Source organism: Pinus tabuliformis, chromosome X (assembly GCF_031772625.1).
Source record: "Pinus tabuliformis cultivar Carrire ecotype Pingquan chromosome X, CPIR1, whole genome shotgun sequence".
NCBI classification, from domain to species: Eukaryota; Viridiplantae; Streptophyta; class Pinopsida; order Pinales; family Pinaceae; genus Pinus; species Pinus tabuliformis.
In genome coordinates, this window is record NC_142308.1 from 1,288,922,525 (window position 1) to 1,289,066,703 (window position 144,179).

At 38.3% G+C, this 144,179-nt stretch overlaps 1 protein-coding gene and 1 pseudogene across 1 annotated transcript; one reads left to right on the forward strand and one right to left on the reverse strand.

Moving 5' to 3' along the window:
* Positions 1-50,843: 50,843 nt before the first annotated feature.
* LOC149144761 (NAC domain-containing protein 75-like) lies at positions 50,844-112,242 on the reverse strand (annotated as a pseudogene).
* A 21,523-nt stretch (positions 112,243-133,765) lies between these two features.
* On the forward strand, positions 133,766-134,377 carry LOC149144762 (uncharacterized). The gene has a single exon (XM_089452263.1). It carries the CDS (start codon positions 133,766-133,768, stop codon positions 134,375-134,377), a length of 612 nt encoding a protein of 203 aa, XP_089308389.1.
* Positions 134,378-144,179: the final 9,802 nt, after the last annotated feature.

Consider the following 144,179-nt stretch of genomic DNA (forward strand, 5'->3'; position numbering starts at 1 on the left):
ACACATGTTTAGCTGCCTTCAAATAGATTTTGGTTGACTTAACCATTGCTTTACTAAGATTGTTAACTGCATAACAAATGTTTGGTCATGTGTTCACCAAATACATAAGCAAACCCATAAGCTTCATGTAAATGGTAGCCTCGACCACTTCACCTCAAGTAGCATATTCCTTCCTCTAATTCACTGCTAGAGGAGTTTCCATGGGTTTGTTGCTTTCCATGTGGAACTTCTTCAGTATCTCATTGGCATACTTTCCCTGAGAGACAAAAAATTTCTCATTTCCTTTCCATACTTCCATACCAAGGAAATAATGCATGAGCCCCGGGTCCTTCATCTCAAATTCTCTTACAAGATCCTCTTTACAAGATTTGACCAACCTCTCATCACCTCTTAGAATAAAATCATCAACATAATACTATAATAAATTATTTACCTTTAATCACAATATGGTAAAGGTTTGCATCTGCTTCACTTTTGGTGAATCCCAACTTAGTGAAATAGTAGTCGATCCTGGTGTACCAAGCATAGAGTGTTTGTTTCAATCCATACAACACTCGCTTGAGTCTGCAGACATGTGAATCTTTGTCGAAGGTCTCAAATCCTTCCAATTTCTCTATGGACACCTCTTCCTCAATCACTCTATTGAGGAAGGTTGGCTTCACATCCATATAATGTATCTTCCATCCCATTTGTGCTAAAAGTGTTAGAATAGATCTAATTGAAGAGTATCTTGCTACTAGAGCAAAGGTGTCCTCATAATCAATTCCCTCGACCTGAGAGAACCCCCTAGCCACAAATTTTTCCTTGTGTTTCTCAACACTCCCATCTCTTTCTTGCTTCAGCTTGTAGATCCACCTTGAACCTACCAAGACATGTTCTATAGTCTTGGTACAACTTCCCAAACACTGTTTTAGACTATGTAATCATATTCCTCTACCATGGAATAAACCCATACTTGCTTCTGCACTGGTTTGAATCTTGAATGAGGATTGTTTTTTGTCTCAACTAGCTCACTCATCAGAGCCATGTACCCAATATACCGATCTGGAGACCTCCTCTACCTGTGCTATTATATAGGTTCTCCCACATTCTCTCTAACATCATACAATAATCTGTCATCTTCCCTCGTGCACATCCTTCCATATTTGGATGTCTCTGCATGAGTGGGTGCTTATACTCACTATTCCTCTACTTGTGGCTGCTCCACAACATCCTATGGTTCTTCCTTTGGAGCCAAAATCTCCTCATCTGCATGCAACTAAAGCTCCCTCTCAAGGGAACATCTCATGGCCTTCTCTTCATTGAAATTCACATCTCTACGAACAATTGTCATCCTATGAGATGGAAGGTACACCCGATAGTTATAAGGTGTATCAGTGTACCCCAAAAATATGCCCAACTCTGCTGTCGGTTCGAACTTTTTCCTTGCATCCCTGGAAACATGACGGTAAACTGATGAACCAAAGATCCTGAATTGTGCCACATCTAGTTTCTTACTTGAAGAAAGCTTCTTCTAGTGTACTCATCCTGAGAATCTGATGATGACTCTTGTTCTACACATATATCGCTATGTTGCATGCTTCATCCCAGAAGTGCAACAATAGACCCTGATCATGCAACATCACTCATGCAACTCTCACAATACTTTTGTTCTTCCTTTTAGCAACCCCATTTTTTTGTGGTTTATCGGGTGCTATTAACTCCTGTGTTGAAAATAGCAACAAGAAATACTAAAAATAGCATTTCTATAAATAGCATTTCAGGATATACTCCAACTCTATCGGAAATAGCAAAAAATAGAAATTCTAAATGTAGCATTGCTATGAATATCATTTCGAGATATATTCCAATTTTGATTTGTCCTTGAGTCAAAATTGAGAAATAAAATTCGGATTTAGTCTCACCAGCTATTTGAAAAATAATTAATTAATGCATCTTGAATTAATTAGTTGGTGAAAATCAAACATGAATTCTTTGTGAAGACATGCAATAGTTATCCCTCTAATTGAGGAAGTTATCCCTTAATTAAGGAGATAAGGATGAGTTGTATTTGAGTTATAATTATTTATCTCAGTTAACTGAGTTAAGTCTAGTTAAATTAGTTCCAAACAGTTGGAGGAACTAATTGTGAGTTCAACCAGTTAATGCATGCATGCATGCAACTAGTGTTCTCCAAATAACTGAATATTCTCTCATAAATAACTCATGCATGTTAGTTTAGAGAAATACCCAGTTGAGATTAAAGGAAGGGATGGTGTACTATCAGTTGGAGGAATTTTCCTATATAGGAAACTCATCCATGAAGAAGGAATTATATCCTTTGGGATTGCACAATTATTTCAGAGGTCAGTGTTGTGTGTGAGGTGAGAATCACACATGTTGCAGCTAGAGGACCCAGGAGAAACTGCGCAAGAAAATAGGAGGCTTGGAGGACTGAAAGAAGGCACACGTGTTGTCTATTCTGTCTATGAGCAACAATGAGGGATTGTACTGAGAGCTGGATAGCTTGTGAGCTAAAGCTTTGTGTAATCCTGAGATATTTCCACTTGTATGATAATACAGATAGCAAGGTTTTTAGCTGAGTGTTTCCCTAGATTATTCTTCTGCGTTTCATGTGTGATTGTTTCTTCTTCATCTATTATATGTGTTCTATTTGATCTTGCTCAAAATCGATTAAGCTTCCACAAGTTTGCTTGTAGAAGTAGATCAAGTATTTTGCTTTAGTCTATTGCATTATCAAGTGATCTATAGTGAGAATTTCTACATCCTGTTGAATGCCTTTTGATGCATAGAAGTTCTTGAACTCATTCAACACATATTCTCCATCATTATTGCTCATGAGATCCTTCACTTTCCTTCTTGTTTCTTTCTCAACAAGTGCTTTAAATTCACAAAATTTTAAGAATGTTTGGTCTTTCTTCTGTGTGAAGAATATACAACACTTACATGAGAAAACATCTACAAATATCACATAATACATGTGCTTGTCCATGGAGGCTATCGAGAATGGTCCACACACATCTAAGTGAACTATTTCAAGGATAATTTTTTCTCTACTTTCCTTATCATGAAAGGTGGCTTTGGTGTACTTCGCCAATGTACACCCTTTTCATGTATCTTTCTGTTGTAGTGCACCCTTGGGAAGTCTTGTAGAAATCTATTGCATGATCTTCAAATATCCATGGTGCAAATAGCCAAGTCTCATATACCATAATTCACCGATGTCTCAACTCTACACATTCTCTTCTTTCATGCTCAAAGCAACACAGTCTTCTACATCCAATTTGTAGAGGTTCTTCACCTGAATCCAAATTTGTTTCACTTGTCCCATGGTGATATGTCTAAGGAAGTCCTTTCCTTTGATAATTACCACATTGTAGCCATGGTCTTCCAGCATAGCAACTAAAACTATATTCTTCTTCGGACCCGGAACATACATGATATATTTTAATGATAGAGGAGAACCAGACTCCCTCTAAAAAGTAACTATATCAATACTCGTTGTGTTATACCTTCCATCATCACCCATCTCGATGTGCATCTGGAGGTCCTTCTCCTCCAAGTCACTGAAAAGTTCTTTGTTGCCCGTCATATGGAATGAGGCTCCATTATCGAGATACCACACACTACCCATCACTAATGGCACTATGCATACAATGAGGGTGAAACCCAACACGAATTGTGAAGCTATAGCTTCACCTGCCACTCCTCCTAAGGGATTCTTGCAGACCTTATTATGTAAACACTTTGTGGCATAGTGTCCTAGCTCATGACAGTGAAAACAATTAATGTTCGACAAGTCATTCTTCTTTCCTACCTAACCAAAATATCCTTCGGATTGGGATTTCTTCCCTTTCCCTTTCTTTTCCTTTCCATCCAAGGCACATTTCTCCTCTTCCTCATGCTTGAATGAGGTTACATCTCTGGTGTTCCACCTTATCTTTTCTTACACCAAGTCAAAACACAATCACTCCAAATGTGGTAGCTTCTCCCTCCCATTTACCAAATCCTAGTAGTTGTGCCAATTCTTGGGAAGGCCTAGAATTTCTAGGATTACCAAATCATCCTCAACAACTGTAATACCAACACTTCCAAGTTCATCCGAACATTGGGTGAACTTGCTCAGGTACTGTGGTATTCTATCACCCTTCTCTGTCTTGATCTTCCAAAGCATTTCCTTCAATGCTAGCTTCCTATGATCACTGTAGTTCTAAAATAATTCTTTCAAGGCTTGTCACATTGCATATGGGATATCCTTCTCGTAGATATTCGAGACAATGTGATCTCAAACTCCTTCTAGTATGATCCTACTCACCTTTTCCACACATTTCTTCCACTTTGCCTGATCTTGAGCATTAGTTGTTGGAGGCTTAGGAATATCATTGTCTATGAATTCCTTCAACCTGTTATCTTCCAACACTGCCTCCATCTTTTCCTTCCAAGCAATCTAATTTGAGCTACCCTCAAGGGAATACTCAAGTCTCAATCCTTAGAATGACATCCTACTGGTTCTAAAGAATGATCCTGCAAATTTGCTTTACCTTAAAAGACAAACTTGAAATCTTCTCTTCTATTATGATTGTTGCTTTGATACTATGTAGAAATTCCTTATAGATTCAAACTTCTAATTGTAATTTACTAAAATAATAGAGTTGAATCTACTCTACCAACTGCAGAAACAATTATCGATCATGAAATCACGAAGCATACAAGAGAAAGAATTCAATCAACACATTACACAATGATTTCATGGGGAGAGCCACAACTAAAAACCTCTTCTATCCATATATTTCATTAGTCATAAAAAATATGAGAAGATTAAAATGCTTTTCTCAAACCCAAGCAACATGTGCACTATCTCTGTCTGGCTCACTACTTCCTAGACAAGTCTTGGCCAATACTTAACCAATTTTCTGTTTGCCCAAGTCCCTATTTCCTTGTGTTGCTTCCTTGGGAATTAGCCCCTATTAATTACGGAAATTCCTCATCCATAATTGTGCAATCCATCATAGGCCTTCCTCTAACTGCATGCACCACATGTACAATTTGGATGATTATACAACGATAGTACACTTCCCTTGAACTCCAATCTCAACTGCGTAACTCATATATCACACATGCATGATTTATTTATGGATGAATTATTAGTTAACTAGTTGAACATTGAATTTGAACCCAACTGCTAGACCTCCTACTAGTTCATCCAATAGTTGGAACTAGTTCAGCTCACTTTAACTCAATTAAACTGAATTAATTAATTACAACTCAAAATAAACTCAACCAGGGCTCCTAAAAAGTAGGATCCATTCTACATGACTCAAGTTAGACCCTCAGCTCAAATTAACTGAGTAAACTAAGTGAAACTAACTTAATTAATTCTTACAAGTTGTCTTGTGATGTGGAATTACAATTTTTCTCCTAATTTAATTCAAGGGAAAATTAAATCAGGGTTTTCTGGTTGCATTTTCAACACAATTCACTTGGTCAAATGACAACTTGCTTCAATTATTGTTTCATTTTTTTCTTCACCTCACTTTCTTCTATAATGAACTTCATATACAACAAAATTCTTAGCAATGCAAAGTCCAAGAAAATTTGGATCTCATGCTCAACTTTCCCTTGAGGTGGTAGTCCTTTAGGCTCCTTGAAAATTTCCCTATATGTCTATAAAAACTCTTCTAGTTGATGTCTCTATCTCTTAATACACCCCTCCAAGAATGAATTTACTCTCACTAACTCTTCTACCGACTAATTTTCTCTCAAAAAAATTAAAACATGTTACCTTCTAAAACTAATCAATTTCTTGACTTGATTGGTACTTTCCAACAAAATGTTGGACTTCAACTTGTGTGTGTTTATGGTCAAGGATTTTCCATCCTTGACGAGGTTGTATTGGTTGGATTTCTGCACGAATATTGCATCCTATATGTAAATATAAGGACTTCCAAAAACCACTACATATAAATCAAGAAGAACTACATCTAGTTCTATCATTAGTAAAATCAACACTAATAACAAATCTTATTTTACATTGTTTGGTTACCTCTATTTATCCATCCTTGTTTACCCATCCCAATGGATATGCGTTTACATGATTACAAACCTCCAGTCCCAATTTGTTTTCTAGCTTTACTGCTATGGGATTCACTTGTGATCTTGAGCTAACCCTAGCATCAATATTTTTCATCTTGACTTGTATCATTATATGGAAGAGTCTAGTATTTCCACTCTATTCTTAATGTTGAACACTACTGAGTTTCACCTCCTTTTGAATTGATGTATAGACGATATTTTCATCCATGTATGAGTTTCCTTTAACCTGGTTGCTTGAATTAATCACCATGAGATGCTTCTCCTTAATATTTGTTTTCTTCAAGTTGAGATTTGGGTGAAACTTCCACGACTTCTCCTTTCTATGAACATCAATATTATAGTTTCTATAAATATTGCTAGGATTTTTGCATTGATGTGTTGTGGTTGTTAGCTTTTTATTATTTCCCCCTTTCCACTTCTTTATCCCTTCCTACTCCTACATCAACCGACTACAGTGTCCTTTCTTTTGCCCTTTGTTCTCTAGGTACTATACCTGTATAGAAGACTTGTCCACCAACCTAGGTTTGAAAATCATCACTTCCTTCTACATACGGTTTGGTAAACCCCCCAAAGACTTGAAGAGCACTTCTAGGTTCTTTAGGGATATACTCAACATTATCGCCATCTTTCTAAACTATGTGGTGTACTGCTATACGTGCTACCCCTACTTTTCACTAAAGTAATACCACCAGATCCACTGATCTTATACAAACCCGATTGGGTAAAATTGTGAATTTATAAGGGTTTTAAAATGCTCCCACTTAGTCACTAGAGTACCTCTGTCCAACATCAAGGTCTTTGTGTGGCTTTCCCACAAGGTAAGGACATGGCCATCTAATTTCATATGAGCTAGCAAGATATTTTTTTCTTCTTCTATATGATGAACACTAAAATAAATCTCTAATTTTGTACCAATGATTTATATATAAAGCATCAATCTCACCTTGATACAACTTGATGTTGACCTTTTATTCCATTTTGAACTAGGAATATGAATGGTTCAAGACACTCAAACTGGGTTGATCCTTCTCAAATTCTTTTTTATATTCCCTCTTTAGTTTTTCTTGATTTAATAATTTCTCCTTCAATCTAACCTTTGCATTAGAACCTCCATATATTATGATTACACAAGCTTATTGGTCAAGGACACCATGAGAAGGCTCACATTACAATTTATATCTGTGAATTGTGCTTCTAGATTGCAAACCTATCCTCTATGGGATCATGAGGGTTTTTCACAGTTTCATCAACCATGACTACATTTTTGTGACTTTGGTCTTAACCTATCTAGATCCCCATGTATCCCAAAAATATACCCAAATAAACTTACTCTTATACCAATACGATCCATAAATTGCTGAGGATATTCCACTAGACAATTCTTCACAATAGATCTACTAAAATAGGTTATAAAATATGAAATTTACACTATAGGGATTTATCTCTCCTTGGATTTATGGATTTATTAATCATTGCCTACTATGTATGCATGAAAATTATAACTATATAGAAAACAGAGAATAGTGAAATAAAAATCACAGACCAAAAATTAACACAAGAGATAACCTATAAAATCCTTTTGGGAGAAAACCCAGCAGGAAGGTGAGGCCACTCTACTCTCTTTCTCTAAATGTAAAATGGATGAAAGTACAAATAAATGGCACTCATTTCCTATTGACTGCTACAACACAAAAATCCTCTCAATTTTCTCTCTCCCTATCTACTCTTGGCTACTCTTCTCATCTATCGAACAAAATGCACTCAAATAGAATGTAACCCCTTTTCCCCTTGGTGGTCTAATTAAAATGCATCTTGGTGACATACTAGTGGTTAGGCTTGACTCCTTCACCTCTTAACTAGAGTTACAATATGGGCGTGGTATCCTTTCAAATTTTAGTGGTCAAAATAGGAAGGTCAACTTCTGAGTGGCATAACTTTTTCTTACAAACTCTGATTGAGGTAATTCTTGCACCTTAGAAATTTTGTGTGTAGAATAATGAAAGAAGGTGTTACACTAAAATACAAAATTTATACCCCTCAAAATTCATCATTTGGTGCCTCAAATTGCTCTCGAAATATTTCATGCCTCAATTTGTCAAACTAGGTCCCATTGATAAAAATGGTGATGTGAGCTTATTCCTCCACTTTTTCCACTCTAAAGGCTTCAATATGGATAAAAAACAATATAGTGGCCCCATCCCAATAATTTTATGGGTAGATACCATGGTCATTTCGATTTGAAAAACTTTCGGATCCTAGTTGAGCCTTTGAATGGTCATTTTCAGGGCCAAAACTTTGTGAACAAATTTCAAACTATCTTGAAAATATTATATATATCAAGTATTACCAATGACATAAATATCAACTCAATTATAAATGGCATGAGAAAGTTGCCTCCTACAAGTTGAACTATAATGTTAACCATAGTGATACAGAGTGGATTCCATGTTGACTTCCATTACTGAAGCATGTGGAACTAGTTACATGTGGACTTTAAAGAAGATTCTGTAGGGTCTAAAACCATAACCCTAATCAAGGGTTGAAGCAAGAAAACACCCTAACCCTAACCTTAGACATCTAACATCTTGTTAGAAAATTATATATTACGGAGAAATGGAACACATAAAATATTGCAGAAATATAAACACAGAAAACGCACAAAACAAGAGAGACATAGATATACGTGGTTCACCCAGTTTGGGCTATGTCCACCCCGAACAGCCAGTCCTTCCTTTCTATTATCCAGCAAAATGAAGAGACACAACCTACAGTAAATCCGCTGTAATATCCTCTGTTTTCTCTCATAGTCTCACCTCTCTATTTCTCGCTCACAGAATACACATCTATTTCACAGCCTCAAATACAATACCCTCATACAAAGAGAGGGGTTGCCTTCTAGGGCAAAAAACCCTAAACTAAACATAAGTTCTACCGTTAGATCATCTACCTAATGAACGGCCCAGATTGACTAGAAATTACTATACTTTTACAAGGCAATTTTACATTTGTTTTTAGCTTTGGGGGCGCTGCCCCCGAGCCCCTGCCGGGGGACCGCTGGCCCCCGGACCCCCCAGCCGGGGGGACAAGTCCCCCCCATGTGGAGGGGTGTACAAACTTCCTGGGGTATACATCCGATGAAACAAAGACCTCTGAACAATCATGCTCCACACACAACAATCTCCCACTTGGAAAATGATTGTAGAAACTCCACCGCTGCTTCATTTGCTGGACAATGACTCCTCTTTGGACCTGGCTGTTTCTCATCTTCATCGTCATCCTTGAAGACCAATTGAAACTGAGCATATTCTCAGTTTCTCCCTGGTTACAACTTTTGTTAGCATATCTGCAGGATTCTGGCTAGTGTGTATCTTTTCCAGCTTCAACTCTCCATCTTCCAACACTGATCATATGAAATGGTACTTGAGCTGTATGTGTTTAGTCATGGAATGAAATGCTGAGTTCTTTGCAAGATGAATGGCACTTTGGCTATCACTGTATAATGAGCCCATATCATGCTCCTTACCCAATTCACCCATAAACCTTTGTAACCAAATCATTTCTTTACTAGCCTCTGTAGTAGCAACATACTCTGCTTCTATTGTTGAAAGTGCAACAACACTTTGGATTTTTGAAACCCAACTGACAGCTGTTCCTCCAACAGTAAATACATATCCTGTAGTGCTCCTCTTGTTATCTCTGTCACCTGCCATATCTGCATCAACATATCCTTGTAGGGAGATGTTTGAACCACCAAAGCATAATGCTTGATTTGTGGTACCTTTCAAATATCTGAGAATCCATTTCACTACCATCCAATGTTCCTTTCCTGGATTGTTCATGTACCTGCTTACAACTCCCACTGCATGTGCAATATCAGGCCTTTTGCAGACCATTTCATACATTAAGCTTCCAACTGCTGATGCATATGGAACTTTAGACATATAATCCATGTCTTCTTGGGTCTTTGGGCACATTTCCTTGCTAAGTTTGAAATGGCTAGCAAAAGGTGTACTAACTGGTTTTGCATTGTGCATGTTAAATCTTTTCAACACCTTTTGTATGTACTCATTCTGAGACAATGTTAATTTGCGATTTTTCTTGTCTCTAGTGATTTTCATACCAAGGATTTGTTTTACAGCTCCCAAATCCTTCATTGCAAAAGAATTTGCCAATTTTCTTTTGAGTACATTTATTTCCTGCATGTTAGATCCTGCAACAAGCATGTCATCCACATACAATAATAATATAATATAGCTGCCATCATTTTTCTTTTTCAGATAAACACAATGATCAGAGTGACATCTAGTATAACCTTGTTCAGACATAAACTTGTCAAATTTTAGATACCATTGCCTTGGAGCCTGTTTTAAGCCATACAAGCTCTTCTTCAACCTGCACACTAGTTTCTCCTTCCCTTTCACCTCATATCCTTGTGGCTGCTGCATATATATCTCTTCCTCCAAATCCCCATGGAGAAAGGCTGTCTTTACATCTAACTGCTCAAGATGCAAATCTTCAGCTGCTACAAGACTTAATTTATTTCTGATTGAAGTCATTTTAACAACAGGAGAAAATATTTCATCAAAATCAATACCTTTCTTCTGTGCAAACCCCTTCACCACAAGTCTAGCTTTATACCTCTGTTTTCCTCCATCTTCTTCCTTCAGCCTGGAAACCCATTTATTCTTCAATGTTGTTTTTCCTACAGGAAACCTGACTAAGTCCCAAGTCTGGTTATGCATTAAGGAGTCCATCTCTTCTTCCATGGCTACCTCCCACTTCTTCCTGCTTTCAACCTGCATTGCTTCTTCATAACATTCGGGTTCACCGGAATCAGTCAACAATAAATAATATAATGAAGGAGAGTATCGTTCAGGGGGTCTACTTATCCTGGTAGATTTTCTAACACCACTTTCAGGTGTTTGGGGTGCCTGTTGTTGTTGTGGTGGTTGTTGTTGTTGTGGTTGTTGATTATTATTATTTTCAGGCACCTTTACTTTTTTAGTGATTTCATCAAGAACTGCGTATTCCTTGTTTTCTTTTTCCTGTTTCTTTTCCTACAACTAATTCTTATACAAGACCTTTTGATTGAATATTACATCTCTGCTCCTAATGATTTTGTGATTTTCGTAATCATATAAGCGATAACCAAAATCCTTAACACCATATCCAATAAAGGTACATTTCTTTGACTTTGCCTCAAGCTTTGTTCTATTTTCTTTATCAATATGGACAAAGGCCTCACAACCAAAAGGCTTTAAAAAAGAGTAGTTTACCTTTTTACCTGTCCATGCTTCCTATGGAACACCACCATCCAAGGAACTTGAAGGCCCTCTATTTATTAGATAAACAGTAGTATCTATAGCATCTGCCCAAAACTGTAAAGGCAATCCTGCATGCAATCTCATGCACCTTGCACACCCCATGATTGTTCTGTTCATCTTTTCTGACACACCATTTTCTTGTGGTTTTCTTGGAACTGTCTTCTCTCTGCAAATTCCATGTTATGAACGGTACCTATCAAACTCTTTACTACAATATTCACCTCCATTTTCTGATCTAAGACACTTCAATTTCTTTCTTGTCTCAATCTCAACCAAAGCTTTCCATTTCTTGAAAGTATCAAATACATTAGCTTTATTCTTAATACAATAAATCCAAGTTTTTCTAGTTGCATCATCAATAAAAGTAACATAATAATGAGAGCCACCGAGAGATGATACCTGAGCAGGTCCCCATACATCTGTATGCACAAGCTCTAATTTTTCATTCTTCTTTTCTTTCCCAACTCTGAGAAATCTGACTCTCTTCTGTTTTCCATAAATGCAATTCTCACAGAAGTCCAAATCAACATTCTTCAAACCTGGCAACAAATTCCTCAAGTGAAGAATCTTCATCCCCTTTTCACTTATGTGTCCGAGCCTATGATGCCATAATGCTGCATCTGCTCCTTTGGAAGTTAAAGCATTAACAGAGTTAGAAATACCATTGCATAAATACAATGTACCAACCTTTTCGCCTTTTGCTATTACCAAGGCTCCTTTGGTGACCTTCCAAGCTTTATCTATGAAAGTTGTCACACAACCTTCACCTCCTAACTGCCCTGTTGAAATCAGATTTTTCTTTAGATCTAGAACATGCCTTACCTCCTTTAATAGCCATTGGTTTCCATTCTGCTGTTTTACAAGAACCTTACCCATTCCAACGATTTTACAGGGTTTATCATCACCGAGACGAACTTGTCCAAAATCTCCTTGAACATAGTCATTAAATTATTTCTTATTAGGTGTGGCATGGAATGAAGCCCCTGAATCTACCACCCAAAAATCAGTAATATTTTCGAAAGAAAGAATCAAAACATCTTGTAACACCTCACCTGTCACATTTTCTTCATGATTGTTTTCTTGTTGTGCATCTCCTTCTTTTCCCTTCCGAGATCTACAGTCTTTCCTTAGGTGTCCTTTCTTTCCACATTTCCAGCACACTATCCCCGATCTGGACTTGGATCTGCCTTTCCTTGATTTACTGCGATATCCTGAGCTCATTCCTCTTTCCATTTTTCTTCCTCTAGACTCTGCACTCAAAGCATTTCCTGATGTCTCACCAGAGCTTTTCCTTCGCATTTCCTCGCTAAGGATAGCACCGACAACATCATCAAACTTTAAAGTACTAGATCCAGAAACGGAGTTACTAATGGCCATTACCAAACCATTCCAACTTTCTGGTAATGAGCACAAGAATAACAGAGCTCTAACTTCATCATCAAAGTTTACCCCTACAGAACTTAACTGACTTGTAACTGTATTAAAATCATTCAAATGGTTTGCAACAGATCCACCTTCTGACATATTCATATTAAATAACCGTTTCATAAGAAATACCTTGTTTGAGGCCGAGGGTTTTTCATATAGTTTTGACAACGTCTGCATCAAACCCTCTGTCATGGTTTCCTTCGAAATTTTGAAGGTGACTAACGCAACAAGGCACAACCGTATTGTTCCGAGTGCCTTTCTATCAAGAAGGTTCCATTCTTCGTCTTTCATACCCGTCGGCATCTTTGTTTTTCCACCCAATGCTAGGTATAGACCTTTCTGATACATATAATCTTCCATCTACATCTTCCACAGCGAGAAGTTTTGGCCGTTAAATTTCTCAACCCTAAACTTACCATCTTCTGCCATTGCTCCCACTCGAACCAGGAACCCTTCTTTCCTTCGAGTTTATCAGCCAAATAGACCTTCGGCTCTGATACTAGTTGTTAGAAAATTATATATTACGCAACAATGGAACACATAAAATATTGCAGAAATATAAACACAGAAAACGCACAAAACAAGAGAGACACAGATATACGTGGTTCACCCAATTTGGGCTACATCCACCCCGAACAGCCAGTCCTTCCTTTCTATTATCCAGCAAAATGAAGAGACACAACCTATAGCAAATCCGCTGTAATATCCTCTGTTTTCTCTCACAGTCTCACCTCTCTGTTTCTCGCTCACAGAATACACATCTATTTCACAGCCTCAAATACAATACCCTCATACAAAGAGAGGGGTTGCCTTCTAGGGCAAAAAACCCTAAACTAAACATAAGTTCTACCATCAGATCATCTGCCTAATGAACAGCCCAGATTGACTAGAAATTACTATACTTTTACAAGGCAATTTTACATTTGTTTTTAGCTTCAGGGGCGCTGCCCCCGAGCCCCCGGACCCCCCAGCCGGGGGGGACAAGTCTACCCCGCGTGGAGGGGTGTACAAACTTCCTCAGGTATACATCCGGCTGAAACAAAGACCTCTGAACAATCATGCTCCACACACAACACATATATCATGGAATATTAAATATTTGCTCACTAGAATAGGGGTTTAATTCTTATTTTAATAAATATCATTCCATAATAGGTAATATCATTGAGATTGACATAATCAATAAGAACATAAAATTTAGAAGGTCGTATAGGAAGTCATATAGCCCACAAGGTCCATGGTAATTTTGTTGCGAGTGTTTTATCTTTTTATTTGAATTTCATAATTAAGAAGAAAATAATAAGTCATTTCCTTCACCTTTTAGAAGGTTTTTCCTATATTCAGTTTCATTAAGATACAACTTGTGTTTATTGTGGGTTGCCTACTTAGTTTTATTTCGTTTAGTATATTGTGTATTAAATTCATTATATTAAATATGAAATTTAAAAGTAAAATATTGCATAGTAAGAAATAGTTTGTTATAAAGAATTTTTCAATAAAATATGCATGACACTTTATAAATCATTATAATAAACAAAAAGTGTAAATTAAATGTGAAATATACCTACATGGAAAGTATTAAGGAATATTAAAAACTTTTAAAATTAGTATTATAACATTTAAAGAAAATATGGTATTATTTTATTTAAAAATATGTATAGGAAAATATATTAACATTTAATTTTGGTTGGTAAAAATAATTTTAAAAAAATAACTAAATATTTAAAATGTTATGAATTTATGCTCTTTTCCATCTCAACTCATACTAATAAAGATCATTTCTAAAAAATAAAGTATATAAATAATTCATAATAATAATTACGCTGTAAGGCATTTCTCTATAAGAAAAACTCCTCTCCAATGCCACCTATCCCTTTGTGTAACTTTGATTTAAGTGTTTGATGATAGAAATGGTCTTTTCCGTCAAATTTAAAATTGGTATTATTCAGTTACAATTATCTAACGAAATTTTCTTAAACCGCCTTCATCTAAATCCAGGCACTGGTAGTGCTTCTACAAGTTCCTCCGAGCTAGGAATTATGGGTTTCTCCAACCAGTTTGAGAAGATGGCCTTCGTGAGATCATGAGAATGGCTTTATTACAGGGGTGTTGACTTAGTCTCTTCTACTACCCATGCTTTGAAATTATTTTATGTGGGACCTTATGAAGTAGAGGAGGATCCATCGCCTAGCATTTGGAGTGGGGATATCAATCCTCAGCCTCTCCCTTGGCTTACAAGAGTGGAAACCTTGCTCACCTATTGTCTCAGCAATGCTCCTTTGTGGCCTCATCCGATAATGTTCTTCTATTCTATGTCTTTGTTGTTTCACCAATTTCTTCACTATGGATTTTTTCTTTAAACTAATAATGAATCGGGTATGTATTGACCAACGTGTAATTCTTGTTCATGAATCAGAATTCATTTAGACATTTCTTTCACTACTGTCATGATCCTTCACAAATTTGATCTTTAATTGAATGATGTTGATGTACACGTAAGTTTCCAAGGAAATTATAGATACATATTTGAATTTAATCATCTTAATTTCTACTCCTCCATGGATCACCAGGTGGAGACTTCTTATAGTATCAATTACTTTGCAAAATATTCAAATTCTTTATGGGGATCTGCAGTTTGTAGTTTATGTTTCTTTTTCTCCACAAATTCATTTGATGAAGTTTTGTGTTCCTGGGTGAGTGAATGAGTCTTTCATGTGGTACTTTTTTGCAGGATGGAGCAGGCCAAGCAGGGTGGCCACTTGGGCTTGAGACACTGAACTTGAGGGTACACATAATGGATGCCATGAGAGGTGGAGACATTGGTTTGATGAGGATGTCCACTCCCAGTTTTTCTTTGGTTTCTTCATCGGATTTTGATACAGAGGTAATTTGATGAGATCAATTTTGGATTTTTCTATGAATATGCATTTGGCACTTTCATATTGAATTTGCCTACAAAATGTTTGAATTCTGGAGAGAGATTGACTGACATGTTTCTAGAGTAGAATAGTTGTATACTGTTCAAAGTTTTGAAAAAAATTCAGGATTAAACTTAACTACAATGATTATTACGAACCTACATTTCCTTGGGTATGGATATTTGATCATTACTTCCGATCCACCTCTTATTTCCTTTAGCTTTCTATAAAGTTATGATTTGGATCTTATCCATATAGATCCTTGTGTATTGATAAGTCTAAGGGCTATTTTGATTTTCGTTGGGTAGGGTTTATCTGCCATTTAGAGCATGTAGAGAAGAATTAATGACATTTTATAGTTAAGCCCATTTAGAGCCATGGTGATTTAAAGAGTTTCCTAGGTCACTAGTACTATTGTGACCGAAAAATTTTAGTAGCACATGTAGACCTCCCAAGGCACAATAAGAACATGGGTGTCCACTAAGTTGAAGCCCTAAGCTTGACCATAGTCAAACTTGTATGTTGCAAATCATTGTAGCATGAACTTCATTGGAATTGAATATTTAACATCATCTCATTCTAATTGGTTTATTGGACCTAGCAAAAATAATCTATCTTTTATTAAAAGGTTCAATTTCCTTTCAAGTGTGAGAATTGTTATAATGACTTTCTAGTGTGTATTGGTTTTTTAAGTGTCAAGTTTTTTGTAGCTTATGGGGTGTGTGATACGAGTATGTTTTTTTTGGTTTCATCATATGTTAAATATCTCCTTATTGTATGTTTCTGATACTCAAAATTTACTTGAGTCACAATATTCACAAATCATTTTCTCCCATATTGATTTTCAAATGTTTATCTGAAATTATCACTTCTGAACTGATAAGAATTTGTTCTGAAAGAAAGGATGTTTTACTTGTTCTTTTACATCCTGACCAGAAAGGCTGCAAAGAGAAAATGGCGGCACTGGTACTAGTCTGCATTGATGATATTCTCCTTTCCTTCTTAATGACATCTTCTTCTCATGTCTTGAAATGTGTTATTGCTATTCATTTCCATCATTTAGGCACTCAAATTCTATAACCCATTTTTCCATCCATTTGGAAACATATTTGGTGTGATTTTTGGTTGTAGGGTCTAATGATTCTGAGCACTACTAGCTACTAAAACAAGTTTATTTCCTAGTTTTTGAGTGATGGATTTATGGCAAGAACACCGAGAAGTTATGGAAGGGTGACAACATGGAAGTACCTCACATATTATTTTCATTTAAATCCAAGGAAGAATAATGCTCCCTTGTCTCTTGCAGATAGAGAAAAGAGATGAAGCTTCTACTCATCTTGTCTCGAGAAACGAAAAACTAGACACTAATGCAAGGTATGGTAGATATGATGGGATATTGCTCAATAAACAAATTCTATTTTATGGTAGGGTCACATGGATCAGTCTTCAAGTGTGGAATCTAAAGTGATGGTTGCTCTAGATTTGGCAATGACTGAGAAAACTTCATCCAGATTGGCTGACATGAAAAATCTTCAAAAGTGGGAGTCCTCCAAGATTTTATGATGAAGCTATGATCACAACACAACAGAACACAACAACGGAGCTTTTGTATTCCCTGTGTCTCAGAAATTTTGTTCAAGTCAAATCAAAGCAGGGGCAGTCCCACGAGAAAATCAATTGATCATTTGTGACCTTAAATCCAGAGACTCAAAGTTCTTTATTCTGAATTTTTTTCCTAGTTTCTTTTGTAATTTCTTACTTCCCATGATAGTGCTTCATTTCATGCACTTATTTTCATTGTAATATGATTCTCGCTTGTAAAAAAAAATTGCTCATTTGAATTAGATATTGTATTTGTTTATCATTTTAATTGTTTTTGTCTGAGAATCACTCTTCTCATAGGATAACAAATATGAATTCGTAATGGCCTGTAATTACAACACACATTTTGTTTGAGATTGGTGTACTTATGTGATCCTAGGTCACATCTCATGCATTTACTTCCAAGAGAGTTTTTACAATTATGCCTAGTATCTAGGATGTTAAATGTCACTGTTTTACTGAATAGAATTTGTTAGTGTAACAGTTGTGTTATTCAAATTAAATTTTCAGCTTTGTACTGTTGGAACATGTACAGCAAAAAATACCCTTTCTAATTTTAGCTTCATTTAATAAATAGGGTAGGTCCTTTGGGATTAAACTAAAGATATTATTTTGTCATATATTTAGGTTTTGTTTAATGTTTTTGTGAGGAACACTATGGGCATTCGTTTCGAAGTTTTTGGAAATTTAATGTTTTCGAAGTGAAATTTCTCTGTGAAATTAATACAACAATATGGGAAGTTGTTTCATTTCGTTGTTGAAACTTTAACGACCTGCATCCTTCTCTTCTTCTTAAGACTTAAATATTATGTAAAAATGTTGAATGAACCAAAGTTGTCAAGTACATTCACAAAATATAACTCTTAATTAGTGTTATCAGTGTGGTCCAATGATCCACAACCCAACCTTTGAGTTTGCAAACGGGGATTGTGGAGGGGCTAGGAAAGTGGAAACACAATTGGGGAAGAGTAATTCTTAAAGCTATGATAAAATGAAGAAAGAATATTAGATCTTATGCAAAAGAAACAAAGGAGTCTCATCACTATCACTGTAGTGACAGTTTTCTTTTTTTCAATAACAAAGAAATTTGTAATACTAATGTATTACAATGTTATTATGTAAAATAGTATGTGAAACAATTTGGATGAAGGCAATACTATAGTAATAATGGTTTAATTTTAAGGTCATAGATATGCTAGATACCAAATTGGTGTATGAGACTCTTTTGTTTATCGAATAAGGGGACTGTCTCTTCACAGTGATTTGACTACTAAAGTCTATGAAAATGTACATATTATACCCCACTCTAGATTTGAGCCTATGACCTTTCAAGAAGAAACATGTATTATTAACCATTAAGTCCACTAAATTTATAAAATGGTAAGAGTGCCACGACATATTAAATTAGAGTTGAACGTGTGTATAATCTCACTCAATTATATGAATACAAACCCAAACTTGAGCCATAAAAGATTGGGAAAGTTGAGTGGGGACTGTGAAAGAGAAATTATGACATGATCAACATGGAGCAATAGATTTTTTTTTGTTTATCAACAAGAAAAACATATTCTTGGAGAGAGTTTTCTCCAAGTAGGGAACCCCCTCTCTTATCTCCCTATGGTGCAAAAACAAATCCAAATAGATTCTAAGAAACCATTTCATGTTGAAGGCAGGACAATATGTCAGATGCATAGAAATGTACTAATGGAGTTCTATTTATATGGTCCTAAAGTTATGGAACACAATAGAATAGTACAAACTAATCTGACCATTTCATGTTGAAGGCGGGACAATATGTCAGATGCATAGAAACGTACTAACAAAGTTCTCTTTATATGGTCCTAATGTTATGGAATACAATAGAACATTGCAAACTAATCTTTCTCGAGTGGACCACACAAAAACAATCAATATTGAAGGAAAAAATGTATAGAGATGGCCATAAAACATGTAAAAATAGGACAAAATAGAACAAGCCAGTATCAATAACCTTAAGATCTAGGTCAGGCGAGCAAACAAACTAAATGTGCAGCCTAATCAGAAAATAAATAGAGTCAAATGTGGGGGCAAGAGATATCAATAATACAGAGACTTGGACCAAATCTGAGAAAAACATGCTGCAACCATAATAACAAAATTGGATGTTTTGTTTACAGGGGCTAGTTTTTTTCGCTCCATACTTCAAACTAGGGCTAGAATCAATTGTCTTAATGCCTGTAATATTCGATAAACTCATAACTATCTTTATTTCATAGTTACTATTAACAAGGCTATATGGTGGACATTATGTGTGTTACACCTCATATTGTATGGATTTTCACACTGATGTTTATCACATTGATGCAAATTTTTAGATTGTTTAATGGAGCATTGGAACAACCTAATGGGATACATCTTCATAGAGCCCTTTCTCTACATGGCATTGGATCATTTGATGGATGTTGTTGGTTTCATTGAGCCTGGCTTCTCCTAGCACCTGCTTGGACATATAACTTTTTGAAATCAATCAGTTGCTTCTTTGGGGCATGGGCTGTAGAGAAGAGAAACAATACATGCCTCACATCTCTATTACTAACATTATTACATCAACATCAACTTGCAGGGACATGTTCTCACATTTAGTGTTAGTCATGCTAACAGTCTCACAGGTTTCTGGTTTTCTGGGAGAGCATTTGTATTTTCCATCCAGATGAACAAAGATGAGTTTGGGTGCATGGACTATAATGATGTTGAAGCTTATGTAGCTCATTCCATCTCTCAAGGTGAAGACAATTTCTCCACTTGGGCTTGAGACACTGAACTTGAGGGTAGACATAATGGATGCTATGGGAGGTGGCGACATTGGTTCGATGAGGATTTTCATGCCCAATTTTTCTTTAGTTTCATCATCAAATTTTGATACAAAGGTAATTTGATGAGATAAATTTTGGATTTTTCTATGAATATGCATTTGGCACTTTCAGGTTGAATTTGCCTACAAAATGTTTGAATTCTGGAGAGAGATTGTCTGGCATGTTTCTAGAGTAGAATAGTTGTATACTATGCAAAGTTTTGAAGATAATTCAGGATTAAACTTAACTGCAATGATTATTATGAACCTACATTGCCCTGGGTATGGATATTTGATCATTGCTTCCCATCCAATTCTTATTTCCTTTAGTTCTCTATCAGGTTATGATTTGTCTCTTAGCCATATAGATCCTTGTGTATTGATAAGTCTAAGGACTATTTTTTATTTTCGTTGGGTAGGGTTTATTTGTCATTCAGTGCATGCAAAGAAGAATTAATGGAATTTTATTATTAAGCGCCCTTAGAACCGCAGTGATTTAAAGAGTTTCCTAGGTCACTAGTACAGTTGTGACCAAAATATTTGAGCAGCACATGCAGACCTCCCAAGGCACAATAAGAACATGGGTGTCCACTAAGTTGAAGCCCTGAGCTTGACCATCTCAAACTCAGAGTCAAACCTGTATGTTGCAAATCATAGTAGCATGAACTTCATTGGAATTGAATATTTAACATCATCTCATTCTAATTGGTCTATTGGACCTGGTACAAATAATCTATCTTGCATTAAAAGGTTCAGTTTCCTTCCAAGTGTGAGAATTTTTATAATGACTTTCTAGTGTGTATTGGTTTTTTAAGTGTCAAGTTTTTTTTAGCTTATGGGGTGTGTGATACAAGTATGTTTTGTCTGGTTTCGTCATATGTTAAATATATCCTTATTGTATGTTGTTGATACTCAAAATTTACTTGAGTCACAATATTCACAAATCATTTTCTCCCATATTGTTTTTCAAAATGTCTATCTGCAATTATCACTTCTGAACTGGTAAGAATTTGTTCTAAAAGCAAGGATGTTTTACTTGTTCTTCTACATCCTGACTAGCAAGGTTGCAAAGAGAACATCACGGCACTGGTACTAGGATGCAATTGATGATATTCTCCTTTCCTTTTTAATAGAATCTTCTTCTCATGTATTGAAATGTTCTATTGTTATTCCATGTCCATCATTTAGGCACTCCAATTCTATAACCCATTGTTCTATCCATTTGGAAACATCTTTGGTGTGATTTTTTGTTGTAGGGTCTGATGATTCTGAGCACTCCTAGCTACTAAAATTATTTTATTTCATATTTTTTGAATAATGGATTTATTGCTTAAAGTATTTGTTTAATGTTTTTCTTTTACCTGTATCTGCAAAATAGAGCAGGGAATTATTTCTTTAAATTTTATATTGTGAACTCAATCTACTCCTTCAAGACCATTTAATTGCAATTCTTAGCTAAATGACACTGAAACTTATCTAACCATGACACCCTGTGGGATGTGGCCTTTTTTAGGGTCAACATTTATGGTGTGGGCCCTTTTTCCAATATAGTTTAAATGCATATACTTTGTGGTGTCCAAGATCTAATTCATTAATTTTATGCTTAAAAACCAACCATGTGCAAGTCCAGACATTTTAAGTATTTTTCTAGCAAATTTTTTATTTTTGGTCTAGGCTGGTGGCAGTCTTCTTTATCATTCTTCCTTTGGTATCTGTTCCAATCGCATAACACGTCATGCCAATGACAATGTTCATCGAAAAGGAAAAACTAAAATCTCATGGATGGCTATTATTGCAAGAACACCAAGAAGTTATTGAAGGGCAACAACATGGAAGTCCCTCACAGGTTGTTTGTCTTTAACTCCAAGGCAGAATAATGGTCCACCTGGCTCAATTGATGCAGTAGCCTCAAGCATCAACATCTTCTCAAGCTGTCTCTCAGCAACCTGCCCAACCTGCTCAGCCTTCTCAGTAGTCACAACTTGCACCAGAATGGTTACAATAGCAAGCATAGCTTCAGCAACAATTTCAAATAAAACCAAGACCTCGACAACCTACTGCAATAGAGCAAGGATCTCAAAGAGACAATAGACAATATAAAATACATCAGCAAAGGCAGCATGGAAGATAAAAGACAATTCACTAAAGGACAAAGTAAGAGGAAACTTTCCTAATACAATTTGTTTCAAAATTCTTTGTTGTTTTAATGTAAAAAAGGGCTAATTTACCTATATAAGGACCAATTCAACTCATTGTTAGGGGTGATCATCTAGAGGAGCAAAAAAAATTCTCTTAAAAGTAGGAAACCACTGTGTATTGCAATTTAGGGTTTTTGAAATAATAGATTTGTGCTTATTATTTGTAAGTAAGTAAGGCCTTGGTAGACTAGCATCTTAGCAATTTCAATAGTTCCATCATAAATCTTAGATTCTGATAGCCATTGGGTTCTTGTTCAAGTTCTAAAGGATACCCATCCTACCTCAATTTTGACATCTTCCTTAAACAACTCCTGCACCAATCTAGATGATCACTACATTATGCAATAGGACTAGAATCAATTGTCTTAATCCCTATAATATTCCATAAAGTTAGAACTGTCCTTATTTCACACTTATAAGGCTATAGGCTGGAGATTATGTGTGTTACACCTCATATTGTATGGATTTTCACACTGATTGAGATTTTTAGCAGGTTTCTTGGAGCATTGGAACAACTTGAGAGGATACATCTTCATAGATCCCTTTCTCTTCATGGCATTGGATCATTTGATGGATGTTCCTAGTTTCAGTGACTTTGGCTTCTTCGGGCACTTGCTTGGACATAAACCTTTTTGAAATCAATCAGTTGCTTCTTTGGGGGATGGGCTGTAGAGAAGAGAAATAATACATGTATGTCATCTTTGTTACCAACGTTATTACATCAACATCAACTTGTAGGGACATGTTCTCACATTTATTGTTAGTCACACTGATAGGCTCATAAGATTCACATTTTGTGGGAGAACATTTGTATTTTCCATCCAGAGGAATAGAGATGAGTTAGGGTGCATGGACTACGGTGATTTGAAGCTTGCGTAGCTCATTCCATCTTTGAAGGTGAAGGAAATTTGTCCTGTATAGAATCTATAAGTCCTGGCAAGGTAACTTATGGTAGGATCTGCCCTCATGGTCATGTTGGTCATGTTAACATTGTCAGCAAACTCCTCTGGATACCAAGTCACAAGCAGTCTACCACCTACAGCAGCATAAGCCTCTTGGACTACAGGTTGAAATTACCCATGCCCACCAAATATTCTATGAATTTTGTACTGTGATCAGATGACACTAACCTAGACGGTATTTTGGGCATAGTTATTTAAGGTTGTGTGTAGAATATTTCAAGAGAAGCTATGCATAAAAAATTTGATTTGTTTAATGTAAAGCTATTAATATTTGTCAAATACAATGAGCTCACAATATTTTTGGAGTTGGCATTTTCCTTGTGGTCTAGAGGCCATAGTAAGTCTAAATTCATTAGACAAACTTCTAAAGCATGTTATTTATGAGATCTATAAGTTCCTACTATTTGGGAGGTTCATTTGCCATTGAAGCATCTATTTTTGTTTACATTATTGTTAGTACAAAGCTCCTCTGGTTAACAAATGTACCTGGTTTTGAATGTTGTGAGTATTAGCAGAGTTGTGGAATTATTCCCAGTATACAAATTGGAGATTGATCTAAACTCTAGGTCCATGGAAGCAACCGGAATCATCTCAGATTCATTTTTTGAGTAAATTTAATAATGACGCTTATTTTTGGTGAATCTGGCTCGCTAGAATTTCCTTGGAAAAGTTATGGAAGAGGTATCTATTATCCGGAAATCTAGTGTCCACTCGGAGCTGCTAGTCCCACTAAGACTGGTAGCTATCTTAGAAGCAAACAAACTAAAACTACTTTCACTTTCCTTTATGAGAAGTAGATAAGAGGGGAACAAAGGACACCAACCTCAGTCTTGCGCTTGGTTCCTTGCTTGGTTCCTCTCCCTTCTGACAGATCCTTGTCGCTTTTCCTTCATCTACCCAGCTTCAAAGAGCACCTGTGGAATCAAAGCAGCATAATACTATCGAAGAACAGATATCTACAATCATAAACAATATAGGACCAGATATATATTGACCACACAAATGCATATATCATTAAACATACAAGAATGTGGAGGAAAACTTGAATAGCTTTATTAATATCAAGAATAGCAAAGAGGATTACAACCAATTGTTCTGACCCAGCATCATCCTCTTAGCATGAAAGCCCTTCTTCACCTCATGAAAAGCTTAGATCACCCAACACTATGATATTCCACCAAGAAACCAACAACACTTCCTTACAAGATACAAAATTCCAGCCTTTGGATCTCTGGGATGAGGGATCCATATATAGATGATTGCAGGGGGTGAGTCAGCTTCTGGGATTTTGATTAGTGTCCTCTCTCTGATAGTCCTTGATTCCACTTGGAGATTGATGATCTCTTACTCATCCCTGGGCAAATTCAGAGAGGCAAGTGTCATAGGAGAAGTTTCTGTAAGATTCCATGACGATCCACCTTGAAACTGTCTCTACCATTTGTCTACTCTCGCCCATCACATGCTACAAAAGGGCTTTCCAATATGCATCATACCCTTTACACTGGGCAAGTGAGATGCATCGCACCCTCTACACTGGGCAATCTGTATGGTCTAGCTTTGATCAGTTCTGAGCAATTTTCTGTGAAGAACTTTTGGGAGATGATGTAATCAGCTGACCTTGTTCCTTTAAGGTGTGAAGAAACACTTTTAGGGACTTAGGAGCCCTTGGTTTATGGACATGTATGATTGGGGTTGTAGTTCCCAAAAATTTCTATAACAGTTGCTCCCTAAAGCATGAGGTCGTTAGTCTTTTGATGTCGGGTGAAATGCTTTATCATGAGGATCCAAAGTTTTTTCGAGCTGGAAGGCGACCTGTAATAAGATACAATACAATACATTATCTTCATAATATTTTTCATGATCTAGCTGAGGCGGGCATTCCCATGCTCAGATTTATAAATTCATTTTCATGTACATAAGACAAACAATTGTCTATGTGGCAAACTAATGATTCTGATAGAACCATCATCCTTTGATTCGGATTATCATCTGTACAGTAATGATGTACATTTGATGTCTTTATTTTCCTGAATATATCACAGCCCAGATGGATGAAACTAGATCCGAGGTCTTCAAACTCATCCAATCTTCATTCGGAGTACAAGTCGATCCATGTGAAAGATGTTGTGGAGTCGAACATGGAAAGACATCGCCTGATTACCAGTCAATGATGTAAGATGTTAACAAGCACGAGAGGAATCACCGATAATGATGATGACCCTCAAGGTACTACAGTACAATTCGCGTGGTGTGAAAAGGGACTTGGTGTCGAACACCACGCAAAATCCTTCGGTCAAAGGCCATTCATGTAAACCTGTCATCGGAAGTGAGAAACTTGCCATTGAGGCATGCAAGCTTCAAAGTACTGAAAGGGTTGTTCCTAAGTCGACTTCTTGGATAATGAGCTGATGTCGACAAGAATCGACCCGTCGTAGGAGGGCCTTAATGAATCCCACATCTACGACATGAAACGGAGTAAATGATTTTGGAGGCGAAAACGATCTAATGATACAGGGTTTAGAGTGGCGGTCATGAAAGAATGGAGCGTGAATATATTGCAGCAGATGAGGCATAGGTGAATTCTCTAAGTGACTTCTCTTGAACATACCGGTGACACTGACATGGATTCATAGCGTTAACCCCAAATATGGATGGTGCGATGGACCAATGGTGATATGACCGGTGAACGAAATAACCCAACCTGACTCGGATGTGGAGTGAAAGTGCCATGTTCAAGAGCGACTTGCTACTAATAAAGTTTCTTCAAGTTTTCTTCCCAATTTTTCCCCAATCATTGTTGACCATTACCTCTTTATTTTTGTCAATATTGAGGAGGATAACATCTGCTTGTTCTATAATTTTCCCTTCAGGCAAACCCGTCGCTATGTTTTAATGAGTTTAGCGACAGTGAAACTCGTTCTCGTCTATATGGACAAGTTTGTTGCTATTTGGTTTTAACGAGTTTAACGACAAAGATAACTCGGTCCTTTCAAATTTTAGAGAGTCTGAAAGGGATGTAAAGGAAACTCCAATAATCCTTTTTTATCATATAATCCCTCAAGTCCAAAAAAGTATAAAATAATACAAAAGGGATGAATTTTCGGTAATTTTAATGATCCAAACAAAACAAGCGCTCGATCTTTTTGTGTAATAATCCCTCAAGTCCAAAAAGATTAAAATCTAGAGGAGGGATAGCACTCCCGGTAGCTTTAACGAGCTGGAGAGGCCAATTTCTTAGCAATCTTTTCATATTTTATGAGTCAGATGAAAAGATCTTAAAGGAGACTCGTTTTTTGAGGAACGAGTGATAAATTCAGGTAGCAGCTGATTCCAAGTAAGGTTTGGAATTTTCCAATCATGGTAGTGTCACAAGGATGGCTAACAAGATCACTCTTCGTAGTTGTTCCTCAAAAGGGGTAAAAAATCAAATGAAGGTGAATGATCAGCTAAAACAGAGTGGAGGTGATGGTAAGAACACGACCAGGGCTCAAAAGTTGATGATAATGCATTCACAATCGTTATTTACCGGGGATTAGTTCATTTTTTAATGAGCTTAAACTCTGGGGGAACGTTTTCTCATCGCTAAGGTTTAATTTTTAACAAGCTTGAACTTCGCATAAAAACTGCTCACGCCAGTCGTATAATAAGGATGTCTCATCGATAGGTTCAATTTTTAGGGAGCTTGCACCATTCAAAACTTTGCTCTGGATCCTTTCATTATGTAAGTTAGGAACGACCAATCCTACGAGTTTAAAGGGTTGAGAAACTACAAACTAAGAAAATAAATGGTCGCTCTTTACTTTCAGGCAAAAAGTCTTGCATGCCCCCAAGCATAGGGAGGTAGAGTTTCCAGGTTACCATATGAGAACTCTCGCATTTGCAAGATTGCTCCATCTGCGTTGCAGACAAAACACTTCCTTGGCGATGTCTACCGAAATAGATAAAGGTGAGTGGCGCGGTCGCCTCCACTCACATAACTTTGACGAGGGAATCTTATTCCAGTCTAATCCCATTTTCCTAAATGGAAAAGTGTGTCAGACTAGTCATATATCCTCCGCAGAAACCTACCCTATACCCAAGGCTTTCTTGCTGAAATAGACCAGGGTGCATGCCCCATGGGTTTCAGTCATGTCCTCTCGAATCACTCGCGCTCTTCAGGTGGACGAACTGGAGATTGATGAGACATTCCTTGAATGAAAAGACCATTTAGGGATGGAATTTGACAATTAGCTATGTGTGAGTCGGGGAATGAAAGCTGGTATACGAGCTGGACCACTCGGCGTTCTTGCGGAAAACACATTACTCTAAAGAGTGAGGAGACAATGGCCCCCATGCTATAAATATAGTCACGCCCAAGGAATAGATTATAATCTAGAGGTCCTTGGACTACCATTACATTCATATAAATGGTTTTCCTTCTCAAAGTTATGGGCACATTGCGAAGGATCCCTAACGGTCGACTAGTTCCTTTATCAAAGCCTGTTAGATTTCTCATCTTAGGCAGAAGCGATGGTGAACCAAGCGCTTCCCAAGCAATCGAGGAAAGGATACTCACAGAAGCCCCATCATCAATGATGGTACCGACCATGATCATTTTGTAAGCTTGTACAATGATTCGGAATGTTACATTAGCCAGCAAATGGGGTCTGCCTAGTAGATTCCAATCGAAGGAAACGACTAGGTTGCTTGGAGGTGGGACTGAATAGACGACCGGATATGACTCTAACGAACTTCCTTCCTACAGTAAAGGAATGGGTAGATTGCCCCCATGTTCATCGGAGTTTGTGTTTATGAAAAGAATTTGAACGGTGTCGTTCTCATTCTCTTCGGTGATTGTATCATCTGAAGATGGACCTTCCGAAGACAAGACCGGGTCGACTGCCGCCTTAACCTTTTGAATTTCGTTTGGTATGGATTCAGTAGGTTTATATTCAATGACAGATGCTTCGACTAACCACAATGGCATGTCGGTCGGATTTTCAACTAGCGATGGACTCGGCAAGAGTTTCTTGTATCCAGGAGGAAACTGTAGTGGTGAAGCAGGACGGTTATCCAAGACTCTTTTAGCTTCGTCTAGGAAGGGACAATGGTGGACGACGTGATCGCCTTCACACAGTTTACAAGGAAATTTACATTTCCTTTTCTGTCCAAATGTTTCGCTTTCACTAGTTGATGGTGTACTTTCAACATGATCTTCAGAGGTTGATGACACCAGATTGTGCAAACGAGGAGACTAGTCCCTTAAGATCTGAGGGATGTAAGGACAATCTCAATGATAGTGGTCTCCTTTGCAAATGACACATGGAGATTTAGGCTTGGATGGTGCAGTGTGTGGATTTTCACTAGACGATGCCCGGTTACCCCTTTTTTCCTTTGGCTCCTTCTTCTTCTTCTCTTTCTTCTCCTTCCCCTTCTTCTCCTTCTTAGTTACTTGATTTTTGGCTTTACCAGCTTCATCAAGCGAAGAGGAAGGAGGAGAGGGAGAATCGGATGAAGTAGAAGGTTGGGGGGTAACTTTAGTATCATCCAGTTACTGACTTGATTGTTCAGGAATCACGATGTTCTAAACGACAGAGGTTGAGAAGAGCCATATTAGCAAGCCAATCGTCAATCCTTGAAGTGACAATGTGGCAATATGACGTGCACCAACATCTCCCCAAGAGGAGAAAGGACTAAGATTTCCTCCAAGGGGAAATCCTTGGTTGGTGGACTCCATTTTTCTCAACCTAAGACCAACGCGGGAATGGTGATATTATTCCGATTAAAATAAATTTTAGACGCTTTGACACAACTTGTTTTTTCAATTTTTAAGAGTCGAGAAAAAACAAAAGATGACTCTAGTCGCCTTTGATTTTTAATGAGCCTGAAGTGACAAGTGCTCAGATGGACCTTTTCCTTTAAGGAGTTTGAAAAGGAACGAAATAGACTACTCTGGAAATATAGACAGAGGGATTACCAAACCAATCGCAAAACTGCAGAATACTTTTTACTGTACGGCAGTCAATCTTCTCGAATGTTGTGTTCAGTGCATTGCGATCAATAAGGCGACAGACATGGCTTCCTATGGATAGAGGATATAGCCTATTGTGGTCTCCCAATATATACTCGATGGTACGTGGGAGCACAAGTCCATACTGGCACTTTTCGTCTCAAAGAGGAGGAATCACCCAACCAACAATGAAAGCGACAATTACCACGCTTTACGACGCCGGAATACGTCTCTAGCCTAGACTTCTAGATGTTGTGTGTTAGGTTCCAAAGCATTTTTATGTTCGTTAAATTTATTTTACAGTTGATCTTTCTTAAGAAATTTTCCTTTCAGCTTCACCGCGTGATGTAGATATACAATTCCTAAAATGCAATCTAAGATGATAAATAATCATTTAATCTTCTTTTTGCAATGAAAATCCTAGCTACTAAAGAAAGAGAGATGATATTCTTTCAACATAAAGCAGAGAGCACACACTAGATGCACTGTTCTAAATCAAACCAACAAGCAGTCTAAATGCAAATGTACATGCATGTATTTGTTTTCAGCTTTCTTAATGTGTGAATGACAAGAAGAATGCTAAGTACAAATCTGAATTATCTTTTCAAAGCGACAGTACTAACAAATTTCTCTTCAAAAACGAAAGGAAGATAATGACGACACTTTGCGATTTTGAATTGAAAACTGCTTTCGACACTTGAAAAACTACTAATTCAAATCAAATACAAAAGTAACTGTATAATCGACCATCAACAACAATAGAATTCTTTTCTTTGACTGAAAATGACACTTGCGACACTTTCAAATCAAAAGACAACAGTTTGATTATGCTACTTTTTTGTAAAAGAGAACTATAAATGGTGCACAATACATAAAAGCATTCACAATTCTTTGTACTATGGAGGCGGAATCATGTAAAGGAAGGGAGTTTCTACAGTGGTATACTGACCACAAACAGCAAAACTCCTGAATAAAGCTGAAGAGAGTGAACACAGAAACCAAAATCTAAGAGCAGAAGAGGTCTTGTCTGATCAGCGCACCTGCAACACAGGGAAAGTGCGATGCAGTGCACCTACTGCACGTGGGAGGTGTGATGCATCCAGATTCCCAAGAGGAGAGAGTGCGATGGTCCAGGGACGAGACTTCAACTTGGTTTCGGGTCACAGTTTGCAACTTAGTTCAGGGATTTAGGCCGAGCTAATGATAGTCAGTAAATATAAATCACAGGGGTTCATCTAATGATGTTATTATAGCCACCACTAGGGTAATTAGAAGGTTTGCAAACCGATTGTTCAGTTTATAAACACAACCCAGAGATAGACTGAAGCAGCATTGATCTACTTTGCACTTGCATAGCAAATGCAGTTCGAAGGCTAGTTGGCTTGACTTCAGGCTCCATTTGTAAGTTTATGAAACAAACAAATATAGACAAGCAAACAACCTATTCGCTCCCCAATGGAGTCACCATTTTGTTATCGGGAAATCTAGTGTCCACTCAGAGCTACTAGTACCACTAAGACTAGTAGCTATCTTAGAAACAAACAAACTAAAACTACTTTCACTTTCCTTTATGATAAGTAGATAAGAGGGGAACAAAGGACACCAACCTCAGTCTTGCGCTTGGTTCCTCTCCCTTCTGACAAATCCTTGCCGCTTTTCCTTCATCTACCCAGCTTCAAAGAGCACCTGTGGAATCAAAGCAGCATAATAATATCGAAGAATAGAGATCTACAATCCTAAACAACATAGGACCAGACATATATTGACCACACAAATGCATATATCATCAAACATACAAGAATGTGGAGGAAAACTTGAATATATTTATTAATATCAAGAATAGCAAAGAGGATTACAACCAATTGTTCTGACCCAACATCATCCTCTCAGCATGAAAGCCCTTCTTCACCTCATGAAAAGATTAGATCACCCAACACTATGATGTTCCACCAAGAAACCAAAAGCACTTCCTTACAAGATACAAATTTCCAGCCTCTGGATCTCTGGGATGAGGGATCCATATATAGATGATTGCAGGGGGGTGAGTTAGCTTCTGGGATTTTGATTAGTGTCCTCTCTTTGATAGTCCTTGATTCCACTTGGAGATTGATGATCTCTTACTCATCCCTAGGCGAATTCAGAGAGGCAAGTGTCACAGGAGAAGTTTCTGGAAGATTCCATGACGATCCACCTTGCAAACTGTCTCTACCATTTGTCTACTCTCACCCATCGCACCCTACAAAAGGGCTTTCCAGTATGCATCGCACCCTTTACACTGGGCAAGTGAGATGCATCGCACCCTCTACACTGGGCAATCTGTATGGTCCAGCTTTGACCAGTCTTGAGCAGTTTTTTGTGGAGAACTTCTGGGAGATGATGAAATCAGCTGACCTTGTTCCTTTAGGATGTGAAGCAACACTTTTAGGGACTTCGGAGCCCTTGGTTTATGGACATGTATGATTGGGGTTGCAGTGCCCAAAAATTTCTATAACAGTATTATACAATATTAAACGTGAAGAAACCTAACTGCAGATGGTGATTACCCATGTTCTTATTTAATGGGCATGCCCTCATTTCTGAATCACCATGTTCTTCTTTCTTCTTATCATGTTGTAGCTTGAAGTTGGGTGGAAGTCATTGTTAAGTTCAACCAATGGAGGTGTTCTACAACTTTGTTGAAGGTTGTTATCTTGAGTAGCTTGATTCTCAAGGACAAGGCTATAGGTTAGGAGATTATGTGTGTTACACCTCATATTGTATGGATTTTCACACTCATTTTTATCACATTGATGGAGATTTTTAGTTGGTTTCTTGGAGCATTAGAACAACTTGAGGGGATACATCTTCATAGAGCCCTTTCTCTTCATGGAATTGGATCATTTGATGGATGTTCTTGGTTTCAGTGAGTCTAGATTCTCTTGGCACCTACTTGGACATAGACCTTTTTCAAATCAATCAGTTGCTTCTTTATATGTCACAATTCTTCTCGAATTTATACCTTATGGCATTTCCATTGCAACATTTGGTGCAATTGCTAGTCATAATACTGTGTGTAGTTCAATAAGGGAGAGATGTTTTCGTAACATTATATTTAAAAATAATAAAGCAATACTTATATTAACAAATTAAAAGTATAAATAACCAAAAAATTGATGTGGACCATAAATAAAAAACTTTAATTTCCACCTTAATTTCACATTAACTTTGTAATTAATTGAAAGTAGAAAAAGTAATTTACTTTTTAGAATAAGGGAGATATGTACTTTCTTCACTATTTAATATGGAATTGACGGAAAATAATATTATTGATTTTCTTCACTATTTAATATGGAATTGATGGAAAATAATATTATTGATATTACATGATGTTTAATTCATTTTACATTTAGTCTCTCTCTCTCTCTCTCTCTATATATATATATATATATATATATATATATATATAGATATATATATAATCAAAAGAATTATTGTCAATCATAAACTAAATATTTCAATGTCCATATAAAAGAAAAACAAAGTAATTTAAGTTAAAAATATTCTTATATATCTCACTTCCGACTACTAAGGAGATGTGTAATTTATTTCAATTTTAAGATGGAGTTGATATATAAGATTTTAAAAATAAAAATAATAAAGAAAAGTTTAATAAGGGTTATACATCAAATATTTCAATATGTGTGTTGAGTAAAACATTTTAACATGAGACATATATAGTGAGAGAAAAAGTGAGAATTATTATTCCATAAATTGGTACTTTCTAATTCAAAGTATGAGGGAGATTTGAAATTTTGTAAACAAGTTGACTATCATGTTTACTTCTCCCATGTTGATTGGAATCAATTCTTGAAGTTGCATTGACAAAATGAAGTGTCTTGGAGTTTGAAATACATAATAATATTGAGATTCGTGACCTCAATATGAAGTTTTGTTAGAATTTGTGACTCTAACAAATGACAGGGAAGTTTTGTATATTTTTTGTTTGGTAAAAAGTGCAAAACCAATTATTGACCAATGTAACAGAATCCAAAATAGTGATTCTTGGCGTCAGAAACCCTTGAACATGTCACTATTTTGATTGTGTTTACATATTGTTATGGTTAGTTGTTCTTGGCGCCCGAAAACCCCTGAACAATGGCTAGATAATATGAAATCCTTGTGTGTTAGACGGGTCAAGTTTTAATGGATAACTAAAATTGAAATGTCCAACAAACAGTGGTAGGTCTATAGAGTGGTTCATTACTTACATATTTTATCGTGGAAGCCCTGATGAGCCAAGTATGTCAATATTGTTGATTTACAAGTTCCTCAATGATGGTCAAAGACATTTGCATCTTAAATGAGTCAATTGGGAAGCTTGAAGATTGTGCAGGAAAAAGAGCACGTTCTGTGATATTTCAGATTGGGTAGAAGTTCCATTGAGACCATATCAGACAAATGTGACTTATATGTGAAATGTAATTTGCGATTCTTTGTAATTGCTCCAAGAAGCACTCTACAACCAAGTATAGAGTAGATGTGTAGTGTAATGTAAGTATGTAAATAATTCTAAATGTCAACGTAATTAAAAAAACTAAAATTAAAAGTCAACCCAGAGAGTAGATGTGTAGGTGTAAGTACGTAAACAATTCTAAATGTTGGTTTAATTATAAAAAACCAATTCTAAAGGTTGGATTAATTTAAAAAGAAAAAAAAAAGTGATGGGCGATGAATTCAAACATTTAAATGTTGGGTCAATTAATAATATAAAGTAAAGTAATAGAAATAATAAAATTCAATTAAATGTTGGGTGAATTAATAATGTAAGGTAATGTAATAAAAATAATAAAATTTAGTTTGTTATATTTAGACTTTTTTATTAACTTGTGGATAGGCCTTGTTACACTATACCATGGCTTATCAATACCGCATGCCCAAAAACCATAACTTATTTCACAACCAAAATATTTTATAACAATAAGACATGATTCTTAACCATAGATATTCACCCCCACTTTATCGTGGATATTATTAACTTATAAAAATCAGGATTTGTTACAATACCATGGACCAATACCATGGCTTATCAATATCAAATGCCCAAAAAACATAAGTTATTTCACAATCAAAATATCTTATAACAATATAACAAGATTCTTAATCATGTATATTTACCCCCACTTTACCATTGATATTATGAACTTGTGAATAGAATTTGTTACAATAGCGTGGGCTAATATCATGGTTTATCAATACCACATGCCAAAAAATGATAACTTATTTCACAATCACAATATTTTATAACAATATGACAAGATTCTTAACCATAGATATTCACCCCCACTTTACCATGGATATTATTAACTTGTAAATCGATTTTGTTACAATACCATGTGCTAATACCATGGCATATTAATACAATGTGTGCAAAACCATAACTTATTTCACAATAAAAATATTTTATTAATATGAAATGTGCAAAAACCATCACTTATTTCACAACAAAAATATTTTATTTTATTTTAATTTTATAACATTTTTTTAATTTAAGAAAATGGGAAAAAGTTATAATTAGTTTTGACATATATCTAAACCATCTATTTTTCTAATACCATGTCATATTAATACGATGTGTGCAAAACCATAACTTATTTCACAATAAAAATATTTTATTGATATGACGTGTGCAAAAACCATAACTTATTTCACAATAAAAATATTTTATTTAATCTTAATTTTATAACACTTTTTTAATTTAAGCAAAAAGGGAAAAGGTTATAATTAGTTTTGACATATATCTAAACCCTCTTTTCTGCTTTGTGAATTTTTTGGACGGTGGTTGTTTTACCGCACCTTTGTTCCAGATGAACAATCTGGTTTTTTTGCACCTTTGAATTTTTAGAGCAGGCTAGCTTGTTCTCTTCAACCTTATCAACAATCAGGTTTCGGCATGATTTAGTGGAGATCGGAATCTAGTCTGAAATATGTCATTTTAAGATTAAACGTGGAATTTGGGATTCACTCTCCTTTTAGTGAAGGGCTACATTTGGAACTTTTCAAAGCTACGCGGACTTCGAGATTACAATACTGCCAAGATCGGTAATATCTAAACTAGTTTAAGGTTTTTTTATTACCTATTTAGGGTCGAAGTAGGGTTTTGGCCAGTGACAGTTTGAATGTAGAGATCTTGTTTTTGATTTATTGGTATTTTACGTGGGCATCTCTGGATCGAGTGGTTCATCATTGTCTTGTGTGGGTAGCCCGGGATCGAGTGATATTTTATTTTTGTTTGAAGTGAAAGTCGGTGATTTGTTTTTTATCTGGAGCAGGATTTGATTCTCGGTACTAAAAGCAAGATTTTTCCTATTAGGGTTTCTCGTAGATTAAAATTTTTACTAAGATTCTGCGGCTGGGTTCTAGATCTAATCTTCTGTGGCTAGATCTAGATCTAGATCTAATCTTCTATGGCTAGATCTAGATCTAATTTTTGCCTTATTTCTCTGTGGCTGGGTCATGGCTCCCATGCTGTGTTTCGGCACTCCCCATTGTCTCACGCTATGGGGTTATCAAAGGCAACAACCAATTTCATAGATGAACCACGTGTTCAATCTTCTGTGGCTAGATCTAGATTGAATCTTCTGCTTTATTTCTCTGCGGATGGGTTCTACAGGCAAGTCAAATATGGCTCACAGCTTCGCGAAAATAATCGTTGGCTCAGTTTCGTCCGTTTCTGGAGGGCAAGCTCCTACCCATATCGTCAGTGAAACCCCAGCTCCCACTGTCTAGGTGGTCCAGGCCTCACTCGATGAGGTTTTGAAGTTTTCCAAAAGTGCCCTAATCTGTTGGTTCAATGGTTTTTGGCCGCGGCTGATAGCTCTCCACAATTGGATCTCGGAGGTATGGAAGCCTTATCATTTCTGATGAAATTAATATCTACCCCTGTGCTAGGGGTTTCTCTATAGTAGATTTTGAAAATACTGAAAGAAAACAATATATTCTAAATTTCAGCCCTTGGTTTTGGGAAAAGCCAAGCCTATTTATGAAGCCATGGAACCCATCATTCGATCCCTCAATAGCAGTCATAACCTCAGCACCAGTTTGGGTGAGATTGCCAAGCCTACCCTTGCATCTCTGGAATCTCTCCTCACTAAAAGCCATTGGAAATGCAATTGGGAAATTTTACTGCAAGTGCCCAGAAACAAAGGAATATGCCAGAACCACCTATACACGCATCTGGGTGGAAATGGACTTCAGCACCGGATTCCCAGCTAAAATAAACCTAACAAGTAAAGACTATGTGTGGAACCAAAAACTCGATTATGAAAGTGTCCTCTTCAGATGTCGATCCTGCTTTGAGATAGGCCATCTAGCAAAAAATTGCCCGAAAGCCTCCAAAAAAATTCGTCTAGAAAAAACCACCACAAATCTACATGGTGGGAAGGAGCACAAAAAGAATAATACACTATCATCAAAGAAGAATACTCTAGAGAAAACTCTAAATCACAAGAAATCGGGCAAGAAAGAAACAACTCTCAAGACAAGCAGGGAGAAAGCCTCTCCCAACAACAAAAAGGTGAACTCGACAGCCCCTCAAGCATCAACAGTTATGAGGATTCGAATACCGCACAAAATAAATCTTCAATTTATAGCAAAGCAAATCTCCTAAACCAAACTTCTTCTCCAACTATCTTCAAAAGGATGAACACAGCAGATCGCGAAGCTAAGACACCAATGTCCCAAGAACCAGAAGAGATGAAGGAGATGCAAGATAAAGGAAGTTAGAAGATCGTAGAGAAAAAAAAGAAAGCTACAACACTAATCTCACCAAGAAAGACGAAGAGCCAGACAATTAAAAACAAAGAAAGTTATAGGTCTGATAGACCAATTTGGTCTCAGTGGACGTTAACCACTATCATCATCATCATCATCATCATCATTATCAAGGCTTCTAAAAATATTTCCATAGAAATTAAGTTAAGGTTTAAATAAAATTAAAAATGAGAATACTTTTATCTTTAAAGCTGTGAAATTTATATAATATAACTAGTATTAGTAAGAATCAATATAGATCCATTTTAAGTAAGGATCCAAGCAGTGACAACAAGCAAAGTGAAGGGAAGAGAGGAGGGGGATATTGACAAAACTAGAGGGTGGAGAGAAAGAAGCAAAGTGAAGGGAAGAGAGAAGGAGGGCGATATTGACAAAACTGGAGGGTGGAGAGAAAGAGAAAGAGTCACGGGGGGACACTGAGAGAGAGAAAGAGTCATGGAGAGAAAGAGAAAGTTGGAAGGAGAAAGAGAGGGAGGAAAGAATAAAGACATATAGAGATAGAGGTGGAGAGATAGGGGGAGTGACAAGGGAGGGATGAAGAGAGAGTGAGGGAGAGAAGAGAGAGAATAGGAGGAGAGAGAGATAGGGAGAGGAGGGCGAGAGAGAGAGAGAGGCACAGAAGAAGAGGGAGGGAGAGAGAGAGTGTGTATGTTTGGGGGGTGAGATAGAGAGAGGGAATAAGAAAGAGACACATGGATACAAATATAAACATTATATAGTACGATATAACCAGCATAGATCCATGTTAACTTGGATCTATCAAGAATACATGGAGATCAAATCTCTAGAGGTGCAAACATTTCCTCAAGTTTTGCACTCAAAAAGAGGTTTGTACCTGGATATTGGATCTCTCTTGGCGCTTGATAGATCTAGGGTTAAGTTGGATCTAGGGTGATATTAATCATGAATGTAAGCATTAAAGAAAAGAGTTGAATATAAATATTAAGGGAAAGAGTTAGAAATAATGCATACAAGTAGATTTGGTTAGTTACTTGAGATATTTTTTCAACAGACAAACAATGTCCTTGTTTGGAATCTATTTTCAACAAACCAACAATCTAGTTGTTAGAATCTGTTGAATTTCATAAACATTATATATGTCACGTAATTATAAATTTTATGGTGAAATAGAAAAATAATTTTGTGTGTAACCAGTTCACTATGTTTGCTCCTCTAATTTCTTCGTTCAATCATAATTGAGAACAACAGCTCGTTCGCATTTGAATGAGAAAATTTCAGAAACTACCAAACTTGTATCAAGGTCCACAAAAATTTAATATCGAAAGCAACAAAAAGAAGCCAATTTGTCATCAAAATGCAGTGTTACCTGAGAATTCTAAAGTGGTGTTTTCATTCTAGGTTAAGCGCACTGCTGTCTGACTTTGAGTTTGGGAAAGGTTGGAATCCCTAGCATGCAAGTTATTCTTGCCTTTCTTTATAGAAAAATACAGGAGATAAATAAGAGAACCGAAGAAATCACTCTTTTTCTTTCGAAATCCAATTTCAACGAGTAATGTCAGAAGCTCTGATTTAATACAGTCACTCCCATCAGAAGATTACAAATTAATTTAATATTATCAGCGATCTGCGAATAAAACGATAACAGTCAGAAGGAACCACCGAGTGTGCTATAAAGTTTCCTGCACCTGTACGCCAATGATAATATATTTAATTATTGATCATGTCCCACGAGGAATAATTGCCCTCCGACGAATATATAATTTATAATAGTAATCCTGTTCACGGAAGCCGTAGTCAAGAAGATTTCCGCATTGGTTTTTTCGTAAAAATGTAAAACCAATTCTGCTGCTTGGTCGGGTCTGCTCCCATAACGTTGAAATTTTGTTTGGAATTAAGAGCGGAACGTATTTATTTTTTTAAAAGTATTTTAACGAGGTTATTTTTTGCCCTGAAAGTTATGGAAATTCTAGTCATATTTTAAGAAAATCTGGCAAGGATTTTTGTAAATTCAAGTGATAGTTGTTAAATTTCAAAATTTTAAGTGCCTTACATTTTTTTTGATGGCATTGAATTTATTTCCACCATCAAAAACATAATTTAGACACTGTCTCTACAAGATTGTTTGAACTTTTTTGGCCCAAATTCTGGCCATTTTTGGCGCAGCAATTCCTCCGCCTCCATAAAAGACTCCATTTTTTTCAAAATTATTTTTTTATAAAATATCATTTATAATTTTTCATAAAGAAATGAGATGAATATAAAATAGGATAAACTAGTACAATATTTTTAATGTGGTTGATATAGGCGAAGGCTTCATAAATATAACCAAAAAAATTATTACAACATGAAGAATGTCTTACTAATGCACACATTTACCTGATTAACATGTATAAAAAAAAATTATGGGTCACCTTTAACTTAAAAAAGAAAAAAAGATTATAAACGCGGAACTTATCATGGAGAAACTTATTAAAATTAGAATAATCTCAAATCCCTAAAAATTGGTGGGGAGCCACGTGGCACAATCTATTTTTTTTAATTTATTAAAAGAATGTACCATTTTGCTAAATAAAATCTGATTATATATAAATGAATGTTATAAATAATAATGAGGAAGGAGGAACTTATTAGAATTGGAATAATCTCAAATCCATTGGAATAGTGAATCTAATTCTTCACATTTATTAAAAGTAAGTGCTACCTAATAAACTCAACTCTTTAATACACTAGAGTCCTTGATAAACATTAACACGAAGCATATGTTGCGCATATTTCCTTGAGAATCAATCTAGACCTTTAATATAAAAAAAAAAAAAAAAATCAACAAATCCTCATCCACCTTAAATTGAAATAAGAATAATTCTTTAGATTTATTAAAAGTCAATGCAACCTAACAAACTTAACTCTTTAACATATTTTAATAAACATTTAGACTAAGTATATATTAAGCATATTTCCTTGAAAATCAATTTAAATCCTCAATTAAAAAAAAAATCCAACTCTTTTTTTTTTTGTGAACTGAGGCAAGATTCTATTACTAAAAAGAAAGATTACATACACAGACAGGTCGCCACCCGCCCAGAAGGGAAACCGGGTGGCCATCGAAAGTATTTAATAGCCATCCAAAAAAAGTAGATGTTCAGTCTATCTAACCATGCTAAAAACCCCTCTATTCTTACTATAAACAGACTTTTCGTAACTAGAAACAAGACCATCTAATATATCAAAAATACAAAAAGAAGCATAGAAAAACCTCCTATCAGCAACTGCATATTCTACTGCTTCATTGCATCAGGTTTGGCCTCATTTTCTGCCGTAACCTCTATTCCACTTGCTTTAAACAACTGTACCAGCTTGTCCATCTTCCTATCCTGCATGAGAAGAGTCACTTGGATATTCTTCAGCTCTCTTTTAAGGGTGGGCATTCCTTGAGCCAGCTCCACCATTTCTATGGCCACTTGTTCCATGGCCTTGGCTAGTAATCTCTTCATACCCCAATAGACATGTAGTGATTGCTTGTATAAGGACATTCTCCCTCTTGTGTGTCCCGGGTCAGGGAGAAAACTCTCCCAATCTTCCATTTCAGGCTCAGAGAGTTCCTGCATTGCTTCTTCTTCTAAGTGGTCTATAATTCTCTGAATGTTAGGATTGGTTTCATTGATATAAGCTTCCTCTGCCTCCTGCAATTTCTTCCTCATATCCTTTTTTCCTCTCTTCCTGCCTCTGACCCCACTGACTGAACCTTCCTCATACGCAGCTCTGCTAGCTCGGTTCCCTCCACTTGCTGCAGGCCTCCCTCTGCCCCTCAGGTTACCTCGTCCCCTCCGACCTCGAATCTTTCCACGCCTGCTACCCTCGTCCTCTTCCTCGACTTCCGAATCCTCCTCCGTATCTCCCCTGGCTCCCAATGGAGCGGTGCTCTGCTTCCATTTACCAACCTTTCCTCCCGAGGTCGGTCGTTGTTCCTCCTCTGCGAGATAATCACGTATATCGAATTCTTTCTCTTCCGAATCCTCCGGTATGTCCAGGTAAATCCGATGCAACAGTTCCTCAGCCACCTTTTTCCCTTTCGCATCCATACTCAACCCCTGGCTACGCGTTCGCCTACCTTCACCTCTGTCTGGGTTCACTGCCATAATGTTTATCAGCAATTTCGTAAAACTTCTATTATACACTCCCAAGTCCGTCGGACTGTACTCAAACAGAAAATCCGAAACTCCCCCCCTCACTTGGCTACTGTACACTCTCAAATTTATCCTTGTCGCCGTTCATCTACAGGCATGCAGCAATATAACCCTTCTCCATCTACAGGCATGCAGCAATATAACCCTGCTCTATCTACAAGCATGCATCAATATACCCCTGCTCGGCCACCTTTCCTCCTTGCTACATTGTTGCTGCCCAGCTTTCTCATTATTACACGTCTCAGGTCTTGGATCATGATGTGATACGATCCCTGTCCTTCTGACGCCTCCGCCCCACCACCTCGGTACCTGACCCCCATTCCTTCTTGGGATGATCATTTCTCCCAAGGGCCGAGTATACTCACCCTTCCTAATTTTAATTTGAACGCCTCGCTCCTTCATACACCCGGTGCAATCATTAATGATCCTGTCTTTTCCCCTCCTATTCATTATGAGAAGGCAGCTAATCAGTCCTGTCATGCGCGATCGCTTCATCATTATCTTGCCTTAATATGGATTTTAACTCATTCCACCGTGGATCCTCCTGAAATAATGACCAACTCTTCATTTACCTTAAGTTAAAATAAAAATCTTTAAACAATCAATTAATTTTTATATTTTTTTATAATTTTAAAAATAACAAATATATTATAATATTATTATTTTTATACTTATTTATATTTACTAACCATTCACTTCGTATAACTGGAATTATCATGATTACCAAATTTAACTAATTTAGACACCTTATTCCAATGCAAGTCAACTATTCCATAAACTAGGAGTGCAACGGGTGCTTTCAGGGCTCTCTGACTATCGATTCCCCGCCGAGCACGACTGTGATGTAAATGAGACTAAATGGAAAGGCCTTAACATTTAACTAGGCTACGTTGGGATTTTCATTTTTACACTTTTTTTAAAGAATGAAACCTTCTTCCACGGCAGTTATCCGTCAATTGCATTTGATGTTTTCGTTATACCGACTATTTCAAAATGACTTGTCCGTTTCCAAGTTTCAATCCTTTAACAATCCTTTCAAACTTTTAAAAAAAATTGCAACTCACTTATATTTATATTCGTAATCCAAACTGTTTAAGAGTCCTTTTAATTTTTTAAAAATTTTATAATTATTAAATATCAATCTAGGGTGGACAATTATTGCATAGTGTGGATTTGGAAAAGGCCTTGTTATTTTGGAGTTTTTTTACTAGAATTTAAAACTTTGAAATTTTTTTTTGGGAGATTCCGATGGTAAAGATTTTATAACTTAAATGGGTGATTCTAATAAATCTCTGAAAAAAATGAAAAATATGTTTAAAAACTTCTAAAATTTAAAACAAATAGATTGAAGCTTTGGGAAATCAGATTCTATTAGTAAGGACAATTATTTATTGCTAAATTGGTTAACGCACCTATACACTTATCTGAGAATTAGGATTAGTTTGGTGGGTTGGGGTTCATTACATGTTTAAGTAATCTTTGATTCCAAATAACAATTCACTATAGAATGGTTAAAAAAATTATTTGATTCCAAATAATAATTCACTATAGAATGGTTAAAAAGGTTTTGGAAAATTAGGGTTATTAAAAAAGTCATATTTTTTAATTAATTAAAAATAATTTTAAGTTGCTATTAAAAAATATGTATTTTGTTGTATTTAGATAAGAAAGAATGGGTTTGTATATAGATATGTTTTAGAAAAAAAAAATAGAGTTTTATATTTGTTGAATAGTCTAGAATGTTTTAGAATGAATGATTATTTATTAGACAAGTTTGGTTTGAGATTACAAGTTTAGGATGATCGTGTGTGGATTGGAATTCTTTCATTAATTCGTGATCTGAAAATGAAACTACTTGTATTTGTTGTTCAAGGTATTCATTTTTTTAAATTATATGTGCAAACTATTATTCATGTCTTGCAATTGAAACAAAGTGTCTTTGGTAAATTTCTGAGTCTTATGTGTGAAGGAGTATAATTTCATTTTACTGTTTAGCATATCAAATCTAAAAAATACAGCAAGATAAAATCACATAATATAACACAACAGCTGATAAGGCAGTTCAACCCTTCTGGGCTACATTTTTTGGGTCCAAGGCCCCCAAATGGGCATGTCCTTGCTCTTATTAGATGATCAAATTGGTTATACAATGATAAGAAAGCCTAAACAGGCAAAATAAGTTGTGAAAATGAGTTCAGAACACAGAAAACAGTCAAGAATGACTTTTGTTTCACCTCCAATAGTTAACCATACCCCAATACAGCTCCAACACTCCCTAGGCCTTGATGGCTCTCCAGGCTTTTTTGCTGAAAAAACACCTGAAGATGAGCTTTGTTAGCTCTGGAACCTGTACCATTGGCTTTGGAATGCTCAGAATATCCAAAATAAAAATAAAAATCGCTCCAAAAGGATCTCCCTAGTCAAAGTTATGACCTCCAGAATTTTTTCTACAGTTTGACCTAAAAAACTCCACTAAATGTGGGTTAACTGCAATTAACCCCGCTAATTTTGGCAACCACACCTAAAATGGTAGACTCTGCCAAACTAACCACCAAACGATCGTAATTACCAGCGGTAATGGCGCATGTGACCACATGAACTGAACCCTTAACCATCGAGGTTGAGGTTTATCTACCGAGTCTAGTCCTTTGGTTCCACGCCAGGCTCTTATGGATAGGAGGCTGGCCCCTTTCTATGCCCAAATGAAACCTGTTTAAAATTTAAATATGTTATGTGAACATATGTTGTTAAGAACCACTGCGTAGGCGAGCGAGTTGGGCCTATGGGCTAGTAGCGCAGAGACCCGCGATCGAATCCTGCGGAGTCACAGAAGAATTTTGCACCATAATAAACTGATTGGTCAACCAAAGAGCATATTTTGGGGAATATTCCAGGGAATATTTTGGAGAATATTCCAAGGAATATTCCTTAGAATATTCTTTTTTTTTATTTTTCCAAAATTAAAAAATCGCATTTTACTGGGCATTTTTAAAATGTGATAACTCCTCCATACAGTGTCAGTTTTTTGAACTGTTCACGGCACCAGAATCAGGAAGACGAGATCTATCCAGTCGTTCTAGTTTCAACCAATTCTGAGCAATTCAAAATTTGAGCATTTTTTCCACTTAGGACATGATCACCTGATCACACCTCCCAAATGTGAAGCTTTTGGACCTCAAAAGCTCTCTGATTACCAAAGATGAAGATGAGGAGACTGATTCTCCACTCTTCCAACCTTGAATAACTGAAATCTTCCCGACTTCATCAAATTGAGCTTCTCATAAAAAGATAAATTTTCCCTTGAATTCACTGACCGACCATTGCTAAAATTGACTGAGTCATGATGCAAATTCTTGAAATTTGCAGAACAACAACTATATTTTGTAGAAAGCATATTGTTTCTACAATGGTCAAACTTCAAAGAAGACTTAAAATAAAGTTCACCTTGCCAACTGTTCACATGGCGAATTTTTGTTGAATGAGCCCTGTACTTGTGCCGAATCCCGACCAAGTTTTCTCGCCATACCAATCTGCCATTCTGAAACCAACATTGACCCATGCTGAACTGTGTGCCCTCTTTTCTTGCATGCCTTTCCTTCTCATGGAATCTTGCACTGCTTTGCACCGACACTTCGTTCTCTGCACCAATCGACACCAAAGGTATCTTGTGCAACCTTTTGTCATCTTCTTTCAAAGATGAACTGTTATCAAACTGAAACATATCATCATTTATATTAGCAATAATATGAAAAGGAAATTGTACAAAATCTTGTTGTTTAACCATCAACAAAGTCAGATTTTGACTTGCATTAACTAGCCTTTTCAATTGCCCTACATGGACTAAAGAAGATTCTAGCTTCTTCTTATGTGCTCTCACAATGTACTCTTTTCCATCCTTGAACAAGTGATACTTATTCTCATGGCAATGGAAGATTGCCTTTCTGTCAAATAAATATGGACTACCCAACACAACACCTGTAATGTCAAGCGGTACTACATCCAGTTCAACCCAATCAACATAATGAGCTATTATGGCGAAGCGCAAGATGCACTTCTTTGAAACTTGTAAGTTTTCATCCTTGCATATTCACCCAAGTGGATAAGGCTTTGGATGTGGAATTGTCTCAAGTTTAAGCTGTTTGACCAAGTCTTCTGAGATGATATTAGCTTGAGACTCACTATCAAAAAGTTTGTCTATCTTTGTGTGGTTTGAGATTATCCTCATATGAAATAGCTCTATCCCCCTCTTCTCATTTTGAGTTTCTTTATGACAGTTTAATGTGGTAGAACTGGGACTTGTTTCTTGTACAACCTATTTCCCCTTTATGTTATTTAATACCATGGTGATACTTTTTGTCTCATTGCCTGATTCAAACCCTAAGTCCTGTTCAACAATTGCTACAATTTTTCCCTTTTCTTTGGTTTTGTCTTTGGTTTTATATTTCTCTGGTTTCAGCTCCGGATGAAGCTTCCAACAATGGTCTTTATTGTGGCTTGTTTTTGAATAGTTCTTGCAAAAGAATTTCCCTTTTCCTTTCTAGAGTTTGCAATCCTTTTTCTTCCTTTGACTTTAAAATCACTATCCTCATTTCCCTCAAAAGTGTTTTTCCTCTAGTCTCTAAATGTGTAGCTTGTACACAAACTTCGTCTAGACTAGTAGGATTGAACATAAGGACAGTATGTACAAGGTAACTATGTAAACCACCTATATATTTCAGCAAAGTATCTTGACTTTGTAAGTCTACTCCTAACAACAGTGCTCTTCTACTAAAATCTTGAGTGTATTCTTGAACACTTTGTCCTTTAGGTTGTCTAAAACTTTGCCAATTCATTATAGCCTTTTCTAAATGAGCAAGAGGATAAATTTGCTTCTTAATTATGAAAATAAATTCAGCCCATGATAAAGTAAGCTTACCATGTTTTCGAATTTCATCCTTGGTCTTGGCTTCCCACCATACCAATTTTTCTCCTTCCATCCTTAATGAGGCTAACTGAATCTTGGTGTCGTCATCCTATAAGTTCTATATCCTTGAATAAACTTCCAACTGTCTTATCCAGTTGTCAAGTTTCTTTGCATTGACTTCACTGTTAAACGTGGGTAATTGAAATTTAACATCTAGCTTTAAAAATGGACTTTTTCCATAAGATTTAGGCTTATGAGGTTGATTTACCAAGGTAGAGGATGACGATGTAGAGGAAGAGGATGACAATGGAGATGGTGGATCACCATTTCCTCCAGGTCCTGTATTTGAATTATCATCACCTTTCTTTCCTCCTGAAGATACCTCGCCTTCTTTCTAATGTTTAGACCCTTCTCCAACCAACCTATGATTCCTTTCTTGGTATAATATTCTTACCATCTCAGTCATGTCCAAAAAAGCTTTTCTGAATACCCATTCTTCTTCTCTTGGATCCATGTCTTTAGGAACTTCTCCTTCCCTTTCAGACATACTTGAAGCTTCTTCTAAGGCTATTGAGGGTGAATTAGAAGGTGGAGATAATGGCACCCTGGCCCTCCTTGGTTGAGGATTATCTTGTGCTCTAACCAATTGTCCTTTCCCTCTTTGAAGTTTAAGCCTGGTAAGCATTAAAACTTGCAAAACAATCAAAAATATCTTTGCACAAAAATAATACTCAAAACTTGAGCTTCGATACCAACTGATCTGAAAATGAAACTACTTGTATTTTTTGTTCAAGGTATTCATTTCCATTAAATTATATGTGCAAACTGTTATTCATGTCTTGTAATTGAAACAAAGTGTTTTTGGTAAATTTCTGAGTCTTATGTGTGAAGGAGTGTTATTTCATTTTACTGTTTAGCATATCAAATCTGAAAAACACAGCAAGATAAAATCCAATAATATAACACAACAGCTGATAAGGAAATTCACCCCTTCTGGGCTACATCTGCCGGGTCCAAGGCCCCCAAATGGGCATGTCCTTTCTCTTATTAGATGCTCAAATTGGTTATACAGTGATAAGAAATCCTAAACAGGAAAAATAAGCCATGAAAATGAGTTCAGAACACAGAAAATAGTCAAGAATGACTTTTGTTTCACCTCCAATAGAACTTAACCATAGTCTAATACAACTCCAACACTCCCTAGGCCCTGATGGCTCTCCAAGCTTCTTTGCTGAAAAAACACCTAAATATGAGCTCCGTTGGCTCTTGAACCTATACCATTGGCTTTGGAATGCTTAGAATACCCAAAATCAAAAAAAAAAATCACTCCAAAAGGATCTCCCTAGTCAAAGTTATAACCTCCAGAAGTTTTTCTCCAGTTTGACCCAAAACAACTCCACTAAATGTGGGTTAACTATAGTTAACCCCGCTAATTTTGGCAACTACACCTAAAATGGCAGTCTCTGCCAAATTGACCACTAGCTGATGTCACTGCCAGCGGTAATGGTGCATGTGACTACATGAACTGAACCCTTAACCATCAGGGTTGAGGTTTATCTGCTAAGTCTATTCCTTTGGTTCCACGCTAGGGTCTTATGGATAGGGGGCTAGCCCTTAGGGGTTTGCCCCTTTCTTTGCCCAAATGAAACTTGTTTAAAATTTAAATATGCAATGTGAACATATGTTGTTAAGAACCACTGTGTAGGCGGGCCGGTCAGGCTTGTGGGTTGGTAGCATGGAGATCCACGATCGAATCTTGCAGAGTCACAAAAAAAATTTGCACTATAATAAATTGCAGTCTTGGGGCCACATGGCGGCCTCTGGGTAGGCCACGTGTCAACTCCAAATTGGTCAACCAAACAGCATATTCTGAGGAATATTTTGGCCAATATTCTAGGGAATATTTTGGAGAATATTCTAGGGAATATTCCAAAGAATATTCTTTTTTTTAATTTTTTCCAAAATTCAAAAATTGCAGTTTACTAGGCATTTTTAAAATGTGATAACTCCTCCGTACGGTGTCAGTTTTTCAAACCATTCATGGTGTCGGAATCAGGAAGACGAGATCTATCCTGTCATTCTGGTTTTAACCAATTCTGAGCAATTGAAAATTTGAGCATATTTTCCACTTAGGACATGATCACCTGATCAATTCGTTTCAAGCTTCTTCACTAAGGGATCCTAAAAACACTATGTCTTACCTATTATAGTCACATGGGAAATTTGGCACAAGGAGATTTCTGTAAATAAAGTGATGTCTTGGGTCTTTCTAGTAGGGACTAGTTATGTGAATTGGGTTTTCTTTTGCAACACTATGTCTTACCTGGGAAATTTGGCACAAGGAGATTTCTATAAATAAAGTGATGTCTTAGGGCTTTCTAGTAGGGACTACTTATGTGAGTTGGGTTTTCTTTTGCATTCTACTCTCACTGTATCTCAAGAAAATTTTGGGTCATGATATCAATAAAGAAGTTTAATTTAATGCATCTTGATGGACATAAGCTATAATTTTAGGTTTTTGAGGACTCTATTTTAACTATTAAATAGACCATTGTTGATCACTAGGTTCTTAACTTGGATTTGCTTCATAACACAAGAATTGAAAACAATATCATCCCAATTTCAGTGTATTAGCTTCAAGCACATTTTCCATTAACTAAGCATTAATGTTGATATTTTATCCAATAATGTATTTCTCATTAATTTAATCAAGTTAATTATGCAGGATTTTGATGAGGGACAATTGCTCCACATAAAGGAGAGATAATTATGAGAGGTATATGTGTTTTTACTAATAGTGGTGATTAACATGTGTTGGTTGAATATGTGTCTTTACTGATAGTGGTGATTGACATGCGTTGGTTATATATGTATCTTTACTAATACTGATGATTGCCATATGCTGGTTGTATATGTGTCTTTACTAATAGTGGTGATTGACATGTGTTGGTTATATGTGTCTTTACTAATAGTGGTGATTGACATGTGTTGGTTAATTTGCTGCTTTTTTTTAAGGACCTGCATCATTGCTATTAATTTTTCCTGTCTCAGATATGTTCATTTTATGTATCACTTTCGGTTGGTTCTAGTGTTTTTTAGATTGGTGATCATTACAGAGTGCTACTGTCATTTATGTTCATCCTACCTTATATTTTTGGTTATGAGTCCTTTTTACACTTTTAGTAGCACAAAATGCCTAAAAATATATATTTATATTTATTTTTAAATCAAATATTTTTTCCATGAAAATAATAACAAAACTAAAAAATTATATACATTTGACAATTACACCAATTAAGAAAATAACTAATATCATTTAATTTAGGCTTCTATGATCCATATTATGAAAAGTAAGAAAAAAGTTTGATAAAAATCATATCATCATATTAATAATATCACATTTCCAATTACTACACTAACTATTGATAATAAATGAGTTCATAATTTTAAAAACCAATTTTATTTTTATAACGTAAATTCATTAATAATATCAAAATGTTAACCAATGATGCATATTGCATAACACTAAAATTAGTTAGCATTAGTTGATATTGATAACATTATCATATAATAATATCAATAAAATAATTGTTTTATTGAGTTTGTGGAAAGATAAATTGATTAGATACCATTTTCTTAATATAATATTTGCAATGGTCAAAATAATTATGAACAATAAATCAATTGATAATTTTGAAATCCTATTTCTTTTCATTTTCATATTATAAAATGACTAATAATACCAAAAATATTAATGAATTAAACATATATAATATTATTAAAATTAGTTAGTATTAATTCATAGTATATCCTAAACTAAAATTAGTTAATATTAATTTATATTAATAACAATATCATATATGAAAAAAAGTTTCCCGTTAACTTTCTTGAATTCTCAACTAATTAGATACCTTTACTTAACATGCAGAATAATTATTTTATATTTTTTTTTAAATTTAATTATATATTTTTGTATTTTCCAAAATATATTTTTAAATAAATAAATTTAGAACTTTAAAATACACTTAATTTATATAAATAACTTAAATATACCATTTTCAATAAATTTAAATAAAACTCTTTAAAAATCTAATTTAAAAAAATATTAAAACCATAACAATTTGAATACATCACTTTTCACAGATTGACTTTTTCATAAAGATTCTTTAGAGAATATTTTGACGTCATAAATAGCATTATGACTCACTTTTGTAACATTTCGACTAGATTAATAATATCATGAGTTACTTTTTAGTATAGGTTTTTACCAGCTAAACCATCTTAGTGGTCACTCCCATAATCTCTTGGTTGAAAAAAAGCCCCAAGATTTAAGCAAATCTCAAAGTAAACTTTTCCCCATAAAGGAATACCCATTCCAATCTTTACTCACATGAAGATCAAATAAGGGAGATGATATTATTATTTAAGATTTTGGAATTGCTTTCTACCACAACCTCCTTGAGTGTTGTTTATGGTTTTTAGGGTTAAGTTATTTAGAAATGCTTACTTTAACACTACTTTCTAATCTGGATTGGGCTAGAGATAAATCGTAGGAACTATGGGTGATTTTTGTTGGTTGTTCTAAGTGATTATAGGCACTATAAATATGCCTCGCAGTGGAACTAACAGTTTCTCCAACTATTCATCTCTCTGAAACTTGAGTTGCTTCAGTGACACTAGCCCTACGAGCATCCCTGACATCTATAACCTCTTCCCAATTGCATTGCCTTCACTGTGTTTGATAGAAGATCTTGGATACCATGGTCTTCCCTTCCTTCTCTTCTTCCTATGAACCCAAATGATATTGATGCATCAACCAATTTATTTTCTCGGGATTCTTGTGCTTCCCAAAGTTTGTGTACAGTACTAAGATTTTCTTACAATGCTTCTGATTGCCATTAACCAACACTGGTCTCATTTTACCACGCATGTGCCATCTCGTTTTTCCTTCGCTTCTCTTAGCACGGGCTGCCTGTACCTTTCTCTCTTTTTTGGTGCTTGTTGTGTATGCTTTTGAAGATCAATGGAAAAAATGCCTTATCAAACCATCACAAGATATTCCTATAATGAAAAGATAAACTCACAGTTTAAGTAGGAATAACATGGAATAACAATGCAAAATAATTGATCGAGAAGAATAATTGGTAGTTTAACAAAGAATAATAGGGAATAATGTAGTTGTAGATAACTAAATGCATAAGATTATCAATCAACATGCTTATTAAAGGAATTGATTATGCTTATTAGATTAACAACAAAAACGTAGTCTATTTGTTCTACTTTTTGGAGTTTTTTAGGTATATTTTTGGTTTAATTTGTCTAGAATCCTGTAGGGATTTCTTGGAAACACAAGTTTGAGTTGTAAACACTCCACAATCCTAGTTCTCGAGAGTTTTTTCATGGTGTTGAATCTATATAGTCAAAACCCCATTTTAAATAACGAAAATTAAGATTTGGCCAAAAAAAACCAAGATAATTGTTGTTTGAAGGTTTATGTAATTGGGTTTGTCAAAATGTTACATTGGAGATTGATGCATAGTGTGCATTTTTTTCAACCAGAATGATCATCAAAAAACCTAGTTTGTAACTCTAAATGTCTACTATAAAGATGTACATTGTGGATCAATCTATGATGCAACATTATAACAAATTAGATAACTATCTTTAAGAATAATACACACCCTGAATTTTTCTTTTGAGAATAATACACACCTGGAAATTTTTTTCTGCATGTGAATAGCAGATCTCGTCTTCCACTCCAATTGTAGGAATGAAGTCATCAATCAAAGGATGAGGGGCAAAATTATCAAAGTTGACAATTCCTTGTAGATGTTCTATCAACTCTTGATCTGTAGGGTTAAATTTTACATCACAAGGAAGCTTAAGCCAATCTTGAAGAGCCTGTAACAAACAAACATCTCGTTATGAGCACAATCATATAATTTTAGGAGTAAAAATTGTATGCTCTCCTCCCTTATTTTGAACAAAGCCAAAATAACGGATGAGATTGTTAGCTATAAAGGTCTAAAGGGTTAACTCAATTTGATTTCACTTGATATTATTAAGCATTTCATTAATTAGAATGAATATTGTGAGTGTAAATATTTTATGCAAGTGAGTGAAAATCCCTTACTAAAGTTATAGGTGACTTATAACCCTAACAACAAAATATGGTCATGTCTATGCTTCAAATATGCAACAAAATGTTAGAAAAACCCTGAAGCAAAAGATAATATACAAATAGAAACATATAACAATAGAAATAAAAGTGTAGCAACCCAATGGATAATATGAATAAGCAATTTTATTAATCAAAATGATACACCTAGTGAGGAGAACTTATAAACTTGGGTCTATAGATCCCCCTCTATGGGATGGGTCCTTCTTGACCTTGTGCTTCAACAACATGCTTCTCTCTCTCAATATGTGATATGCAATGGGGAAAAAAAGATGTTTGAACTCAAGTGGGAGCTCAAATGTTATGGGATGATAATGGGGACGATAAAAATAGTCATGGTGAAGAATGGAGAGAAACCCCTCTATTTATAACAATATATTGGAATAGATTGAGAATTAGAAAATAATAAAATATTATTGGCTAAATCATAATCTAGCCTTTGTAGATATTTTACTATAATTTTTTGAGAGGGAAAAGATATTCAAAATGGTAAAATATTTTTATTAAGAAAGTGGTTAAAGTAATTAACAAGTAAAAATGATTTATTAATCACTTTGTGAGGAATTAGACAAATATGAATTTGAAATAATCATTAAATAACAATTTAACAATTATCTCAAAAAGAAAATAGGGAATAAATGAGGAATAATAAATAAATAATGGTTTATTTAAGTATTCCAAGGTGATTAAGTCAAAAGTGACAAGAAATGGTTATCAAATAATGATTTAATAATTATTTCTGGAGAATTTTAACTAAATAATGATTTATTTAATTATTTTCATGGGGTTTTTTTATTTTAATGATAATAATTTAGAAAAATGGTTTACTAAATTATGTATTATAGTGAAAGTGGGTTTTACCATGGTAAAATTAATCCTACATGGTGTATTTTGATCCACCTTGGATAATAAAAAAAATTCCCCCAACGTAAGAGTGTCAGGAGCAAACCATACGACAGAAATATGTTGTAGATTGCACTTTCACGAGACACCGAAGTGGGAGAGAGAAAGAGAGACAGAGAGAGAGAGAGAGTTGAAGCAAGGCAAGGAAGGACTGAGAATGGATGGGGTGAGACCTTATTTGATAGAAGTTTCCTTCTAATGGTAAGTACATAATCCCAAATGAGGCTACGGAGGCATACCCATACCCGCCAACATAACTGAGTACAAATAATAATGATGTGCCCAACAATGTGGGTCTAAAAAAAAAAGTACATGATACATGAGATGTTGGCATCAATAGGCCAAAAAGTGATACAATGATATAATGAGTCTCATATACATAATGTGCCTGAAAAACAGAGGTCAAGAGTGGATATAATAACATCTGCTAATCTGAGTACATGAGACATAATGCCCCCCAAAAACTAAGAGGAGGGGGGATATCATAACCAAATAAGCATTTTTGAACAGGAAAGGGCTCTAAATATCTAAATGGACTATCTAAAGGAGACATGCATGTTGTGGGCTCTACAAAAGGCGAAAATCGAACTAGTCAAATCTATGGAACTGCATCTGAGGCTAGATCATGACTTGTTGTCATCTAAGCATATGGGGGGCTACCTATAGGGCCACACCCTCATGAGGTTTGGAACATCTCACACACACCCAGGGAAATGATGGTACAATCTACTAGATCATTGGACAATCAAGTGCACAATTCTTGATCATGCAATAATGAGTTGAAGTCGAGCACATAAGAAAAAACCAATTCAAATGGAAATAATGATTCCATTTCCTTGATCTGAGGTTCCAGATAATGATGAAGGCTAAAACCAAGGTACACCACCCTATAAACTACTCTCGTGAAATAAATGTGCTAAAGTCGACCGAAGACGGCTCGCCAAAGTTGAGGCAATGAGGATTCCTCAATAAAGGTGTGACGATCATAGAAATGTGACTAATAGATTGACACCGGGAATGATGATGGAGGAATAAGATGAGTGTTGGACTGACAACTTCCCTTGTCAGAGAATAATATGCATGGTTGACCTCGCAGCGACTAACTCAATTACAGAGGGGGTGGTCAATTACTCATATGGAGGCTTTTTAAAGATAGGTCAGAATAGCTGGAGGATGAATGTGAACAAAATGGGATGAATGTAATGCAAATATGGATGATGTATTATAACAAGACTTAATGGGACTCTTAAGAAACTCCACGGATATAAGGGTGACTCATCTCTGATGCTCTGAGCAAGGGTAGCTCCATGATGTTTCCACATGGGAAAGACCCAAAGGGTACCATAAAAATAGGAGTAAATAATGGTTACTCACGATGAAACTCGAAACCTAATTCAACAAGTGGAAAGGCGAAGTGGTGCCAGAGTACAAGTGACTCATATGAAGAGATTTGATTTTGATAAGTGGCAAAATGAGACGTCATGGAAAGAATGGCTTTCTGATGAAGTTTCAAATTACAAAAAGCAAAGAGAGACCCATTATATTGCTCGGTGAGAGATTTCCAATGGTGATGATAGTTTGTCAAACTGAGCTACGGTTTGCTCATAATGGTCAATCGAAAAACTAGGGTTTTTCCTATAAAAAGGCTTATTGTCCCCAAATTCAATTCATTCGCATATTAATTTGTTTAATAATTTGGAGAGGAGGAGGAGGAGGCCCTAAATCATGGTGATCTTGTAGCGGACAAACCGACCATTGGAATTTGGATTTGCAACTTTTAGGTAGGTGGCCTAAACTTACTCATCATTTTCAGTGGATTAGATTTTTTTACATTAGGGCTTCATTAGGCTAAGGGAAACTCTTGCCCTTCCTCACAGTCGCAGTGCAATGGTTGGGCCTTTTTCTACACTCTGGTGCACAAAAAAGAGGATGAAAAGTGCACCTACTGCAATTTTTGGAGGAAAAAATTGCGCCCAAGACCTAGGGGAAGAACAATGCTATGGGTTTCCATGAATTTAAAGCTAAGGTTTGAAAATTTATGTAATGAATCTGAACTAGCAAAACCTGATCGTATTTTATAGGTATGACAGAGTTAAATTTGGTATCGCGAGAATGAGACTTTGATGATCTTCCCACTAAGATTCAAGGGAATCAGGTTGTCAAAGGGCCTCTAGCATGGTATGAGCTACTCAAGTTCTTGGACAACCCATCAATGAGGGTGGGTGAGCCACTTTTATCTCAAATTTTGAGCCATTAGGACCTAGATTAGGAGGGACTTAGGATCAAGATCACTATTTAGGACATATACTTTTTGACAAGTTTTCCACCCTTGGGAGTGGTGGGAGAGATCCATACAGTGCTACCTCGTGGGAGTCATATTGGAGATTTTATGGATCGTCACTATGTACTAGGTACTTAGGTAAAGGAAACAAGTATCCAAATACAATATTTGGAGAGACTAGAGACATGGGCTACAATTGTAGCAATGGTGTGAATCTTGGGTAGCCATGCCTTCCACTATGTCACTAAAGGGTAGTTGGTGCTAGTAGAGATTGTACAGGGAGAGAACTATTATGGCTAGGTCCAAATGTTGTTGATGAGCTTGATATGTCATTTGGGTTTATGCAGGTAGCAACTAGGGATAACTATTCATTTGGGACAATTTTTTGTTCATTCTTCTTTGAGAAGATCCCCATCATCCGACCGATTTTTTATGGTGACCCACAGGATCTCAGGATGCACCACTAGGGGCAGATACTAAGAAGGGCTAGAGGGGGAGGATTCAGACATGTGTTCTGACCTGAGTTTTTTTCTCATTGGGATCAAATTCCACTCTACATAGACAAGTATCCATATAGTGGTATGAAATTTTAGGGGGATCTTGATCTACCACTTCCACAATGGTGAGCATGGGGACTAGATGGTAAGTGATAGTTGTTATATTTTTCTTTCATGTATAGTTTAGAAAATATATGTATGTGTTACTTATTTTCAAACTTTTGGCATGCATATATAGCACTGACGAAATTGACAAGATATGTGGGACAAGCTACAACACCTGGGGCTACAGATAAGAGGGGATCGACATCAAAGCAAGGCCAGATAGTGATGCATTATTGGAGCATATCTGTTATAGGTTTGACTCGGTGTTGATCGTTGTGACAGAGCATTGGTGGCACGAGCTGGAAGATCAGTACACAGAGGCATGTACAAGTCTTCTCTCTGAGTGGCAGGCTATCCTGAGGCGTGCAACAATGGCTAGTCAAGAATTCAGAGACTTATGAGCTAGGGGATAAACCTTATTGGCATGAGACCCACTAGAGGAAAGTGATTAGGCATAGGGGCATAGGTGCACCCATTTTTGTATGTAGCATGTTATGGGAACACCAGTTGTATTTAGAGTAGTGGACTCCAAACACTATATGATGGATATTATGAAACATAATATGGTTATGCATATTTTTGACGATGTGGTTCACCATTTGTTTATTTTATGGATGTCTTCTTGTATATGCATGTGATACATGCCAATATACAATATTCTTTGCAATGGTATCTACATAGTTATTTTGCTCTCTAAGAGCATGATTGAATAAAATGGATTCAAATTCACATGCCAAAACCTTAAGTTGTAGATATTTTTTAAATAGGAAATGATTATGCACATGATAAATGTCATTCAATTGCATGATGAGTAGCATGGAATCAAGAAAAACGTGAAGGTAAAGGATGCAATGATCAAGGGAATATGCTAACAAACATATCACCGCATCATATTTAGCCTAATTATTGGTGGCATATCATATGGAGATGTTATTAGACTGGGCTAACAAATGCTAAGGGGATAAAGTAGCAAAAGCTACCGAGGATAGATTACCGGAGAAGTGACTCACACCATCGGCATAACTGATATATCGTGTGGATGATGGATCCATTTGAAAGGCACAAGAAGAAAACAAATGAAATGATGGGAGATGTGAGCTACCTATATGCAAAAAAGAACAAGCAACATGCATTTCACTGGGAAATTTTTTAGGTAGAATTTCTTCAGGTAGAGTGCATTGCAAGGGTTGGGGAGAATATCGCCCTCTAGACCCTCTAAAAGGTATGTCCCATTTCCCAAAGCGTTGAACTTCCCATGCCCGAGGACATCATGAGCTTGGTCATATATAAGAATAAAATCACCTTCATGAAAGATACAACGATGTATTTTATAATCATACTGGACTTTGGTGGGATTTTTACCGGCTTCAATGGTTTTAAATGCAACATGGCGGTCTTCATTGGTGCATGGAAGCATGATGAGTATTTTTTCTAAAGGTTTGGTGTCTGGGAAGAGTTCGAAAACAAGGTGGAGGGAGGGGATTTCACACTCAATTGGTAATACTGCTTCTTGTCCTTAAACAAGGTGGAAAGATGTGAACCCGGTGGTGGTTTTGATAGAATTTCTATAAGCCCACAACATAGGGAAGATAATTAGATGTCATTTTGTCTTGTGTTTATTCACCATCCACTGAAGCATAGTTTTAAGGATTTTATTGACAGCTTCAACATGTCCATTTCCTTGAGGGTAATAAGGCGATGAATATTGGTGTTCAAAACCCAACAGTGAGGATAGCCCATGCTAGATCTCATCTTCAAAGTATCATCCATGGCTAGAAACCAATTGTTTTGGATCCCCAAATAGAGCGATGAAATGGTTAAAGAGAAACAAGGTTGTAGTAGTTGTGGTGTTATTGAATGTGGGCATGAGTTCTTCCCATTTGGTAAAATAGTCGATTACCATGATAATATACTTATGGTTATTAGCAGATGGGGTTCCACACTCCATAAATTTAATGGCCCATTTACAAAAAGGACTAGTTACGATGATAGGATGGAGGGGAGTAGGTGGAGCTTGCACCTTCGGGGCGTGTAATGGGAAATTGGGACAATGTTTAACTATCTCAATGCAATCACTAAAGAGAGAAGTCCAAAATTATCTGACATGCATGATTTTATAGGCAGTGGCCATTTCAGAGAGATGTCCCCCATAAGTGCCACTATGACAGGCATTGAGCACTTTCTCAACTTCAGTATGGGTGAGACAATGATGAAGGACAACGTACCATGACGATAAAGGTCATCACCAATGAAGAGGTAGCGAGGGGATTGATTTTGAATGTATCATAGATGATCACGAGTAAGATGGGGGTTGAATTTCTAGGTTCAGAAATAAGTGAGGATGTTGCCATACTAGGGATCATCAATGGTTATAATGAAAAAGTTGTCATCTATAAGGTCATCATTTATCGATGGATCTCATGCACCAATAGGAAATTCAGATATGAATTCAGCAAGGGCCAGTCCTTTCTTAGTCTTGGGCATGACAAATTCCAAATCAAATTCTTGGAGGATAATGATCCAATGGGCATACTTTCCATTTATGATCTTTTGACTTAACAGGATTTCCATGGGATTGGAATTAGTCACAACCTTGGTCATATGCATAAGGATATAATGACTAAGTTTTGAATAGAGAACACAATAGCCAAGGCCAACTTCTCTTTATGGGAGTAGGACACAGGGGGTATACTAAGGTTCTTACTAACATAATAGATTATGTGCTCATTTCCAGTTCCATCTTCTTGTATGAAGACCCTAACAACTGAATAGGTGGATGTTGAAACATACAAGATGAAGTCCCTTTTAAAGTTAGTGTTGGGTGATAGAATTGAAATTCAACTCCTCAACACTTAATTATTGAACCACGACTTCATAAGCTTCGAGGCATAGCATAAGTAATGCTATGGGTTTTGGGTTCACTCTGTAAATTCTATCTCTTATCCCTGCAATTAAATCACTCAAGTTCAAAAGAACAACTTTAAAGAAATTCTTTTAATTATATTCTTGCACTGTTAATACAATGACAACATACCACTCTAGAGACTAGACACTTACTCAAAAAATAACAATCAAAGACTTTGGAAAATGTTTCAAAAGAAAACAAACTAAGGATATGTTTCAAAAGAAAACAAATTGAGGATTCATTCCAATCCATGCAAGCTCAATCATTTTGAAACTAACTTGTTCTTGCACTGAAAAACTTTTCAAAACAAATCTATTCCTACACTCAGTTATTTTACTAGAAAAGACAAAACAAATTTGATCCCGTACTATGTTCCTCTACTAGGAAAATAGAAAACCTTTGTTCCTACACTCAACAATCCTTTGTTCCTATACTAAAAATAATATTTTGCAACAAGCCTAGAATCAATTGATGCAGAAAGAAACCTTGCTTGAATCAAGATAAAATCGACAAATAAATCTGAAGATAAGATGAAGAATTTATCAAATAACAGAGAAAATATTAAACTTTTGTGCAAAAATAAAGAGATCGCCTCATAAATATAGTTTCATTTATACCTTGTTATGGTATGATTAATATTGTATTCGAGATGAAATTCTGCATTTATTAGAGATGAAAAACATTAATTCAGAAGGAATATTCAACTAATAACTTCAAACAAAAATACTCAGTTCATGTACCTGAGAAACCCAAGTAGGCAAATGATAATCTGAATTCAACAGGACCAAAAGTATGATGTAACATTGAAATCATAAATTTCTCAGAAGAAATAAACAAGTCCACTCTCACAATGACACTATCACATAATAACATTCACTAGAACGGAGGTTTTCACTTGTGTTCTACACATAAACAGTCTAAAATATATATATCAGTCACCAAGCAAGATCTAATGAATAATCTCCTTTCAACCCTGCAAATATTCACTCAAAATAACTATACGCACCATAGAGTAGATCTCAAACTCTCAACTGAAGATGTGACTTTGAAAATAAAAAGGAACTTTCCAGATCCAAATTCTTACTGCATCTTACAATAAACATAAATATTTCTGCAATATTAAACTTTAAGAAGAAAAACCAAATATGAACGCAAGAGTTCATATCTAAGCCTCTATTACTTTTTTCAAAAGGAATGCACAAGGGTTTATCTAGTCATACTCACCTGTTACAAGAAACCCTCACACACAGATAATAGCCACACCATTTACTTATCACACAATAAAATAAATAGAGGGAGAACAAGTTGGGTTGGTTGGGCCCTAGCCAACCAACTCGTTTCCTTTTTTAAGGAAATAAGTTAATCTACAAGAAAACATTTATCATCACAATAAATAGACGAAACAGATGAATGAACCTGGAATTAGACCTATTTTATTAAATAACAAAAGTCTTTGCTCAATACATATCATATAATGCTAGATACAGTCCCAGAGAGGTTGTGGAGATACAAGCTTCTTAGAATATCAACACCAAAAATTGTTCAGAGTATTGCTAGCTTATAGTCTAATCTAGCTTGACATATATATAAATTACATTTGCTCATGGACGTATCAATCTGATAAAAAAATATGAAGTTTTTTTCAACTAATCCCTAACTTTAGAAACCCTCAAATGCTCCTAGCCTTTTATAGGAAGATAGGAACAAAAATTCAGGAGCGAATGCGTGCCTTTCTCTTTGAAAGTTGAGACTGACTCCTAGTCAGACTTCTCAAATCAATGGCTTTCTAGATCTGGTGTGGGAATCGAAATAAGTGTAGGAATCTCGAGATCTTCCTGTACCATAACCACTTTGATTTTGAATTAGTGAACATGTATTGCAAAAGTAATAAGGTAATGTAAATGGTAAGTTAGATAGAAAAAGATCGACCTATTTGACCTTTAATTAAGATAAGCATACATTCTCCATTTACCCCAAGAATCTTTAAAAGAAACCAAAAATACTTGCATTGAGGTCTTATTTGAGTTGTGAAATAGAGGCTAAGTTAGGGTAATTTAGGTAAAATGTAAGACAATTATGACAACCAACATTCCCCCAACCTCATTGCTTTGTGTCTTCACACAACCACTAATCTCTGCAAAAAAAAATATATTGGAAAACCCTTACTTATCATTTATGGATCTGGATATTGATTCATGAACCCTCTTCTTTAACCTTCTTCACTTGAGCCTTCCTCATATGTCTCTCAAAATTCTTAACACAAGTTCTTAGATGTGCCACATGGAATCGCCACCTTCTGACCAGCTTCTTCAATTCAGCCACCACTACTGACAAATCTCCATTCCTAGTATTTAATGCTACATTCTAAGTTTCCACACACCTATTCAAGACCTCAAGCTCATGAATCTGTTGTTTCAACTTTTGAGTTTTATTTACCTTCTTCCCAGGAGAAGAGTCCTTCAATTCCCCCTTTTCCTTTTGTTCTTCCTGTATATTCATTTTTTCCACCATGGATGCAAGAGGAACATCATACTCATGCTCTTATTCTTTATTATTCTCCTGAACTCCTTCTTGTTCCACCTCTTGCTCATGGGTCACCTTCCATCTTTTGGCCTTATTCATCAAATATGCCAAAGGAACATCATTTTCATCCGCCTTCTCCTTGTTCTCTTGACTCGTGACAGGGGTTTCCATTACTACTACTCCTTCCAAGAGAGAGAGATTATCTTACACATATATATTTTCCATGGGGATATCCAATGGAGGTTCTTCAGGAGAAACACAATCTCTCCTAGATGACTCAGAGTCCTCAATGACCTTGACCTCAGATGGAGTCGCAGGTTTCAATGTCTTCCTGCTAGAATAAAACCCTCGTGTTATTCTTTGGGGTGGTTCTGGCACCACAATCTTGATTTTCACACTCTTCTTTACCTTTTGGCCTTTCCTTTCCTGTTGCTCTATTTTCTGAGGCCAAGTAGTCCTAGGTTGTTTATCATGTTTACCTCCTTACTTTTTTTCCTTTATGATGTTGGTGATCTGATAATCACCCTTGAGTGACCTCAGTTAATTAATTAATGAATGAAGGTATTATAGACTCATGTGTTGGTGTGTGTATATGTTATTTTAGGCAACGGATCGATCAAATTGCAGAATACACAAACACTCAAGAATGGAAAACAGCAATAGAAACATAGTAAGAAAATACAAGAACACAACAGTTAATAAGGAGTTCACCCTATCCTCCAGGGCTACATCTCTGATCTACCTCTCAGTGGTGGCCTTCTTTTATTGTGTCTTTAAAGCAGAGATTACAATGAGGAGGTCAACTTGAGTCTCCTAAAACAGAACAATGTTTGGTAGGGTGGTTCTTGGATCCCCTAAGCCACTAGAGTACACAGACTCTTTTCCTTACCAGAACTTGACCTCTCTGGTCTTTAATGGGAGGAGCCCAATGTGGTGCTCAATTCCCGACAGATCCTCTCAGGGATTGCTCGATGCTGCCTTATGCTGTAGGTCAGCTCGGCTCTCTGTCTTTTCTGCTCTTTGCTTCACTGTCTCTTCTTTTCTCTGTCTTCGTCTTCTTTTCTCTGTCTTCGTCTTCTTCTCTCTGGTTCTTCCTCTCAGTGTCCCCCTGTCTTTTTGTTCTCTATTCATGGATTTAAAACCAATAGATCTCATGACTGCTCTCTTCCCCTTCTGCCTCCGTCAGATCACCTGCTGTTGCTCACTTGGAATTCCCTACATCTCGGCATCATTATCAATGGTTCACAGGGAGTGGCCACTTTTCCTCCTACGAACTGCGCCAGTTCTTCCTCGTCAGTTCAGTTTTTCGGTTACATCATGGAATGAGTCATCCGCCATCTCAACGATCAAATCGAACCTCAAATCCTTATAGATCGTAGTTGAATCCCCTGTCAAATCCAGTTCTTTCATCGGGCGTGTTCTCATCCATTAGATCTGGAGCCCCCAGATCCTATGACATTTGCTCATTTCGCGCAGTTGACTTGCTCAACTGTTAGCGTGCGATGAGCGGCAATTTTCTCTCTCCTCCGCCTACCATGCATTGGGCGCTGAGTGGAATCACTCATTTTTCTCCAAATTCACTTACTGCCCAAGGGTGCCCCCGATATACCGCCGATTTTGGGAGTGCTGGTCCCGCCTTTAGCCTTTAGCACTTTCCCCACGGCTTTCCCGGCTTCCATGCAATCGAGCACTTCGGGGCTTTCCTTCTTGATGGGTTTTGCCAAGTGATGTGCGATTAGCACTAATCGCACATCAGAAATGGTATCCTTTTCCCGATCCAGGCTTCCCAAGTGTCAGTTTGGCCTCCTACGTAGTCTCCATGGGCCTCGGTCAGCGCGCTTTGACCGAGGTCCTCGTCGTTCCTCACTAGCTACCAACTACCACTGTTCAAAGGTCTTCCTGATCGCTCTATGTTCTTGAATTCGAAGTTTTGTCCTGATTTGATACAGTCATGGTGCTATGATAATCTTCATGGATCCAATTTGGATCACGACCTTCCCACTGAAAAAGCTTTTGGACCACCAAAAGTTGGTTTTCAAGCATCAACTAAGTGAGGGTACAATTGTCTCACTTGTTCAATCCCTTTCTACTTTGCACTACTCAGCTTAGAACCCTTGAGCCCTACTCTGAGGTACTCAACATCTCCTCTGCGCGTTGTCCTCACCTTCCTGTCTAGAACTATGTCTTCCTGCAATTCATTAATGTATTCAAGTAGCAGGTCATCAATAGAAGGCAATTGACTCTGCTCTTCGGGATCCTCAATTAGTGAGGGTTCAAACAATCTCAAGCAATCTGCATTTACGATTGAGTAGATGTGCATGTAAGCTGGTAGATCAAGGCAAAAAGCATTCTCACCAATCTTCTCAATTATTTTGAAAGATCCATACTTGATAGGCTTTAGCTTTTTACCTTCACCTTGCATCCTATCCTTGCTGATATATAGCCAGAATTGGTCACCAACTTGGAAACTATGCTCCATCCAATACTTATCATGACTTGCCTTGTATTTGGTTTGGCTCTTTTCCAACTATTCCTATACTGCCTGGTGGATCTCTTGGATTTTTTCAATGAACCTAGTTGCCCTGTCCACATCACTGTGTCCATCAACTATGGTATCTTTACCAAAGACAAAATCAAAAGGAGACCTTGGTGTGAAACCAAAATAGGTCTCAAAAGGAGATCTCTGTGTAGAAGAATGTTTTGCTCTGTTGTAAGCATGCTGCACAAAACACAAATATTCATCCCAAAGCCTAGGATGTTTGCTGCAATATCCTCTGAGTAATTGGATCACTGTCCTGTTAACTACTGTCTGGCCATTAGTTTGTGGATGAAAAATTGTTCCTTTCTTCAATTTGGTGTCCATCAGTTCCCACAAACTTGACCAAAACTTCCTGACAAATCAGGTGTCTCAATCAGATATAATGGAAGTGGGTAATCCAAAATGAACCCATACATGTTCAAAGAACAGTTTTGTAGTTTGTTTAGCTGTAATTAGTTTGTTACAAGGTATTAAAATACACATTTTGCTGAACCTATCCACAACAACATATAGATAATCATGACCTTTCATAGATTTAGGCAGTCCTCCAACAAAATCCATGGAAACGCTTTCCCAAGGGTGAGAAGGAACTGGTAATGGAGTGTACAAGCCTAGTTTTCTATTGCTGTGCTTGCCTTTAGCACACATAGTACACGCTATTACATATCTAGAAACTGTCTCATTCATTTTTGGCCAATAACAAAATCTTTGCAGCTGTGCAACTGTTTTACTTACCCCAAAGTGACCTAATATCAAAGAAGTGTGTGCTTCCCTAATTATCTTTACTCTCTCAGTTTGTGGAATGCATAACTTTCCATAATGGTATAAGAGTCGATCCTTTACATGATAATCCAATTCTTCTACTCGTTTGCCTTGACTTAAAGTTGCATATACATCTTTAAAATCTATATCTTGAGCATATTGTTCAATGTAGCTTTCATGTAGCACAAAATTATGCTTAAGTATAGTAGATGCATTTATAATAGGTCTAGATAACATGTCTGCAACTTTATTATGTATGCCTTTTTTATATCTGATGACTAAATGAAACTATTGTATAAAACCCATCCATCTATAGTGTCTTGATTGCTGCAACTTAGTTTGGGAGTGTAGACATTGAAGTGGTTGATCATCAGTATGTATCACCGTCTCTTTGCCCATTAAGTAATGTTTCCACTTTTTCACACTCTGAACTAATGCATACAATTCTTTATCATATGTAGGATAGTTAACTACTGCAGGATTAAAAGTCTCAGAATGATAACATATGGATTTACCGTGCTGTGTCAACACTACTCCCATGGCATAGTCACTGGCATTTGTTTTGATCTCAAATGGCCTTTGAAGATTAGGCAGTGCTAGCACAGGTGTTGTACTAATCTTTTCTTTCAAGGTTTCAAGGATTTCTGATGTTTGCGTCCCCACTAAAACACCTTGTTCAATCCTGTTAAAGCATGTAAGGGAGCTGCAATTGAGGAAAAGTTAGAAACTTCATCCAATATTGTGCTGCCCCTAAGAAGCTTCTCACTTTTGTAGCATACTTGGGTTTAGACTAGTTTACAATGACTGCCACCTTAGAGGGATCTATCTTCAATTCACCACCCCCTACTATATGACCCAAATAATTCAAAGATGTTTTGCCAAATTCACATTTTCAAAGTTTAACATGAATTTTTTCTCATTTCAAAACATCTAATGTCTGCTTAACATGCTTTAAGTGTTCTTCCCATGTTTTACTAAAAATCAGAATGTCATCCAGATACACAATAACAAAATCATCAAGAAAAGGTTTGAGTACATCATTCATTAATCTCATGAAAGTAGCAGGAGCATTAGTTAAGCCAAAAGGCATAACTAGCGACTCATACAATCCTTGCTTTGTTTTGAAAGTATTCTTCCATGCATCTTGTTCTATAACTCTGACCTCTGATGGTATCCACTGTGCAAGTCTAGCTTGGTGAAATAAACAGCTTCTTTCAATTGATCTAAAAGATCATCTATGTGAGGAAGGGGATAACAATTTTTTATTGTTATCTTATTGAGTGCTTGGTAATCAATGCACATTCTCCACGAGCCATCCTTCTTTCTCACCAAAACGATTGGTGACCCACATGGCGATGTGCGAGGTCTAATGAACCCCTTCTCGAGCAACTCCAGCACCTGCTTCTTGATTTCAGCGTTCTCTAAAGCAGAAAACCTATACATTCCAATGTTAGGTAATGGAGCATCTTGCTGCAAAATAACATCATGTACTATTTCCTTTTTGGGTGGTAGACCTTTAGGTTCTTGAAACAAGATATCATACTCTGAAACAACCTTTTCTAAATCAGCTTTCTATTTAGCATTACAGCCCTCAAATACATTGGTTTTATCAGGTTTCTTTTCCTTTACAACCATCAGTAAGAATTGTTTGCATGAATTTATCATTCTTTTCATCTGCCTAGAGTTTATGAGAGCATAATTATTCTTGAGCTTATGATCTCTTACAAAGTATTCGATTCCATCTTTGACAAGTAGATACTTGTTCTCATCTCTATAGAATATAGCTTTCCTATCATACAAGTAAGGGCTTCCTAAAACAATTCCACATATATCCAAAGGAATTATGTCTAACTCAACCTCATCTACAAATGTTGACCCAAAAGAAAACTTGAGTTTGCACTGTCTAATCACTTGTAGTTGTGTTTTATCATTCAACCATCCTAATGGGTATGGTTTCTTGTGAGGTGTAGTTGCTAATCCCAATTTCTTTACAATTGCTTCAGAAATTAAATTTACTTGTGAGCCACTATCAAACAAAGTATCAATCTTTTGATGTTTGGAAATAACTCGAATATGGAAAAGCTCATGTCTTTTTCTCTCATTTTCTTCATCAGTACTAGATTGTGCAAAATTACTAGTAGATGCTTCAGAATTCTTACCTTTTATACCTGTGGCTGCAATGGTTGTTTCATCTCCCGAGTTTGACCCCAAATATTTCTGAATAGCTGCAACAGTCTTCTTCTTCTTGCCCTCGAACTTCTTAGGTCTCAGCTCTGGATGCAGAATCCAACAATGCTCATCATCATGCCCATCCTTTTTACAGTGAGTGCATGAAGCTTTGCTTTTCTGTGTAGTGTTAGCCTTCCTTGCTTTCCACTTCTGCTTTCTTTTCTCCTTTCTCTTGCTTGCAGTGGATTGGGATGGTCCCCCAACTTTTGGATTTCCATTATTTCCTCTAGCTTCTATATGAGTAGCTTGTATAGATACCTCATCTATACTAGTGGGATTAAACATGAGGATGGTATGCCTCATGTAGCTGTGTAGACCACCAATGTACTTCAAAAGAGTTTCAGGTGAGTCTAATGAGATTCCTAGAATCAATGCTCTCTTTCTAAATTCTTGAGTGTACCCTTGCACACTTTTCCCTTTCAACTATCGAAGAGTCTGCCAACTCATCATGGCTTGTTGCATATAGGCCAATGGATAGAACTATTTTTTGATTGCAGAAACTAATTCACTCCAGACAGAGATAGTCTTACCATGTCTTTTCATATCAGCTTGGGTCCTACCTTCCCACCAAACCAAGGCAATGACTCCTAGGCATATGCTTGCCAGCTGAATCTTGCTCTTGTCTGAGTCAATGTTCTATACTCTGCAATACACATCAATTTTCCTAATCCAATTGTCCAACTTTTCTACATTTAACTCTCCATCATATATAGGTAGATCAAATTTAACATCTAGCTTGATCAAAGATGCTTTCTTTTTGTTTTTAGCGCTGTTAGGAGGTGTGAGAAACGTTTTCTCTTTCCCTTTTCCTTTGGAGTGGTCATGGAAGTGAGACTCATCTTCTCCTTTGTCTTGTTTAGAGCCCGGTGAATCTTCATCCTTATGTTTTCTAAAGGCCCTATACATTTCTTCTACCATGGACTTTATGGCTAGGAAAATTTCTATGAATTAAGGGTCTGGCCCCATAGACCTTCCTCTGACATTGTCTTCCGAGGATAGACTCTCCCAATTTCAGGATTAGTTTTGACCAACTCTCCTTCTCTTAATTTGAGTTTTGATCTAGTGAGCATTCAATAGCTAAACCAACACAAGCTTGTCTAACCTTACAGCCTAGAGCTCTGATACCACTTGATATGATAATCACCCTTGAGTGACCTCAGTTAATTAATTAATGAATGAAGGTATTAGAGACTCATGTGCTAGTGTGTGTCTATGTTATTTTAGGAAACGGATCAATCATATTACAGAATACATAGACATTGGAGAATGGAAAATAGCAAGAGAAACACAGTAAGCAAATACAAGAACACAACAATTAATAAGGAGTTCACCCTATCCTCTAGGGCTACGTATCCGATCCAGCTCTCAGTGGTGGCCTTCTTTTACTGTGTCTTTAAAGTAGAGAATTACAATGAGGAGCTCAAATTGAGTCTCCTAAAACAGAACAATGTTTGGTAGGGTGGTTCTTGGATCCCCTAAGCCACTAGAGTACACAAACTCTTTTCCTTACCAGAACTTGACCTCTCTCATCTTTAATGGGAGGAGCCCAATGTGGTGCTCAATTTCCGACAAATCCTCTCAGGGATTGCTCGATGCATCCTTATGTTGTAGGTCCACTCAGATCTCTATCTTGTCTACTCTTTGCTTCATTGTCTCTTCTTTTCTCTGTCTTCATCTTCTTTTCTCTGGTTCTTCCTCTCGGTGTCCCCCTATCTTTTCTATTCTCTATTCATGGCTTTAAAGCCAATCGATCTCATGACAGCTCATTTCCCCTTCCACCTCCGTCAGATCACCTACTGCTGTTCACTTGGAATTCCCTGTCTTGGCGTCATCATCAATGGCTCACAGGGAGTGGCCACCTGTCCTCCTACGAACTGCGCCAGCTCTTCCTCGTTGATTCAGTTTTTCAATTACATTGCGGAATGAGTCATCCGCCATCTCAGTGGTCAAATTGGACCTCAAATCCTTATAGATCACGGCTTAATCCCCTATCAAATCCAGTTATTTCATCGGGCGCATTCTCAGCCGTTAGATCTAGAGCCCCCAGATCCTATGACAATCGCTCATTTCGCACAGTTTACTTGCTCGACCGTTAGCACGCGATGAGCGGTGGTTTTCTCTCTCCTCCACCTACCACGCGTCAGGCGCTGTGTGGAATCACTCGTTTTTCTCCAAATCTACTTACCTCCTAAGGGTGCCCCCAATATACCACCGGTTTTGGGAGCGTGGGTCTTACCTTTAGCCTTTAGCACTTTCGCCATGGTTTTCCCGGCTTCCATGTGACCGAGCGCTTCAGGGCTTTCCTTCTCGAGGGGTTTTCCCAACGATGCGCGATTAGCACTAAGCAGTAATAGAAATGGCCTCCTTTTCCCAATTCGAGCTTCCCAAGTGCCAATTTGGCCTCCTGCACAGTCTCCATGGGCCTCGGCCAGCGCGCTTTGACCGAGGTCCTCGTCGTTCCTCGCTGGCTACCAACTGCCACTGTTCAGTGGTCTTCCTAATCGCTCTGTGCTCTTGAATTCAAAGTTTTGTCCTAATTTGATACAGTCATAGTGCTGTGATAATCTTCATGGATCCAATTCGGATCAGTTGGATACCCTTAGGTTTTATAGTTTTCTTACGCTTCCCTCCTTGCTGACTTTTTATGCTAACAACCTTCACAACACCTTCACTTTGATAGAATTCCAAAAATGCTTCCCAAGTAGATCCCCTGTTTTTCAATTCCTCGCTAACCAAAATATTTATCAACCCATAATGACACAGTTTAGAACCTACTTTATTCTTCTAGGATTTCTGCACACTTACAGATATCTTATCCAAGATTTTTAATAGAAAGTGTGGGAATTTAATCAACTTACTAGAATAAAAGCGCGTAAGGAGTCAAATATGGTACAGGTATGCCAGGAAGTATCTTCCTTCACAAGTAAGTAATTTTTGTAAAATATACAGTAGACATCACTATTTCTCAACCATCTCACTCCTCAACACTCCTTTCTTCCAAGCAACTATGCAATCAGCTTTTGCCAAGAACTTACACCATGCACCTTTTGCTACTTCACCTTTATTAAACCATTTCTCCCTAGTAGCGGGAAGCTCCGTGGCTTGTGAAATGAATTTCTTTGTCACTTCAAACTTGAACAAGCCTATAGTAACTATATTCCCATCGAAATTGTGTGAAAAATACTGGGTAATGGCTAAATCTTAGTCATTAAACTTATACAAGAAGGGAAGAAAGTCTACTTCCTATAAAATAGGCAGAATCATTTCATATTCCACTGTCACCTCCATCTCTTTGACAAAGCCTAGTTCCATCCACATTGGTGCCATAGTGTATGTAGTATTGTTAGATCTAAGACTTTTGTGATCAATAATGTAGAAGAAAGTCTTTCGAATTAATCACATAGTTAGGATTTGGTCGACGTTCAGTATGTAGTATTGCTGCAACCTCCTGTCCTTCAACTGTTCAAAACTTCAAACTTATTCAAGGACGTAATTCTAAATTTGGAGGATGCATGAATGATTTTTTTTAATCATCACACAATTCCTGTACCAAACACTCATTCAGAATACATGTCAGTTCATATCCCAATTCCTGCGCTAACACCATCATGTTTAAACTCCACTTCACCCAACAAAGTAGTCACCTTCCTTGAAGTATGGAATTTGGTTAATAGATTCGATAAGATTTCTAAAACAGGAAAAGCAATGATAATTAGGAGCGGCAATTAGACCAACTACACTTTCGAGGGATTAGATGGTAAAAACTGGCCAGCCTACACATGGTGGGAGGAAAAGTCTATTAATGGTGGTGTGAATTTGAATGTAATGATGAGGAATTTGAATGAAATGACCTCCATACATGCATTTATCCCTCATAATGACTTTCTATGGGGATGGTTGTTTCTTATTATGACAAAGGCCGCCTAGATCTAATGTTAATTCCTGCACTTAAACATTCATTTCCCTTTAGACGTAACAATAATGGTCACTAGTACAAATAAGAATATGGCTACTTATTTTATAACAAAGCCATGATTCTTACATATCGCTACCATACTTTTTTAAAAATAATTGACCCATAAAGACAAGAAGCTCGAAATAAATTCATAATGAATCCTTGTACTGACATAAAAACTCTATGACAAAAAATTTCTCACATTGTAACAGGAGGGATTCTTCCACTATTTTGACTGAGATTCCCACACTATAACAAGAGGATTCCTGCACTGAACAAAAAAAAAAATCCTATACCATGATGAAAAAATAAAGGGTTCTTGTACTAAAATAACCAATCAAGTTGCCTCTAGAAAATTTAGGTTGGATTGTATGTAAATGAATTGCGGATTTTGAGGAGATTTTTTTTATCACTAGGTTCAGGTGCCATCATGCTTTCAGTCCTGGATAGACAAGATTTCACCTGAAAATTATGAGGGAGGAAAAGAATCGGGATAGGGATATTATAAATAAAGGGAAGGAAAATCATTAGGGACACTTAGAATAAGGTGAATTGATCCATAGAGGGATATAGGAAAATGGGACAAGGCAAAAAAAATTAGTGGTATAAGAGGGAAGAAATAGAAATGGGGATAGGAAATTTTTGTAGAAGAATAGGAGGGGCATTTAATATATTAAGGAACTAAGACGATTTTAGAGGGGAAATTTCAGAAAAGGGAAAAGAAGAAAGACTGAGCATTCACCTGGGATGGTTAATGCCTCCATCAAATAATGTTGTGACCTATGTGAATCAATTAATTGCAACAAGACTTTTTGTGTCACTTGTATAAAATTTTACTTGTTGCTTGCTCTAAACTTTTATAAGGGCTTAGTTTTTGTTGGTTGTTTTTTATTGCTCCCATGAGAAATTTCGTAGAAACCTGCTTCTTCTCAAAACAGGCTAGACATGCATTCCAATTCAAGTGACATCCCATTTTATTAAAAAAGAACTTGCCTGCCAATAATTTGGTTTTCAAGCAGATCCCCACATAAATGCGCCAGCGAGCTTATTTTCACAACCATGTGCTATTTTTTATTTTTTATTTTTTTCATTAATTTCTTATTTTTTATTATTTTATTATTTTTATTTTAGGAAAATATTAAATCAAGAGATACTCACAGTAGGTTGGTATTCTCTCCCTCCTACCATCTTCAAATATTACTTTTGTTGTACTTGATGTATGAAATCTTCCTTATTGATGGGCTAAAAATATGTATTAAGCTTGTGCCCATTCACCAAGAAAACAACTCCCTATCTATAAATGGTTTTTATCTCCACTGCTCCATTATCAAAAGATTTAACCACTTGGTAAGGCCCTAACTAGCATGTATAAATATTCCCATTAAAAATTTTAAACTTTTAATGATAGAGGAGAACCCAATTACCTAGCTGGAGCTGATTTTTCTTAATTAACCTGTCATGCCATTTATTGCATTGTCGTTGCATCAAGGTAGTTTTTTGAACAACATCCCTTTTCATTTCATCAAATTCTTTTAGCTACAAAAGGTGTTGTTGTTGTGTTTCTGAGAGATCGAATCCCAACTAGACTGCAGTTCTAAGGGTTTTAATTTGGAATTCGATTGGCAATAATACTTGTTTTTTATACACCAGCTCATAAGATATATGACTTGTGTTATTCTTCCAAGTAGTTCTATAAGCCCATAATGTCTCTGGTAATCTATTTTCCCGATCCCTTTTAAGAAGATTTATTGTTTTTGTAAGGATGGACTTTATCATCTTATTTGTAGATTCTACTTGGCCATTTTCCTGCGGGTGGTATGGTGTAGACTTCCTGTGTCGAATCTTGTATTGATCTATAATTCCTTTTACCAAATTATAAACAAATTGAGGTCCATTGTCAGTAACAATGCTTAACCTATTATTTGGCATCCTTGAACAAGGAAGGCCAAAAGTAGCCAGCATGGAGAATTTTATATGTTGTTCTCTTTTCAAAAAAATGGCCCCCACAAGGCTCATCATGGGCAGCTCTCAAGATATCAAACACTTCCTCTTCTCTTACACATCTATAGATAATAAGGTCAAGTCTAGTATAGAAGAGTTCTCCTTGGATCCAGAAGTATGAAGCACCTTTTTTAATAATCCTCCACCTTTCTCTAGCGGATAGATGTGGTAGTTTTTTTTCCTGTGAAAACATAGTTATCTATGTCAGCAAACCAATGACAGTTTGTCGAAACAAAAAAAATATGCTCATCAAGGAATGAATCATCTACATGAAATACTTAACCAGGATTATTCAATCTGGAAAGATAATCAGCTACTACATTTGATTTTCCTGACCTATCAATTATAGTAACATTGAATTCCTCTAGTAAAAGCAACCACCTAGTTATGCTACCACTAGTTAAGGTTTTATTCATCAAGTATTTTATGGCAGAGTGATCTATATGTATAAACGCTTCATAACTTGTAATATAGCAAAAACCACAGCTAGAAACTTTTTCTTTGTTACTGTATAGTTAAGTTTGGCAAATGACAAATTCTACTAATGAAGTAAATAGCATAGGATTGTTGATTGTATTCCTATCTCAATGTTGCATGAATGCCAGTATCTGAGGCGTCAGAGGAGATATGAAATAGAAGGGACCAATTAGGTCCCCTCAAGACCGGTGCATGTACTAGTTTTTCCTTCATATTTGCAAAATCTCATTGCTAAGATTTGGTCAAAGAGAAATCACTATCCTTAGCTAATAATCGAAAAACATGTGCAATTATCCTAGAAAATTTCTCAATGAATCTTCTATAGTAACCCACATGTCCCAGGAATCCTCTCACTTCCCTTTGTGTTTTTGGTGCAGGAAGGTGTATAATAACATCTACTTTGGTCAAATCTACCCGGATACCCTTATCATAAATAATATGTCCAAGAACCACCCCTACTTTGCACATCAATCTACAGTTCTTGTCACTCAAAGCAAGGTGATCCTATTGACACCTATTGAGTACTTTCTTTAAATTTTGAAGGGCTTCCCAAAAATAACCACCAAATACTGAAAAGTCATCCATATAAACCTCTACACACTCGAGGTCAGTAAAAATAGCCAAGACATACCTTTGAAAAGTAGTGGGAGCATTACAAAGTCAAAAGGGAAGCACTCATTAAGTGAATCTCCCCCATGGACAAGTGAATGTAGTATTGTCCTTATCCTCAAGTGAGATTTGTATTTAGTTATACCCATTGAAGCCATCTAAAAATGAGAAGTACTTTTTACCTGCAAGGGTATCTAGCACCTCATTGATGAAGGGAAAGGGCAAGTAATCCTTGAGAGAGGCTTTATTTAATTCTTTATAATCAATACAAATGTGCAATCTCCCATCCTTTTTTGGGACTACTACTAGTGGAGAGACCCACTAACTATCGGATATAGGATAGATAAGACCAACATCTAAGAGCTTTTGAAGTTCTTCTTTAACAACGTTTCTTAGTGCAGGGTTCATTTGACTTTGGGGTTATCGGACAGGTCAGGTACCCTCCTAAATATAGGTATTATGAGTGCAGGTTTCAAGAGGGATGTCTTTCATGTCCTCATAACTCCATGCAAAGGCATCAAGATGGTCTCGCAACGAGCTCACAAGATACTCATGTTGGGATGGGTCTAGGTATAAACTGATGTGTAAATATTTGCCTGGACTGACCTAAAAAAGAGTAGCGTCAAGATTTCGAAAACTTGTGGTACCTACTAAAATGTGTAATGATCAGGATGAGGCTTGGGGATCACATTTTTCCTAGAAAATTGGACTAAAAATTTGATAAAGTGATTCAAAATCTTGCATGGTGTCTGGGTTATCCAGAAAAACTTAGATCTCACCCTCCTTAGTCAGCTCAGTATATTGATGAATCATAGAAAGAGACTGAGGCTCCTCATCAATACTATCATAATCCAACCACAAGGTATCATGAAGCTCCCGAATAGATCTGGTAGGTGGGTACAAGGTGACATTTTTCCTAGCATCCCCATGGGAGATATACATGCAACTGGAATGACACCCTATATAGGCATCTGTTGTGGCAATCCATGGTCATACCAAAATCAAAGGGTGCCCCCCAATAGGAATCTTTGATTGTAACACAATGAAATATGAAAGGTACTCCTATGAATCAATCGAGACAACCGCATCACCTAACACACCCTCTAGCTTGATTTTAGATCTATCAGCAAGTTAAAGCACAACAGGGGTAAGACGAATGTGGATCAACCAAAGTTGTTCCATGGTTTTCCTATTCATAACATTAATAGCCACTCAAGGATCTATTAACACAATGGGAACAAGGATATCACCTATCTGAACATAGACAATTGGGCTTTCAAGATCAATATATTTCTCAACTTTAGCATGTCCTGTCATCAACTCGGTCGCTTTCCCTACAAATTGGATAGTGTGAGGTTCCAATATCTTCCTCCCTGGCATTTTAAGATAGATTTCCCAAACAATCTTAGTACATATATGAATCTCTTTTCATTAGTGGAATTTTGATGTCTAAAATGGGCCTCCTAAGGAAATTATAAGATAATAGTAGAAATAATAAAATAAAATTAGATTGCATCATCAAAGTTTAGAGGGAAAGAAGAAAAAACTATTTTTCAACTCGTATTTTCAACTTATCTCCTTATGGTTTTACTCAAATTTCGAGAAGAAACACTCGTTGGATGCATAATTTTGATTCTTCATTCAAGGAGTACCCATGTTTCATACTTCAGATGGACCTTGCTACATGAAAAATGTGATTGCAATCATGTTTTTTCATATATTTCTCATTTTTGTGTGGCAGGGTCCATCGAAAGTATGCAAAATGGGTATTCCTTGGATGAGGAATTAAATCTTGCATCCAACGAGTACTCTCGCTTGAAATTTGAGTAAAACCTTAGGGATATAAGTTGAAAATCTGAGTTGAAATAGTAGTTTTATTATTTTAATCTTTTTACTTTTTTACTCCAAAAATGGTGAATCATCCCTCATGGTTGACATCATCGTCTTAAATATATAGGTTCTTATAAATTTTATTTTGGTTGTACATTTTTCTAAGGAGGCCCATCCTAGACCTCAAAATTCCCCTAATGATAGCTCGCAATAGAGGTACCTTTATACAAAGATTCCTCAACTCGAAAGCTAGGTCATACTTAGGGGTGGTGTCAACTTTCTCCACAACCAACCTCTGTAGAAAGAGAGATTGGTTCAATGAAGAAGGTAAGGATTCTGAGTGTATGGGAATAGGTTGAACAGTGGTATCATTGTTTGAAAAAATAGGACTTTCCTTCTCATCTTTCTCCTCAATGATTTCTACAGGTTGTTTTTGTTTTTGTTTTTCCAAGTTTATTACCCTTCCTGATCTTAGTTGGAAGTCATTGACCCCAACTGGCATGAAATGATAAATAAGTAAATGGAGCGGTCCAATAGAATCAATCATTTGTATCGCTTTATTACTTGGGTTGGGCACTGGCTTGTTAGACTAAACAATGCGCAGAGGAAATAAAAATAAACATATATACACAGCACATACAAAAATCACAAACCATAACACAAAGATTTTAACGTGGTTCACCCAACAAATTTGGGCTACGTCCACCAGAACAGAGGCATCAGCAATCTTATTATTCAACAGGAGATTACAACAATTCTAATTCTTCACACATACTCTCAGCTCACCCTATTTTCTCTACACTCACACAATCCTCTACGGGATTACATTTCTTATAGCTGGAGTATAAAACTGAATCATAAATTCCCTCACAACAAATATAGGATGCATTAACTCCTCCTCAAAAAATACTGGAGCTAATATAGCAACTAATCCTATTGTTGTCACATACATGAGATTTTTTCCAAAATTAATTAAACAGAAAATCTCAACAATCTCCACCTTGACAACAATTAGCTTGATACCCTGTTCATTTATTATTTTTATCTTTTCTACAAGCCAAGAGAAGCCAGACACCAATGTAGCTTCTCTAACAAAACTAGTTTCGTGAACATGTCTGCACAGTTTTCCTTCGTATGCACTTTTTCAAGGGAAACACCCCTTTCAGTAATAACCTGTCTTACAAAATGGTACTTGATAGGTATATGCTTAGATTTACTATGATAGGCCAGATTCTTAGCCAAATGAATTGCACTTTGACTATCACAAAATAACTTGATGTTGTCCTGTAACCTACCAAACTCACCAATCAAACCTTTCAACCAAACCGCTTCTTTGCAAGCATGCGAAGCAGCTATGTATTCTGCTTCAGTAGTGGATAAAGCAACAATATTCTGTAGCTTTGACATCCAGCTAATAGCTCCACCTGCAAGAGTAAATACATACCTTGAAGTTGACCTTCTCTTATCCAAATCACCTGCAAAATCGGAATCAACATATCCGCAAACAAATTCACTACTTCTGTTATAAGTGATACAATAATCACTTGTGCCTCTCAAATACCGAAGCACCCATTTCACTATTGACCAGTGTTCTTTTCCTGGATTTGCCATATACCTGCTGACATCCCCAACTGCATGTGAAATATCTAGTCGAGTACAAACCATCGCATACATTAAGCAACCTACTACATTAGCATATAGAATTCGAGACATATATTCCTTTTCTTCATTTTTATTAGGACATAAACTTGAAGAAAGCTTAAAATGTGAAGCTAAAGGGACTGAAATGGGCTTCACATTGTTCATACCAAACCTCAAGAGTATTTTCTCAATATACTTCTGTTGTGATAGCCATAGCTTACCATTGCTCCTGTCTCTGAAAATCTGCATGCCCAAAATTTGTCTTGTTACTCCTAGATCTTTCATATCAAATGTCCTAGCCATCTAAGCCTTTAACCTGTTGATCTTTGTTATGCTATTGCTTGCTAAAAACATATCGTCAACATATAACACTAAGATAATGAACATGCCATTACTTAATTTCTTAAAGTAAACACAATGATCATATTCACTTCTTATATAATTTTGACTCAACATGAAAGAATCAAATTTCTTGTACCATTGTCGAGGCGATTGCTTCAGACCACACAATGATTTCTTGAGCCTACAGACAAATTTCTTGTTGCGATCTTGAACGAACCCTTCCGGTTGTTCCATGTAAATATCCTCATCTAAATCTCCATGTAAAAATGCAATTTAACATCTAGTTGTTGTAATTCTAAATCAAGTAAGGCAACTAATGCTAATACAATTCGAATTGAAACAATTTTTACAACTGGTGAAAATATCTCATGAAAATCAATGCCTTCTTTCTAAGAAAAACCTTTCGCGACCAGCCTTGCTTTGTACCTGTCCTTTGAACCATCAACACCCCTTTTCAATTTGTACACCCATTTACATCCCACAGTTTTTCTGTCTTTAGGAAGTTCTACTAGATCCCATGTGTCATTCTTGTCTAATGCCATCATCTCATCCTTCATAGCTTCTTTCCACTTTTCACTTTTAGAACCTTCTACAACTTCCTGATAGCACAAAGGTTCATCATCGTTAGCGGTTAAAGCAACTGAAGTAACATAATCATCATACCTTCTAGGAGGACGTTTAATTCTCATGGACCTCCTTAAAGATGTTTCTGGTACTTCCACAATTTGTTGATTATTATCTGTAGGAACTTCTTCATGATCTGCATCTGAAACATGTTCATGATCTACATCTGAAACTTGTTCATGATCTACATCTGAAACTTGTTCATGACTAGCATCTGAAACATGTTCATCTTAATCATCATCAGTATTTGAACTGGTATCAAACTGAATGTGTTGAAGTTTAGATACATTATCCTGTTTCATTTTATAATCTACATCTGAACTTTCAAGTGAGGATTCATTAAATTTAACATCTCTGTTAATGATGATCTTGTGAGTAGTAGGATCCCACAATTTGTATCCCTTAGTCCCATCACCATATCCAACAAAGATATATCTTTTTGATTTAGGATCTAATTTAGAATGCTGATGTTTTGGAACTAGAGCATATGCATCACACCCAAAAACATTCAATTTAGAATAATCACAAGGATGACCTTTCCATACCTCTTGAGGAATTTTGCATCCTATTGCAGTTGATGGTGATCGATTTATCAAATAGCAAGCTGTAGCAACCGCTCCTATCCACAATTCCTTCTGCAAATTGGTGTTACTCAGTATACTTCTTGCTCTCTCTAAAAGATTCCTGTTCATGCGTTCAACAACTCCATTTTGCTACGGAGTATACACAGTGGTTTTATGTCTTTCGATCCCAGCTTCCTTGCAATAATTATCAAATTCCTTTGAAGTAAACTCACAACCATTGTCAGTTCTTAGACATTTAATAGTTCTTCCAGTGATGTTTTCAACTAATTCTCTAAACTGTTTGAAAACTGTAAACACATCAGACTTCTTCTTTAACATGTAGACCCACACTTTTCTAGAGAAATCATCAATAAAAGATACAAAATATGACAAACCTCCATATGAGGTTGTAGGAGACGGACCCCAAACATCATAATGGATATAATCAAGGATTCCCTTACTAGTATGTTTTCCAGTTTGAAACTTCTGCTTGCTTTGTTTCCCAAACAGACAATGTTTGTAGAAATCTAACTTCACAGACTTTAGATTAGGAAGTAACTTACGATTAGATAAAATCTTTAATCCTCTTTCGCACATATGGCCCAACCTTTGATGCCATAAATGAATAGAATTACTGTCATTTTCAGACACTGTAGAAACATGATCTGACTCTATTCTTCCTTCTGACTGAAAAAGATTTCCAACCTTCTTTGCTTTCATTACTAGTAAAATTCCTTTATAAACTTTCATTACTCCACCTTGAATAAAGGTTTTATATCCATTAGTGTCTAGTACTCCTAATGAAATGAGGTTTTTCCTTAGTTCAGGTACATGTCTTACATCAGTTAAAATTTTATTTGTCCCATCAAACATGTTAAGCTGAATAGTTCCAATTCCCACAATGTTACATGTGACATCATTTCCCATGTAAACTACTCCATCATTGATTGGTTTATAAGTTTTAAACCATTCCCTATGAATACACATGTTATTTGATGCACCAGAATGTAACAGCCAATGTTGTTCATGACTAGACAAATCAACTGATAACACTTCATCACTCATACCTGTCTTGGATGCCGAACCTGTATTTGTCATGTTTGCTTCTTTCTTCTCTGTTGAAGAGCCTTCTCTGGATGCTTGTTGTTTCTTCCAACAGTCCTTCTTCAAATGTCCCGTTTTTCCACAAAACCAGCACTTTACCTTACTCTTCTTCCCTTTCGATTTTGAACACGAGTCGCTGTGCTTACCGGAGTGTCTTTCTCTAGAACGACCTCTAGCCATCATTGCTTATGATGTAGAGGTTTCGGAATTTGACCTCTTCCTTGTCTCTTTGGACAACAAAGCTCCAAAAACATCGTCAAATTCAAGGGTTTCTGATATACTTAGTCTTATAGAAGTAACAAAATGATCCCATGACTTGGGCAACGAGCATAATAAAGTTATAGCTTTATCCTCTGATTTAAATTTTACTTCTATACTTTCTAATTGCACCAGGAGAGTATTAAAGACATTCAAATGACCAGTAATAGCTGTACCTTCCTTCATGCGCAGACTGTACAATTGTCGCTTCAGAAGAATCCTATTGGTTAAGGATTTTGTCTTGTACAGCTTCTCAAGCTTTGTCCACAAACCAGCAACAGTTTTCTTTCACACGATGTTAAACAAAACATCATCCGCCAAACACAGTCGAATGCCACTCAGATCTCTTCCATCCAATTCATTCCATTCATCATCTGTCATGGTGTAAGGCTGTTTGGATTTTCCCAACAGCGCCTTCACCACGCCTTGTTGCACAAGTAGATCATGCATCTTCACTTTCCAAATTTCGAAGTTATTTTTTCCATTGAACTTCTCGATCTCAAAAAGAGCACTTTGAGTTTTTTCCATGTTGTAACAAACTGAATCTCCAATTCCAACTTAATAAATAAAGTTAATATCTAACAAAAAAATGCCTTTGCCTTCTACTGTGCTGCCTTTACCTTATCATATGATCCCTCTGCTGTACAAACTGCAAATTACAAAAAAAAACAAATAACAAAATGTAGTTTTACGAAAGTGATCCTCGCTTGGCACGTTGGCACTTCCTTAATAGCAGACGATCCACGCCAGAACAACAAAAAATTGACGCGCTTAAACCCGTCGATCCGCGCCAATCGGGATACTGGCGCTTTGGCGCGAGTATCAAACTCGGATCTGCGCCACTGGCATGTCTGTTCCAAAATAAAACATGCCAACCCGATCATTGTCAAAAATTGGCACGACTGTCTCTGCCGAAACCGTGCCAATCGCCAAAACTCCACCTTCAATAGCTTTGTCACACACACCAGCTCCACAGCCAGAGACCTGTAGGTTATGGGCCCTCCATGCTTCTGCTGCACCACTTTGATACCAATTGTTAGACTAAACAATGCGCAGTGGAAATAAAAATAAACATATATACACAGCACATACAAAAATCACAAACCATAACACAAAGATTTTAACGTGGTTCACCCAACCAATCTGGGCTACGTCCACCAGAACAGAGGCATCGATAATCTTATTATTCAACAGGAGATTACAACAATTCTAATTCTTCACACATACTCTCAGCTCACCCTATTTTCCCTACACTCACACAATCCTCTACGGGATTACATTTCTTATAGATGGAGTATAAAACTGAATCATAAATTCCCTCACAACAAATATAGGATGAATTAACTCCTCCTCAAAAAATATTGGAGCTAATATAGCAACTAATCCTATTGTTGTCACATACATGAGATTTTTTCCAAAATTAATTAAACAGAAAATCTCAACATGGCTCTACTAGCAATTGAGGTGGTTAGAATGGTGGTGGAAATGGTAGTGGTGGTGGCATGGGTTGCGTTTGTTGAGGTAATGCAGCTGGTATTGTAGGTCGTGTCATGGGATAAGGTGCATATGATGTGGGATATGAATGTGTAGGAATGGGATAGGAATAATGAGAGTGGTTTTCCCCTCCATCCTTTTTTTCAAGGGGAAGTAGGAGACTGCCCATACTAAGAATGATACACATCTACCAAGACTGAGGATAATTCATGTTTTGATAGGAATATTTTGGTGTATTATAATGAGGAAAATATGGTGCAGGTTTAGAAATCATACTTGTACTTACCCGTGGCCATGAATTTCATGCCCCCATAGCATGTAATGGATCAGGTACCAAATGCGCTCGCTCAAATGTTGATTTGAATCCTAGTATGGATAGGCATTCTTCTACAGGATGCTTCCCTACACATATTACACAACTATTAGCACTTTTAACATGTTATGTAAGAAAATAAAAAAAGAGATAGATCAACGACTTCAAAATTAGCCTCTTTGAGGGGGAAACCTCCTTTACATCACATAAATGAACAATTCTTGAATGATAGAAATGACAAGGCCTCCTTTCTATATATAGGAGTATAAGGGGTCCCAATATAATCAGAGGCTACATAACAATAATAATGTAAGGGTACAACAATAATGTTAGTGGGCTTCTATGGGGACTACATGGGCACAATATTAACAATAAGGGGCTACACTAGTAGTATAGGGACCTAACATGCCCTTCTCCTTCAAAAAAGTGTGTCCTCAATGCTTTAGTAGTTCTAGATGCTTATGTATAAAATTCTCATCCTCCCATGTGGAATCTTCAGCAAGTAAGTTCTTCCACTTGATAAGATACTCTTAAATTGATTGATTCCATATCTGTCAGGTTCTTTCTTTCATGACTTCTTCAGGTTCCAATATTAGTTTCCTTCCTCATCAACTTCTGGAAATATTTTTTGAACTAGTATCTTGTCACCTATAACCTTCTTTAAGCATGAAACATGGAAAACTAGGTGCACTCGGGAAGATGCAAGAAGCTCCAATTTATATGCCATATTACCAATCTTTTACAACACCTTGTAAGGACCATAGTACTTTGGTGATAATTTATTATCCTTCTTAGATTGCTTGAGGGAAATTTGTTTGTATGGTTGTAGCCGTAAAAATACCCAGACACCTACATCAAAAATTCTTTCGTTGAGATGTTGATATGCCTGTCGTTTCATTCGATTCTGTGCCAAACTGAGGTTATCCTTCAAGAGTTGGAGAACTTGTTGTTGATGCTCGATGTGATCTTCCACTACTTGAACCTTAGAATTTTTTCTTAAAGATGATGTGATGGATGGTGGATGATATCCATAAAGTTCCAAAAATGGGGTATTTTTTGTTGCAGCATAGAAGGAAGTGTTATACCACCATTTAGCCAGAGGTAACCACTTGACCCATTGTGTTTGTTTATCGGATACAAAGCAATGAAAATATCCTTCCAAACAATTTCTCACCATCTTAGTTTTCCCATCATATTGAGTATGATAATATGAGCTATGAGATAATTGAGTACCCAGACAAGAAAATAATTTCATCCATAAATTTCCAATGAAAATGTGATTTTTGTCGCTTACAATAATCTTTGGGTTTCCATGTGTTATAGACATTTTTGGGCATTGTAACCCCAATCATACATGTCCATAAACCAAGGGATCTTAGGTCCCTAAAAGTGTTGTTTCACACCCTAAAGGAACAAGGTCAGCTTATTACATCATCTCCCAGAAGTTCTCCACAGAAAACTGCTCAGAACTGGTCAAAGCTAGACCATACAGACTGCCCAGTGCAGAGGGTGCGATGCATCTCACCTACCCAGTGAAAAGGGTGCGATGCATACTGGAAAGCCCTTTTGTAGGGTGCGATGGGCGAGAGTAGACAAATGGCAGAGACAGTTTGCAAGGTGGATCGTCATGGAATCTTCCAGAAACTTCTCCTGTGACACTTGCCTCTCTGAATTCGCCCAGGGATGAGTAAGAGATCATCAATCTCTAAGTGGAATCAAGAAATATCAGAGAGAGGACAATAATCAAAATCCCAGAAGCTAACTCACCCCCCTGCAATCATCTATATATGGATCCCTCATCCTAGAGATCCAAAGGCTCGAATTTTGTATCTTGTAAGGAAGTGTTGTTGGTTTCTTGGTGGAATATCATAGTGTTGGGTGATCTAAGCTTTTCATGAGGTGAAAGAAGGGCTTTCATGCTGGGAGGATGACGGTGGGTCAGAACAATTGGTTGTAATCCTCTTTGCTATTCTTGATATTAATAAAGCTATTCAATTTTTCCTCCACATTCTTGTATGTTTGATGATATATGCATTTGTGTGGTCAATATATATCTGGTCCTATATTGTTTATGATTTTAGATCTCTATTCTTTGATAGTATTATGCTTCTTTGATTCCACAGGTGCTCTTTGAAGCTGGGTAGACAAAGGAAAAGCGGAAAGGATCTGTCAGAAGGGAGAGGAACAAAGTAAGGAACCAAGCGCAAGATTGAGGTTGGTGTCCTTTGTTCCCCTCTTATCTACTTCTCATAAAGGAAAGCGAAAGTAGTTTTAGTTTGTTTGTTTCTAAGATAGCTACCAGTCTTAGTGGGACTAGCAACTCCGAGTGGACACTAGATTTCCCGATAAAAAAATGGCGACCATACTAGGGAGCGAATAGATTGTTTGCTTGTCTATATTTGTTTGTTTTATAAACTTACAAATGGAGCCTAAAGTCAAGCCAGCTAGCCTTCGAACTGCATTTGCTATGCAAGTGCAAAGTAGATCAATGCTGCTTTAGTATATCTCCGGATTTTGTTTATAAACTGAACAATCGATTTGCAAACCTTCTAATTTCCCTAGTGGTGGCTCTAGTAACCTCATTAGATCAGCCCCTGTGATTTATATTTACTAAACATCATTAGCTCGGCCTAAATCCCTGAACTAAGCTGCAAATTGTGACCCGGAACCAAGTTGAAGTCTCCGCCTTGGACCATCGCACTTTCTCCTCTTCGGAATCTGGGTGCATCGCACCTCCCGCGTGTAGTAGGTCCGCTGCATCACACTTTCCCTTTGTTGCAGGTGCGCTGATCAGACAAGATCTATTATGCCCTCAGATTTTGGTTTATGTGTTCACTCTCTTCAACTTTATTCAGGAGTTTTGTTGACTGTGACCAATATACCACTAAAGAAACTCCCTTCCTTTGCATGATTCCATCTCCATAGTACGAAGAATTGTGAATGTTTTTATGTATTGTGCGCCATTTACAGTTCTCTTTTACAAAGAAGTAGCATAATCAAACTGTCGTCTTTTGATTTGAAAGTGTTCCAAGTGTTGTTTTTAGTCAAAGAAAAGAATTCTATTGTTCTTAATGGTCGATTATACAGTTACTCTTGTATTTGATTTGAATTAGTAGTTTTTCAAGTGTCAAAAGAAGTTTTCATTTCAAAATAGCAAAGTGTCGTCATTATCTTAATTTTGTTTTTGAAGAGAAATTTGTTAGTACTGTCGCTTTGAAAAGATAATTTAGATTTGTACTTAGCATTCTTCCTGTCATTCACACATTAAGAAAGCTGAAAAAAATTACATGCATGTGCATTTAGACTGCTTGTTGGTTTGATTTAGGACATTGCATCTAGTGTGTGCTCTCTGCTCTATGTTGAAAGAATATCATCTCTCTTTCTTTAGTAGCTAGGATTTTAATTGCAAAAAGAAGATTAAACGATTGTTTATCATCTTAGATTGCATTTTAGGAATTGTATATCTACATCACGCGGTGAACCTGAAAGGAAAATTTCTTAAGAAAGATCAACTGTAAAATAAATTTAATGAACCTAAAAATGCTTTGGAACCTAACGCACAACATCTAGAAGTCTAGGCTAGAGACGTATTCCGGCGTCGTAAAGCCTGGTAACTATCGCTTTCACTATTGGTTGGATGATTCCTCCTCTTTGAAATGACAAGTGCCAGTACGGACTTGTGCTCCCACGTACCGTCGAGTATATAATGGGAGACCACAATAGGCTATATCCTTTATCCATAGGAAGCTGTGTCTGCCGCCCTATCGATCGCAATGCACTGAACACATCATTCGAGAAGATTGACTGCCATACCATAAAAAGTATTTTGCAGTTTTGCGATTGGTTTGGTAATCCCCCTTTCTAGATTTCCAGAGTAGTCCCTTTCGTTCCTTTTCAAACTCCTTAAAGGAAAAGGTCCATTTGAGCACTTGTCACTTCAGGCTCATTAAAAATCGAAGGCGACTATAGCCATCTTTTGTTTTTTCTTGACTCTTAAAAATTGAAAAAACAAGTTGTGTCAAAGCATCTAAAATTCATTTAATTTAGAAACATTTTCCCCTTTATTTTTAGTTGATCGAGTAATCCACAATCGTGGAAGAAAGTCAATTGAAACCCCGTTGTTCGTGGAGACTTACGATTCAACTGTCTTTGTCTCCAGAATCAAAACTACTCCAAACAAAGCGAACTCGTTTAACCGGCTCAAAGTCCCCTGGTCTGGTTGGAACAGGTGTTCTGACACCCTCGGAGAATCCGGTTACCCCAAAAATTTCTGGTACCCCTGCCTTTACGAAGTTCCGCAGCCACTAGAGGACAGTAGAACTGATCCTAGTGTGAGGGTAAACACATCTATACCTAAACTGGCCCCATCTATAGCTGATTCAGAAGGTGTTGTTCCCCAAACATCTGTCGCTGCAGAATCTATACCTTCTTCAGCACTAGAAATATTTTATGGACCTGACGGTCTACCTCTTCCACCTGGTTTGATTGCCATAGAAGAGATTGTGGAGGATCCTCCATCTAGTACTCCATCGCATTTTGGAGTTGGGATCACCCTATATCCTTCTTTGTCAGAAATTAATCTACCATTATCGGAAGTTCCTGTAGAATCACTGGGAAATATTTTGGATAGACAAGATATGTCTGAACAACCATCGACATCTAGGACTGTGTCATCTGACACAGCAGCGGCAGAACTTCCTGCTACCACTCCAACAATGTTTGCTGGCGTACCGTCTGTCGCAACTAGCTCTCAATCACTGGATGGAATCCATCCAGGGGCTGTTTCGACAGTATGGTCTATTCCCGTTTGTTTGTCTGGAATAATATCTGGAATCTCTTATGTTGAGTCTCAGTAAATTGATCATTCGCAGTGTCAATTTGGGTAGTCCGGTCCTCAAAGGCAAATCATTCCTTAAGCATTGGATTACCGCCGTATGGGGGGCAATATTCCCTTTCATTGTCTCCTCCAGGAGGTCAAGCATACAAGAGTTTGTAACAGAATTTAGGTTATGCTAGAATTACATCCAGTGGTTGGACGCCAATACTACCTCAATAACCAAGAGTTGTATACTCAATGCAACAAATTCTGCCTATGTCAAATATCCCCACTACACTGGCTATTGTGACGGTGTCGCAAGTACAAGTGTTACCTGTTGTATGCCAACCTTAAGTCTCTCAGGTCGCAATCCAACAGCCCCTTTTCTCTATGACACCACCACAATCATCGATTAGTGGCTCCTTAACTGGAGTGACCCAGGCTCAAACGGGTACCATTACCCCTCATCTTGGTCAAACAACCAGTATTGGACAACAGCACATGGTCTCACAACCACGGCTGGTGCAATATCAACAACTGCAATTCCAACAAGTTTACCAAGGATCTGAGCACCAAATCTTTGCAAGTAATGGGCAGTCGTATATTCAAAATGGTCAACATCAACCATTTCATAATGGTTATTCCCATCAACCTTACCAAAGTTATCAGTATCAAATGCACTATGCTGGTATGAAAAGACCCACTGCTCAGGCAATCCCATCTTATCCTCGGTATGCTTCACCAAACCTGAATACACAGTTGCCCTTCATGGCAACTTTAGAGTTACTAGATCTAAATCAGCTAACAAACGATCCAATTGCTTACGCCCCTTGGTGGCCAGTGATTCCTCATAAACTTCACCAGATATTCCTAAATTTAATGGAAATCCGGGTGAAGACCCGTCGAATCATGTGATGACCTTTCATCTGTGGTGTTCATCTAACACTCTAAACGATGATTCGATTAGGCTTCGCCTTTTTCAATGAACGTTAACTGCTCCGACAGCAAAATGGTATGTCGAATTGCCTAGAGCTTCGTTTGATAATTTCAGTACCCTAGCCACAACCGTTTTAACCCATTTTCAGTTACCCATAAGGTACAAAACGGGAACAGAGCTTCTTACCAATTTCAAGCAAATGACAGCCACTCACATATCCGATCATATTCATGAGTGGCGACGTCATCGTAGAATGGTAAAAACATATGTTCCTAATCAACTGTTGGCTGAATGGTTTATTAAGTCATTGTTACCTTCTATTACAGAAGATGTGGCAAAGGGAGGAGTCGTCACTGAAGAGCAAGTCATTGCTCATGTGCAATATTTAGATTTGATCTATACTCAGTCTGGCACACTCTACGATAAAATCCCTGATGCTCCTAGACTGAAATTTTCCGTTCCTCCCTCTCCTAAATCAAACAAAGACACTCATGCTAAAGACGGCGTGATAGGAATGACTAGCACGAAAACTGTAAACCCTAAGTCGAAAAAGGCCCATACGGTTTTAGGTCGAAAGGAAAATGAAGAACTTCTCGCCTCGGAAGTAAATGTTGTATTGACTTACAAAGGCAAAGAAACCAACAACCAGGAGGCAAGAAGAAAAAGAAAGGGAAGAAGAAGAAACAGGAGGAGTTGTCCCCTGAAAAATCTTCTGCAAACCCTTCTAGAGATAGGAAACCAAATCCTCCATGCCTTATATGTGATGAGGATCATTGGTCAAGAGAGTGTCCATATTGTTAGTACCTAAAATCTACCTTAGGCTGAAGGAAGGCAAAAATTAGGGTAACCACAAACCACGCTTAGTCTGGTAGCTAGCCCTACCAGAGCAAGAGAGGGCTCTCTCCGAGTCACGCTCAGTGAATAGATGATCGAAAACGGTCTGAGATGACTTACAATGCAATATTTACCTTAGGCTAGTAAGTGAATAGGGATTCTGGAAACAATTTTATGAATGACCGAGCTTCTGGGATGTTATGGGACCGGCGCTCAGCAAAGAACAGAGAATCTAATACAAAGGCACAGATTATTCCATGAGGCAAGGTAGGCAGGAAATGTAACAATTTAGTTTGAGGTACCGTGGCATGAATAGATTTCTGAAGAAAGTGAAAAGGGCATAGTGACATGAATCCTTTTCAACAAAAGAATAACATTGAACATGAAATTTTCCCACAGGCAGAGCAATGAAAGTGAATTCTACCTAATCTCACTCAGAAAATTTCACTGGAAATGAACATGAATTGAATTATGAAACATAACGAAATACATATGAAAACATAAGAGACACATTTGTTACACTCACAACCACAAGAATCTCATGAAACAAAGCTGCTACCTTTCATTAATTCTCTATCAAAAATACATAGTGAAGAAACAAAGTTTCTTTCCCACAGTCTCCTAGAAGTTACAAGCCAACCAACCCTTTACAAATAACTTGCATACAATATATATAATGTGTGAGGAAGAGATAGAACACCCAAGGGTTGGGGAGTTACTCGAATCATTACAAAATGGAGATGGAGAGCCAACCATCAGCTACAGGTGCAACGTTGCAAACATGACATTTGGCTTGGGGTGACCGTTTGCCTTCCTTCGCCACTTGGATAGAAGCCAATCTATAGAAAAAACTCTTTAAATGCCACCTTTGGTGCCAAAAAACCGAAGTGTAGATGACCAGGCCCACTTGGAAAAGTCGCGAACCGAAATTTCGCGAAACGGAAGCAAATTGGCAATTTTTTCCTTTGTGCGCCGCGCCATTTTTTCTGTGTCGCGCTACTTTGGAACCTGTTTTGGGGCACTTTCAGGTTTCCAAAATGTACCCAAGTGGGCTTGCTGGAAAGCCTGTCCTGTCTACTTCCTAACCCAACTAGAATTTTCAAATTTGGTCCTCATTTTCCCCTCCAAATCTCCATTCTCCCAAGACTGCTTTCTGTGTGTCAAAAAAGTGCCAGAGAGGCCATTTTTGGGTCTTTTTTGACCTTTAGGAGACCTATATTTTGCCCAAATCTCTTGCCCAGACACCGGTAGTCTCAATTTTCCATGATGAATCCAAATATGCAAGCCATTCCTCATTTGGAGCCCTAGAATTTTAGCGTCATGCCAGTGGCACGGCGCACAGGGAGAAAATCCCTGTTTTTTACCCAAAAAATTACCAAGTGACCAAAATTTCCCCAAATTTTTTGAAATTTGGGCTGGAGGATCTCTATGGGGTGCTATGATGGGCCAAGGAAGCCTCAGCCAAGATTCGAAGCCGATCTTTCTCTTTTTCCCTCTTTGCCCTTCTTGTTGCTTTCCTCAATTTTGCCTTCAAGTTCCTTATCCGGGCCTGTGCACTCATGTTTCGCACCCTGTAACGGAAAGCCATATGTCTCAATAGAGCAAGGTCTTGGTTGGCTTTGTCCAGCAACCTCTCCAAATGCATGTTGACCCTCTCAAGGTTGGCCTCCCGATCCTCATTTATTGCCTGCTCCAAAGATGTGAACGCAACCCTTCTTCTTTGAGCAGCTTGGCGATGCTCACGAATATTTTGTTGGAAATAATACTGAGAGGGGGGGTGAATCAGTATTATCAAATTCTTTTCAATATGCCTTCCATATTTATACTTTAATTTATTCTTTAGATATTGATCATTAATTTGTATGTCAGTACCATATAATAATGAACAAGAACCAAAAAAATAAATAAGCACACCAAAGAACACCAGATATAAGGTGGAAACCCAATGTGGGTGAAAACCACCTGCTATAATATGTCTCTATCTTCTTTCAATTTAGAAACTTCTTTTACAAGGATTTTGTACTAGTGCAGTCCTTTACCAGTACGCAGGCTACAACCTGCAGAGAGCTACAACTCTCTCTCGTTTTCCAGTCTCTCCTGGAAGGGAGCTACAACCCCCTTTGCTCTTTTACTTCTTTAAGGACCACGTTTCATTAATTTTTAGACTGGATCCAAGAAGATCAAATAATCATCAAGTACATGCAAATCACCCAATCTCCTTATACAACCAATGAATCACCCAACTACTCAGAATGCTGTAAACAGAAAAGTAATACCAGAAATCTAAACCCAGAACTCTGCAACAATAGATAAAATATAGCCAATAAATGTTTCAAGACAGGTCTGCAACTTCACCAATATAAACCTGCAAGTATCCGCAGCCTTTCTGTGCCTGAACTGTGCAGATCTGCACGATATCCTACTGTCGCTCTGCGTACCACCGCAACTTCCCTTTCTGCTGAACTGCGTACCTCAACATCGATACACACTGCACTGTGTGTCAGACTGCGTACCTCTGCACTGTTCCTTCTGTGCCTCTGCGTATCTCCACACTTTTCTTTCTTCTGCACTGCGTACCTCTCACTGCGCCTTCTTATGCACTGTGTACCCCCGCACTGCGTCTTCTCCTGCACTGCGTACCCCCGCACCTACGCCGTGGATCGCCTGCGAACCTCTGATTAGGGCCAAATTAACAATCCTCCAATGTGTCACAGTCAGTTAGATCCACAGATCTGATCATGCGCCCAAGAGTTCATGACTTATCAATAGATTCGCCTTAAGTTTTCTCCTTAATTTAGATCTTAGCTTTGTAAAACCAAAAACCCAAAAATTTCAGATCTTAAGATATTCAATTTCACACGAGTGACCAGCCAAGTGATCTCCTTCCCCTTTTTATAGTCAAAACCCTTATCCATACCATGGGACAAAACCATCAAAAACCAATACAAGGGATCCAAACCAGGGTTCAATAAATTAGATCCTATACCACTGGCCAAAACTATAGGATCGTAAAAGACGGGCTACATACCAAGGGCCAAACATAGGATACCCCACGTGAGTGCGCTTCTCTGCATTGGAGTGAGTGAACTAGGGGACAGCACCTTATGAACGGTGAACCTGCGGGTATGTCTGCACTCCCTGGATGACGAACCTGCGAGTCCGCACCTTTTGAACGATGCACCTGCGAACCTCTTATTTTCCATCATTTTAAGAGCCTGAAAAGAGTTTTGCCAGTTGAGTGAGTTGCCATCAAGTACAACACCTGTACCATAGAGCCAAAACAGAATCATAATGCCAACAATCTCCCCCTTTGCACTTGATGGCAACCTCAAGATCCCCATCGTCATTCTCCCCCTTTGACATCAAGGGCAAAGGGTTATGCTCCCCCTGAGACCATGCTTAAGTCTTTGTTTTGTTGATCATGCTCCCCTTGACTGTAAACCATATCTGCAAATCATAATCCACCATACACCATGAATGAAAGAGACATATTGCAGCAATATTCAGATCAACATCCATGTTCGCCTTCTATGCTACCATAATGCCAACAATGCATTATATGTGCTCCCCCTGAACCAGTTCTATACGATATTCCACCAATCCATAAACCAGCAAATGTATGCGTATACCCCATATGAGCCTCGCGTACAACCAACAATCTCTAAAACAGATGAGATTCAACAACAGGATGATGCATCAACAACCCCCAGCTTTTGTCTGAGGTATTCAAAGGTCTCCCTGGGCAATGGTTTGGTGAGTATATCAGCAACTTGTTCCTTAGAAGGAACATACTCCAACTTGACCTTTTGTTCAAGCACTTGTTCCCTGAGAAAGTGATACTTGATCGGTATGTGCTTGGTCTTTGAATGCATGACTGGGTTCTTTGAAATGCTGATTGCACTTGTATTATCACATAGGATGGAGATAGGTGGAGTACAAGTGATCTCAAAATCCTGCAAGGTCTGCATCATCCAAAGGAGTTGAGTGCAACAAGATGAAGCAGCCACATATTCCGCTTCAGCTGTAGATAAAGCAATCGAACTCTGTTTCTTGCTGAACCAAGATACTAATCTGGAACCCATAAAGAATGCACCACCACTTGTGCTCTTCCTGTCATCCACGCTTCCAGCCCAATCTGCATCTGTATAAGCATGAAGTGTGAGATCTGTATCTCTAGGATACCATAAGCCATAGTTTTGAGTTCCTTGAAGGTACTTGAAAATTCTCTTCACTGCCTGAAGATGAGTTTCCTTTGGATTTGCCTGAAATCTTCCAACTATTCCCACTGCATGCATGATGTCTGGTCGGGTACCTGTCAAATAAAGTAGACTTCCAATTATAGATCTATAGGTTGGTTGATGCACTGCTGCTAATTCATCATTTTCACTGAGGCTACATCCTATGACCATGGGGGTACATACTAGTTTTGCATCTTCCATGCCATATTTCTTCAAAATCTGCTTGAGATACTTGGTTTGAGACAAGAAGATCCCGCCTTCATTTTGTTGGATTTGCAATCCAAGAAAATATGTTAGTTCTCCAAGCAAAGACATTTCGAATTCCTTCTGCATTACCAAGGCAAAGCTTTGACTCATAGCTTCTTCATTGCTGCCAAAGATAATATCATCTACATACACAACAAGTATTAGTAATTTGTCATTTTCAATTTTTATATAAATATTACTATCTGCTGACCCCTTTGAAAAACCTTGTTGATCAAGATATTTGTCCAAATGGTAGTACCAAGCCCTTGGAGCCCGTTTAAGACCATAGAGAGCCTTCTTTAGTCTGCATACAAGATTTGGATCATTCCCAAGGATGAAACCATCTGGTTGCTCAATGTACACTTCTTCTTCTAAGTCTCCATTCAGAAAGGTTGATTTCACGTCCATTTGAAAAACATTGAACTTCTGAAAGCTTGAGAGAGCAAGGAACATTCATATGGCCTCAAGTCTAGCAACGGGAGCAAAAGTTTCTTCGAAGTCTATTCCTTCTTGTTGAGCATACCCTTTACACACAAGTCTGGCCTTGTTTCTAATTACTTCTCCATTTTCATTCAACTTATTTTTGAAGATCCATTTTGTCCCTATGACATTCTTATCTTTTGGTCTGGGAACCAACTCCCAAGTGTTGTTCTTTTCGATCTGCTCAAGTTCTTCATCCATCGCCTTGACCCAGAATTCATCTTTGCATGCCTCTCTTACATTTTGTGGTTCAGTGGAGGAGAGCAATGCCAAATAGCTTGAGGCTTCTGCAATTGTTCTTCTTGTTTGTACACCTACTTCTTTCTGCCCCAAAATCTGAGATTCTGGATGATTCTTTTGAACGTACCTGGATGGAGTCTTCTCTTCTATCCTTATTTGCTCCTCAGGTGCCTCTTGAGGTTCTTCTTCATCATTTGTCTGATTTGGAGAGTAGTCTTCATCCTCTTCGATATTTTCATGATTTACTTGCCTAGGGATGTATCCTTTTTCATCAACCACTACATCAATGTTATCAACAATTCTTCCAAGTCTTTTATTGTAACACTTATATGCTTTGCTGTGGGGAGAATAACCAAGGAGAATGCCTTCAGCTGCTCTAGGTTCAAGTTTGCCAAGCTGTTCATCAGTGTTCTTGATGTAGCATTTGCTCCCAAAAATTTTGAAATGCTTTACCGAAGGAGTCTCACCATACCAGAGCTCATGAGGAGTTTGAGTGTTGTTCACTCGGACATTTGTTTTGTTGAGAATAACAACCGCAGCAAATGCAGCTTCACCCCAGAAGGTTGTGGGAGTCCCAGATTCATTAAGCATAGCATGATCCATTTGTTGGACCGTTCTATTTATCCTTTCCACCACTCCATTTTGCTGAGGAGTCCTAGCTGTAGAGAATTCCATTATTATTCCATGTTCTTCACAGAAATCAAAAAATTCATTTGAGGTAAACTCCCCACCTCTGTCGGACCTGAGGCACTTAATTTTGTGATCTGATTCGTTTTCAGCCAAGACTTTGAAAGATTTTAATTTTTCGAATGCTTCGTCCTTGTGTTTCATAAGTCCCAACCAAACCATCCTGGAGAAGTCGTCAATAAATAATATAAAGTATTCTTCTCCTCGAGGTGACCTTGTCCTAAATGGACCACATACATCTGTATGGACTAGTTCAAGAGGCCTGCTGGCTGATCCTTCCTTCTTAGGGAAGTTAGTTCTGGTTTTCTTATCAAACTGACATGATTTGCATATGGTGTTGTCTGGAATTTTGATAACTGGAAGACCACGAACTGCCTGGTACTTGCATGCTTTCCTTATTTGTGAAAAGCTTAGATGCCCCAACCTCTGGTGCCATAACCAATGTTCATCATCTTTGCTCAAATAGCATTGTTGTTGTCCTTCTTCAAATATGTATAGATTATTTGGAGTTCTTCTGCCTTTGATCACATTTTTTCCTGTATCAAGATCACGAACGCTACATCCATTTGATCGAAATATTACCTCAGTTCCTTGATCACACATCTAACTGACACTCAGTAGATTATGCTTCAAGCCATCAACATACAAAACATTTCCAACTTTGACCTTTTCTTTCAAGTGAGCAGTGCCTTTTCCTTTTATGGCTGCAGGGGTATCATTTCCAAAAGAAACCTTCTTACCCTTTTCTAAAGCAGTATATGATTCAAGTTTTTCTTTATCACCTATCATATGCTTCGAACATCCGCTGTCGATGTACCATAGATTTTCATGTCCTTCTGCATAAAAAGCTATCCCACATCTTTCTGGTTGTGGTTCCTTTATTCTCCATGTTCGGGTGCTTGAGGCTTGTTCCTTTGTTTGCCGAAATCTGCTCCTGCATTCAGAATCTTCATGACCAAAGTTATTACAAATAGAAAATTCAATTTCATTTTCAAGCGCCGAAAAATTGTTATAGGTCCTTTTCATAATCTCGGTCATACTTCTTTGTTTTTGAGCTTCTCTAGTCATGATTGTCTTATAGGCAACACATTGAGCTGCTTTGTGACCAAAGTTATGGCAAGAGAAACATTGGCCATTGAAGAAACTTCTGCGATTATCAAATCTACCAGCCAAATGATTGTAATTTCTATTGTCATCCATTCTTGAAGAAAATTGAGAAGTTTTTACTTGTGGTTGGTTGTAGCTTTTGTTCACCCTTAAGATGGATTGCCCCTGGTTTACCTGGTAGTCTCTATTTGTAATTCTTCCCTGCTTTACCTAATGATATCCATTGGGCTTTTGCTCATTCCTCCTTGCTGCATCAAGATAACTCTTTGAGGTGGATGCTTGAGATGTTTCTCCATTATAACCTAGACCTGTCTTGATTAGTGGAGAACGCTGTACATTGATAATCTCATCCAGAGTTTCAGATCCTTTAACAAACTTAAGATTAAGAACCTTTGTTTTCTCAATTTCTTTTCTAAGGCCAACAATTTCACATTCTAACTTCTCAAGAGATTTTTATTTTTCATCAAGTTGAAATTGCAGAGTATCAATGATCACATTCTTTTCTTCTAAACATGTCTTGAGTCTAGAAATCTCTTCATAAAAGTCATCCACATCTATAGCATCCATGTAATCATCATCTTCAAAGGCCATTAAAAGTTTATAATCATTACCTCATTCATCTTCGTCACTATTTGATAGGCCATCACTCTCTTCATGAGTGTAGTAACTTTTCTTAGTTGCATTCTATTTCTTGTTCCATCTAACAGGTTCCTTTCCTTTGTCAATCTTTTCCTTGTGAGGACATTTGGCAGCATAGTGACCGACTCTCCCACAAGAAAAGCATTTGAAAGGTAACTTACCTCGAAACCGTCCAGTACCACGTTGAAGATTTCTGACAAAATTTGATTCTTCTTCTTCTTCTGACACGTGTCCTGACTCGTAATACTCGCCTTTGCCTGAAGCCTTGAAGGTAGCTTCTCTCCTGTCTGATGGACCTCCTTTCCTCATTTCATAAGCAGTTAGAATTCCGTGCAGCTGTGACATTTTAAGGCTTTGTAGATTCTCTTTTTCTTCTATAGCAGAAACTTTAGATTCAAACCTAGGGGACAAAGATCTTAGAACTTTTTCAACCACAACAGCCTCTTTTATTTCTTCACCCAAATTTTTCATACAATTAACAATCTCATCTACACGAAGAAAATAGTTAGCCACACTTTCATCATTATACATCCTGAGATTTTCATACTGAATCCTAAGGGTTTGAAGTTTTTCTCTTTTTACCTAATCATCTCCTTCATAGCTCAGAACAATCTTGTCCCATATCTCTTTTGCAGATTTAAACTACATTACCTTGACAAATTCTGATTGAGATAGGCATCCTAATAGAGTATTGACTGCCTTTGCATTTGTTTCATATTTCTTCTTCTCAGCCGGATCTGTAGGAGTTACTGAAGGAAAAGTATACCCTGTATCTATGATATCCCATACTTTTGTACCAAGAGATTGAAGATAGGCAGTAACTCTTACCTTCCAATAAATGAAGTTTGTCCCATCAAAAATCGGTGGCCTGATTGATGCTTCCCTCTCGTAGTTGCTCATGATGTAAGATCTTTCTTCAAGCATTCAAGCTTCTTCTCAAGAACCTGCTCTGATACCAATTGTTGGAAATAATACTGAGAGGGGGGGTGAATCAGTATTATCAAATTCTTTTCAATTTGCCTTCCAGATTTATACTTTAATTTATTCTTCAGATATTGATCATTAATTTGTATGTCAGTACCATATAATAATGAACAAGAACCAGAAAAATAGATAAGCACACCAAAGAACACCAGATATAAGGTGGAAACCCAATGTGGGTGAAAACCACCTACTGCAATATGTCTCTATCTTCTTTCAATTTAGAAACTTCTTTTACAAGGATTTTGTATTGGTGCAGTCCTTTACCAGTACGCAGGCTACAACCTGTAGAGAGCTACAACTCTCTCTCGTTTTCCAGTCTCTCCTAGAAGGGAGCTACAACCCCCTTTGCTCTTTTACTTCTTTAAGGACCACGTTTCATTAATTTTCAGACTAGATCCAAGAAGATCAAATAATCATCAAGTACATGCAAATCACCCAATCTCCTTATACAACCAATGAATCACCCAACTACTCAGAATGCTGTAAACAGAAAAGTAATACCAGAAATCTAACCTAGAACTCTGCAACAATAGATAAAAGACAGCCAATAAATGTTTCAAGACAGGTCCGCAACTTCACCAATATAAACATGCAGGTATCCGTAGCCTTTCTGTGCCTGAACTGTGCAGATCCGCATTGTATCCTACTGCCACTCTGTGTACCACCGCAACTTCCCTTTCTGCTGAACTGCGTACCTCAACATCGATACACACTGCACTATGTGTCAGACCACGTACCTCCGCACTGTTCCTTCTGTGCCTCTGCGTATCTCTGCACTTTGCTTTCTTGTGCACTACGTACCTCGCACTGCGCCTTCTGATGCGCTGCGTACCCCCGCACTGCATCTTCTCCTGCACTGCGTACCCCCGCACCTATGCCGTGGATCGCCTGCGAACCTCTGATTAGGGCCAAATTAACAGTCCTCCAATGTGTCACAGTCAGTCAAATCCACATATCTGATCATGCGCCCAAGAGTTCACGACTTATCAATAGATTCGCCTTAAGACTTCTCCTGGATTTAGATCTTAGCTTTGTAAAACCCAAAAACCCAAAAATTTCAAATCTTAAGATATTCAATTTCACACGAGTGACCAGCCAAGTGATCTCCTTCCCCTTTTCATAGTCAAAACCCTTATCCATACCATGGGACAAAACCATCAAAAACCAATACAAGGGATCCAAACCAGGGTTCAATAAATTAGATCCTATACCACGGGCCAAAACTATAGGATCGTAAAAGATGGGCTAAATACCAAGGGCCAAACATAGGATACCCGACGTGAGTGCGCTTCTTTGCATTGGAGTGATTGAATTGGGGGACCGCACCTTATGAACGGTGAACCTGCGGGTATGTCCGCACTCCCTGGACAGCAAACCTGTGGGTCCGCACCTTTTGAACGATGCACCTGCGAACCTCTTATTTTCCATCATTTAAAGAGCTTGAAAAGAGCTTTTCCACTTGAGTGAGTTGCCATCAAGTACAACACTTGCACCATAGAGCCAAAACAGAATCATAATGCCAACATATTTTGCAGCTCCATGATCGTCTATTGGTCCTCAAGCTGTTTGTTTCTCTACTCCAGGTACTTCATGTTCCACTTGGCCCTCTCCAAGTCAAGGGATAAGGACTCAATCACTAACTACTGCTCCTGGATGATCTCTGTAAGCTCCTCATTTTTTGGTTCTGCATCTGTCTCATCATCCTGGAGGAGAACAAACTTGGTCTCTCGCTCACCTGATGGCCCTTCCTCCTGCACTGGCTCCTTACCCTTACCCTGCTCCTGTGATGCTGATGTCAGAAGCGAGGCCCTTTCAACCCCGGGTGGAGATAACACTCGCTTTGCTACTGCAAATAAGGGTCTACTGCCTTTCTGAGAGGTGATGTATACTGGCATAGCGGTAGTCTCATGTCGCTCATATTGATGAGATGGGCCCCCTATCTCATGCTCTGCCTCTAAAACCACTTGTGGAGCACTAAAGAAGTCACGGGAGATGAAGTCCTCCCAAGCAATACCCTGCAATCCCAACTGATGGTCCACTAAAATCCAGATAAGGGCAAAGTGATACACACTATTGAGCTGCTGTCGAGGGGTCTTGTGCTACATGAAATTTCTCATTCTCTCTATGTTCCCACAGATGAAAAATGGGAGGTTCATCATCCACACCCTGGTAAAGTGCATGAGCAACCTGATGTGGTATGCATAAAGGCGAGAAAACCTCCCCTCGCAACTGAAGTATTTCATGATCAATTTCATGAGCGAGGCATACTCATCTTTCAGAAATCTGAATGGAAAAACTCTCGTGAGGTGGCTCAAATAGCTTTCTTTGATGTAAGGCTCATAATGATGCCTCTCTACCTTCTTCTTCTTGTGCCACTTCTCTCCAATGTTTGGTATGCCTATTGCCACTGATATGGTTTCGAGTGGCAGATTTACACAGTGGACAGGCTCTATGTGCACCGTGCCCAATGAGTGCGCCATGCTCCTCGGTGTGTGCGCCGCGCACCCTGAAATCACCCTAAATTTCTCCTAATCATTTGACTTGTCAACCCTTCAACCATGCACATTTCTTTCACAGCCTTGCTTGCACAATAAGCTGGTCTTATAGTGATTTTGAGTTAACCAAATAGTGGAGGAATAGGGAGAGGGTTTGGTAGTGATTTAAGGTGGGGTTTTAGGAAAAATGATCAAGGGGAGATGGGAAAAAAAATGATAGGTGAGGGGAAAAAGGTGAGGGGAAAAAGGTGAGTGGAGTGAAACCTTGGCACTATCAACACATTTTGACAACCCCAGCCATCGTTTTCTCGGTGATTTTCTTATGGTTGACCTTATGCTTTTTGGTGACATTCAAACATCTCCACAAACACCATATCCTTGATAAAATTTGATGAACAGGTGAGGTCGTAAGGCTTACCTCTCGATTTGATAGCCTTCACCAAAGTTTGGAGTGCTTTGGCAACGATTTCTGGCCCCTGGTCTATGTGCGTCGTGTGCAAATCCCAATGTGCCACGTGCTGGGTATGTGCTGCGCCTATGTAAACCTTCAACTGTGGGTTGGTTGCGTGTGTGCCACGCTTGGTGAATGCGTCACACCCTCGAAAACTTGCTCCCACTCACTCAAACGCTCCAATCTCACACTCACACCTTTGCAATGTCTTCTCCAAGTCTTGTAATAGCACAATGCCTTTGATTTGGGTCAAAACATGTGTTTATAGCCTTGGAAGAGATGGGTTTAATTTTTGCTTCCTTGAAAACCCATTTTTCTAATGTTGTGTTTTGCACTTTTTCACTGACTTTAAAACACACTGATTTTCACTTTCTCTTTGACATTTTGGCTCAAATGATGAAATTTTCGGCATATCTTTGCAGGGACTGGACATGGAAACCATGACTATATGTGAAAATGTCAACTAGCGATTTTTTGGAAAATTTTGTCATAAATTACCTTGTTTGACTTTTCTTCAAAACAGAGTTTTGAAGAAGAGTCGAAGTCTATCCACGTGACGATGAAGATCTCTGAACCATAGCTGTGTAAGGGCCTCCCTCTGGCCTGCATGGCTTTACTGGACATGTTTCAAAGACCAAATTGATGAATTCCTAGACCCAAACATAGAAAATGGCTTTGTCCTGTAAAGGAACAGACCTCGACTGTCATGGACTTTGGTGACTGTTGACAAAAGACCTGAGCCAGCAGGAGCCAGACATGAAGGGAAATCATTAGCATGACTTTCTCCGTCAGATCATGGCATGCCCCTAGTGAAATGCGGCTGAGTGCATGGAGCGGGACACCTAAAATTGAAATGCACAAAGAGTTTTGATCTCTGACGGAGCGCTGACCAGACCGACTCTAACATTGGCTCCAATGGGGGATGGTAGCTCCTTGGAGGTTCCAAGAACAGCAAATCTCTGGAGGAGCTAGACAGTGCCTTTGTCCATTGGGCTATGGAGTCATCATTTTGATAAACAACACAGGACTCTGACTTATTTATGAAATTGAAATGGCCAAGAAATTGACTCAAACTTGACATTGAAATAACTCAAAAACTAACTTTACAGACTGAAACCAAACTGAAATAAAAATGGTATTTAAAATGACAGTGGAAGTAGCATTAATAGATCAGCAGTGATACCGCTTGAGCAGCTGACCATTGATCGGCCCTCCAGGACAATGTTCCCCGTTCATTTCCTTCAGGAGAGAGGCATTCTGACCCCTATATGCTGCAATATTGAAAGGACCTCTCCAAAGATTTTCGAACTTTCCGTGCTTGCCTTTCTCTTCATTCCTTGCATCCCACTTACGCACCACATCATCCAACTGAAATTTATCTGCTTTTGCTTTTCTGTCATAGATTTTCTTTATTTTCTCCTGCAATTTGGATGTGTTCTTGAAAACTTCTTCTCTTGTTTGTTGCAAGTGGATCATTTGATTCGGCCTTCTCTGCATGGGATCTTCTTCACTGCCGACCTCCTGAAGAAGTCTGACCACCGGGGCAGCAAGAGAGGTGGGGAATACTGTTTCAACTCCATAAACAAGCTCAAACAGTGACATACCAATAGATTTTTTCTGACTGATCCGATCTGCCCAAAGCGCATGGACCAACCTCTTATTCCAGCTCTTTTTATTTATTTCTAGCAGCTTCTTGATGATGTTGACCAAGGATTTATTCAAAGATTCTGCCAATCCATTGCCTTGCGGATGATAGGCAGTTGAATGACCCAAAATTATGTGATATTTATGACAAAATTCTACCATCCTTTTCGATTTGAAAGTTGCTGCATTATCAGTGATTAATTTGTTTGGACAACCAAAGCGAGACAAGATGTTATTTTCGAGAAATGAAATGATTACCATGTCTGTGGCTTGTCTGGTAGGGACTGCCTCAATCCATTTTGTGAAATAGTTCGTCGCTATAAGGATCCATCTATGCTGTCCGGAAGAGGAAGGATGAATTTCCCCAATGAAATCCAACCCCCACTACTGGAAGGGAGAGCTCACCTCAATAGGCTTAAATGGCAAAGGCTGTAATTTCTGTTTCCCTTCAAAAATCTAACATTTATGACAGTGCTTTACCATCTTATACACATTAACAAACAAAGTAAGCCAGTAGTACCCTGCTCTCAAAATTTTGTTCACTGTTGACTTCCAAAAACGATGACCACCACACTCTCCTCCGTGTAAATCCTCCATGACTTTCTTTGCCTCCTCTTCCACCAAACAATTTAACAAAATGCCACCGGGATCTTCCGAATACAGTGCAGAATTCAAAATACAAAACTTGCCAGCCTTCAATTTGAGTGTTCTCGCTTTGTTTCTAGTCATGTCGGGCGGTGGTGACAGATTCTTCAACACATATATTATATCTGAATACCATGGGGACAAAGCAAACATTTTGGATACCTGAATTGACATTCCTTCCTCATTCTCATCGGACATGGCAGCGATCAGATTTATGTCCAAGGCATGCAAGTTTGATTCGACCATTAGCTTTGCCAACCCCTGTCCTTTGACCAGCTTTGTGGGCTTTATTTCCACATCATATTCCAACAAGGCTGCAATCCATTTGCCTCTTCTCCCTTCCGGATCGGTCTGCACTAAAACATCTTTTACAACAGTATTAGGAACATAGGCCAGAATGTGAGAATGTAGGATATATACCCGGAAATCCTTCAATGCCTTCACCAATGCCAGGGATTGCTTCTCAATGATGTTGTACTTTAAAGCTGCATCCCTTATAGCCCTGTTGAATAATGCAATGGGTCTTTCATGATCATCTCTCTTCTGTAATAATACCGCTGCCATAGTGTGCTCAGAAGCAAATGAAAACAATATGAAATCCTGAGTGTAGTCCGCACTGACTAGAACTGGAGCTGAAGAAAGGGCCAATTTGACCAAGTTGAAATATTTTACAGCCTCCTCTGTCCATTTCACCTGGCTGTCCTTCTTAAGCATGTTGGTCATTTCTGTTAAGTGTTCTGCAAGATTAGGCACAAAGCGACGCAGAAAATTCATCTTACCATTGAATGATTGTATCTCTTTTTTGTTCCTAGGCAGATTGATTTGCTGAATTGCTTGCACACGTGCTGGGTCTATACGAATGCCATCCTTTGAAATGATGTGCCCAAGTAATTTTCCTTCCTCCATAGTGAACAAGATCTTCTTAGGATTTAGTGATAGACCATATTTCCTGCACTTTTGAAAGACAATTTTTAGGTGATGAATGTGCTCTTCATCAGATTTGGAAAATACCGTCAAATTATCCAAGTACACCACCAAAAACACATCCTTCTCATTTGCAAAAGCCAAGTCCATTGCCCGCTGAAATGTGGCACCTACATTCTTTAAACCGAAGGGCATTTTGGCGTAGTGAAAGGTTCCCCATGGAGTGGTGAATGTTGTCTTGTCTCTATCATCTTCATGGACAGAAATTTGGTTATATCTGGAATAACCTTCAAGCAGTGACATACGAGATGCCCCCACTACTCGCTGAAGTATATGGTCCATCTTGGGTAGTGGATAGTTTTCCTTCAATGAGACTTTATTTAGATTTTTGAAATCAATGCATAGGCAGATCTCACCGCTCTTCTTACGTACAGGCACTAAGTTAGATATCCAATTTGAAAATCTGATGAGCATAATGATACCTGACTTGTACAACCTGTTTACCTCCTTTTCGATAGATGGCAGCAACTTTGGATTTATCCTTCTCAGCTTCTGTCTAAATGGTTTTTGATTGGGCTTGATGGGTATTGTGTGCTGAATAATATTTGTATCATAGGTCTTTAAATCAGAATAGTCCCAAGCAAACACATCTACAAATGAAGCCATCAAACTAATGTATTTGTCCTTGATCTTTGGCGGTAATGCTTTGGACAATTTTACCAACTTTGGATTGGCAGCTGTACCGATGTTGACTTCTTCTACACCCTTCTCTGTTGGTTGCAATGTTGGCTTGCGGGCTACATCATCCTAATCAAAAAGTTCCTCTAGAGGTATCAAGCCTTTAGGAATGATGTTATTCTTCAGCTGCAATACGTCCATTTCATTGATCTGCACTTCATCTGTACCATTCCCTTTGCCCTCATCGTTTACTACATCAATTGAGGTTTCTTTGAACTTGCCTTTGTTTAGTAGAAAATCCTTAATCTCCTCATCATCTTGAAACACTTGCCAATATCGTTGATTATCTGGAATGGTTTGACGATGCTTGAAATGGATTTCAAATTTATTGTTGGAGTTCATGGGGATCTTCAAGCTGCTCGCTGCCTTGGAAAGAGCATCAACAATACTATTTTGTATACGAGGTACACATGTCAAGGTGTATTCTGAAAATAACTTCAAGATGTCTAAAACTGCATTACGATAGGCCCGCATCCTAGGATGTTTTGCTTGATACTCACCTCTGACCTGTTTTATTACCAACTCAGAGTCGCCATATACCGAAATCCTTTTTACATTCAGCTTTCTAAGAATCTTCAGGCCAATAATCAGAGCTTCATACTCAGCTTCGTTGTTTGAACACTCAAAGGCCAGCCTGTAAGAGAAAACCCTCACGCTGCTAGGCACTTTGTTTGGGGTGGAGAAAGGACTGCGTACCCAAATTCCAATTCCAACGCCATCATTTCCTACTTCTCCATCGAAATCCATGGTCCACGAGCCTTCCTCTTCCTCTTGTAAGTGCTGCAAATCTATTTGTCGTGCCTTGTCTGCTTGCTGTCCATTACTTTCAGCTGATTGCCCAAAATTTTCCTACTTTTCTTGTCTTTCTTTCTTCAAAATTTCTCTGAAATTTTCTGTTATTTCCGGAATGTCATCTGCTTCTACTATCTGACTATCTATCTCATTTAAACTATCTGAAAACAGAACAAAAGACTCTAAATCTGTATATACATAGTTAATAGGATGATTTATAGGTTTCTCCTTGCTTGTGATCATATATTTCATTTTTTGTTCCCGATATAACTTCCTCATTTGTCCAAACACCGGGATTGTTGTATAGGAGAAATCCAGTTGTAGTGTCCCTTTCAATTTCGCTACCCAAGACTTGGAAAGAAGCATGCCAAACCTTGGAGGAATATCTGCCACCACCACATCCATCAATACATTTTTCATAGGAAGCTGATCCAAACTCACAACTAAGTCTTTGATGAGTCCTATACGTCTTACTCTACTGGAATCGAATGAATAGAGATCATGATATTGTCGGGTGATGTCCAGACCAAGCTTATCCATGATAGCCTTAGGCATGATATTGTGAGAAGCTCCAGAATCGAACATGGCGTTGTGTAACACAAAATCATGCAATCGTAAACTGATATAGAAGGGTGGCACATCACTATCAAGAGACTTACCATTCGATGCTGGTCCAAAAATCATTTCAGGCTTATCATCTTCTACATTTACCATGTCGAACATTGGGTCCAAATTCAACATTTTAGAAATCTGTCCTCTATAACTGCTGTTCTTCATTATTTCAGTCAAGGGGATGGATACCATTAGCTTAGAAATCTCGTTCTCTAGGCTAAAAGTGGGAGTATTTTCTACCTCTTTGACTGGGATCTCTTTCCTTTCCTTTTCTTTTGATGTGGCTGGTTGCTGTGATTGTTCTACTGATTTTGATTTGCTGCTCTCCGGACCAACCACCTCCTTTCCTTTTCTTTGTGTAGCTGATGAATCATTTTTTGTTGTGTCAACCTCCTTCTTTTTCTAAATTGGTTTGACCGGCACATCTCTGTTTCTAAGTCAATATCGCCGTTGTTGTGCAGACAGAGCATTCATATACCCCCTTTGATATTCTTCTGATTCTTCTTCCAACACGGTGTCGGTAGCTAGAATAAAATTAGTGTCTTGGTGTGTGGCTGAATTCACTGCACATTCTTCCTCTTCGGTAATGTAAGTAGGCAGCTCATCTGGAGTAAAGAGGTGGTTTTCTTCACCTATTACATTCCCGTCCTCATCTGACTCCGATCCATGCACAAAATTCTGCTGCAAAGGTGTTTGTACCGGCTGTTGTGCTGTCTGCTCTTGAGTTCGCTGATCTCTTTGTCTTATTCTATATTGTGGCTGCTGCTGGCCACAAAAGTTAGGATTCCTAACTTGTGGCTCTGGCTTGTCAAGTTTTACCCTTTCAAGCATCTGCTCTACCTTTTTGAGAAGTTGATCCATTGAAGAAGATTCTTCTTTCACAGTGGTTTTCTTTTCTGCTTTCGCTCTAGCTCTTTTGGACAGCAGATTTGCTTCAATGCTGACCGCAATTTTCTGCATGTCTTCCATTGTGGCCGGTTCTCTCTCTCTTAATTGGTATGCCATGTCAGCATCAAAACCATCTGGAAACTTCATCATTGCTAGTCCCACAGGTGGCTTTAGATGATCTGTAATTTCGTTATAGACTACATTAAATCTAACAAAATAGTCTTGGACCGACTCACCAACGTTCCGTTTGATTTGTTCATATTCGGCCAGAATTTGAAGGGGATTCTTTTTCACTTCCCACCGCTTCAAAAATTGTGTTTGTAGTTCATCCAAGGTAGTGATACTTGTTGTCGGCAAACCTCTGAACCATTTCCTCACATCACCTGCAAATGTCTGTACAAAGAGCCTCATTGCCACGTTCTCTGCATCAATCTCATGAAGTTCATAGAAGTCTGCCATTTTGTCTAAATGTTGCTGAGCAGTAATGTTGTTAGGAGTGCCATCAAAAAACGGGATTTTACTTTGATAATCTGTTGGCATATCATCTAGAACTTGAGGTAGAACAAGGGGTGCAAAACGGGCAGCCATCATTCTCGGTGGATTTGGCCTTGGAGGTGTTGAAGGAGTGTGCACAATTTGCAAGGGGCTTGCAATTGGAGTTTGGGGCTGTGTTGCAATGTAATTATCAATTAATCTATTAGCTCTTTCTATTTCGAGGTCTACAAGAAATTTCGGATTGGGGACAGTATAATCAATAGCCCTTTCGGATTTAGACTCAAACAATTATATCTTAAACTGTTCGTCAAACTCAAGCTCTTCAAGATACTCAAAAATGTCGGGACATGAATGGGATTTGAACACGGGAGTTATGGTGCTTTCTTGACGAAGGAGTCTTGGGATCAAATTGGTGTTTTCGTAAATATGAGGAGGATCCGGGTCTGGATTGGCTCTGGTATATCGTCTCGAAGCCAGCGTGCTATTGAGAAAAATCACAGGACACAACCAACTTACTCCGCCTATCCAATCCTAAGCTCATCATCCGGAAGCTTAGAATTATTATGTAACAACGGGATTTGATTTCAACTTGTTCCCCAGTATGGTCGCCACTATGTTAGCACCTAAAATCTGCCTTAGGCTGAAGGAAGGCAAAAATTAGGGTAACCACAAACCACGCTCAGTCTGATAGCTAGCCCTACCAAAGCAGGAGAGGGCTCTCTCCGAGTCACGTTCAGTGAATAGATGATCGAAAACAATCTGAGATGACTTACAATGCAATATTTACCTTAGGCTAGTAAGTGAATAGGGATTCTGGAAACAATTTTATGAATGACCAAGCTTCTGGGATGTTATGGGACTGGCACTCAGCAAAGAACAGAGAATCTAATACAAAGGCACAGATTATTCTGTGAGGCAAGGTAGGTGGGAAATGTAACAATTTAGTTTGAGGTACCGCGGCATGAATAGATTGCTGAAGAAAGTGAAAAGGGCATAGTGAATTGAATCCTTTTCAACAAAAGAATAACACTGAACATGAAATTTTCCCACAGGAAGAGCAATGAAATTGAATTCTACCTAATCTCACTCAGAAAATTTCACTGGAAATGAACATGAATTGAATTATGAAACATAATGAAATACATATGAAAACATAAGAGACACATTTGTTACACTCACAACCACAAGAATCTCATGAAACAGAGCCGCTGCCTTTCATTAATTCTCTGTCAAAAATACACAGTGAAGAAACAAAGTTTCTTTCCCACAGTCTCCCAGAAGTTACAAGCCAACCAACACTTTGCAAATAACTTGCATACAATATATAGAATGTGTGAGGAAGAGATAGAATGCCCAAGGGTTGGGGAGTTACTTGAATCATTACAAAATGGAGATGGAGAGCCAACCATCAGCTACAGGTGCAGCGCTGCAAACATGACATTTGGCTTGGGGTGACCGTTTGCTTTCCTTTGCCACTTTGATAGAAGCCAATTTGGAGAAAAAACTCTTTAAATGCTGCCTTTGGTGCCAAAAAACCGAAGTGTAGATGAGCGGGCCCACTTGGAGAAGTCGCGAACCGAAATTTCGCGAAACGGAAGCAAAATGGCAACTTTTTCCTCTGTGTGCCCCGCCATTTTTTCTGTGCATTGTGCTACTTTGGTACCTTTTTTGGGGCACTTTCAGGTGTCTAAAATGTACCCAAGTGGGCTTTTTGGAAATCCTATCCTGTCTACTTCCTAACACAACTAGAATTTTCAAATTTGGTGCTCATTTTCCCCTCCAAATCTCCATTCTCCCAAGACTGCTTTCTGTGTGTCAAAAAAGTGGCAGAGAGGCCATTTTTGGGTGTTTTTTGACCTTTAGGAGACCTAGAGTTTGCCCAAATATCTTGCTCGGACACCAGTAGTCATAATTTTCCATGCTGAATCCAAATCTGCAAGCCATTCCTCATTTGGAGCCCTATAATTTTAGCGTCGCGCCAGTGGCACGGCGCAGAGGGAGAAAATCCCTATTTTTTACCCAAAAAATTACAAAATGACCAAAATTTCCCCACATTTTTTGAAATTTGGGCTAGAGGATCTCTATGGGGTGCTATGATGGGCGAAGGAAGCCTCAGCCAAGATTCGAAGCCGATCTTGCTCTTTTTCCCTCTTTTCCCTTCCTGTTGCTTTCCTCAATTTTGCCTTCAAGTTCCTTATCCGGGCCTGTGCACTCAAGTTTCGCACCCTGTAACGGAAAGCAATATGTCTCAATAGAGCAAGGTCCTGGTTAGATTTGTCTAGCAACCTCTCCAAATGCATGTTGACCTTCTCAAGGTTGGCCTCCCGATCCTCATTGATTGCCTGCTCCAAAGATGTGAGCGCAACCCTTCTTCTTTGAGCATCTTGGCGATGCTCACGAATATTTTGCAGCTCCATGATCGTCTGTTGGTCCTCAAGCTATTTGTTTCTCTGCTCTAGGTATTTCATGTTCCACTTGGCCCTCTCCAAGTCAATGGACAAGGACTCAGTAAGCTCCTTAATTGTTGGTTCTGCATCTGTCTCATCATCCTGGAAGAGAAAAAACTTGGTCTCTCGCTCACCTGATGGCCCTTCCTCCTGCACTGGCTCCTTACCCTTACCCTACTCCTGTGATGCTGATGTCAGAAGCGAGGCCGCTTCCACCCCGGGTGGAGATAACACTCGCTTTGCTGCTGCAAATAAGGGTCTACTACCTTTCTGATAGGTGATGTATACTGGCATAGTAGCAGTCTCATGTCGCTCATACTAATGAGATGGGCCCCCTATCTCATGCTCTACCTCTGAAACCACCTGTGGAGCGCCGAAGAAGTCACAGGAAATGATGTCCTCCCAAGCAATACCCTGCAATCCCAACTGATGGTCCACCAAAATCCAGATAAGGGCAAAGTGATACACACTGTTGAGCTGTTGTCGAGGGGTCTTGTGCTACATGAAATTTCTCATTCTCTCTATGTTCCCGCAGATGAAAAATGGGAGGTTCATCATCCGCACCCTGGTAAAGTGCATGAGCAACCTGATGTGGTATGCATAAAGGCGAGAAAACCTCCCCTCGCAACTGAAGTATTTCATGATCAATTTCATGAGCGGGGCATACTCATCTTTTAGAAATATGAATGGAAAAACTCTCGTGAGGTGGCTCAAATAGCTTTCTTTGATGTAAGGCTCATAATGATGCCTCTCTACCTTCTTCTTCTTGTGCCACTGCTCTCCAATGTTTGGTATGCCTGTTGCCACTGATATGGTTTCGGGTGTCAATGTGAAAGTGACCCCAGCCAAGATAGACTGTCCCCCATGTAGGTGAAGTGCAAAAAGACGGGCCAACTCATGATGAACTCTAGCATTTTCCACCCTCTAACAAAATTCAAAACATGCTAAGTGCTGGAAACAAGACATAGCAAGAGGGCATGCCTGCAACTCGGTGAGGGTGTTTGGCTCATCTCTAAGATGTCTGCCACTCCGGTGATGTCTCCTTTGGGCCCTTTCTCCCGAAGCTGTGTCACTATGGGTCTCCTCCTCATATTCTGATGAAACTTCAGATGCCATTACTGTTGTTTGTACCCTGAGTTTTATGCTGCCCTTGAATTCCAATGAAGCTGGTAGTTGCTCTAAAAATCTGCCACCAAGGGGATAATAAAACAGGGAGTATTAGGAGGGGAATGATGAAATGGGAATAGGGGTTAAATGGAGAGATTTGTCAGGGATTTGGGAGTAGTTTGGGTATAGTGTTGATGGGGTAGGCTTTGAAACACCTTGGCAGCACTGTCATTGTAGCATAAACCCTAGGATCATGATTTCTTTGTGTCTTCTTTCGTTTGCTTTATAAAAAATTTTGCATTTGATTTATACTCCTAAAACCATGCTACTCCTTTCAGGTTCAATGCAAGAGTGGAGGTAGGTTGCCTACCTACCAAATTTGATGAGCATTCAAAAATTTTTAGGCAAATTAATTGTTTTCTGGGCTTTATATCTCTATGCGCCGCGTGCAATGCCCAGTGCGCCGCGCCAGTGGCAGATTTACATAGTGGATGAGCTCTGTGTGCGCCGCGCCCAATGAGTGTGCCACGGTCCTTGGTGTGTGCGCCGCGCGCCCTGAAATCACCCTAAATTGCTCCTAATCATTTGACTCCTCAACCCTTCGACCATGCACATTTCTTTCACAGCCTTGCTTGCACAATAAGCTGGTCTTATAGTGATTTTGAGTTAACAAAATAGTGGAGGAATAGGGAGAGGGTTTGGTAGTGATTTAGGGTGGGGTTTTAGGAAAAATTATCAAGGGGAGATGGGAAACAAAAAATGATAGGTGAGGGGAAAAAGGTGAGGGGAGTGAAACCTTGGCACTATCAACACATTTTGACAACCCCAGCCATCGTTTTCTTGGTGATTTTCTTATGGTTGACCTTATGCCATTTGGTGACATTCAAACATCTCCACAAACACCATATCCTTGATAAAATTTGATGAACAGGTGAGGTTGTAAGACTTACCTCTCAATTTGATAGCCTTCACCAAAGTTTGGAGTGCTTTGGCAATGATTTCCGGCCCCTGGTCTGTGTGCATCGCACGCAAATCCCAGTGCGCCACATGCTGGGTATGTGTTGCCCTTGTGTAAACCTTCAACTGTGGGCTAGCTGCATGTGTGCTGCGCCTGGTGAATGCGCCGCGCTCCTGGGTATGTGCGCCTCGCCCTCGAAAACCTGCTCCCACTCACGCAAACACTCCAATCTCACACTCACACCTTTGCAATGTCTTCTCCAAGTCTTGTAATAGCACAATGCCTTTGATTTGGGTCAAAACATGTATTTATAGCCTTGGAAGAGATGGGTTTATTTTTTTCTTCCTTGAAAACCCATTTTTCTAATGTTTTGTTTTGCACTTTTTCACTAACTTTAAAACAAACTGATTTTCACTTTCTCTTTGACATTTTGGCTCAAACGATGAAATTTTCAGCACATCTTTGCAAGGACTGTATGACAAGGTATTTGGCCACGGAAGCCATGACTGTATCTGAAAAAATCAACTGGAATTTTTTTGGAAAATTTTGTCATAAATGACCTTGTTTGACTTTTCTTCAAAACAGAGTTTTGAAGAAGAGTCGAAGTCTATCCATGTGACGATGAAGCTCTCTGAACCATAGCTGTGTAAGGGCCTCCCTCTGGCCTGCATGGCTTTACTGGACATGTTTCAAAGACCAAATTGATGAATTCCTAGACCGAAACATAGAAAATGACTTTGTCCTGTAAAGGACTGTCAAGGACTTTGGTGATTGTTGACAAAAGACCTGAGCCAGCAGGAGCCAGACATGAAGGGAAATTATTAGTATGACTTTCTCCGTCAGATCATGGCATGCCCCTAGCGAAATGCAGCTAAGTGAATGGAGCGGGACACCTAAAATTGAAATGCACAAAGAGTTTTGATCTCTGACGAAGGGCTGACCAGACCGACTCTAACACATATAAAGCTGATCTTAGAAAATTCTTCAAGAATTCAAAAACCTTGGCGGTATTGACTGATCCGTTTCTGAATCCAGGAACAAATCTGGTTGCTAGTGACAATGCTTCCCCTTCCCAAGTGCTAATGTTGTCGGTTTTGAAACAGCAAAACGATGCTTTGATATCGACAAGGAATAAAGATTATGGGAATCCACAGCTGTCGGAAAACAAGGCTAATGATCAACCTAGTAGTTCGACAACAACTTCAACCGAAGTTGTGCCACCCATCTTTCCTGAACTAACGATAAAGCCGCCAAAGGGAGTAGTACACAAATCAACATTTAATCCTCGTGCCAGAGTAGCACAACATTATAATATAATGGAGGATCTAGCCCAATCGCCATCCGCTATGTCGACACTTGAGGTACTGCAAAATTGCCCCTCCCAAAAGCAGCCTTTATTATCGGCTATAGGTGGGATTGACCCAACGGATTCCAATCTTGTGTCCTTTAATCACAAAGGATATGACCGTCAGTTACCAGCTCAACTAGCTTTCCTGATTCAAATGAAAGCCCTCAACAAAACTATTCATTGAACAATTATTGATGAGGGGGCATTTACATGTATTATGTCGATGAGTTGCTGGAAAAATTTAGGATCTCCACCCTTGTCGCGATCTTCGATGACATTAAAAGCATTTGATGGATGAACATACACCCCATACTAGATTTTAAGTAACTTGCAAGTCAAACTAGGGGGAAAAACAGTAGAAATAGATGTTGAAGTAATTGACGGAAAACTTGATTACAACCTCCTACTGGGAAGGCCCTGGATATATACTATGGCCACCGTTGTGTCGACCTACTTGAGGAAGATTTCATTTCCCTCTCAAGGAGGAATTACAATCGTCAACCAACAAACATTTCTCCCCAACGGTTCACAAGTTATGGGAAGCATTCTGATGATCCACGGAAGCCCTCATTTGCTTCAAAATATCGGAGTAGGCCTACTAAAAGACCCTATATTAATGGGCACTTTTGCCCTACCGCCTCCAATCAATCTGGCAGAAGTGGCAATGGTAGGAACCTACAATATGATATCTTATATTCAAAAGATCTCAGAAAACGATATTAACATGGATCATCTGCAGGTATTGCCTCCAAACCCAATAGAAATATTGTAGCAATCAATGTTTTCGACATGGGAGGCAAACCCAAATCAATGCTCATCAAGTGTTTGGATAGATAGGTCTAAGGAATATGGTACCCCTTCAGATCCTTGGTCGCAAATACATGCTACAGACGAAGGAATTGTTCAGTCAATGATAATTGACGGGGCACCATGGGAAGATTACCACCATCGTTCCCATCTTCCGGATTACAAGGAAGATACTCCTAATGACCTTCATCATCCTTCAGTTTTTGACTTTCTATCAAATACTGTAAGCACGGAGGATTCCGAGTGAAACTTGTCCAATATTGAAGAGACTATCACCATAAATATCTCGACCAAAACAAATGTTGTAGAGAATATTCCTGTCGGCAAATCTTGTTCTCCTTCAGAACTCAAAATATATCACGCTCTTTTTCACGAGTTCAAAGATGTCTTTTCTTGGTCATATGATGAAATTCCAGGCATTGACTCGAGCATAGTTGAACACGAAATTAAGATGTATCCAGATGTCAAACCGGTACAACAACAGCTACGGCAGGTGCACCCCAAGAAAGCCGCTGCCATCAAGGTAGAAGTTGAAAAACTTCTCCATGCTGGTTTTATTTACCCGGTTCCTCTAACTGATTGGGTATCGAATATTATTCCTGTAATGAAAAAACAAGGAACGATTAGAGTGTGCGTCGATTATAGGGATGTAAATCAAGCTTGTCCGAAAGACAACTACCCTACACCCTTCATTGACCAAATAATTGATGAATGCGCTGGATGTGAAATCTTTTCATTTATGGATGGATTTTTTGGGTATAATCAAATAAATATCCACCCATAGGACCAGTCAAAGACTACATTTATTTGTCTGTGGGGCACATTTGCATATCGAAAGCTACCCTTTGGTTTAAAGAACGCAGGGGCAACATTTCAGAGGGAAATGAATTATGCCTTCCATGACATCAAAAACATCATTCAACCATATATCGACGATCTTCCGGCCCATTCACGAAAGCGGATCGATCATCCGCAGCATTTGAGAGCGATATTTCTATGCTGCCGACACTACAAGATACGACTCAATCCACACAAATGTATGTTCTGTGTCAGTTTTGGTCGTTTACTTGGCTTTGTGATCTCAAAGGACGGGATTTGTCTCAACCCATGCAAGGTTCAGGCAATCATTGATTTGCCTCCACCTTCAAATTTGCTTCAGATTTAGAAACTCCAAGGGAAATCAAACCTTCTGAGGAGGTTCATTCCAAATTACGCCGAACTTGCTACGGGTTATACTCGTCTATTGAAAAAAGAAGTACCCTTCATCTGGGATCAGGTCACGCAAGCTTCCTTTGATGATTTAAAGCAATCTCTAATAAAATCATCATTAATGTACGCTCCTGATTATCAAAAAGACTTTAACCTATATCTGGCTGCAGCAGATATGACCATCGCAATGGTTTTAGTTCAAGAAGACAATGGAATTGAACATCCTATATATTATTTGAGTAGAAACTTAAATGATACAGAAAGAAAGTATTCCTACATTGAAAAGCTAGCTCTCGCAGCTGTTCAAGCGATACAGAGATTTCGACACTATATCCTCTTTCGAAAAACTACCATTTTGTCAGATTGCAACCCCATGACTTATATATTGTCGCGACAGTTGCTGGGGGGGAAATATTCAAAATGGATAGCAATTCTACAAGAGTTTGATCTGGAATTTATAAAATCAAAATCAAAGAAATCCCTGGTTTTCACGGAGTTACTATGCGATCTCCCATCGTTGTCCAACGATGCAACATTGGAAGAAGCAATCATGGACGAATCTTTGTTTCTGATATCTTCAAGCAATCAATGGTATGGAGACATAATAATATATCTCCAAACCCAAAAATATAGGTCTAATACCTCCCGCTCGGAACAACGACGTGTTTGATACCAAGCAAAAGACCACATGATCGTCGGTGATACACTTTACCGTCATGGTGTTGATACAGTTCTAAGGAGGTGCCTCACCTACGAGGAGGCCGAAAAAGTCCTGAATGATTGCCATTCAGGTGTGTGTTGGGGGCATCAATTTGGTTATGCTACGGTGCGAAAGATTTTATGAGCAGGATACTTCTGGCCAACAATGTTCAAAGATTGCATAACCGTAGTCAGAAGTTGCCATGCATGTCAAATCTTTGATCGAAAAACCAGAATACCACCCGCACCTCTGCAACCAGTAGTTGTTGTTGGGCCATTTGCCAAATGGGGCATATATTTCATGACATGTAACCCCACCTCGGCCAGGGGGAATGGGTATATCATAGTCGCAGTAGACTATTTTACCAAATGGGTCGGGGCGATGCCTACATTAAACAATAGCGACAAAATGACTGCCCTCTTCTTTTTCAATCATGTAGTCTCCAGATTCGGCGTTCCATAGGCCATAGTCACAGATCATGGATCGCATTTTCATAATCACATGATGGTTGAATTGAATGCCAAATTAGGGCTTTCCCACGACAGCGGTACTCCATATTACCCACAGGCCAACGGACAAGTTGAGGAAATCAACAAGGTCCTGAAGCGGATGCTGCAAAGGATGATTGGAGTCCATAAAAGGAGTTGGCACCTAATCCTGTACTCAGCCTTGTGGGCATACTGGACATCAGTGAGGAATGCAACTGGGTTTACACCCTTTCAACTGGTGTATGGCCTAGAAGTAATCTTACCGGTTCATTGTGAAATCTCATCCCTCAAACTCGCGGTTGACCTTCTCCCCGGAACTTCAAAAGAGGAGGCTCGTTTCTTGGAACTAATCCAATTGGATGAAACCCGTCATGATGTCGCTTTGGCTAATGAAGCCCATAAGAAACGAGTCAAGGTGCAGTTCAACAAGAATTTCAAACCCCGTGTCTTCTCAGAAGGTGACCTGGTCTTACTTTACGACCAAGAGTCCGATAAATTGGGAGCAGGAAAATTCAAGTCTTTATGGATGGGCCCCTATATTATTAAGCGCATGTTAGCAAAAGGAGCCTACGAGTTAGTGGATTATGATGGGATTCCACTGGCACAACCCCGTAATGGGTTGTACCTTAAGTGTTACTATGCTTGACTCAAGATAGTAACCCCTATGCTTTTATTACATTTTTTTTCGCTAAGGGTAATTGTTTTGGTTAAGTGATCCACTTTTACATTTGTTGCAGATGTCGAGCCTATTGGAATCATTTGTTGGATATGTCGACGGAGCGAGTCGTAGTTCGCAGAACCTATCTTCTGCGGCCTGGGCCATCTTCGATCCAAGCAGCGAGTTAGTGAGTTTCAGAGGGGTATGTATTGGTCGATCAACGAACAATATTGCTGAATACAACACGTTGATAGAGATCCTCTCTGATGCCATTACACGTGGCATACGCCGACTCATCATCAGGCTAGACTCACAACTCGTCATCCTACAACTCACTGGTATCTACTCCGTACGAAATCCAGCTATCTATCGCATGTTCCTAAGGGTCAAGATTTTGGAAAGGCAGTTTGATTCTATTCAATATCAGCATATTTCCAGAAACTTAAACACATTAACAGACTCATTGGCAAATTATGTGTTAGATAGACATTTGCAACATTTATAAAAGAAACATTTCATCAATATTTGCATCAAGATCACGTAACTCAACCAAAATAAAGTTCCAAAAATCAAAAATATATATATAATTGTTTATGGTTTATACATATTTTTCTGTAACCAAGACAAAATTGGTCAAATGACCCAAAAATCAAAATCATAGGGGGCACCCTAGTCTAATGATGTTGGTGATAACAAGTCACCGCCTGTGCAATCATGCGTAAAAGCCTAGTCCATCGACTCGGCACGCCAGTAGTATGTCGCTGCAACCTCAAAGGAAGCTCATCGGTCCTCACGTCTAGGATACCAAGAGTGAGACCCTCAACCTGATCCTGCAAATTTGAAAGAGTCTCGGCCACATCAAGGTCGCAAAGGATAGCCCTCCCCACAGCCTCTCATGCTGGAACGGTAGCTAGTGCTCTTGGACGTACTGCTGGACGAACTGGTCAAATATCTGCATGAGCACATGAGTTTTGACTAGTCCTGATAGAAGAAATCACAACATTATAAAAAGAAACGATAAACAGAGATATGGTCAGAGAATTTATCGATAGCACCCCAATGCTCACCAGCCGACAACACCAAATCCGGGTCACCCTGGAAATCCCTACCAGTATATGGATACTCGGAAAAAACCATCTCCTGACTGTTGAACCACTAGAAAAAGGTATCAGTAAAGGAAACCAGGGACTGACCAGCATGTCGAGCCATAAGGTCGACCCATCTCTGCATCCGTGGCTCAGTCAGTGGAGGTAAGCCAAATAAAATATACTACAGCTGCATCAGTGGGATCCTTTCCAAGGCAAAAGCAATCAAAATAGAACCATAGCCAAAGTTCTTGGATTTTCCACTTTTTACCTTGGTCAGTTATTCTTTCATCATAGGGTGTACTGCATCACACCAGTTGAACACCTTTGGTTCAAGGCATTCCAAGGCGTACTGCATATAGGACCTGTTAGCCACATGAAGAGCTGCACTACCATCTAGTCTAGTAAATGTGAACAGAATGGTCCACAAGGACCGGTCAGTGACATCTCAGACGTTGATCTTGCCGTCCCTACTCGGCTGAGATCCCTCTCTGCAATACTGGCGAATATAATCTCTCACGAATTCGCCCCATGGGCGGAACCTGATAATGAAAGAGGGGCACCACGCCTCGATAAACTGGTCAAAAAATAGATGTCCACGACAGTCAAGGGGATGGATTTGCCTCTGATCTGAAACACCTGGTCGGTAGGATTCCATGCATCGAGAAGATATTGCAACAAGTTGATTTGTTGCCTCATGCTAGAGATGCGGAAAGACTTGAACAGGCCACAGTTCCGTAGTGCAGTTACCATGACTGGATCATGTAAAGTAACCATGTCCTCTTCTTCATGCTCATGTTCTCACCATGTAACAACCATTTTTCTTTGATGAATCTCTGCAAAACAAGCAAGAAAAGAGTCAGGGTCCTGGTTTGGCAATAAACAGGAAAACATTCCATGAGAAAACAGTGCAAAAGTTTCCCTTCTTGCGCCCATCGCACCCCAGCAGTGTACTGGGTGAGATGCATACTGACTGGCCAATGGCCAAGCCAGTATGCATCGCACCTTTCAATATAGAAAGGGTGCGATGGAGACAGGGTGAATTTTCAAACCCTAGGGGCTCAGAAAAGTAGGGAAACATGCTCAAAATTCAAAAAGGAAGGAATGCAACTGAAGAGCTCAGGTTTAGCTCCAACCTGGTCCAAACGGTGCCAAGAATCGTCCACAGAATCTCCCAAAATCAGATGGTGAAAATCAAGGGGGAAAAGCACCTCCAGAGCTCCAACAAACCAAAGTTCAAATGAAATGGTATTTGAGGGGTAAAAAACCACTTTTAAATTACTTTTCACGTAATTCGAGTAAAATATTAGTGTTTAAACTCATTTTTCAAGCATATATTATTCATTTCTAATCGGTTTGATGAAGCAATTGAACAGACAGTACAACCTTTGAAAGAACAAAGTGGTTAGCGATGAAATCAAATAATCGATGACCATTATCACGAGTATTTTTTATGATAAGTTCAAGATCGTTAAAAATTAAACTTTAGAAATGAGCAAATTTTTCCCCCAGAGTTTAATCTCATTAAAAAATGAACCAATCCCTAGTAAATAACCATTGTGAATGCATTATCATTAGCTTTTGAGCCCTGGTCGTGTTCTCATCATCACCTCCACTCTGTTTTAGCCGGTCATTCACCTCCATTTGATTGTTTACCTCTTTTTGAGGAACAGCTGCAAAGAGTGATCCTGTTAGCCATCCTTGTGACACTGTCATGATTGGAAAATTCCAAACCTTGCCTGGAATTAGTTGCTACCTGAAATTATCATTCATTCCTCAAAAGAAGAGTCTCCTTTAAGCCCTTTTCATCTGACTCGTAAAATATGAAAAGATTGCCAAGCAATTGACCTCTCCAGCTCGTTAAAGCGACCGGAAGTGCTATCCCTCCTCTAGATTTTAATATTTTTGGACCTGAGGGATTATTACACAAAAAGATCGAGCGCTTATTTTGTTCGTCTCATTAAAATTACTGAAAATTCATCCTTTTCATATTATTTTAAACTTTTTCGGACTTAAGTGATTATATGATGAAAAATGATTATTTGAGTCTCCTTTACGTCCCTTTCAGACTCCCAAAATTGAAAAGGACCGAGTTATCTTTGTCATTAAATTCGTTAAAACCAAATAGTGACAAACTTGTCCATACGGACAAGAACGAGTTTCACTGTCGCTAGGCTCGTTAAAACATAGCGACGGGTTTGCCCAAAGGGAAAATTATAGAACAAGCATATGTTATCCTCCTCAAGCTTGACAAAAATAAAGAGGTACGGGTCAGCGATGACTGGGGAAAAATTGGGAAGAAAACTTGAAGAAACTTTATTGGTAGCAAGTCGCTCTTGAACATGACACTTTCACTCCACGTCTGAGTCAGGTTGGGTTATTCCATTCACCAATCATATCACCATTGGTCCATCGCACCATCCATATTTGCGGTCAATGCTACCAATCCATGTCAGTGTCACTGGTATGTTCAAGAGAATTTGCTCAGAGAATTCGCCTGTGTCTCATCCACTGCAATACATTCACGCTCCATTCTTTCATGACCGCCACCCTGAACCCTGTATCATCAGATCGTTTTCACCTCCAAAATAATTTACTATGTTCCATGTCGTAGATGTGGGATTCATTAAGGCCCTCCTACGATGGGTCGCTTCTTGTCGACATCAGCTCATTATCCAAGAAGTCGACTTAGGAACAACCCTTTCAGTACTTTGAAGCTTGCATGCCTCAATGGCAAGTTTCTCACTTCTGGTGACAGGTTTACATCAATGGCCTTCGACCGAAATATTTTGCGTGGTGTTCGATGCCAAGTCCCTTTTTCACACCATGCGAATTGTACTGTAGTACCTTGAGGGTCATCATCATTATCGGTGATTCCTCTCATGCTTGTTAATAGCTTACATCATTGGTTGGTAATCAGGTGATGTCTTTCCATGTTCGACTCCAAAACATCTTTCACATGGATCGACTTGTACTCCGAGTGAATATTGGACGAGTTTGAAGACCCCAAATCTAGTTTCATCCATCCGGGCTATGATATATTCAAGAAAATAAAGACATCAAATGTACATTGTTGCTGCACAGATGATCATCCGAATCAAAGGATGATGACTCTATCAGAATCATTAGTCTACCACACAGACAATTGTCTGTCTTATGTACATGAAAATGAGTTTATAAAGTTGAGCATGGGAATGCCCGCCTCAGCTAGATCATGAAAAATATTATGAAGATAATGTATTGTATTTTATCTTATTATAGGTCGCCTTCCATATCGAAAAAACTTTGGATCCTCAAGATAAATCATTTCACCCGACATCAAAAGGTTAACGACCTCATGCTTTATGGGGCAACTGCCATAGAAATTTTTGGGCACTGCAACCCCAATCATACATGTCCATAAACCAAGGGCTATTAAGTCCATAAAAGTGTTGTTTCACACCCTAAAGGAACAAGGTCAGCGAATTACATCATCTCCCAGAAGTTCTCCATAGAAAACTGCTCAGAACTGGTCAAAGCTGGACCATACAGACTGCCTAGTGCAGAGGGTGCAATGCATCTCACCTACCCATTGAAAATGGTGCGATGCATACTGGAAAGCCCTTTTGTAGGGTACGATGGGTGAGAGTAGACAAATGGCAGAGACAGTTTGCAAGGTGGATCGTCATGGAATCTTCCAAGAACTTCTCCTGTGACACTTGCCTCTCTAAATTCACCTAGGGATGAGTAAGAGATCATCAATCTCCAAGTGGAATCAAGAACTATCAGAGAGAGGACATTAATCAAAATCCCAGAAGCTGACTCACCCCCCTGCAATCATCTATATATGGATCCCTCATCCTAGAGATCCAAAGGATAGAATTTTGTATCTTGTAAGGAAGTGCTATTGGTTTCTTGGTGGAATATCATAGTGTTGGGTGATCTAAGATTTTCATGAGGTGAAAGAAGGGCTTTCATGCTGGGAGGATGACGCTGGGTCAGAACAGTTGGTTGTAATCCTCTTTGCTATTCTCGATATTAATAAAGCTATTCAAGTTTTCCTCCACATTCTTGTATGTTTGATGATATATGCATTTGTGTGGTCAATATATATATGGTCCTATATTTTTTATGATTGTAGACCTCTGTTATTCAATAGTATTATGTTGCTTTGATTCCAAAGGTGCTCTTTGAAGCTGGGTAGACAAAGGAATAACGGCAAGGATTTGTCAGAAGGGAGAGGAACCAAGCAAGGAACCAAGCGCAAGATTGAGGTTGGTGTCCTTTGTTCCCTTCTTATCTACTTCTCATAAAGGAAAGCTAAAGTAGTTTTAGTTTGTTTGTTTCTAAGATAGCTACCAGTCTTAGTGGGACTAGCAGCTCCGAGTGGACACTAGATTTCCCAATAACACCATGTATATTTTGAACTTTTTCCATAAATGCAGTAGCAATGTACTCGCTTTAAATGGATCAGATAATGCACAAAAAGGTGCATACTTTGTAATTCTATCCAATACCACCATATTGAAACTCTTTCCTTTGGACTCGGGTAAACCTGTGATAAAATCCATTGAAACCTCCTAACAACCTTGACTTGGAATGGCTAAAGGTTGTAACAGACCCAGGGTCTTAATTGTCTCAACTTTATTTTGATGGAAAACCTAACATTCCACCACAAACTTTTGAATATCATATTTAAGGCCCTTTGAAAAAAATTCCTTCTTGACCCTGTGGTAAGTTTTAAAAAATCTTGAGTGCCCTCCTAAGGTAGAGGTATACAATTCCAAAAGAATCTTTTGTTTAAGTTGGGAATTCTTACAAAGATATAAATTATTTTTGTACCATAATGAATCATTTTTCCATCTAAATGTATTAGACATATTGGGATCTTGATGTAACTTTTGAATGAGCGTCTACACTTCTTCATCATTCTTCCATTCATACCTTGCTTCAGTTATCCAATTTGGTTGGATAATAGAAATGGCACAAAGAAATCCTTCCATATCCTCATCCTTTTTTTAGGGTATATTTGCAATAAGATTTTGCTTCCCTTTTTTGCAGATGATTTCAAAGTCATAACCCAACATCTTTGTGACCCATTTTTTCTACTCTTCTAAAGATAATATTTGTTCCAAAAAGTATTAAGACTATCATGATTTGTTTTTACCTTGAAGTATCTTCCCATTAGATAAGGTCGCAATTTCTTTAGTGCATGTAGTATTTTCCAAAATTTCCTTCTCATAAATAGGTTTGTGTAAATACTTTCCTTTGATTGGACAACTTTCAAAACCAATAAGGTCTTCCTTCTTGCATTAAAATAACACTAATTCCATATCCTGAGGCATCACATTCCATAATCAAGGTTTTTGTGAAGTCTGGCGTAGTTAAGACTAGTGCTTGGCACATTACCTCTTTAAGGTGTTCAAAGGCCTTAGTTGCTTCTAGAGTCCAAGAAAATGCATCTTTATTTGGTAATTTTTTAAGAGGTGCTACTATTCTCCCATAATTATTAACAAACTTGCGATAATACCCTGTCAACTCTAGAAATACTCGAAGATGCTTTATGGTTGTGCGTATTTTCCATTCCTTAATGGATTTAATTTTGTTAGGTTCTACCATAACACCCTCATGAGATATAATATGACCGAGATATTCCACTTCCTATACTCCAAAGAAAAATTTCAAGGTTTTTCCATATAATTGATAGATGGAATTTGCATCTACGGATAAACATATTTTCCCTAAGTGGGTAGCTACACTTAGAAGAATAGAAGGAATGTAGTTTAACCTTTTCCTATAGTAGAGAGATCAGATGAAGGAACTTACTTGTAGTCTTTTTCTTCTTTGATCCCCTTTGAATTGCTCCCGCCACTCCCACTTGAATTGCATACGCTCAATTGGTACCTGTGTCAACAGAAACAAAAACAACAACAATCAAAACATACATGATCTATTTACCATAAATGAATGGAATCGAAGACATTGAAACACATAATCATCATTGATATGAACATGAATATGAGAAAATGAATAAAGAGCTTTATTAATGTAGAAGGAAGAGTTTCACCCAATGCGGTTCAATCCCATGTCACTCCTCCAGTTTCATTCCTACCCTCGTCACACCAATCTAGCAGCATAACATTACTTGACATGAACTCAAATATAAAACCAACAGTATTTCCTTACAATATTCAGACTCTAGCCCCCTTTATAGGGAAATGGAGGTGGTTTTGTCATAAATGGTGGTATTGAATGGCCTTCCAAACTTGGAATTAGTTTCCATGGAGAAAGGGATGAGAGGATAAGAGGTTAATTGATCCTTATCCTATCCAAATTTGAGCTCATATGATGAGATAAGGGATGGGATCCTTCTAGAATGATCTATAATCAAGGAATATTCCCACAAACCTATGCAAATTTCACTCAATCTCACCCAGCACAGGTCAAAGAGCGTCTAAGTGCACTGCAGTGTAGGCCTGAATGGACCTACCTTCTCTACAGTGCAGTTACCCCTAACCAAGGCTGTGCTGGTGTCCTAAGGAGGATTTTCAGCAAGGTCTCAGGCTAGGAAACTTTCATGGATGGAAGCATTCAATGAGATGACTTGTCCAGGGAATGTAACAACTGAATTATGGTTTGATGAGCCCTGATTGTACTAATCTAAAAGTCGGGAGTGAAGTGCCCAAATAGACCTATAACAATAATTGTTTCTCCTCCAATAATTTGCAAACCCTATCAATATGTTGAACATGATCCTTCCAATGTTGTTGTAGATTAGTATATCATCAAAAAATACTAACACAAATTTTCTAAGGAAGGGTTTGAAAATGGAATTCATCAAACCTTGAAATGTAGAAGGTGCATTGGTAAGGCCAAAAGGCATGAACGAAAATTCATAATGACCCTCATGAGTTCTAAATGTTGTTTTCATAATGTCTTCAGTCTTCTTTCTAATTTGATGATATCCTGAACGAAGATCCAACTTGGTGAAGTAAATTTCTCCATGTAATTCATCCAACAATTCATCAATGACAAGAACGGGAAATTTATCTTTAATAGTGAGCTTGTTGAGCTCCCTATAATCCGTACACATGTGCAATGATCCATCCTTCTTATGCACCAATACTACTAGAGAAGAGAAATAACTTTGACTAGGTTGAATTATACGGCCTCTAACATTTATGCAACCATACTTTCAATTTCACTCTTTTGGGCATACAAATATCCATAAGGCCTGATGTTTGGAGGAACACTTCCTGGAATGAAATGAATAGCATGATCATGATCACGAATAGGTGAGAGGCCTTTGGGAGTCTCAAATACCTTGGAATGTTTGTCCAAGACTTTTTGGATATCTGGAGAAATAGATGATTTCGATGTTTGAATCTCTAGTGAACATAATTGTGCAATTGTGCCCTGTTGTTCTTTATTTAGAAGTTTTTTCATGCCATTAGAGCTGATTATCTTTCTTGGTTTCCCTTAAATACCCCTTAATTCAAGTTCCTTTCCTTCCCAAAAAATATTGAAGAAAAATTCTTGAAAATCAAAAGCTATCGTTACCAAAGATTGTAACTGTTAGACTCCTAGTACAACATCAGCACCACCCATTGGAATGGAAATCATTGGAATGTTCAATAAATATTCCCCTATGGTTAGCTTGATATTATGACACTTTCGAGAGAAATTTATAGTTCCTCCATTTACAGCCATCGCTTGACACTCTAGTGCTGGATATAGGAAGAAAATCAATTCCTTGGCTATCTTACAATGCATAAAATTATGGGTACTATGTGAATCAATCAATGCTATTAACTTTTTCTTCTTGATATGTCCTTCTATCTTGAGAGTTTGAGGAGTGATAATTCATGCCAATGCATTACAAGATATGGTCAGATTCATTTCTTCTTTCTCTCGAGTACTTTCCTGGTGTATATCCTCTTCTTTTGAAATTTCTTGTTCATTTTCTTCCTCCTCTTCACAATCTATGTAAAATAATTTATTCTCAGCACACTTATGACCTTTAGCGTATTTTCTATCACAACGGTGGCAAATCCTTCTTTCTCACTTTTCTTCCATTTTTTTTGTTTTAAACCTTGTAGTTTTTGGAAGGCTAGGAGCAACAACACTTCCATCTTTATAGTTGTGAGTGATAGACTTCCTTGTCGCCATAATTTTGCTTTCAACTTTTCTTTCCACCCTGAATGCCTTCTCCAATGAATCAGGTTCCCTAAGGCGAACCTCATGTTTGATGTTATCCTTTAAAGTCCCTATGAAGGAATCAATCGTATTTTCCTCTGGAATATCATTTACCCTTATATTCAATTTTTGGAAGTCTTGAATGTGCTCCTCCATTGAACCCTTTTAATTGAGATTTATCAATTGGCTAAAGAAGGTGTTACTCTTTGTTATATCCTCATAATGTGTTATCATTTCCTTCATAAAAATTAACCAAGTGACAATTGGTTTACAAGAACAAATCCATCGATACCATACAAATTTATTAGGTTCTAAATATAAAGTTGCAATGTGTACCTTTTGTGTGTGTTGCACATTATGGAGATCAAAATAGTGCTCCATCTGTGGTATCCATGTTACCGGATCCTTTCCATCAAAATTCCTCATATGGATATTTGGAATATGGTGGGTCTTTAATCCAACAATAGAGTCTATGAAATCATGATTAAAATTTATTTTTTCTCTTTATGAGTTTCATCTAATATCTTTTCTCCATTAGGAAGCATTTCTTGTAGCAATTTTGTCAAACCTTATTTCAAACCTTCCATGTCTTGTTTTAAATCATCCTTCAAACCTTCCATGTATGTTTTTAATCCATCCTTCAAACCTTCCATGTTTGATTTTAAACCATTCTTCAAACCATCCATCTTAGCTTCCATTTCATTTTTGGTTACTCTTTGCGAGAGAGAAATTTGTTGCACTTGGTCTTGTAATTTTGATATATCATGTTGCATTTCTTCCTCTTCTTCATATGTCATAGAAGAGATTTATGGTTTCTTACTAGGTGTGTCCATGTCATTGTTTTCAAGAATTTTAAAATCAAACAATGATATCTATGTTTCACTATGCCATTTGAATCACTTCAAACTGATTTTTCAAACAAAAGTTATGCAAAATTTAAAAAATGCACACCTTTTTCTTGCTTTTTAGGAGCTAGATATTGCAGCTATTTTATATTTTTAATTTTTAATCTCCAAGATCTGAAATTTCATCTTGTAGTATCCCTCTAAGTCTTCTTTCCAACCCAATAAGTCAAACCAAGATTGGATTCTTCAATAAATCATTATGGCCAATCTCCCACTATAACCTAATTATAGACTGGTTTAGTAGAGAAAACTTGTACGAAGTTCCATGTGTCATTGTTTCCACCTTCGGCCCTGAAAATGATATCCAAAACAATACAGTTCATCATATTTTTGTCACTTATTATGAAATTCAAGTTCGATGCTCAGAGAGAAATTTATGACGATTTTCCCTATGTCACATGTTTGAGATGGAATTATTGAGCCTGCAAAGACTCTAACGTCCTCAGATCATATCTCCGAAATTATAGCGAGACAAGATCTGAAATTCATACACGAAGCCCATCAATATTTTATCTCCATGTTGTAGGAATTTTAGATTCTAAAGCTTTGTAGAAAAAATTTTATAGCGAAAATGCATTATGGCCCATTTGAAGCAGTGAAACCCTAGAATCGAAAGTTCTCATACCAAATGTTATGTAACCAGATCCAAAAATAGATAGATCAACCACTTCAAAATTAGCCTCTTTGAGGGGGAAACCTCCTTTACATCACATAAATGAACAATTCTTGAATGATACAAATGAAAATACCTCCTTTCTATATATAGGAGTGTGAGGGGTCACAATATAATTACATCCTACATAACAATAATAATGTAAGGGCACAACATAAACAATAGTGGGCTTCTATGGGGCACAATAATAAAAATATGGGGACTACATGGGAACAACAATAACAATAACGAGCTACACTAGTAGTATATAGACCTAACATAACATCTGCATGACACTCATGGAAAAAATGTTTTTTTCGACATTTTGGACAATAAATGGATAATGTTTCCTATTCTTTTACTAGATTCTACTAAAATTTTAAAGAATATATTTGTTTACTAATAGTCTTCATAATTTTAGATTTCATATTATCCATTTTATTTTCCAAACCAATGATCATAGCATCTGTATATCCAAATATGTTGTTTCTAGAATTGCTCCTAATCCCTTACCGAATCCGGATTGGTTTCATGAGAATTTCCTACACAGGTCACAAATTTGATCAAAAATGTTTTGAGAAATGTCTCCTTGTGCTAGAAAAATCTAATTATTTCTAGAATCATCATAAATACCTCATAGAAATAAGGTTCTAATAGTGCTCTTGTCAAAAGAATTTGAATACGCTCTTGGGCGCTCTGCAACTCAAACCCTCATGGTGGGAAGGCGGTAAAAAACCTAAGGAAGTCATGAAGGAAGTGTGGAAAACTGACACAGAACAGTCCAGCAACAACTAATAGCGTCCAAAGCAACAAAGGCATGACAGAGAATGTCAGGAGGGGAGAGATCCCCTCGTACCGAGACACGGCGGCAGGAGATGGACAGAGTAGCCAAGAGTCAGAGGAACAGAAGAACACGGGCCTGGTGCTAGGAGCGGCCTGGCAAACAGGACGCAGAGGAAAGTGCCTGCCATGTACAACAGAGAAACCCAGATATGTGATCCCAGTGAATAAGCTGGAAAAGTACCGAATTTACATGAGGGACCATGCCCTTATCTGCAAGTTTGTCAGAGTCTGGCCGTTGGAAAGAGACCTTACCAAGTGGATATAGCAGAAATGGGAGCCTCAAGGCCACATTGAGCTCAAGCTGGGAGCGAAAGGCTTCTTTACGATAATCTTCTTTAACCTGAAAGATAGAGGAAAGGTATTTGATAATGGCTCGTATTTTTATAATAATTCTAGTATGTTCATGCGCTTATGGGAAGATTGCTATAACCCTGACAAAGAAACCTTTCTGGCTGCTCCTGTCTGGGTCCGCTTATTTGGGCTCCCCATAGACTTCTGGGACCCGGATATCCTGGAAGGAATAGGCAACTCAATAGGAAGCTTCGTGAAAATAGCAGAAACTACAAAGAAAGGTAGATACACCTCGTATGCCAGGATCTGTGTCTACATGAACCTAGCAAACCCCATTCCTGACACTATAGAGCTTGAATACCATGAAGAAATTTGGTAGCAGAACATAGACTATGAACACATCCCGTTTAGGTGTCGTAGGTGCCATACCCACGGCCATCTAGCAAAGGAATGTCCAATAACCAGGGAGGAAGAAGAAAACAGAGGGCCCCAAAAAAGAAGAAGAGAGAGTCGGACCAGGAGGAATTCCAAGAGGTGAGAAACAAAAAGAAAGCCAACAAGGAACCCCCCCAGAAAGATAGGAAAGGCAAACAACCCGACGTAGCGAAACCAAACAGTTTCATTATGCTGCAGGTAGAGGAGGATGAGGAAGATCATCTCATGGAAAATCAGGAGGATAAAGGCTCAGACTGCAGTGAAAACAGCGAAAGGAACCCAGCTAAAAGAAAAGCCTCGAGTGAGACACCAGAACAGGATAAGAAAACAGATGAACAAACTGATCGGATGGAGACAGACCAAGAGTCTAGTAGGGAGGACCTAAGCTAAGAAGAGGAAGTGTTGGAAAACTTGCTGCATGAATTGAAGAATCTGGATGAGAGGTTTATTCCCGAAGAACAAAAGAAGCTGTATACTGAAGCCTTCCAATAATACAAAACCAAACTAGAGAAAGGCAAAGCCTCAGCAAAAGAAAACCAAGAGACTCAAAAGGAAAGTAGACCAGATCAGAATGGACAAAATAAAGGGGGGAAAAAAAGAGGAAGAAGAAACATTAAGGACTCCATACAACTCATGGGAGAAATGTTAGTCAATACTGGAAAAGTAGTCCCACTATCAGCGGTGTTCCAAACCCTCTCCCAAGTTAACCAATGATTTTGACATCGTGGAATATCAGAGGCTTAAATATCAAAGGAAAATAGAGACATCTGGAAGCACGACTCAAAAAACACAAACCTCAGATTATGCTTCTCCAAGAAACCAAAATCCCAGGCCAAAAAATGGATGAAATCCTCAATAAAATAAAACCGAGATACGAACATGTCACTATAGATCCCAAAGGAAGTGCAGGAGGGATAGCTATTCTCTGGAACCCAGCTGAAGTCCTCGCCGACTAGTGGATAGGAATGCCAAGAATCCTCACTGGGAGATTCAGACTAATAGGACAAAGTGAATGGGTGGTAATCTCGGCTGTATATGGTCCCCACTCCCAAGCAGAGAGAGACCTGTTCCTCAATCAGCTGACTAAGCTTCGAAGTTTGCACCAAGAGCAGAGATGGATCCTGGCAGGAGACTTCAACTTAATCGTTTCTCGAGAAGAGAGAAAAGGTGGAATAAGCAGGGAAGACCCAGAAATGGAAAGATTCATAGAAGTGCAGACAGAATTAAGAGTGGTTGACATCCCAACCATAAATGGGAAATTCACATGGAATAATAGAAGAGGCGGGTCCAAACAGATTGCTTCAAGACTGGAAAGATTCCTCATCTCAAAGCACATAATAAGGCTGGATATCTTCTATGAAGCCTCTATCCTACCTTCAATAGGGTCGGACCACTGGCCAATAAAGTTGGAAATAGCCTTAAATAATCAGAACAAAAAGAGACGCTTCAGGTTCAAGTCCTTTTGGCTCAGAGCCCCTGACTTCCTAGACAAAGTAAGAGGCTGGTGGTAGGACAACAAAAGTGGAAAGGAGGGCTGCAACAAAATGCACTCATTTCAGCTAAGGCTCAAAGAAATTAAAATCAAAATCAAAAAGTGGAATAAGGAAGAATTTGGCAATATCCAACAGGAGCAGGGCAAACTCCAATCCCGAATGGAAAGAATCCAGCAACAAATCATCTTGGAAGGTCGAAGTCAGGATCTGGCAGAGGAGGAAGGGAGAATAATTACCCAATTAGAGGAAAGGAGAAAACAGGAGGAAATCCTGTGGAAGCAGAAATCCCGAATCCAATGGCTCAAAGAAGGAGACAAAAACTCCAAATTCTTCCACAAAGCCATGATAAACCATCGCCAACACAACAAAATCTTCTCCTTGAAAGACAAGGAAGGAAACAGAGTGACTCAGCAGGATGAAATAGAACATCTCTTGGTGGAGCACTTCAAAGGTATTCTCTCCGAACCAAATATCAATAGAGCCGAGGACATAGACAAAATCAGCCACCATATTCCCAAGAAAGTATCTAAAGATCAAAACCTGGCCCTTCTCCGAGTTATCACCAAGGATGAACTGGAGGAAACAATAAACAAAATGGCTAAAAATAAGGCCCCGGGGCCCGATGGCTTCACCATCGAATTTTATCAGGCGACTTGGAGCTTCATGGGAAATGATCTGCTTGATCTTGTGGAGGAATCCAGGTGCTCCAAGCGCATGCACCAAGGTTTGAACGCCACCTTCCTGGCATTAATACCAAAGTCTGGATGCTCAAATGAACCGCAGGGTTTCAGGCCCATCTCCCTATGTAACGTTGTCTACAAAATCCTTGCAACTATCATGGTCAACAGGCTCAAGCCGATCCTGCCGGATCTCATTGCCCCAGAGCAAACTGGCTTCGTCAAAGGAAGGCATATCACAAATGGCATAATAGTCGCCTAGGAAGTGATTCATTCCCTGAAAAGCTCTCGTGCCCCCGTCATGCTAATCAAACTAGACCTGGACAAGGCGTTTGATCGGCTCAGCTGGAACTATCTGGCAGGTATCCTAAAAGCCTATGGATTTGATCAAAGATGGATAAAATGGATCCTGTCTATGGTTAGCTCTCCTGTCATGTCAATTCTCCTAAACGTCTCCCCCTCTGAAGCTTTCACTCCCTCCCGTGGGCTAAGGCAGGGAGACCCCCTGTCTCCCTTCCTCTTCATCCTAGCCGCAGAAGGCCTAGGTAGATTGGTTAAGGCTCAAGCTTCCAAGGAATAGATAAAAGGCCTCCGAATCTGCGGAGAAGACATTCCGGTCTCCCACCAACAATTTGTAGATGATGTGATGCTTTACGGTCAAGCCACTCTAAAGGAGGTCCAAAGAATTATCAAATCCCTATCTCAATTCAGCAAAGCCTCCAGGATGGAGATCAATAAAGATAAATCGGAAGTGTTTTTCTTTAACACCTCCTTGGCAGTCCAAAGATTCCTGGCTCGTACTCTAGGCTTCAACAGGGGATCCTTCCCATCCAAATACCTGGGTATCATGTTACATGAGCACCAATTCCGGTCGGCCAGCTGGAATCTACTAATAAAGAAAATCCGAAATAAAACGGAGAACTAGACCCACCGTTCATTGAATTCCCCAAGTTGAGTAACCTTATTGAAAGCTATTCTACAGGCCATCCCAAATTACCAGCTCTCGTGCCAAGCAATTCCAAATACTACAAGCCAAAAGCTGGTCTCCCTGTTCAAAAACTTCCTCTGGCAGGGGACCAGAAAAACAAGAAAGGGGGCCCTTATCTCTTGGGAGTGGCTTTGCCAACTCCCTAAAGATGGCGGTCTAGGTTTCCGCAATCCCTTCGCCCTCAACCAAGTTATGGGTACGAAGCTCTAGTGGAGGTGGCTTCAGGGTGGCCCTGACCTATGGAAGGTGCTTTAGGAAAGAAAATACGACGCGGCAGGGGAAATCAAAGAAAAGATTAGAAGCACGAAAGAGACCAGAGGCTCTGCAATCTGGAACCTGGCGAGAGGCAACAAGGACCTGATAAGGGAGCACAGTTTCTGGGAAGTTCGGGCAGGGGACAAAGCCACATTCTGGGAGGAATCCTGGCAGCAATGAGACTGTCTCATACAAAAAGACAACCTCCATGTCATCCTTGCCTTTTCATCCCAGGCTGGGGCTTCAATCGTCGGCAACTTCTGGAAGCCTGACGAGGCTGGATACTGGCGAAATTGGAAATTTAAAGAGGACTGGGAAGGAGCACCAGAAATCGACATATGACAAGACTACTATACAGAGATTGCTTCTCGGAAAATAGCAAAAGAAAACAGGGTCTAACATTCTCAGATGGGGCAAATGCATTCAAGGAAACTTCACAATAGCAGAAGCCTACCACCTTCATAACAACCAAAATCATCAACCAGAAACAAATCAATGGAAAAATATTTGGGAAATTAAGCACTGGCCTAAAATCTCTTTTTTCATTTGGACCATTCTACACGGTAGAGCGCTCACCTGCGACCAGATTCTGCGGAAGGGAAGCCAAGGCCCATCCCACTGCACCCTCTGCTGCTCCCAAGAGGAAACCATGGAACACTTGATGAACCGATGCTCCGTCAACTCCTCCCTGTGGGAAAACCACCGCAATTTTTTTGAGCGCCAACACAGAAACCAACAAAACATCATAAGCACAATTGTCAATTGGCCGAAAAAGCCTTACCTGAACCCAGTGGTTAACCACGCCTCTCTCCTTTCCACCGGATTACTCCTCTGAAATATCTGGAAAGCTCAGAATGGGGCCATCTTCAAATTAGAAACCCGAACCCCCGTAGCAATCTGGGTGCAATTCATCAGAAACATTTAGGAAACAATCCTATCGGAAATAAGGAAGGATGAAGATTGGCAGGTCCCGACTATGGAAGAAACAATCCTAAATAAAATAGAGGGCAGACAGAGTATGGTCACCCGCGGGGATTCTCGAAAAGAGCTGGCCAAAGCAGTGGCCGAAAGCAACCAGTACAGACACCCCCCACAAGGATTCATAAAATTAAACTTCGACGCCGCTGCAAAGCACAACCTAGGCGAGGCCGACATTGGAGGAGTCTTTAGAGACGCAGAGGGTAACACTCTAAGAACTTTCGTGATGGACTGTGGGGAAGCTTTGAATAATGAAGCCGAGTTGCACGCCCTGAAACGGGGCCTGGAAATAGCTCTAAGGGTCAACTTCAAACGTCTCCAAATCAAGGGGGACTCGAAGCTAGTAATTGACATGGTTAGGAAGCTCCAGCAGCAAAAACTAGTGGAAAGGATTAGCAAAAGCTGGAGAACTGCTTGGCTGGTTGGCAAAATTGGGAAGCTCCTCCCCAAAATAGACTACCTCCTCCCGACTCACACCAGGCACGCAGGTAATAAGCCGGCAGATTGGCTTGCGAATTGGGGATGTAAGAACTGGGACAAAGAAATCAACATCGTGGGTCTACCTCATCTGAACCAGGAGGAGAAAGCCCAACTTCAGCAACTGCTAAAAGTTGATAAAGGTGGGAATGGCATGAAAGAGATGAACGGTTAGGATCAGGGGGCATGCAGTGGAGGCGGACATAATCTCCAACAGCAGGGATCACACAGCTCATCCATGGGAAAAGGCAGAGGTGAAAGGCAATCACATGTTGGGCAGGTGACGGGGCATGGCAAGAATGGCCGAACAAATGGAGGGGACGTGCGAGCTGGGACATCATTAAGGAATGATCTAGATCCAGCTCTGGAATTTGGGACAATGGATAGGGGAAGGATGAAAGGTGGCACCAGGAGTAAAGAAAGGCTACGGCAAGAGCAGCCGGATGGAGGGTGGAATAATGAAGCATAAAGTGGAAAGGACAAGCCATGCCACTTCCCGAGATGGGGAAGCCGGAATGCGTGACGGAAAAATAAATGGCCAAGCGGAGGCCGGAAATTCAACCAGCCAAGTGGCGGCCCATTCGACACGGCAACGAGTTAATAAGCCCGAGGAAACAGATGGCAGGCTCATTCAGATTGGTAAGAATGATGAAAAAGAATGGAAAGATGCCTGCTCACCTCTGCGACCAGCCCTCCTCCTCGGCCTCGGCAAGAAAAGGTGGTATGTTTCCTACAGTCCTCGTCCTTCAGACATGCATGCTTGTTTCTCTGTTCTCTTGGTCTGGCTGGATATGCTCTGGCCTTGCGTGCAGACTCCCTGCTGCTGCGACAATAAGGGCCCCACAGGCTCTTTTTGGTTTCTCCTTTCCTAACCCCATGAGGGGAACGTTTTGTTTTATGCTAGTTCTGCGTCCTCATCTGAGAGTCAGGCTGTGTGGGGGGGATTCGCCGGGCTTCGTCACACTTCTGGAGGGTCCTCGCACCCCTGGTCTTTTCTTCTCTCTAGCCTACTTCTGTGGTTGGCTCCTCTTCTGCTTCTCCCTTCTGCTGGCCAAGGCTGTCAGGTTTCCCCGCCTTGCTAGTCGATGGGTTCTCCGAGTTCCTGTGAAATGGTGTTGGGCCTTCAACTGATGTGCCCATAATGGAACTGCACCAAGGTCCCGGGCATCCATTCATGCTGAGTTTGCCATTACAATGGAACAGTCCCCGATTGCGCTCCATCTCTCTCACACTGACCTTTGGTTTTATGCTGTGACAGGTTGGAAAGTTTCCTCTATTCCCAAGCCCCAGACCAGTGGAAAGATGGCTCCAAGAAAGACCAGTTCTGATAAGAAGAGGGATGCTGGCACCAGTAGTCAACCGAACAAAAGGGGCAGGAAGCCCGACCTCGACAAACTCCTTCACCTGATTGATGGTTACATGGCCAGCATTTCTCTCGAGGTCTACTCTCTTATCCATGAACGGGAGCGCGAGCTGAGGGAAATCAGCGCGAACTAAGAGATTCCCCGTGAGGACCGGGAAGTAATCACGAACCCAGGCACCACCAGAGGCAGGAACACTCTATTCAATAGAACGTTACAATTCTATTGGATCATGAAGCATGTGGTCGGTAGGCTATGGAGGTTAACCAGGCTGTACGCAAAGATGAAGATGAAGAGCACAAACATGCTGAAGAACTCCTCAAACGCCAACTGACGGAAGAATCGACCTCCATAAAGAACATTCTCCTAAAAGAGCTTGTGGCTGTCCAAGTCCAGGTTTCCAGAAACCATCTGCTACTAAAGGACATGGAACAAATGATGTTGGATCTCAAATGGGCCATTGAGCAAAAGATCCTGAAGCCGGGCGCTAATGACTCTAAGCCTGACCCAGTTAATTTGTTGGATGAAGATTAGTGGTGTGTGTGTCTTCTCTATTGTATTTTGTGATGAATCTTAACTGTATCTAGGCACCGTGTTATGTTAATGTAGTTAGCCTCGCTTTCAATAAGCAGAACAATGGTTACGATAGGAAGAAGGAACTAAACATTTTTAAATTTTGGTCAGGCTTTAAGGCCAAAAGGTGGCGATCTGGTTTCGTTCGGGTAGACCAGCCACCCGAACTCTAGTTTGACGTATTTTTGATGTTTTCTGGAATGAAGAATGCCTAACCTTACAAAAAAAAAATTAGTGCTCATGTCAAACTTATGCTTTGACCTTTGAAGAATATATAAGAATATCTCCAAATAGTTTTCCAATATCTCATCATCACCCTGTGTAATGGTAAAAACCTCATCCTACATTTGTCATGTTTTGCAAAATTCCTGACATTTATTCAAGAAAACCCTCTTCATTTTCTCCCAAGAAGTTATAGTATTCCCTCCCAACCCCATGAATTGGCATAAAGTTGAGTCCTTGAGAGTTACAGGGAAAGTCTTTATCTTATGGGCACCCATAGAATAATCATAACTCCTACACAAATATCAAACTAAAAAAGAAAATAATCAGGATCTTCATGCACTTTACCGTGAAAATGTCAAAGAATGGAGGGTGGAATATTCTTCATTTGAACCAATGTATGTGGGTCCACAATTCGAAACCAAAAAGTGGTTTGCTCGTCCGTTGTGTGGTTCTCACCGACCCCTTCACCATGCACTTCTTCATTATTTTCCATATTTCCTCCTCCAAATAGACCACTTCCTGTAGATTGTGAAGGATGACCGTTATTCAGATTTAACTTTTTAGTCCAAACAATCTCCTTCTTCCCTTATATTGGCTGGGAGATTCCTAAATTACCGTCCCCAGAGTCCAGGAAAAAAGTACCAGCATAATGGATCTTGGTCTTATTATAGTTTCGACCTACAACATTAGCCACAATGTGAGAAAATATTTCTTATTTATCAATATTTCCTCTACCCTTCTTTTGCTTCGGACCCCTACCTCTCCTAGTCATGCATTTTAAAAGAAATCAAACCAGAAATAATCAACATAATTGTAAAAGAATTCTTACTGGAATGAATCAATTTGAAATCAAATACTACTGCTAGTTCAAAAAATATACCTACAGCACATAGTTAATACAAAAGAAACTCCTTCAGGAAATAGAAGCACACTACAGTTTTTTTTAAAACAAAGCAGACTTACCTCTACTACATAAAATAAAAATTAGAACCTTACCAGAATTCCTTTCAATGCCTCCCCGACATTGACGCCAAAATGTTGGGTGAAAAAATTGAAATTCAATTCCTCAACACTTAATTATTGAACTAGGGCTTTGTAAGCTTCGAGGAGTATAACAAGTAATGCCAAGGGTTTTGGATTCACTCTGTAAATCCTATCTCTTATCCCTGCAATTAAATCACTCATGTTCAAAAGAACAACTATAAACAAATCCTTTTAATTCTATTCCTGCACTGTTAACTCAATGACACCACACCACTCCAGAGACTGAACCCTCACTCAAAAAATAACAATCAAATACTTTAGAAAATGTTCAGATTCATTACAAACCATGCAAGCTCAATCATTTTGAAACAAACTTGTTCCTGCACTGAAAAACCTTTCAAAACAAATCTATTCTTACACTCAGTTCATGTACTACGAAAGAAAAACAACTATGTTCATGTACTATGTTCCTGTACTATGAAAATAGAACAAAATCGTTCATGCATTCTATAATCCTCTATTCCTATACTAAAAAAATTATTGTGCAACAAGCCTGAACTCAAATGATGTGGAAAGAAACCTTTCTTGAACCAAGATAAACTAGATGAATAAATCTTAAAATAAAATGAAGACTTTATCAAATAACAGAGAAAATATTAAACTCCCGTGAAAAAATAAAGAGATCACCTCACAAATATAGTTTCCTTTATACCCTATTCTGGTTTGATTAATATTGTATTCTAGATGAAGTTCTATGTTTATTAGAGATGCGCAACATTACTTCACAAGGAAGATTCAATTGATAACTTCAAACAACAATATTATGTTCCTGTACTCGAGAAACCCAAGTAGTTAGATGATAATCTAAATTCAACATGACCAAAAGTACGATGTAACATTTAAATCATAAATTTCTCAGGAGAAACAAATAAGTCCACTCTCACAATGACACTATCACATAATAGCAATCATCAAAAACAAAGGTTTTCACTTGTGTTCTACACATAAACAATCTAATATATATATATATATATATATATATATATATATATATATATATATATATATATATATATATATATATATATATATATATATATATATATATATATATATATATATAGATATCACCAAGCAAGATCTAAATAATCTCCTTTCAACCCTGCAAATCTTCACTCAAAAGTACTGTACACACCATAGAGTAGATCTTAAACCCTCAACCAAAGAGGTGACTTTGAAAACAAACAAAAAATTTCATATCCAAATCCTTACTATGTCTTACGATAAACATAAATATTTCTTCAATATTAAACTTTAAGAAGAAAACCCAAATATGAACGCAAGAGTTTAGATCTGAACCTCTATTACTTTTTTCAGAAAGATTGCACAAGGGTTTACTAGTCATGCATAGTTGTTACAAGAAACCTTCACACATAGATAACAGCCAAACCATTTACTTATCACACAATACAATAAATAGAGGCTGAATGAGTTGGCTTGGCTGGGCCCTACCCAACCTGCTCGTTTCCCTTTTTAAGGAAAGAGGTTAATCTATAAGAACAAAATTATCATCATAGGAAATAGACAAAACGAATTAATGAATATGGAATTAGCCCTCTTTTATTAAATAACAAAATTCCATGCTCAGTACATATCATATAATGATAGATCCATCCCCAAAGAGTTTGTGGTGATACAAGCTTCTTAGAATATCAACAACAAAAATTATTCACAGTATCACTAGCTTACACTCTAATCTAACTTGACATATATACAGATTACATCGGCTCATGTCCATATCAAGTTGAAAACAAAAGATGAAGTTGTTGGCAACTAATCCCTAACTTTAGAAACCCTCAAACACTCCAAGCCATTTATAGGAAGAGAGGAGCAAAACTTTAGGAGTGACATTGTGTAGGCAATCCTTTCTGTAGACAAAAACAATCTCTCTAGTCCTATGGGAGGATCTAGCAACAAATAAAGTCAAATATGTGAAAACTCTCCTAGTTTATACGAAAAAAAAACAAAACAAAACAAACAAACAAACAAACAAACAAAAACGAGGATAGATGACCTACCGCACTCTGATGTTAAAATCTATTGGTGCCATCCTTGATTCTCTTACTTCCAAGTTCAATCTCCTCTTCGCCAATGGGAATGAATACCTGAAAGGAAAATCAGTTGGAGACAAAAAAACGTATACATACAAAAAACCATGCCAATATAAACTATATAATAGATCAATGAGTATTATACTAAAAGAGAAATGATAGACACATTTATGGAAAGAAAACACAATTTATTATTTATAGATGGTTAAGGGAATCATTACAACCACTTAAGCCTTGATTTTGGAGGCCTCCTTTAGGTGAGTTTCCAAGTCCTAGCCTTAACCTTCAAACACTCCTTTCTCCTTAGTAAAATGGGCATCAGTTAGCCATAGTTTAGCACTAGGAAGGCAACCAAGCAATAACCAACCAGTTGTGGATAGTAGGGATCTCATTTGTAGGGAAGGCGAGGGAGTTAAGGATCCATAAAAGGAGGGAGAGGTTCCATAACTCAAGGGAAAGATCCAGGAAAGTAGGACCAAGGACCAAGAATGGGAGATCTTGCTCTAATATGTATTCACCTGTAACCAACACGTCGTTCTCGAGACTTTTAGTAAGAGAAGCTTCTCCTCAACTTTAGGAAAAGTTGCCTAAAGAGGTTTGGCAAGGGTTTCCCTTATAAAATCCATCCTGACAACACTAGGTTAGTATATTGCAACAAGTTACCAACATGGGTCACTAGTGGTGCAAAACACGTTGATCCTGAAAACAAGTCTTTTTTACAAGTTTGCTCAAAACTCTTTTTGGGCAAATTTTCTTTTGTTATTCAGGGATGCTCCTCAACATGTTTCATGGTAAATAGACTAACAGTTTTTGTCATTTTGATGCTTTGGGATATGAGATGGGAAGTGTGAAAAAATACCATGTAATAGATGCCCCCTAAAGCATGAAGGCAAAACGTGAAGTGATGGGTGAAATGCTTTACAAGTCAAGGCAAGGACCCGAAGAAACGTCGTCAGGAGACCTACAAATCAAGAATGATACAAGATATCTAACATATTTTATGGAAGTATGCCTAATAATACATCTCTGAGTAGGCATTTAACAATACATGAATCCACGGAATGCACACAACCATCAGAATAGAAGGGAGCATGTGTATGGATCCACGCCATGGACGCAACCATCTGAATAGAAGGGATCATGTCTACTATCATGAATATCTATTACCTCCATGCAAGATTTATCAAATGAAACCTAGGGTCTTCATCTTTGTCTTGATCAAACCAAAGTAAGAATCCCACCATGAGAATAGATGTGTCATAGTCAAACATGGTAGAAAACCACCTGATTACCAGTCAATGATGTAAACTATTAACAGGTATGAGAGAAACCACCAATAACGACGATGGATCTCAAGGTACAACAACATAATCGATGAGTGTGAACAATGAAGTTGAATTCAAACACTCGTAGAATGATCTGATCAAAGGCCAATGTTGTGAAACTATCATCGAATGTGAAGAACCTGCCATTGAGGCATCCAAGCTCCAAGGTACTGAAAGGGAGTTTCTAGACCATTTTCTTGGATAATAACTTGAAGTAGGCAAGAAGTGATCTGTCGAAGGAGGGCCATAATGTTCCACACATCATCGACACAAAAAATAGGATTTTGCTAAGTTGCAAGAGTGATTTAGGATTGATGCAAAAAAAGTCAAACAAAGTTCAGGTGGTTTGAATTGCATATGGGACTTCTATTTTGCTGTGCAGGAAATCATTTTTTCCAATACAAACAATCCCTCTAGTCATATGGGAGGATCCATCAACAAATAAAGATAAATATGTGCAAAATTTTCTAGTCTATACCAAAAAACACAAACGAGGATAGATGACCTACCCCACTATGCTAATATCTGTTGGTGTCGTCCTTGATACACTCGATTCCAACCTCAATATCCTCTTCGCCGATGGGAATGAATAACTCAAAGGAAAATCATGTGGAGACAACAAACGTATACATAGAAAAAACCATTCCAATATAAAACCATATAACAGATAAAGGAGTATTATACTAAATGAGAAATGATGGACACATTTATGGAGAGAAAACACATAATTTATTATTAATAGATGGTAAAGGGAAGAATTACAACCACTTAAGCCTTAATGTTGGAAGCCTCCTTTAGGTGAGTTTCCAAGTCCTAGCCTTAACCTTCAAGCACTCCTTTATCCTTAGCAAAATGGGCAACATTTGGGCATAGTTTAGCACTAGGAAGGCAACCAAGCAATAGCCAACCAATTGTGGATAGTAGGGATCTCATTTATAGTGAAGGAGATGGATTTAAGGATCCATAAAAGAAGGGAGAGGTTCCACATCTTAAGGGAAATATCCATGAAACTAGGATCAAGGACCAAGAATGGGAGATCTCGTTCCAATCCTTATTCACCTGTAACCAACTCATTGTTCTTGAGGCTTCTAGTAAGAGAAGCTTCTCCTTCACTTTAGGAAACACTTCCTGAAGAGGTTCAACACAGGTTTTCCTGATAAAATTCGCACTGATAGTGCTTGGACTCTATAGTGAAAAAATGTACCATCATGGGTCCCTAGTGATGCAAAAAGTGTTGATCCTAGAAACAAGGTTTCTTGATAAGTTTCTTCAGAATTCTTTCAAGGTGAGTTTTCTCTTTTTTTTCAGGGATGCTTCTGAACATGTTTCATGGTGAATACACTAATAGCTTTCGTTATTTTGACACTTCAAGATATGAGACGAGGAGTGTGACAAAATATTGTATAACAGATTCCCCCTAAAGCATGAAGGCAGAATGGGAAGTGATGGTTGAAATTATATACAAGTCAAGGCAAGAACTCGAAGAAACGTCATCAAGAGACCTAGAAATCAAACATGATACAAGATATTTGACATCTTTGATGTAAGTATGCTTAATAATACATCTCTGAGTGGGCATCTAATAATACATGAATCCACAACATGGAGGCATCCATCCGAATATAAAGGATCATGTTTATCGATCCATGACATAGACGCAACCATCTGAATAGACAGGATCATGTGTATAATCATGAATATATAATAACTCCACACATCCTGGATTTATCATAAGAAACCCAGGGTCTTCATCTCTGTCTTGATCCATCCAAAGTACGAATCTAACTATGTGAATAAATGTGTTAGAGTTGAACATGGTAGAAACCACATGATTACTGGTCAATGATGTAAATCGTTAATAGGCACAAGAGAAACCACCAATGATGACAATGGCTCTCAAGGTACAACAGCACAATCCATGAATGTGAACAATGCAGCTAATGTCGAACACTCACAGAATCATTCGATTGAAGGCCAATGATGTGAACCTATCATTGAATGAAAAGAACCTGCCATTGAGGCATTTAATCTTCATTCCATGATTTCATCACCTTAGCCACAACCTTACTCGTGCATTTCTAGTTACCTATCAGATATGAAACTGGAACGGAACTTTCAACCAACTTCAAACAATATTATTCCACTCACATTTTGGATCACATTCATGAATGGAGGTGTCATCGTTGGTTACTCAAAACTTATGTTCCCAATCAATTTCTCGTGAAATGGTTTACCAAATCTCTACTAGCACCCATAACAGAAGATGTGGTTAAAGGTGGAGTCATGACTAAAGAGCAAGTAATTGCTCGTGTGAAATATTTAGATTTGGTTTATAACCAATATGGCATGCTCTATGATAAGATAACAAACTCTCCAAGACCTTCGAATATTGTTCCTCCTCTTATTCCTGGTAAATAATCTCATGTTGCTAATGGAATTACTGGTTCTACTAGCAGGTAGATGGTGAGTACACCATCTAGTATTTCTCCACCCACGTCTACTCAAAACCCCCAATCCCACCCTCCTGCGGCTTCTACGTCTAAGATGAATATCATTTCATCTGATAAAGGAAATTCAATAGAAACCTGGAAGTAAGAAGAAAGGAAAAGGTAAGAAGAAGAAATATCCCTCTCTGCATGATAAACAAACAAATCAGTCTTCTGATGAGAAATGGAAGCCTCGATATCCTTTCTTGATTTGCAACAAGGAGCACTTTACATATGATTGTCCTCATCGTGCTGAAGTGAATCAATTTCTTAAGTCCTCCACTTCTCCTACAGTGTTGACTAACCCGTTTCCTAATCAAGAGACTCATATGGTTGCTTGGGACCTGTCTTCCTATAACACGGTTTTGATGCTTTCCTCTTCAAAGATGAGATATGATGTTTTGGTAGCTACTCAGAACAAGGATTATGGTAATGCAAATCTACTAAGTAGTCAAGCTACTGATCAACTTACCAGTTCAACGCCATCCTCATTATATCCCACTCCTCCATCTATTCCTATTAAGCCTCCAAAGGACGTTATTCATAAGTCAACTTTCAACCCTCGTGCAAGAGTCACTCAGAATTATAACGTAGTTGAATAATTTCCTCACTCTCCATCATGTATGTCAACTCTTGAGGTGTTGTAGAACTGCCCTACCCAAAGAGGGCTTTACTTTCAGCTATAGGATGTGTGGATCCATCGGACTCCAACCTTGTTGTTTTTTCTCATGAAAACTATACCCCTTGACTTCCATCTCAATTAGATTTTATAATCCAAGTCATCATATGTGGTAAGAACATTCATCGTTCTATCATGGATGAGGGAGCCTCGACCTACATTATGTCCATGTCTTGCTGGAAGGCGATTGGTTCTCCTCAACTGAGTCAGTGACCTACTACATTGAAGGCCTT

Excerpts from the sequence above, each read along its gene's own strand:
- LOC149144762 (XM_089452263.1), top strand. The coding sequence starts at position 133,766 with ATGGTCACCCGCGGGGATTCTCGAAAAGAGCTGGCCAAAGCAGTGGCC.